Source organism: Panicum virgatum, chromosome 2K, assembly GCF_016808335.1.
Source record: "Panicum virgatum strain AP13 chromosome 2K, P.virgatum_v5, whole genome shotgun sequence".
Classification (NCBI taxonomy): domain Eukaryota; kingdom Viridiplantae; phylum Streptophyta; class Magnoliopsida; order Poales; family Poaceae; genus Panicum; species Panicum virgatum.
Window position 1 is genome coordinate 3,301,723 of NC_053137.1, and position 141,576 is coordinate 3,443,298.

The window sequence follows — 141,576 nt, forward strand, 5'->3', positions numbered from 1 at the left end:
TCATCCTCTTGTAGTGATAAGGCATCTGTACGTAGATGCACTTGTTCTTGTGTGCTCCCCGTGGTGGCGCACGTACATCTTCGCGCATGCGACTATAGCTTGCTAGCTTCTTGATAACAACACACGTGCACCTATGGCAATGCATGCTCAAGCGCCTAGTTGAAGATCGGCTCTTCGGCTCCGCGGCATTAGCGGCAGCCCGCCGCCGGCATCGCTTGCTGCCTTGACGTCGCTTCTCACCCTGGCGTCTTCGCGGTGTCGCCGTCATCATCGGCTCGGTGCCGGGCTTGAACGTACAGTCCCGGCCTCGCCGCCGGCTGCGCTCAACTCGCCTCCGAAGATGAACAGAGGTGCCATAGCCTTCTCCTCATCACTCGACTCGTTCCTCGGCCTCTGCTCGGCGCCAGGGCAATTGCCGACTCCCGGCCCCTTGCCGATGGTGGATGGCGAGTGTGAGGAAGATGAGAGGATGAGGGCCGCCGCCGGCTTGGTGCAGACGTGGATGAGGCAGATGAAGACGACAAGGGCGAGGCTGCCGCCGGCGCGGCACAGGCGTGACCTTTCCGGATCCTCCTCCTGCCTCTGTTCTCCTTGCGTGCAACTTGGCCCTTGCCCGGCGCCGACGAGATCGTTGACTCCTAGCTCCTTGTTGACGATGGCCGACGAGCTCGAATTCGCTGAGGATGAAGGCTGCCGCCTCGGCATGGTGCCGACTTGGACGATGCAGATCCGCAGACGAAGGTGCAGGTGCGACCTCCTTGTAGATGGATTCTTGATCCATGGAGTAGATGGATTTGATCCACGGCAATCTCGTCTAGGTGCAAGCAGCAGGGCGGCGCTACTCCGGCCGGTTGGCTGCCAAGCCGGCCACGACGAGCAGATCGATGGGGTCCTAATGGCCGGACTCCCGCTCCTTCGTGAGAACTTGGCCTCGGGCGCCGGCGGCGGCTTGGACGATGGTGGATGCGCAGAGGATGAGCATGTCTCCCCTGGCTTCTCCATGCGCCGGCCACTACTACAAAACAGGCCTTTGTTCCTGGCCATTTGTCCCGGCAGCCTTTGGGCCCGGGACAATAGGTGGCTTTTGTCCCGAGTCCAACGGCTAGCCGGGCCAGCGGGGGGGACGGGGGCCTTTTGTCCCGGTTGGAGACACCAACCGGGACAAAATGGGAGCCTTTTGTCCCGGTTGGTGGTTCCAACCGGGACAAAAGGCCCGCGTAGCCTTTTGTCCCGGTTGGAACCACCAACCGGGACAAAAGTCCCCCCTTTTGTCCCGGTTCGTGCCTCCAACCGGGACAAAAGGCCTTGCGCCCCTTATCCCCTTCCCTCTCCCCCCGCCCGAGCCATTCAGCTCACTTGTTTTCTCTGTTCTTGGCTCGGGATAGAGGAGTTTTGCTCATTTCTTCACCACATTTGTGAAGATCTTTGATTCCCCGTCCATCCATCTGCTCTAAAGGTTTGGGGCTTGTTTTTCTCTTCTTCCTTGGCTTGTATAGCTCATTTCATACTTTAGAAATAGAGAAAATGTGTAGCTAGCTCATTTCTTGGACATTATTTTGCTAGCTAGATTGCATATGTAGGCGTAATTTTCTTTTAGATTTAGATGAGTATATGGATAGTAGAAATTTTTAGAATGAGTGTAGATACTTCATGTGATGTACTTGTATATATGACCATATTGTGGATAGTTGATTTTTTTATTCGTGAATGAATTAATGAAATGAGTATATTATAGAATTTTTTGTATTATGAATGGATTATTTTGACACTCTAGTGATGTATTTAATCAGGCTCACATTGAAACCATCTAGAAGCTAAAAAATCTTTATTTCGAAACAAGTATACGTCGTTAATCTCCATCCAACGGTGATGGCACTACCTTTCAGGGATACACGATGCGCTATAAGGACGTCGCAAATCGGTTGGTCGCATCACCAGCACTTCCGATTGATAAGAAGACAGCATTTGACGCAGTCAGCATGCCGTTGTTGTACTGAGAGCATATGAACGAGCATGCTGCCTGTGCCAAGTGCTGTGCCTATTAATCGTAAATGTTGGTGCTGCGACTAGCCGATTGGTGACATCCTTGTACCGCACCGTGTCCCCCCGAAAGGCAGTGTCATCACCGCAGGGTTGAGGTTACTGACATATACATTTTCAGAAATAAAGGTTTATTTTTCTTCTAGAGGGTTTCTAGATATTGAAAAGAGTGTACTCCTGGAACTGAAGGGTGTCAAAGTAATTAGAAGTTATAGAGATTTCTTTCAATTAATTAGAGATTTCTTGAGGATTAATGATACATTTCGTCTTTTTTTATATAATTTCATTGTTATTTGCAAGAGTTATTAATCTGATCATTGTAATTGTAATAGTAAATAATTTTTGCTTTGTAATGGTAAGAATTTATAATTTTGTGGAAAATAAAGGTATTTTTCAGTAAAATATGGCTTCAACAGCTGGAGGGAGTGGCGCCGGTGGGGGTGATCGTTGTCCTTCTGGAGAGAAGGGCACAACTCGAGTAGGTCGTCGGTCCAAAAAACCTAGTGCTTTTCATAGGGCAGCGCTCCGTTATTTGGAAAAAGAATATAGAGAATGCATGGCAAGGGGCGAGGAACCTCCGTTTGATCTTGAGGATTTATTGCGGCGTTACGGTTCGTCACCACCAAACTCGGAGGTTTCAGCTCCGCCATCTTATTCTGCGCCAGCAAGAAATCCGTTAGAACATTCTGCGTTCCAACGCAAGGACGGTTGAAAACCTATGTGTTGTTGACCGAATTTTTAAATTTCATGTATAGTACTCCTTTGTTAAGTTCTGTAATGGATTAAGTACCCCTTTTAATTAATCAAGATGTATGATAGATATTGCATATCTTTTAATTATTCATGTTATGTTACATTTAGTTTAATTTAGGTTTGATATATTTTATTTATTCGATACGTGTAAAGAATTCAAATCGATTTATTTAAAATGCAGATGGACCGGCAATGGATGTACAATGCTGACCGACGTTCGAAAGAATTCATTGATGGCCTGCATTATTTTTTGTCTGTGGCTGAGGCAAACAAGCAGAATGGTTTTATGTGCTGCCCGTGTGTTCATTGCAACAATAACAAGGATTACTCATCTTCAAGAATCCTACACAGCCACATTTTCGCAAATGGTTTCATGAAAAAGTATGTTTGTTGGACGAAGCACGGAGAACAGGGGGTTACCATGGAAGACAATGAAGAAGAAGATTTTGACGACCACTTTCCCGGGAATGCTGGAATCGGTGCATTCGATGACGATATTCCCATGGAAGAGCCCGAAGTAGATGTAGCAGAAAATGATCCCAGCGACGATCTGGGGCAAGTATTGCACAATGTGCAGGCAGACTGTGAGAGTGAAACGGAGAGGTTGAAGTTCCAGAAGTTGTTAGAGGACCACCATAAGTTGTTGTACCCAGATTGTCAAAATGGATTTAAGAAACTTGGCACCACCTTGGAGTTGCTGCAATGGAAGGCGACAAATGGTGTATCCGACAAGGGATTTGGTGAATTACTCAAACTTGTTAAAAAAATGCTTCCTAAGGACAATGAATTGCCTGCCACAACGTATGAAGCCAAACAACTTGTTTGCCCTTTGGGACTGGAAGTGCAAAAGATACATGCATGCCCCAACGACTGCATCCTCTACCGAGGCGAGTACGAGAATTTGGATGCATGTCCCGTATGCAGTGCATTGCGTTACAAGATTAGAAAAGATGATCCTGGAGATGTCGAGGGAGAGCCTCCCCGGAAGAGAGTTCCTGCGAAGGTCATGTGGTATTTGCCTATAATACCACGTTTGAAGCGTCTGTTTAGAAATAAAGATAATGCTAAGTTGATGCGATGGCACAAAGAGGAACGCAAGAAAGACTCGATGTTGAGACACCCCGCTGATGGGTCGCAGTGGAGAAAAATAGATAGAACGTACCCTAAATTTGATTTGGATGCGAGAAACATAAGGTTCGGTTTGAGTACGGATGGCATGAATCCTTTTGGTGAGATGAGCAGTGGTCATAGCACTTGGCCTGTGACTCTTTGTCTGTACAATCTTCCACCATGGCTCTGCATGAAACGAAAGTTCATCATGATGCCAGTGCTTATCCCGGGTCCAAAGCAGCCCGGAAATGACATTGATGTGTACCTAAGACCATTGGTCGAAGAACTCTTATTGCTCTGGGGCGATGAAGGTGTACGGATGTGGGATGAATACAAACAGGAAAACTTCAACCTACGAGCATTGCTGTTCGTAACGATCAATGACTGGCCTGCTCTTAGTAACTTGTCAGGACATTCGAACAAGGGATACAAAGCATGCACACACTGTTTAGATGATACCGATAATATATGGTTGACTCACTGTAAGAAGGTTGTATACATGGGTCATCGTCGGTTTCTTCCCATCAGGCATGCGGTACGAAAGAAGGGCAAGCATTTCAAAGGCCAAGCGGACCACCGAACAAAACCGATGCACCGTAGTGGTAAAGACGTCTTCAACATGGTAAAAGATCTAGAAGTTGTTTTTGGAAAGGGATCTGGTAGCCAACCTGTTCCGAACGAAAATGGAATGGCGCCCATGTGGAAGAAGAAATCTATATTTTGGGAGCTACCATATTGGGAAGTCTTAGATGTTCGTCATGCAATTGATGTGATGCACCTCACGAAGAATTTTTGCGTCAACCTGATAGCATTCTTGGGAGTGTACGGAAAGACAAAAGATACAGTAGAAGCACGTCAAGAATTGCAACGTATGGAAGAACGAGATGCCTTACATCCACAACAGCGAGATAATGGACGACAATACTTAAGTCCTGCCAGCTATACTCTTAGCAAGGAAGAGAAAGAAACCATGTTTGACTGCTTGAGCAGTATAAAGGTTCCATCTGGATACTCATCCAATATAAAAGGAATCTTAAATTTGGCAGAGAAGAAATTTACAAATCTCAAGTCCCATGACTGCCATGTGCTTATGACCGAACTTCTTCCGGTTGTGCTGCGGGGGATTCTGCCTGATAACGTCCGGTTAACCATCGTGAAGATATGTGCCTTCCTCAACGCAGTTTCTCAGAAGATAATTGACCCGGAGAATTTGATAAAGCTGCAAAACGATGTGGTGCAATGTCTTGTTGGCTTTGAGCTGATATTTCCACCATCTTTCTTCAACATCATGACACATCTTCTAGTGCACCTTGTCAAAGAGATTGATATTCTCGGACCAGTATTTCTACACAACATGTTCCCATTCGAAAGGTTCATGGGGGTACTCAAGAAATGTGTTCGTAATAGAGCTCGTCCAGAAGGAAGCATCGCCAGTGCCTACGGAACTGAGGAGGTCATTGACTTTTGTGTTGACTTTATTGATGACCTTAAACTGATTGGAGTCCCTGAATCGCGATATGAGGGGAGACTATCTGGAAAGGGTACATTAGGAAAGAAATCTTATGTCTGCACAGATGATTTCTCATTCAAGAAAGCGCATTATACGGTTCTTCAACAATCATCCTTGGTTGACCCATATATCGAGGAACACAAGAAAATTCTGCTCTCCAATTTCCCGGAAAAGTCTGAGGCATGGATTACACGTGAGCACATGAACACTTTCTGTAGCTGGTTGCGGAAGCATCTAATGCATAACATGGATATAAGTGAACAACTGTTCTTATTGGCTAGGGGACCATCTTGGAATATCTTAACATACCAAGGGTACGAGATAAATGGAAACACATTTTATACGATAGCCCAAGATAAAAAGAGTACCAACCAAAACAGCGGTGTTCGTATGGATGCCACGGACAATAATGGAAAAAAAGACACATATTACGGCTACATTGAAGAGATATGGGAGCTGGATTACGGTCCCAATTTCAAGGTGCCTCTATTTCGTTGCCAATGGGTTAAGCTATCTGGAGGAGGGGTAACAAAAGATGAGTATGGGATGACAATAGTTGATCTCAACAATCTTGGGTATAGAGACGAGCCATTTGTCCTAGCCCAGGATGTCGCTCAGGTTTTCTACATTAAGGACATGTCCAGCAAGCCAAAGAAGGGGATCAACAAGCAAAAGGATGAGCCTAAGCGACACATAGTTCTATCAGGAAAGAGAAACATCGTTGGAGTGGAGGACAAGACAGACTTTTCAGAAGAATATAATAATTTTGTTGCCATTCCACCTTTCGAAGTAAATGCTGATCCATGCATCCTGCTAGCCAATGATGATGCTCCATACTTGCGCCGTGATCATAATCAAGGGACATTTGTGAAGAGAAAGTCTGTTACCGCTAATCCTTCATGTACTTGAATCATTTTATATTATTGTATAAAAACATAATCGCAATTCGAATACTTTTATTATATATGTACTGTACAATTATATTTTATGTGTTCTTTATATTATTTTATATATTTTTCACTTAATTACTAGACTCAATTATAATTTTCATTCAATAATGGATTACTCAACTAATTTTATTTATTTCATGAAATTACATTCACATTAACACACTATACTCTTTCACTAACACACACAATCTCACTAACACACACTATCTCTCAAACTCACACACACTACTCATTAATATCATGAAATTGCTTAATTTTATCTAAAATTCACTTTTTAAATGTTAATATCGTGATAGAATCCACTTTCTATCGAAAAGCAACAGTTTGAAAAAAAATTTCACCTAATATATTTTTGCATGGTCAAAATAACAAATATGATTTCAAAAAAGTTAGATATTTCATTGACCCAATCACTTGAATGAAAATTAATTATTTTTGTTGCGTGTATCAAGTTTATATAGAGATAAGAAATTTTGTTCCATAATTTTTGGAATCATAATTTTATTAACTGAATTAACAAATGAAAGCCAATTTTAAAAGAGAAGTTAAAAGAAACAAAAACAAACATAACATTAGGCGGGAACGAGGGAAAACGGGCCCCTTTTGTCCCGGGTGGTAGATCCACCCGGGACTAAAGGTGGGCCGCGGGCTGGGAATTTTCCCGGCCCGCCCAAAAACCCCTTTTGTCCCGGGTGAATCCACCACCCGGGACAAAAGGTCCTTTTGTCCCGGGTGGTGGATTCACCCGGGACAAAAGGGGGGGCCTTTTGTCCCGGGTGAAGCCACCACCCGGGACAAAAGGTCATTTTGTCCCGGGTGGTGGCTTCACCCGGGACAAAAGGCCCCCCCCATATATTTCCTAGCTCCCTCCCTCCTTCGCCCTTCCTCCCTCCCGCCGTCCGTTCCCCTGCTCCCCCCACCGCTCGAGCTCCCCGAGCACCGCCGCGTCGACGTCGCCGCCCAGAGCCCCGCCGCGCGAGCCCACGTCACCGAGCGCCGTCGTCCCTGCGAGCGCCGCCCCCGGCCTCCACTCCGCGCGCACGCCCTCGTCGGCGGCCTCCACTGCACGCCGCCGCGCCGCCGCCCTGTTGTGTGCGTGGGTATTCTTCTGTTCTTTTATAGATCGGGAGTTCGTTTGATTTGAGTATGAATATAGTGATGTATTTTGACATGGAGAGAGTATAATTAGTATTGCTTTAATTATATGTATTTTGTCCCACAAAGAATGTATTTTTGTAAACAAATCTGCTTCCTGAAGGTTTAGAATTTTAGCAAGGGTACTGATCTATCGACTATGCGTGCAAGGATCAATTTTGTTTTTTTTTAAAGATTCGTGCAGGGATCAATAAGGGAGGAAAGAAAGAAGAGAAAATCATAACACAAGCAGAGAAGAGCTTTCTGTTGAGATTTTCTTTTTAATGTTGGTCTCCTCTCATATATTGTTTGAGCTGATTCTATCGAGTGGACCAACCCCTTAAAACATACTGAGAGTGTAGTTTCTAAATTAAAGAAACGTTGGAGAGAAAAAAATGAATGTGTAGTTCCTAAAAAAAGGTTTTTAGAGTGTATTTTTTTCATATTGTAAAGATATATGTAAATCTATAAAATTTAGGGCGTGTTTAGTTTCCAATTTTTTTTTGGGTTTGGCTACTATAATATTTTCGTTTTTATTTGGTAACTAGTGTCCAATCATGAACTAATTAGGCTCAGAAGATTCATCTCGTTATTTACAGCTAAGCTATGCAATTAGTTATTTTTTAAACTCCATTTAATACTTCATACATGTGTTAAAAATTTGATGTGACGGTGAATCTTAAAGATTTTTGAGAACTAAACATGACCTTACTATTAACACCTTCTTCAGCGGACTAGAAGGCGAGTTGTTTTCATCTCATTCTTGATGTGTCCATTTACATTATTGCCTGGCTGGGCTTCTGGTCCAAACAGTGTTGATAAGCTCTCTGCAGCATGGGATGAGGAGCCTGAGCTGTGCTCATAGCTCGCCCTGAGCCCACGTCCCCCCCGCTCCGCGTTCGCCCCAGTGTGCCTCCGGCCCTCGGCTTTGAGCCCTTCGCCTTCGGCCCTCGGCCCTCCGCCTATCCCTAGCCGCAAATTTCTGGAGTGGATTATTTAGATAATTTTTAAGGGTTTTATTTGTATTCATATTTTAGTTACGATGGACCCGCGACACACAGACGCGGAAGACGAACAGTTCCTGTTGAATATGATTGGCGAAGGTCAAGGAGATGTCGCTGAACAAGCTGATGATGGCAGCAATACCGACATATATTTGAATATGTCCGGTGATGGAATTGAGGCACCATCTATTCAGGATGACGCTGCTGCTGAACAAAGTGCTAATGTACATATCAAAACTATACTTATTTGTAGTGACAATCATATTTTCATCTGAATCTATATGAATACTATGAATGTTTTTTTTATAGCCGTCTGGATCATCGTCGCAGCAGAAAAAGACGAAGCGAGGCCCAACAAAAAAACTGGAAGGGCGGTTCATTATAACGGAAGTTGGTCCAGATGGCGAACCGATCGCTCCAGAAGCTGCCGCCAAAAAATTCATAAGACAATCCGGATGTATTGTCAGGGACCACATCCCGATCAGCTTTAGGCTCTGGAAAGCTTCCAATCCAAGCGAGGAACGGGATGCGGTACCCGAAAGAGAAAAAGAATGGTGCTGGCGGGAGCTTAAGAAAAACTTCACGGTTCCAGCTGAATCCGAAGAGATATGCAAGCGCTGGACCCTGAGTAAGATGGCCGAACAACTGCGATCATTCAAGAAAATTTTGACGAAGAAATATATCAAGACCGGGACCACACCCGTATTTACCGGCGAGCTCGAAAAGCTCAGGGGTCACTGGGATGCATTTGTGGAATACAAGTCTTCAGAGCTTGGGCTTCAAAAGGTGCAGAAGGCCAAAGACAACGCCTCGAAGAAAGTGTACCATCACACTCTAGGCCAAGGAGGCTACAAGCTTGCAGTACCCAAATGGGAGAAGATGGAGCAGGATTTGCTTGACAGAGGCATCCGACCTGCGACCATGAACTGGCCTGAAAGGTCAAGGACCTGGTTTTATGGTCACGGGGGAAGCTTGGACCCAATGACTGGTGACTGCATCTATGGGCCAAACATCCAGCGAGCAGCCCAGAGACTACAGGAGGCCATACAAGCAGCGGCCGAGGGAACATTCCAGCCAGATAGAGAGAGGGACGAGCTGACTTACGCCCTTGGGAATCCAGAGCATCCGGGCCGCACAAGAGGCAAAGGCGTGGTTCCGTGGAAGTATGGGTTCAGGGATTACATTGATTCATATAGAAGCCGGCAAAGAAGAAAGAATGATGAGCGGGAGCACCTGCGAAGGCTAGAGGAACGGCTCATGTCACACGATCAAAGACTGGAGGAAGAGGTACAACGCCAAGTGGCCGTAGCAATGAGCCAGCAACAGCAAGCGCAAACGTTGCCTCCAGAGCCTAGTGTCGCAGCCGATCACCTGTCTCAGCGGAAAAGTAGCTGCGCTTCCACAGACGTCGCCGCTGCCGAGCCCACGGGGATCCAAGCCGCAGTTGAAGCGTCGGCCCCGCAGCGATTTCCAGTGGATGAGATCACCCACCGGACACCTTGTGACCTGCAGACTGCCGTTAAGAACTTAATGTTCACTGTTGCGTACGGTACCGCCATGCCAACCGAACCAGGCGACGTGTACCACGGGCAGCAAATTCCGCCTAGATACACAAGAGTTGGCGTGGAGCAGGTGTGCCAGGGTTGGGAGACGCTCGAGCTTGATATTCCTGGAGGCGATGGGGAGAGGACACTAGCAGAAGCCATTCATGGCTACATCCTATGGGATAAGCGCTACATTGTCCTAAAGTCGGATGATCAAACACCAAGACCGGCATCTCAGCATGCCTCTCCAAGACCGGCATCTCCGCAAAACTCCCCAAGGGCAGCACTGTCTCGGCAAGGTTCACCGGCACATTCTCCATCACCATCATCTCATGCGCCGATGAACACTCAAGCGTCACCGTCGCCTCCATGGTCACCCCCTCCGCCGCCGGCAAAGAAGCAGAAACGGCCGCCGGCAAAGAAGGTAGCTGCACCGGCTAGGGAGCCTCCAAAGAAGAAGGAAAAGAAGAAGAAAACCAAGGAGGCTCCTATTAAACCCTGGGACATGAGCCTTGAAGAATGCGATCGGATAACTCAAGAAAGAGTTAAAGAGCACTTCAAGCCGAAGCCGAAGCCGGAGCCCGAGAAAGTGATAAATCCGATAGATTTGAAATTTTTTAAGGGAATGTGCGAAGCAAATAAGAGAAAATTCATTCCGAGAGACCCCCCTTCAGACTACGAACGCACAATTATCAAAACTACTGAGAAAAAGAAGAGACAATCAAAGTCGTCGTCGTCCGACGTTCCACAGCTCGGAGCCCAAAAGAAACAATCAATAGAGCCTCTCGTAGTGGGACAGACGACGCAAGAACAAGACTTTGTTACATTTTTGAAAGAATCAAACCTGACGGCCGCTCAGATTGCAGGGGGAGAAGATATTCCAAAGGCCGATGTGGTCGTCAAATGGACGTTTGAGATCGGCAAAACTCTTGTACCCCCCGAAGTAGTGTCTGTGCTTCCAACGCAAATGTATAAGCTGCACCAGCACTACATGCGTGCGATGGCCGATTGCATCTTCATGCAGGGCGCAAAGATTAAAGATGACGATTTCTTACGGGGGGAGGCCATTCTATGGATAAACTGGGAAGAAATTTACCAACTATTCCATCAGGAGGCCCTCGACATCTCTATGGTCGCCTTGTGGGTTCTGTAAGTATTTTACTCTCCTTACGTATTGTTTTGCATGATCTCAACATACTGATCTCTTGATTTATTCGGTATCATGTAGAATGGAGATACATACTTGCAGAAGAAAGGGATACTCTCACCTCGGCTTCATCGACCCAATTACTTGTAATTGGAGGCTTCTACGCGACAATACCGATGAGATATTCCAAATGTTGTTCAAGTACATAAGCGTTTATCACAACAAGCAAATGATATTGTTTCCTTACAACTTTGCGTGAGTGATTCCTTCCGTCTAACTCTTTCTATTCTGTAATCGAATTGTTTAAACCTTAACTACCAAGAACTGCCTCCGTATAATCTTGCAGTGAACACTGGATCCTAATTGTCATAATTCCCGAGAAGAGCCTACTCGTGGTTATGGACTCATTGAGGAGACCTCCAGAACAATACGAAAATCTTCTTAACATGATGAAAAAGTAATTCTACCACTACTCCGTCCATGACCGATAATTTGAATCACTTTGTTACTTGACTATAATTGTTCTAATCATGCACAGGGTTTGGAAAGAATTCGCTAAAAATCATCCAGGCAAATTTGACAAGGAATTGAAGATCAAGACAGATTTTCCGGTACGCGCTTGGATGATTCGTTGCACGATTCATTAGTTTTATTATATATTCATGTAAATACCTGATAATTTCTTCTCTCTTAAAGTGTATGAGGCAGAAACCAGGCACTGTATTGTGCGCATACTATGTATGCGAGAACATCCATGGTCTGGTAGGTCCTCCAAAGGGCTGGACAGATTGGGAGGAGGAAGTAAGTAAAAAAACTTGTTAATATTTGAACTCGTATTTTAATTAGTCGAAATTAATTATCCCCTTTTTCCATAGGTCGGGGAGATGCGCGATAAACTCATACCGGAGGAAAAGGTTATGGCGATTCAAGAACAATTCTCCGGATTTATTGTTGAGCAAGTCCTCGATCCAAAAGGCGAATTCTACTATGATGGAATATCTAATATTGACAATCACAGTAAATATGACAATATACGCGTATATATGTAATTAAGAACGAATATAACTATGTAAATATATATGTGTGTCTATGTATTAAATTTCTATTTATGAGTATGTATGTATGTATTAAATTTCCAAAAGGCAAATTCTACTATGTAATTAAGAACGAATATACCTATGCAAATATGATGGAGTATGTATGTATTATATATATAAGCACTCCAATAATATATATGTGTATATATATATATTTATATAATATTGGTCCTAGACATTTTCATATGTAAAGGAATTCACATGTATAGATATGTGTATACATATATATATAAGTGAATTAATTTATATATGAAAACTATCTAGGACAAATATTATATAAGTAACTATATATATATGTATATATTAGTGGAGATCATACACACTGAATTCCAATACATAAGTTTTATTGAAATGCAAAAGTATAATTGAAATAGAAAAAGAATTGAGAAAAGAAAAACATGAAAAAAAAAGAGACCTTTTGTCCCGGTTGGTAACACCAACCGGGACAAAAGGGTGCGCCAGCCACGTGGGCGCTGGCTGCACCTTTTGTCCCGGTTGGTGTTACCAACCGGGACAAAAGGTCCTCTTTTGTCCCGGTTGCCACAACCGGGACAAAAGGGCACCCCCTTTTGTCCCGGACAGGCGTTCCCGGTTGGGAAACCGGGACAACAGCGGTTTCCCAACCGAGACAAATCAACGTTTTTGTAGTAGTGGGCCCTGTGTGGAAAGGGAGATCATCTAAACAACAATATAAAGAATCTCACCCTTGAAGTGTCCAGCCATGGCGCCGGCGATCTGAGATGGCGAGCTCGATGACGGCCGGCGCAGCGATCTCTCGACTCCGGCGCGACCGCTGGCTTCTGCCTTCTACTTGTGAGATGGACGGAGATGAAGGCTGCGGGCGGCCTTGGCGGCGATGGACGAGTGCGCCTGCCTCCTGGCCTCCTCCTCCTCCTCTGCTTGTCAACGCGAGCAGGAGGTACACGATGCCGGTATCTCCGATGGAGAACGGCTGGGGGCGCGCCTTGCCCCCTGGCTCCTTCGACCCGGCTGCCACGATTGGAAAAAAAGGACCCCCTTCCACAGAGAAGGCACGGGTCTTTATATAGGCTGATTAGGGTGACGTGCTTCCTGAGTTCTCCCACCCGACGCCGCCTTTGGATGGTTGAGAAAGATCCGCGAGCCTCATCTGCCGAGCGTGCCAAGCGGAGCGATAAGCATGGGCAGGATAAGCATCCTAGTCACCCCTCGCTGTATTGTGGGCCTGAGCAAGGGAGTCTTCCAGCACACAGTGCGTGAGAAGCTAGGAGGCAATAGAATGTGCAAACACGCGCACATCTCTCATTTCATTATGGGTTCAACGCTGAGCTGTTGCCACGGTGAGAGGACTCCGGATGTTCCGCTGCTTCTAGAACGTTCTAGGCCTGGCCTGGCTGCCGCGTGGGTCTAGAGATAGGTGACAAAATGTCAACACGTGCTGTATACGTGCGTGGGCGCCAAGTACTTCGGCCGCCGCGTTCATCATGGTCGTTGGGTGTTTTATATTAATCGAGAGCATTAGTTTTGTCAAGGATTTGTACAGCCCCTTGTGTACGTGACTCAACTTGTATATGCCTGCCACCATGCACATGCATATGAAGCCCACGAGCTTGCCAGCTTCTTCTCTTTTTCTTGCTTCTTTTCTCTTCTTGCTTAGAGATATAGTATGCATGATCCATATCACATATATAGCTCATTTAGTACAAAATCTCGTCAAACAACGCCGCAGGAGATGGACTTCAGCCAGTACTTCAGTTACCCGCCGCCGACGCAGGACATGCAGGACATTGTGGAGGAGGATATTGTACCTGGCGACTTAGTACAGAGGCGTGAGGTGAGGCCTACCGTCCGCTTCTCTCCAGCAGACTATGACAGGCCTAGGGCACCCGCGTCTGCACGGAAGCCGAAGAGGGGTAGAACGGACCGTCAAGGCCGCGGTAGGGGTCAGGGATAGGTGATTGATGTTGTATGGGCTCCTACAGTGCTACCTCATGTATTATCTTAGGGTACTATGACCTACTGCATGTCAGCGACTATGTACTATGATGACTAGGCCGGTGCCAGGGTTTGCGTGATGCGACTGAATGACGCAATGATAGTAGAACAAGTAGGCCTGTGCAGGGATATCATCGCTAGGCTATGCCACTAAAGTGCCAATACACCATCTAGGCCGGTGCAAGGATATCATTGCTAGACTATGCCACTATAGTGCCACTACGCCTCCTAGGCCGGTGTAGGGATATCATCGCTAGACTATGCCACTAAAGTGCCACTACGCCTCCTAGGCCGGTGCAGGGCTGTGTATAGTGCGTAGCACTGCCTTTACTTTCTATACAATGGTGCATGGCTTAGATTGATGTGATAAGACAGTGCAGAGGCACGGGACGAGTACAACGGTACTATGCTGGATTGGACGTGTGCATGATCGGGGAATCTCAGAGGTCCACATGTACAGTACAGAACGTACACTAATTTTGTTTTAAAAAATGTGTGGACTTAGCCCATGGACCGTCCAATGGCTCTATAAATAATGGCACCACGTACCCATGGCAGATCAAACACCCACACCAGAAGCACTACACAACACTTCACCATGTTGTCCTCCGGAGGAGCCTACATTCCATGGAGTAAGGTGAGGAAAACTGTGCTCGAAGGAATCGAGACACCTATGTGCTTTTGCGGTTCCTTGTGCAAGCTCATGAAGTCCAGGGTGTTGGGGGACGACTTCGGCATGAGGTTCTTCATATGTGACAACTTCGATTACGACCCGCCCAAGTGTTGCGGCAAGGATCAAGCAAAGGTACCACAAAACACTATCACAGTTTGTCACTTTTCAATCTGATACTTAATGGCTAATATGTTTTGGGGAAAGACTCCACCGCCTCTATGTGATTTCGTGCAGTGGTTAGACACTGAGCAATCTCAGGAGGACAAGGACCACGTTGAGCGTGAAGCAAGGTGGGCTGTAGAAAGGTGGCGGCGAATGCAGCACGAGGAACAGATGGAAGAGAAGCGCAAGAAAGACCAGGAAGATATTCGGAAGAGGTTTGCAGAAGTTGAACGCCAGGAGGCAGAGCAACGTGAAGCTGATAGGGAGAGGAAGCGAGAGAGGGCCCGGCGTGCTAAGGAAGCAGGGCCTGAAGCTATTAGAAAAAGAAAATATCCCCGGTGCATGCAGTAAAGCACCACCACGTAATCCTGGCAATTTACATTTCCTAAGGCATGTTAGGTTTAGATACAACATGAGGTTTAACGTGTTGCACATGCCACTGCATTTCGTTGTTAAAGTACCTAGTTCAGAGCAAAGGTCTCAGTGTTACTTACCGTAGCAGTAGAAACGGTTTAGGCCTCGGATTTTTTATCACCTCACTGTTTGAATGTTGTATTACAAGCCGGGAATTTATGGTTCGTCACACTGTCATTGTGCACCCACCTTTGCATACCAACTACAGGCACTATTTCCTGACAGACATGACAACACATGCCAGTGCTATGTCTTATCATCTGCGAAACATGTCTCTAAAAAATCAATGAAACGACAAAACACTGAAACGGCTATGGATTCTAAGTAGGCTTTTCAGATTTAGACATTTCAGTCATAGCGACTAGCCTTTGCAGTGTCTGTCCAACTAGGCTTTGCAGTCCTATGGGCGTAGACTTTTTAGGTCCATTTATGCCTCCTCTCATCGGATACTAACACGCCTCTGCCTATATATACACGCAACACTTCAAATGCAACTTCCAAAACCACAACTCAGCTCAAGTAGATATGTCTGGAGGGTCTTCTAGTGCAAAGGGTTTCGGCCGCGGGAGTGGAAAGGGATGTAGGAAGGGTCCACCTATAGTGAGGGAGGACGGACCTACTATTGGTTCGGAGTTCTTTGGTGAAGCTGTTTATGAGTTCCCAGTTGAGTGCAAGTCTGATTTCACCAAAGACAGCCCACTCAGGGATACGATAATCGCAGAGAAGAGTGGCCAAAATGTTCGCATGGTGAGGACTGCTGTAACACCCGGTTTATAAAAGGACATAAACCGAGCAATCATATACGTGCCAGGATCAAGTCACACATATATACAATAGAATGAACAGTATATCACAGCACATATCACGTAAAAGATATAATAAAGCGAATACGATTACATTAATGACAAAATGTCTGATACAGCGGAAGCGTAAAACATATACGAAGTCTCTCGGAAGCTGGGCACCACAGGGACGTCGACTAGGAGACGAACGCCTAGAAGTCCTCGTACTCCTGGTAGCTCCGGATGAACTCCCTCGCGTCGGCAGGAACTTAGCAGCAGTAGAGTATCCCCAAAAGAACAAGAGGAAAAAGTGTAGAGGAGGCAAGGGTGAGTACACAACTCGTACTCAACAAGTATAACACAAAATATGAGGCTCTAAAGTTGGCTAACTCAAATGCATTAGCTTTTAAGTCTTGGCAAAGTTTTATTACAGCTATTTACTACAAGTTGATGAATTACCATAACCCAATTACATAGTAATTAAGCAGAATTAATTATGATACTACTGAGAACCAAACCAAACTAAGCCACCCACCCGGGGAAACCCTCCTAACCAAAGGAAGATAACCCTACTAATCAAAAGGAGGATCTGGGCCGCTCATGACTGTGAGCACGGCTAGTATACCAGTTTTACACTCTGCAGAGGTTGCACATCTTTACCCACAAGTCGTTGAAAGGCCCTTGTTTGGTTTTGGTAATTGAGTGACAACTTAGGTGGACTAATAGGTGTTTATGTTGAGATACACAGGAGATTAGTCCACACAAAGACACTAGTATGAGCAACATGTGCCATGGAGGAGAAATGGCTAAGGGTGGATGCTATGCTCATATAGTGTGATCGAGTTGCTCATTGCATATGAGACATGACATGGAGTTATGTGACCAAAGTGGAGAAGATCAAGACAAGGCTTGGCTTGATGGACCGGTTGCAATGGAGAAGGGCAAGTCAAGGCTTTGAAGCGAGGGACCGCGAGGCGGTGAAGCTTGGGCAAGATTTGGCGCCGATGGACCGAGGCAACGGTGAAGAGCGAGCAAGGTCAAGATCGATGGACCAAAGAGGTCATGTGATGATATGGAGTGGATCATATCATTCAAGGAAGATCAAGCCAAGTGTTGACTCATGAAGATGATCAAAAGGCTTGATGGAGTTTGGTGCTTGTGTGGCATCAACATTTGGGAAGATGAAATGGAATGCGCAAGGCAAAGTTATGACTTGTAGGGCATTTCATTTCACCGGTCAAAGGTTGTGTAGATAAGTGCATGACCGGATTTAGGATAGATGGCCGTACTATCAAGAGGGGCAAACTTGTTTGCATATCGGTCATCTAGTGCCACTTGAGCGATCTAACATTGCGATGTTGCTAGGATCGAGTGGCGTGGTGAGATCAAGTGAAAATCCTTTGAAAATGATTGTGAAATGCTAACACACATGCACATGGTGTTGTTCACTTGATGGTGTTGGCACATTTGCAAAGGAGAAAGAGTTGGAGTTGATGTTGATCAACTTTGGGAAGCAAGAAAGGTTTTTCGGTTTTCTCCGGAAATTAGGTGGTCTCTTGGAGTGGAATACTGCTTTGATCCATTATGTTTTGGATCAAGTATTCAGTTGGGTTGTGTAGCCCTCTGAATTAGCTTTCCATAGAGTCCAAGATCACCTAATTTGGACTTCGGAGCTAAGAGTTATGGCCGTTTTACCGAGGTACATTTCTGCTGGAAATATACCTGCGGACGGTCATACATCACACACAAGCAATGCATATATAAATTTTAAAACTTATGCAAATGCAAACAAGCACATGAATATGCACATATCAAATGCAAACAACTAAGTTCATGAGCTTGCTCCCCCTACTTGTGTGCTCCTTTTGTCCAAGAATATTGATCCTCCTCAATATTGCTCCTCTTGATCCATGTCCATGATCACACTCTCATCTCATCTCTCCCTTTGTTATCCAAGGATAATTCATATCTTTGTTCATTTCTCTCCCCCTTTGTCATCAATGACCATAAAAAGGGCCGAAACCACATGAAATTGGCCATGTGAAGATCAATGGCTACCACTTGAGGTTGTACCTCTTGTACTTATAGAGTTACCACTTGAATACCCCTTGTAGGCAATCATATGAAGCGCTTGTGGTTTGATACAAAGAGTTGGACTTGGGTAGATGGTGGAGTCTTGAATCTTCATTTTTGATGGACACTTTCAAGTTGATTAGAATTGACACTACTTGTAACAACAACATGTGGAAGCATGAAGACCACCTTGAAATGCCACATGTAGGACACTAGTAGGATTCTTGATCTTGATACTTTGTAGTGGAGCTCCTCCCCCTATGTCAATGTGTTTGTCAATCTACTTGAATCTTGAGCTCTTCTTGATGAGGGTAACTTTCTTGATTTGAATTGATCACTTAAAGTTGAGGATCACTTGTGGAACCACCATTGTTGCACTAGATCTACTTGAATGAATACCACTTGTATGACCATGTATATCACTTGTAGAGATACAATGATATAGCTTTTGTAAAATCTAGTATCACTTGTAAAATCATGATGGACCACTTTGTTGAATTTGACATTGATAACCAATTCTTGAACTAGATTGTTTCCATGAGCTTATTTCTCTTTGACTTGATCTACACTATTTGCCCAAATAATTCAACTCGGTTTGAACCAATGACAAGCTTCTTCACACCTCATTCTAAGGGTTATCTTGACAATGTTGAGTTAAACACTTGAAAGCTCATTTTCTAGATCAACTACTTGGGTTTACCAGCTCATGAACATGTCATATGTTACCACTAGATCATATCAATCATAGAAGCAATAGTGGCATCATAAAACATTTAAAATTATTTTATTTTTCATGAATGATCACTATATATGACTATATGCACTAATCATGCCCTTAGCATAGTATGAATGCATATGTCAAGCAATTTCACCTTGCTACGTTGGAGTAGAGGATAGTCATTAGATTCCAATGTAGCTCTCCAACTAGCATCATGAAGTCCAATTATAATAGCTTGGTGAAGACAATGAATACCAATATGAAAGCCATTCTTCACCCATATGAAATGAATATCACTTATTATCAAATGCACTATCTTGTTGTGGTTGGCTTAGCTTCATCTCTTTGATTTTTGCTTGCATGAGAGAATACCATTTGAATATCACTTGAATTTTCATGAATCTCTCTACTTTGGGTGTTGCTTGCTTTTCTTGATCAACCCATTTGATATCTTCAACTAAGCATCTCCAATGACTCTAGATAACCACTTCCATTTTGGCCTTCCAAGCACCTTGCTTGTCAATCCCACTCTTGGGTGGCTCGCCTCTCTCTAGAGGGAAGTGATCTATCCAAGAACCATTCTTGACACTTACTTGAAATGAATTTAGTTGATTGATCAAACAATGGACTTGTCATGATGAGTAATTTTGGAGTCTGCTCTAAGTCCTTTTCTTTCTACTTGAGGTTGGTCTTGATTCTCAACTTGAGTACCAAAAGTGTGCCAAAAATACTTCTCAATCAAATGGCCTTGTACCCAATACTCGTGATGCTTCTAGATTATTTCAAAACCAAACCTAGGTTCCTCAACCACTTGTAAAGATGATTTCAACTTGAGGACCTTTCAATTTAAGTGACTCAAGATCAATCCAATATTTGTCACTTTTCTGGGCGGACGGTCCGCCGTTATCTCGGATGAGCTCGAACAGAACCGTTTTTGGCTCTGTTGGTGGTCCAAAATGAATTGCGGACCGTCCGGTCCATGGGGGCGGACGGTCCGCCTTTAAAAGCTGAAACAGGCGCAGAAACTTGGTAGTTTTGTCTTGGGTGTCCAAAATGAACTGCGGACCATCCGGTCCTTGGGGGCGGACGGTCCGCCTCCTACTGAAATTTCTGGAACAGAAACACTGCGGTTTCTGTGTGTGCTGACCTTTTGAACTGCGGACGGTCCGCCCCTGGGGAGCGGACAGTCCACCGGTCACTTCCAGTTTTAGTCAGAGACGTTTGCAAATCGGTTGGTTCGAAGTTTTGAACCGCTGACAGTCCGCCCTAGGGGCGCGGACAGTCCGCCCGGGGCTCTAACGGTCGACTCTGACACATAATCATTGCAGTTCTAGCCGTTTGTTTTGAATGGCGGACAGTCCGGTTTTTGTGAGGCGGACAGTCCGCGAAAACTCTGTTTTCACGGGATTTGAGTGTAACGGCTAGTTTGGGGCCTCCCTCTATAAATAGAGGGTGTGGCCGGCCATTTGAGATGGCTGAGCACCTTGGGGACTTGGTGTCCATGTGTGAGAGTGCTTGAGAGCCCTCTACTCACTCTAACTTGATAGTAATCATCCGATCGAGTGAGAGAGCGATTCTAGTGCGATTGCTTTGAGAGATTGCATCGAGTGGCACTAGGTGATCGTGTTGCAAGCCGGTGTGCTTGTTACTCTTGGAGGTTGCCACCTCCTAGACGGCTTGGTGGCAAGAGACTCCGTTGAAGCCCGTAAGAAGATTGTGCGGTGCTCCGGAGAAGAGATTGTGAGGGGTATTGTGCTCACCCCGCGGGCGCCGTGAAGAGCAACTCTAGTTGAGCGAGACGTGAAGAGCAACAAGTGGTCCGGCCGGATCATGTGCTAGAGCTCGGTGTGAGCACTCCACGTGGGAGAGTGTGACTTGAGAGTCACCGCTAGCAAGAGGATCGGCGGCAACCTTGGAGCTTGTCTCAACGGGGATTAGCTTGGTGGCAACCAAGTGAACCTCGGGATAAAAATCACCATGTCAATCTTGTCTACTCTTCTCGGTGGTTTGTATTCTCCAAATCACAAGTCTTGTGTTTACATTCTTCTATATCTTGTGCTTGTGTAGTTGCTCTCTAGTGATTAGTTAGCTCGTGTAGCTTGCTAATCATCTTCTTGCTTGTGTAGCTAGAAGTAGAGATCCTAGTGTAACTAGTTAGCTTGTGTAGCTTAATTAGTTGCTCTTGCTTAGATTGTGTAGCTAAGCAAGTTGAGCTCTTGGATTTGGATTGTGTATCCTTGTCCTTGAGCTTCTAGTGAGCTTAGGTTTGGCTTTGTGCTTTTGCTAATTAGAATTGTGTAGGAGCTCCCCCGGTTTGTGAAGTACTAGTGCTTAGACTTGTATGACTTGGCATTAGAATTGTTAGGAGAGCTCTTACTAGCTTGGCACTCCATTTGCTTTGTGTATGACCCTTTTTGGAGGTGCCTTAGAGTCATAGTTAGAGGGGTGAAGTCTTGGCTAAGCGAATAGTTTCAATTCCGCATAAGTTTCGGTTAGCCGGCGCAATTAGTTTTAGAAAGGACTATTCACCCCCCCTCTAGTCCGCCATCTCGACCCTACAGTCGTGAGCTACGCTAGTTGTTCATCACACTTCCTTAGGTGAGATGGCTAGCAAACTCACTACCAGGCCTTTACAAAGAATCTCGTTGGTAAGGAGTAACCGCAAGGGTTGGATCGGCGACTATGGAGCAGGTCTAGTGGGCGTCAAGAATACCACAGACGAGGCCACTCAGTACGAGGGCCATAGAAACTTACCACCCTTGCCCCGTCGGTAAGTTACTCCAAACCAAAAGGAACTAATTATTACGCCAAGACCGTCCCATTCCAGTCTTGTGGTAGCGCTGTTGTCCCAGGTTGTCGCTCTATGAACCGGTCCTTATGGAGAGTGGCCAACCTAGCAGTAAGCACCGTGCTGGCCCCCTAAACCATGTTTCTAACAAAACCATTTTATAACGAGACGTGAGCCACTCAAACGGGCCACTCCCAGAATTATGTTGCATATATCATTAATCAAATTAATTAAAAAGGACCAAGTGTGTTATAGTGCGGCACCTAGCACAACTAACCAAAATACAACCCAAGGGATATATATAAAGGATATAAAGTGGCTAGGAAAGTCCTTATAGGCATACAGTATTGAAATGCAGTATGAAAATGTATTTAAAGTGATAGGTGTTGTTCATGTTATACTTGCCTTCCTCAAACTGCTCCTACTGCTGCTCAAACTGATCTGAAGATGGATACTCCAGGTACTGGTACTGGGGCTCCTCAGATGGATCAACGTCTACTCACGAACACATGGCCAAAAACAATACACAACATAAACATACATGCAAACAAAGGCTAACACTAAGAAACAGTACAACAATACAAGAAACAGCAACAAAACCAAGCTGGAACTATTCTACGCATTACAACGATCACGTGGACATAAAGAACACCTAAAACGGAGCTAGAACGCGAAAACTAGGCCTAAAACAAGATCCAGGGGCTTAACTGTAAGAAAAACAGAGTTTCTGGGAGTTTTCTGCAAAAACCAGGGACTAAAACGTAATTAAACCTTAGTTCTAGGATCTAACATGCAAAAACAGCGGTCTGGACCGCGGGTTCTAAAAGGGAAAAGCGCAGGGGTCTAAGTGAATAAAACAGGGCCTGGATGTAAATACTTTTACACAGGTTAGGACCGCGGGTTAATTTCAAGAAACCCCGGGGTCTCTTTAGCAAAACCGACGGTGTTGACCGGTATCTGGTATGTTTGACTCGGGCTCGGGTTGACTCGGCGCGCGGGCGGCGGCGTAAGGTCACCGGAGCTGAGTCTCCACAGCGGCGCGCGGCTGGAATCTCGCCGGCGTTGGCCGATCTGGCGATCCAGAGCTTGGTTCGGCCTGCGGTTTGGCTCAGAAGAGCAAGCGCGACACGCGGGTCTGGGCTCAGGCGTGGCTCGCCGTGGCGAGTGGCGGCCCTGGGTCGCCGGCGTGGGGTGCTCGTGCCACAAGAGTGGCCTACACGCCTAGTTAGCGGTTGCAGAAGGTAGAAGGGGTTCGAGAGGTGCTCACCAAGGGGCAGATCGGGCTGGAAGGCCGGGCAGAGTCGACGGCGACGTTGTCCGGCGGCGGAGCGGAAGCGGGGCTCATGGACAGGGCGCTGCGGAGGTCCTCCGGGTGTCTGGACTGTAGGGCTCGATTCGCAGCGTCGCTGGGGAGAAGCACCAGGGGTCAGAGAGGCATAGAGCTCACCAGCGGCGAGCAATTGCACGGCGGACAGGATCTCACCTCCGGGTGGCGCTGAGCCGATTCCGGCGATGGCGGGGTCCGAGGTCGAGGGAGGAGTACTCGGATGGCTTCCTGGTGCCGAGGCGGAGTTGCTGCGGCGGTTTGCAGGGGCTTGGGGGCGGTGGCGTGGTGGGGTGCTCTGCTCCGAGCAGAGGCAAGGCGGCGGCGTGGACACTAGGGTTCTGGGCGGCGTGAAAGGGAGGTGCGGCTGTAGGGGAAGGCCAGGGCGTTAAAAGGATGTGGCTGGGGATTCTCGGCGTGCGGGCTTGGGGGAGATCATGGCGAGAATCGTGGCCGGTGATGCTCTGCGTGGAAAACGGATCGCGCTAACGGCGCTGCGTGATCCCGGGGCTCGGCGCGTAGCTTCTAGAAGGCGGGGTGAGCACTGGGCGGCTGGTTGGTGGGCCCGCGGAGGTCGGACGGTCCACGGGGCAGCAGGTCGCGCGGCGCTGCGACCCAGCGGGCAGCGGAGCTCGGGGAGGAAGAAAGGAAAGGAGGGAGAGGGCGCTAAAATGTGGGCCCGGTTCGTGAGCGAGGGGAGGGGGGATGCGTGCGGGGCGACACGGGCTGAGAGGGAGCTGGGTGAGCCTGGGCCGTGCTGGCCGTGCGGTTTGCTGGGCCAGTGCGGGAAAGAAAGGGCCGCAGGGAGAAGAGAGAGAGAGAGAGGGGGGGTGCGGTTTGGGCCGGCGGTCTGTTGGGCCCGCGCGGAAAAAGAAGAGGAGCTGAGCTCGGGCCGTTTTGCTGGGTTGGGTTGATTTGGTGGGCTTCTTGGGATTGGGTTTCAACCTCTTCTATTTCTTTTTCCTTTCCTATTTCAAACTAACTCAAACTAAAACTATTTGAATTCAAATTCACATTTGAATTTAACCCTAGCACTCAAAAAAAAGAACAATGCACCAGCATGAATGCAACAACAAAATTTTAAACTTAGACAAATTTTAATTACTTGTGGAACGAAAATTAGATTAAATGCAAGACTAAACATAATAAACCTTAGAAAATTAAATAAAGCCAATTAAATTTATTATTAAATGCTGAAATTTAAATTATGGTGTTACAACTGTGTAGTGCAGATGATGACTGAGGGGACGGATGGAGGTCGTCGGTTCTTTAGATGCCCGCGAGCATGGGTACTTGCTATCACTCTTTGTGTCCACAACACTTTTGTCATACTTTCTGTAATTAACACAAGTTTTTTTGCTTTAGTCTTCCAAGGCTCCGGAAGGCTACAAGTTCGCTAGATGGGTCGATCCTATTCATATTCATCTGTATGCCGAGTACATCTACTATCTGCAGAATCGTATCTTCGATCTAGAAAGGGAAGTGAGCGCCGCTGATGTGGAAGATAATATCAACAGTGATGATACCGATTCACAGGAGGTACTCTGAACTGATCCCTATTGCAAGTGCCCATATCACAAGAACAAGGGTCATCCAACTCCTCCTCCCCCGCAGCCGCCGACAAGCATCGGAGGATACTATGGAGAAGGTTCAACTCAGTTTGCGCGGTGGGATCAGTACCAAGTCCATTGCCACTTTCTGTAACATTAGATCGTTTGTCGTGATTTAAATTCCCTAAGCCATGTTAGGTTTAGTTGTGGCACCTCTCCCGTTACATGCCACTCTTTGAATTGTGTTGTTTCGATTCCCTAAGGCATGTTAGATTTAGTTATGGCACTTGTGCTATTACATGCCACTGCAACAGTTCTGTAATTTAAATTTCCTAAGTCACCATGCCTTCCATTCCATGTCACAATGACTCGCTATGGTACCCTCCTCCCAAAGTTCACATCCAAACATATTTTTCACAGAATGAAAGGAGATCCTTCATTTGTTTGCCTAGTGAAAAAAATGAGAAATGTAATACACCCTCGCAGTACCAGTTATCCTCCACTATAAACGCAGGTCAATCATTGTTAAATAAGACATATTGATAGTTTTTTATTGAGTAGGAAGGAAACGTGTTGACTAATGGAAGGATCCAAAAACATTAAAAGTTTAATTGGAATCACGAACAGATCGAAAAAGGTTCAAAGCATTACAATTGAAGTTTGCAAATGATCAATGGTAGCATAAAACTCTTAGAAACACTCTTATTTCATGACAAATTCACAATCTCCATGAACCCTTGCCGGCAGCAGGAGCCTTGTTCATTCCTCTTTTCTTGACGAAAGCGACGGTCCGCGCCTACAGCTCGATGCTCTACTCGGAGTTCCAGATGTAACACAATAAATCAACTGTAACACACATATAAAATAACATTGCAATCGTCAAATTTGGAAAAAAATTTCAAACCAAATTTCGTCCAACGGGTAGACAAAATTTCAAATTTCATCTGCCCAGTGGACGAAATTTAATTTCGTCTACCCATTAGACGAAATATAAATTTCGTCATGCAAAGCTCAATGAAAACAGTAATAAATTGTTAATTCCATGCATTTTTGTCTACCCACTAGACGAAATATAATTTCGTCGGTCGGATAGACGAAATCCCTAATTTCGTCCTACGGCAAGACGAAATTTCTGTATTTCGTCCTCTCGGTGGACGAAATCTAGATTTCGTCTACTGGGTAGACGACAGTAACCTATTTTTGAAAATTCTAAAATCCAAAGTATTAATGTGTAATTTGAGTAAAAAATTGTATTAAAAAAAATCCAAGCTTCAGAGCTAGGCACGCCTCATCGACACTGTAGTTGTTCAGAAGCCTCGCGTCCACCACATTGGGGAGTGATCCTGTCTGCCAGTGCTCAAGCACCCAATCTACCAGCATGAAGGGGGTGTCCGTGTCTTGCCCATCCTGTTGTGCAATGGGTTTCCGTCCACATGTGACCTCGAGAAGAAACACGCCAAAGGCAAAGACATCGGTGAGAGTGGATGCTCTGACCGTGCGCGTCAGCTCAGGAGCTATGTACCCCATGGTGCCAACCACATGAGTGGTTTGCGGGTCGGTGCCATGATCGTACAACCTCGCAAGGCCGAAATCGCCTAGCCGCCCATTCATCTCGCTGTCGAGGAGCACGTTGCTTGCCTTGACATCACGGTGAATGACAACTTGCTCCCAATCTTCATGGAGGTAGAGTAGGTCTGATGCAACACCTTGGATGATGCGGAATCTCTGAGCCCAATCCAAAGTTTGCACGGTATCATCATGCAAATGTTTGTCAAGGCTAGCATTGGGCATGTAGTCATAGACCAGAAGAAGATCCCCTTTGCGCCGGCAATACCCAAGTAGCTGGACGATGTTCTTGTGCCGTAGGCGGCCCATGCTAACAACCTCGGCGATGAACTCCCTCATGCCCTGCCTCGACTCATGCGACACCCTCTTCACCGCAACCTCGGACTTTGACTTCCGAAGAACTCCCTTGTACACCCTCCCAAAGCCTCCTACGCCAAGTAAATGCTTGTTCTTGAACCCTTCTGCCGCATGGAACAAGTCCTTGTACGAGAACCGATGTGGCCCGAACTCGACTTCCCAATCTTCGCGTAGCTCAGCATACCTTATCTTTCTGCAGGGGCGGAGCCAGGATGATGATTTTTTTCATTGTTAGGGGGGCTAACCATACAAATTTATATAAAAATTTAATCAAAATTTAAATTTGTAGTGTAAATTTGGGGATCGGGGGGGGGGGGGGGCCAGGCCCCTGCCCGCCCCCCCCCCCCCCCTGTCTCCGCCCCTGACTTTCTGAGTATCACTAGAAAGATAACAGTGACCAGAGCAAGGACGAAGGTTGCAGAAGCTACCGGCAAGATGATCTCCAAGAGCTTGGAGTGAGGCTTAGGGACTATGCGTGGCAACTTTGGCAGCTTGCTAATGTCAATGCCTGGGGCCGGTTGGTTCATACCAAAGCTCCAGCCAAGCACATAGTGATGCGAGTCAAGAATGCCAGTCGAAGATGAGAAGCCAACATATGATCTATCCTTGAGAACTGTTGAGAGGTCATAGGTAGTTGACACCAGCGGCTTCTTGGGTTTGGCCATTTGAAGAGGAGCCAAGGTCACATCGATCTTTTTGCTCCCCCCATCGTAGTCCACCCAAACTTGCATCGCCTCGAAGGAAGCTAGGGTCAGGTTGTGGAAGTTACCACTCGTGTCATCGTAGTAGCCGGCGTAGTGGGACTTGACGGAGCGGAGGTCGTTGATGTCGATGCCGACATGGTTGTCGTCAGCATCGAGCATGTCACTGCTCAAGACGGTGTCAAGCTCGACGGCGAAGATGTGGTTACTGGAGTTGCCGATGTTCTTCTTGCTGAGGAGGCCGAGGAACTTGTTGGAGAAGGCGCTGGACATGTTCATGGTCGGGGAGACGAAGAAGGTGAGGCCGTGCGCGCTCACTCCAGGGGCGATGGAGCGGATGGCGAACACGAAAGCGGCGGAGAAGGACTGCACCGTGGCGTTCAGGGACGACTGGTTGTTGCGGAAGTGAAGCGGGGTCGGGTGGAAAGCTTGGCCTTTGAGCTGGGCCGTGCCGTTGGTGAGATGGAGGAGGCCATTCGGGGTGACCTCGGCCAAGCCATTGACGATGATGGCTGAGCTGGCAAAGCCGGAATAGATGAACCGCTGGTGGTCATCACCGGCAGCGAGAGTAGTAGTGGGGAAGTTGAGACAAAGGAAGAAGATCAGTTTCATCAAGGGTACACGAATACCATTGAAACCAACCATTGTTGGGACGTAGAATGAACGCAAGTTCACAGCTAAAAATTGTGTTGCATGCAAGTCTGCAATGGGCGTACTACGACTTAATTGCAAACAGTAAGAAGGAAAGAGTAGTAGTAATATATATGCACACAGACAGCAGCCCGCACACGTTTCAGTGCATGGTCAGTTTAATCAGTTGTCGTCAATCTTTTTGTTTTACAATTACACAGAAGAACTCAGACACTCACAACGCATGCACACTCATTCCTATAAAACACATAGCAAACCTACCCTTATGCACACTCATTCCTATAAAAGCACATAGTAAATCCTACCCTTATGAGCATCTTCAAAAACTGAGCTGACAAATCTTCAAGATCGACAAAGTCACCATAGAAGTCTTGTTGTCGACGAGAACGTCGCCTATCACTGAAAGTACAATGTCGTTAAATCCTACAATATTCGCTTTCATGAAAATTGAACACATGACCTGAGGTGCTACCGAGGCTTTTGTAACCACTAGGCTACATGCTCTTTTTGCAGGTTTTTGTCAATCGATGACCTTCACCATTGTGCATGCCCCTAATTATCGGATAATCAAGAAGCTAATAATTTCACGAGTCTTATGCAATTCTAGGTGTTCCTTGCATTGACCTGCTAATACTCCACTCACCAGAGTAGTAGTCTATATGTTGAAACTTTCTCACGAATATAGGTTCAGTCCTTATGAAATCAGACCCACGACGCTGCTGCTGACTTTTAATTTTTTTTTATAATTCAAATGTTCAACGTGGGCGGCTATTGGATAGAAAAATTGGCCTTATCACTTATCAGACGTAGATGAAAATAAAAATATTGATAGTCAGCGGGAGCCAGCCTAGCAATTCGATCGGGTATTAATTTTTTCATGCTACTACTCCCTCCGTTCCAAGTTATAATTCTTCAGGGATTTCCGGATACATACGTAGTGATCAGGAGAGAAGCAGTATGCATATGTATTCACCGAGGTGGATCAACATGGCTAGCTATAGCTGACTTTACCTAAGGTGGCGACCATTGAATCCGATATGGTGGTCAACATCATTGAGGAGAGGTTGGGCTGCTAATAAATAACGAACTAGTCGTATGCTCTGAGGATTACGCATGATTGGTAGTATGTTTCTAAGAAAATTGTGTTACATGGTCAATCATTTGAAGGTGGGAGAGAGACATGAGTAGATAGATGACTAAATTTTAGCCCTATCATATCCAAATTTTTTTAATATTTAGAATTATTAAATAAAATTTAATTATATTTTTTGCAATTAGTTTTTATAATTATATTTTATTTAATACTCATAAATAGTAAAACTCTCTTTAATGTGATAGGGTTAAAGTTTAGTCCTCCGAAACCAAACACCCCCTAAGTCAGCAAAGACTTTGATCTGGACACTCAAGTACTTAGTTAATAGAGTATTCCCGTGGTAGTGGTGCGCGCGCACACATACCTACGAGGGCTAGCTACTAGATAGCAGCAGCTGACTTGGCAATGGCGGCGGCGGCCATTAATATTGAATCCAATCCAAGTAAATGGTCGATCAACGACGCCATTGAGCAGGTCCATCGGGCTGCTAAAAAATAACGAACTACTCCAGTGGTAAAGTCAGATCGAGGAAGATGCATGCATGCATGCTTAGCAGTGCTTTTGTAAAAAAAAAAATTATGTTACCCGCGCGGTCAATAGTCGTCTGAAAGGAGAGAGATCTAGGAGAGGAAGGAGGAGAGAGTCTATGATGCCTCTCCAGATGCACGACCGGATAACCACTGCATGTCCGAATCGAACTTCGAACCCTTCAACCCATTTTTCCTTCGGAAAAAGGAGGGGTCCGATCGAGCCCGTCAACTAGGGCGGAGTCTATTTGTCGCTTTATGCGACTTCACGCGTTCGCGTCGCAGAAGCGTTCGCGGGAAGGCGGGCGCCGCGCGGACGGCACGCTGCGCGCGTGCGGAAGCAGACGCAGAAGGTTGGGCCCCAGCCCATCAAGCTAATTGGACGTACAATGCTAGGCCTGCCATTGGTTTCTGTTTATATTCACTTCAAAATTTCAAATTGATCTGAAGAAATTGATAACTAAAAAGTTTCCAAAAAATATTTTGGATTTATGTTCACTTCAAAATGTTTGGAATCATTGAAACATTTCAGATTTGTTTGAAAATATTTTAGAGTGTAATGAAAAAGAACTTTTCGAAATGTTTCGAATTTGCCAAAACATTTTAGATTTGTTCGGAAACATTTCAAATTTGTTTGACAACATTTTAAAGTGTACTAAAAATTGTTTAAAAAAGTTCCAAATAATTGTTAAACACTTCGAAATGTTTTACACAAAAAGGTTCCAAATAAATGTTGTTAAACATTTCGGAATGTTCCGAATTACTGAAAATATTTCAGATTTGTTTGGAAACAATTCAAAGTGTTCGGAATCATCAGAATAGATTTGTTTGAAGACATTTTAGAGTGTTCGGAATCATTGAAACGAATGGGGAAGGTGGCCCATTAAGCTTATTGGGCTGAAATGTTAATCGAAAGCCACTCATTTGCAGCGCTAGAAGCAAAAAAGCGAAATCGTGAAATCGTGATCTACAAGTTCACTCCTACTTCTTCGTGTTTCTATGAAAAAATTCTAAATTTGTTTGAGAACAATTAACAGAGTTCTAAAACAAAATGCCGACAATGTTCTGAAATCAAGTCATGCACTTTTAATGTTCTTGAACATTCAAAATTTGTTTGGAAATATTTCACAGTGTTCTGTGGAAATGTTTACCCAAAAGGTTCCCAAAAAAATGCTCATCAAACATTCTTAAAATTGTTTCTAAAACAAATTCCAAATTTGTTCGAGAACAATTGACAATGTTCTAGATAATTGCTGGAAATGTATGGAAATTGAAAACAAGTTTTGCATATTTAAAATGCTCCTAAACATTCAAAATTTGTTTGGAAACATTTCAGAGTGTTCCGTGGAAACAATGTTTACCCAAAATGTTCCAAATAATCGAAAATGTTCCGAAACATTGCAAAGAGTTCTGCAGAAGATGTTTAATCAAAAAGTTTTCTAAAAATAAAATTCTAAATTTATTTGAGAACAATTCACAGTGTTCCGAATAAAAAATGCCAAAAATGTTTGAAAAAAGTTTTGCACTTTTTAAAATGTTTCTGAACATTAAAAACTATTTGGAAACATTTCAAAATGTTGCATATATAATGCTTATCCAAAAAGTTCTCAAAAAATGTTGTTAAAAAAATCCAAATTGTTTGCAGAACAAATTCCAAATTTGTTCAAGAACATTTCATGTTGTTCTAAAGATATTGCTACGAGAAAGACAACGAAAAAAAATGAAATCCAAAGAAATCACCTATGAAATATGTATAACCTAGTTCGATATGTAGTTTATATGTCTCCACGCTAAGGATTGGGGAAAAGGAACCAATAGAACTAAGAGGAGGAATGAGGAAGAATCGATGAATAATTACCTACCTATCAGAGCAGGATCATCATCAGAATGAGAGTGTGATGAGAAACTATATCCATTCATTCGGGCAGTCCCAATCCAAACTCTACCATGGAGTCTAAACTTCCTATTTATTGTGTTTTGTGATGTGGTAGTATATTTATGAAAGAGAGAGGGAGAGAAATCAAGACTCCAAGTCTTCACGCAAATCAAGAATGAATGTGAGAGAGACAAGTGGGCCATATAAACTAAAGTAATACACTTTGCATTGGGAAGTATAGTTTTTTGTGATGGAGTCTTTGAGACTTAGACTCTATGAGTGGAGTCTGCATTAGGACTGCCCTTAATCGTCTAATAATCTCATCGTCAAAGAAGCTATCACCTCGTTGCTGTCGTTGGTGTGGAGAAGCAAACCAGTGATGAACGAAAAAAAGAGGAACAGCGCTAACGGGGGCCATCTTTCCGGCCTCCAAAACTGAAACCAAGAAGACAAAACAAAACGCGTAACGCGTAGCCGCTTCTGCGACGGCGCAACGCGCAGCCGCGCGCGCGCCAAATAGACCCCGCCTCAACTAGGGCCTACATTCATTTCACCGAGTACATAACAGTCGGTCACTGCCAGCTGGGTCCACACCTCGATCACCCCTGCTGATCTCTTCGGACACCGTCAAAGCTGCCGACCGGACGGCGCCGCGGCCAGTCGCCAAAACCACCGGATCGGACGTGCGTGCTTCAGTGCAAAACAGCATCTCCAGCAAAGCAAGCGCCAGTGGCTGCCGGCGTGCAATAGCCGTCGCTTGTGTGCTCGCGCGGGCGACGCAACGTCACTAGTGATTGTTAAATATATTGTAACATGTCAACAATCCCAACAACCTTGTGCTGTAGATAAATCTTGTATAGGTCTAGCCGGTTGTTAGGATATGCCTTGTACTACAAGGCAATGGTTGTTACCTTGCCTATATTAACAAAGGTACGCGGCCCCTAGGGGTTCAACGCTTCCATATTTTTTACATGGTACCAAGAGCCAACCTCAAACACATCTAGATGGCGTCCTCCTCAAGCACGCCGGCGGCGATCCTCTCCTCGCCGCTAGGGCTTCCTATCTCTGAGAAGCTCTCCAAAAACAATCTCCAGCTATGGAAGCTCCAAGTCCTCCCGGCCATCCGAGGTGCCCAATTGTTAGGGTATCTTGATGGATCGGAGGTTGCTCCGGACAAGGAGATTACAGTCATTGATGAGAACAAGAAGGAAGGCAAAGCCCCCAATCCTGAGTACGCCAGATGGGTGGCGACAGATCAGCAGGTTCTGAGCTACCTGTTGAGCTCGATGACGAAAGAAGTCATGCTCCAAGTTGGAGCAGCAGCAACAACGTCGGCCGGCCTATGGGCTGCGGTCGACGAGATCTTCTCCTCACAGACCCGTGCTAGGGCTGTCAATACTCGCATCGCGATGGCAAATCTCAAGAAGAACAATCTGTCCGCAGATGAATATGTGGGCAAGATGAAGGCGCTAGCAGATGAGCTAGCCACGGCTGGGAAACCTCTAGGTGAAGATGAACTTGTGTCCTATGTTCTCACCGGCCTTGATGCAGATTACACGCCCATCGTCGCCTCCCTCACTTCTCGACGTGAGCCGGTAACCTACAATGAACTCTTGTCTCAGATTCAGAGTTTTGAGAGTCGTCTTGATCTGGTGCATGGCATCAATGGAGGAAGTGGATCTCAGTCCTCCGTAAATTCGGCTACCCGTAGTAGTGGGGGGCGTGGCAATTCTGGCCCCTCTGGTGGTGGCCAGCGTGGACGTGGCCACAACTCACAGGGAGGTCGTGGCCGTAATCAGGGAGGACGTGGTCGTGGCAATGGTGGAGGTCAGAGACCTCGCTTCAATGGAAGGTGTCAAGTCTGCTTCAAGGAAGGGCACAGCGCACAGCAATGCTGGCATCGCTTCGATCCTGATTATGTTCCAGATGAAAGAAATGTCAATGCAGCCATGTACTCTTATGGTGTTGACACAAACTGGTACACGGATACTGGTGCTACAGATCACGTGACCAGCGAGCTCGACCGGTTGACTGTCCAAGAGAAGTACACCGGCAATGACAAGATACGCACAGCAAATGGTGCAGGTATGAACATTAATCATATTGATAATGCTATTGTTCGTACCCCTCATCGAGATTTGCATCTTAATAATGTTCTTCATGTCCCTCAAGCTAAGAAAAACCTTGTCTCTGTTCATCGCCTTACAAAAGATAATAAGGCTTTCCTTGAGTTTCACCCAAATTTTTTCTTGATTAAGGATCAGGTCACGAGGAAAACTCTCTTGGAAGGCAGATGTAGAGATGGTCTTTATCCTCTTCCCCAACCGAGTCGAAGTATCCTGAGTGCTACAAGGCCGAGCCCCACCATATGGCATAGTAGACTCGGCCATGCTTTTTTTCCAATTGTGGATCGTGTCATTCGTGATAATAATTTAGCTTGTGATAGGAAAGATAGTATAAATTTTGTGTGTGACGCCTGTCAGCAGGGTAAAAGTCACCAACTTCCCTATCCCAAGTCGTCTAGTGTTTCAAAGTTCCCTTTAGATTTGGTGTTCTCTGATGTATGGGGTCCTGCAATCGACTCGGTTGGGCGTAATAAATACTATGTTAGCTTCATCGATGATTATAGCAAATTTGTCTAGATTTATCTCATTCGGTATAAATCTGATGTTTTTAAGTGCTTTTATGAATTTCAACAACTCGTTGAGCGCTTATTCAACCGTAAAATTGTTGCCATGCAAACCGATTGGGGGGGAGTACAAGAAGCTCAACTCCTTTTTTAATCATGTTGGGATCTCTCATCTAGTGTCATGTCCTCATGCGCATCAGCAAAATGGAGCTGCTGAGCGTAAACACAGGCACATAGTTGAAGTTGGTTTGTCTCTCCTAGCTCATGCCTCTATACCCTTAAAATTTTGGGATGAGGCTTTCCTTGCTGCAACTTACTTGATCAATCGTACTCCCACCAAATTTCTTAATTTTTCAACACCTTTTGAAACTCTGCTTCATGAGAAACCTGACTATTCCATGCTTCGAGTGTTTGGTTGTGCGTGCTGGCCGAACCTTCGACCTTATAACTCACACAAACTCTCTTTTCGTTCCAAAAGGTGTGTGGTTTTGGGGTACAGTAATATGCACAAAGGCTTCAAATGTCTTGATATATCCACTGGCCGTATCTACATCTCACGAGATGTCATATTTGATGAGCATGTTTTTCCTTTTTCTGAACTCCATGCTAATGCTGGTGCCAAACTTCGTGAAGAAATCAATCTTATCCCGACACATTTGATGCATCCATCCTACTTTCCTATGGGTACAACAATGCATACTGATGTGATTAATAGTTCTAATAATTTACCTGTTGCTACTGATGAAAATTTCACTAAGAACAATGGCCAGGTAGATGTGTTTGCTGCAGAGGGGTCAGGCACTGAACACGAGGTGGATCCGGCACCTGCTGTCTCTCTACCGACCGGTGCATCAGAAACTGCACTTTCACCGTCGTCGCCAGTGGATGACGCGGTCCTAGTGCTCGGATCCTCATCGGATCACGGGCATGTCCTGTCGGGGGGAGCAGGATCTTCTGCGAATGCTGCACCTGCTACGGCTCCGGTGGCTGAGTCTGCTCCAACTCGGCCACATACTCGCTCGCAAAGTGGGATTCACAAGCCAAAAGTGTACACATATGGTACTATATGGTATGGTCTCTCTGCTATTGCTGAGTCTGAACCACAGTCCCTTGAGGATGCTTTACGAGATTCTAATTGGCAACAAGCAATGGATGATGAGTATATGGCCCTACTGCGTAACAAGACATGGCACCTTGTTCCCCCTAGTGCAGGGAGGAATATTATTGATTGCAAGTGGGTTTACAAGATTAAAAGAAAATCAGATGGATCCATTGATAGGTATAAAGCACGGCTTGTTGCTAAAGGTTTCAAGCAGAGATATGGTATTGATTATGAGGATACATTTAGTCCAGTTGTGAAGGCAGCAACCATTCGCTTGGTATTGTCTCTTGCAGTTTCAAACAATTGGTCACTTCGCCAACTAGATGTTAAGAATGCGTTTCTTCATGGTTTACTTGAAGAAGAAGTGTTCATGAGGCAGCCACCTGGGTATGAAAGCAAGGATAAACCAGATTACATCTGCAAGTTAGACAAAGCGTTATATGGGTTGAAACAGGCGCCTAGAACTTGGTATTCTCGACTCAGTGCAAAGCTGCAAAAGCATGGCTTCAAGCCGTCCAAAGCAGATGTGTCTTTATTCTATCTTAATAAAGGAGGAGTTACAATGTTTCTTCTAATATATGTAGATGATATAATAGGGGCAAGTTCTTCTTCTGAAGCTACTGCAACATTGCTTACAGATCTTCAGGGGGAGTTTGCACTAACAGATCTTGGCAATCTGCATTATTTTCTTGGTATTGAGGTGAAAAAGCTGCGTGATGGCGTACTTTTAACACAAGAAAATATACAAAGGATTTGTTGCATCGTGTCAATATGAGCAATTGCAAACCCATGAATACTCCTATGGCGGTTTCAGAGAAATTGTCAATATTTGAAGGAGATCCACTTGGACCACAAGATACATCTCGTTACAGGAGTATTGTTGGTGCACTTCAATATTTGACATTGACTCGACCAGATATATCTTTTGCAGTTAATAAAGTGTGTCAATTCTTGCATAAACCGACCACTGTTCACTGGAGTGCAGTTAAGAGAATTCTTCGGTATCTGAAGTTCACATCTGGGATAGGACTTCGTATCCATAGATCCTTGTCTACACTCGTGAGTGCCTTTTCAGATGCTGATTGGGCAGGCTGTTTTGATGACAGGAGGTCTACAGGAGGTTTTGGAGTATTCTTGGGATCTAATCTCATATCTTGGAGTGCTAGAAAACAGGCTACTGTGTCAAGATCAAGCACTGAAGCTGAGTACAAGTCCATGGCCAATGCTACTGCAGAATTAATGTGGGTTCAGACCTTGTTAAGTGAACTCGGTGTTCAGGCGCCAAAGCATGCTCGCTTATGGTGTGATAATATAGGAGCAACTTATCTCTCGGCTAATCCTGTGTTTCACGCAAGGACCAAACATATTGAGGTGGATTTTCACTTTGTTAGAGAAAGAGTAAGTCAAGGACTTCTACAGATTCGATTGGTGTCTACTGGAGATCAAATTGCAGATGGTTTCACCAAACCTCTTCCTATTCGGCAACTTGAAAGTTTTAGGCGCAATCTCAACTTAGATAAGGTGTGATTGAGGGGGAGTGTTAAATATATTGTAACATGTCAACAATCCCAACAACCTTGTGCTGTAGATAAATCTTGTATAGGTCTAGCCGGTTGTTGGGATATGCCTTGTACTACAAGGCAATGGTTGTTACCTTGCCTATATTAACAAAGGTACGCGGCCCCTAGGGGTTCAACGCTTTCATATTTTTTACAGTGATGGTAACGGGTACTAACTCGTTGGATTTACTTCTCCCAAACCCATACCTGGAATAATAATCAGCCCGTTAAGAAAACCATATTTTTTTAGAATAAGGAAAAATCCAGCCTTGGCCTCTCACACCTGAGAGGCTGCAGCTAAAGACATAGATGCAGTACACACACCGCTTAGCATAAGCTTACATCACCAGAATAAAAGTTCAGAAGAAACAAAATGAATGTTCAGACCCAACTAAGTAAAACCACTAGTAGGTCACTCTTGGTCTAAATTCCAGTCCCTTTTGGTAAAGAGTTCCATGACCATTCCTTCTATTGCCCGACAGTTGTTCTTCATGTCAACCTTCTCTTCTTCTTTAGAAAGCTGAGACCAATGTCTTGCCCAGTACGGGTACAATTTTCCGCCCAAACCCGTGCCCGAGAGCACAACTAGGACATATGGCCGGAGCAGGCAAAGACAAAGCAGATGACGGCGACACGCAGGTGAGCGAGTGCGGAGCTCTAGGTGATGGCGTGCGGGCCTCTAGGCGAGATGTGCGGGGAAGGCCGAGGCCGCTGGAGTGCGTGTTTGTGGCCGAGGTCGCAAACGGGGAAGGCTGAGTCAGGAGGAAGGGATGGGGGAGGGCTCGTGTTGGGAGGTTGAGGCCGATGAGGCAGGCACGTGGGGCTATTGGGAGAGCATGAGCTAAATGTGAGGGCGACAGCGGCGCGAGCGGTGAGGAAGCCATCGAGCGTCCGCACGAGTGAGGCCACGAGGTGTGAGCGGACGGAGGCCGACAGGTAGCGGCAAGTCCGATGCGCCGCCAATGGGTCAAGTTAGGGGAGGTGGGTGGAGACTGGGAGGTGAGTTAGGTTTAAAATTTGGGTGCACACACCTAGTTCTATACCATACTAAATGGGTTGGACCATTAGTGTATTGATTGGCTATGGGCTGATACAAACTTATTTTATAGGAAAACCTGTAGGTTTACGGATTCAGGTATCCTATTCTCAGATCCATGTACATAAACCTGATGGATCTAGCATTTTGACTATTATAAAAGTTGCGGGTAGAAAAACTGACTCATACCCGTGCCCTATTACTATTAGGATAAAAACCACGTCACCGGCCGGCATGTCGAATTTTGAGGGAGCGAGAGCTAGCTAGCAGGTCATCACATGGAGCGGGTGGGCAGGCAGCACGGATGGCCACACGTACGTACGCACGCCCTGCTGCCGCTGCCCGGGCGCCCATCCATTCAGAGTCCTGATGGTCGCACAAGCCGGCAGGTACACTGCTGTACTGTGTCGCCAGGGTGCGTTCACGGACTCACCTTTCTCAGACCGACTTGACCTCGCTCGCCGCCACACAGTAACTACTACTGCTAGTACCTACTCACAGCCTCGTGGTTTCAAGTTGTGTGTGGTATCGATAATCGAGATCTCCTAATTTATTTTGCAAAAAAAATCCTAACTTTTTTGTTTTTATCTGATGATTTAGATGAGTGTTGTAGCAGCAGCCTGCCAGCCTTCAATTCCTGTATCTGATCGATGCGTCATGGCTCGTGGTGGTTCGATCGCTGCCGCTAGCTGCATCCTGCATGAATGAATGCTCTGATCGATCCGTCCAAATGTGCAGAGGCCGTGGCCACCGGACAGAGCGAGAGAGACACGACGGCAATGCAGAGACAGGATGCCCAGATAGATGCAGCCATGCAGGCGCGGCTCTCAACCATCGCTCGTGAGCTACAGGACAGCAGCATCACGTACACGGAGAGACACAATACAGTACCTAGTACCTGTATAGGAAACCGTACGTACGCGTGTATATATACAGATACAGATACAGATGAGATGCAGATACTTAACACTAATAATTGGCAACCTAGTCCCCGGGATCAAGCCACTCTTTCATTTCCTATGGTATAGTATATACTTGTTTTGAGTCCTAACAGGCCGGCTACAAAAAGAAAAGAAAAAAAGAGGCAGGCAGAAAAATAGACTGCAATGCAAATGTACACGGACAGAAGAATCATATCTGCTTTGTGCATGTCTGCATGATAACCTCTCAAGGACGAAGTATCAAGGAAAAAGAACATCTCAAGGACCTGTAATGAAATGAGCCCCTAGACTAGACAAGGGAAGAAAAGGCACGTGCCTACGCAGCATATACGTACAGATCTGCAGAAAAGGGAGCTCAGCGAGAGTGAGCACTGTGCCGGTTGTCGGCTTCAGTCATCAATCAGACAATCACAATTCACCAAGCTGCAGCACTGTCTGCAGATCACACCCTTTGCTTCTTCATCACAGTCACCAATAAGTTTTTTTTTTTGAAAAAAGTGTCACCAATAAGTGAAAACACCTTTAACTTGGCGACCATCTATTTTTTTTATCTCTGGCTTCGTAAGAACATTTTGCTCTGATCGAGCCAGCAGCCCTGATCAGCCTTCCGGGACTTTCTTGCCTTGCCGCCACTTGTCTGCTCCTAAGCTTACTCAGCTTTGACCAAATGACGCATCCATCCTTCGACTAGCGGCTGCTGTGCTCCTTAGTCAGCTGCCTTTTCATCTCTATCGATCTTTATGTCTAATTATATTACGACAATATCCGCCGCCCTCTAGTCTACGGGTAGTAAGGGCCTAGGATAACAACCAGAAATTATTGGGGCTTTGGTTTTGGAGGATTCTATAGGTTTTTTGTGGGAGTGGCTGGTTCAAGAAAGTTGGCTTTGTTGGTTGAGGCGGTTGGTGGAGAAGACGGCGAGGGATACGGTGGTGCCACCTCTCCTGTAGGGATGGCTGTGGGTTGGAGCGGTCGAGGGAGGTGGGGAACTTGATAGGACGGGTTAGCATGATGATAGGTAGTTACTAGTTAGAATATATATATATATATATATATATATCACATCTCCCATCATGTACAACTAGTAAAGCTAGTTAGAAAAGCATGTCTAACTTTAGTTGTGGCAGCCTTGACAATGAACCAAACATGCCTTTTCTTTTCTTTTATCCTTTTTTTTTTAATCGAGGCCAAACCCCATTTTCATTGAGGACGGAAATACCAGAAAGTATTATAGAGTTGGAAAGAGGGAGACAGGGGTAACAGAGAGGAATCGGCGTGCAGACGGGAGAGTAAACTAGACAACCTGAGGTTCTGTGCCGATCCAAACAGGCCCTTGAACCATGGTTCTAAATAGCGGGTTAATAACGGGTTAGCATGACGTTTTGCACGCAGTGGTTAACTTCCCTCCCTGTGCTCCCTGGGGCAGACGCATGCAGGCGGTCCCCTAGGTACGGGCACGCACACGCGCGAATCCGGACACACGCGTGAATGCAGTTCAGTAGGCATAGAATGAAGATTTCTAGGAACCGGGTACCCGTGTAGGGGTTATCCTGTACCTCTATTTTTACCTCGAGATCTGGACACTGTAAGAATAGAACAGGTTTACATCAAATCGTGTACTCTGTATGTATATATGTACAGTTGTTATACAGAATAAAAAGGTACCCTCTCCGTCGCCACATTTCAAAATCGTTTGAACCATTTGCTTTCTCTCTCGTCCTCTCCGTCTCAACACACGGTCAGGGCTCCCGAGGCCAACGAGCGGCTCCGGCGGCGGCGCGCCCAGATCCGGCGATGGCGTGTCATGATCCGGCATTGGTGGGCTCAGATCCGACGGTGTTGCGTGCGACGGCGGGCGATACTGCTGTCGGCGGTGCTGCGCGCCACGGCGGGGCGCGACCACGGCCCGCGGGGGAGCGCGCGGCAGGGGGCCACGACCGTGGCCGACGGTGCTGCGCGCGGCGGCCAGGAGGGACCACGGCCGGCGGTGGGACGGCAGTGGCGAATCTGGAGGCGGCCGCGTCTAGGCTGAGGTCGGCGACGAGATGCTCCAGCTCGGCCTTGAGCGGCCCGGGTGCACCGCCTGCAGATTCGCCAGCTCCTCGCCCGCCACCTCCGCCACCCGCGGACAGCCCCCCCCCCCCCGACGCTATCGCCCTCGCCGCTCATCCCGTCCGGAGGTGCAGATCTGGTCTGCACGGCGTTCTCCCAGATCCGGTATACGCAGGGCTCTCTTACGCCGACGGAGACGCGTCGCGGCTGCCCGTCCCCGCCGGCGACAAAGGAGGCCCTTGCCGCTGCGGGGCGGGCCGGTGGTCGCGGCCGCCCCTCCCGCTACCAGGCCGGCATGAGCTGGTGCTGCCCCTCCCGCGCGCGGCCCCTCCTCCACGCACGCGGTTGCGGAGCAGGCCGGAGGCTGCGCCGCAAACCCCCTTCCCAGCGCGTGGCGGCAGAGGAGGCACGCCGGCCGCCCATCCCGGCGCATGGTCGCCGCCCATCCCGTCCCGCTGCCGCAGGCCAGGCGCTAGCCGTCCCGACCTCCCGGTACAGACGCCTCCATCGGGTACATCACCCGCCGCGCCTCCTGTATCCCGCCTGAGCTGCCTGCTGCTCCTCCTCGCGCCAGACGAGCTAGACTAGATTTTTTTTAATTTGCTTCGAGTTTGGGTGCTGGGCGTGTGGGATTGAGGCTATTCCGGGGAGAGATTGGTCGGGAATGCCGACGTTTTCTAGCCGGCTTGGTGCTTTTCTTGGTGGTTTAGGTGGGGTTTTTGTCCTAAATGATTTCTGGTTGTTTTGCTTCAAAAATTTCTGGGTGCATGCTTGATTTGGCTTGCCAATTGCAAATGCAATGCTCATCTACGACAATGAATTGTCATATTGCTCTCAGGTATGTGACTAGTCACATTTTTTTTGAAGAAATTAGTCACATTGCTCTCAGGTATGTGACTAGTTCAATCTCGGATCATGAATTGATGATACCAGAGTCATGTACATCTACCTACATTGAAGGTTCACGAGCAGCTCATGGATGTCCGGCCGGGCCGAGGTAGTGACCTCCCTTGCCGAGGAGAAGAGCGCGAGGAGGAACGAGATGGCGGCGGCAGCAAGCAGTATGCGAACTGATGCACCAATCAGTGGTTCCTTCCACGGTCCTCGATGGCCGGGTGCCGCAGGATCTGTTGTCATATGAAGATGCGGTCTTCGATGATATGAACTCGGTGAGTTGATATTCACAACATTGTTCTGTTCCATTGGTTCACAACAATTTAGGCTTAAGATGAAGTTGCTGTTCATTACTACCATGCAGTACCTAGATGTCCAATTTAGCAAATGTAGGCTACAATTATATTACTAGGATGATGTTATTACAAGTTTCCTACCTGTACCAGTACTTGAAACTCTGAATATATGTTCCAAGGTTTCTTGATTGTGCTGATGTGTGCTTCAGTTTTGCCTAGATTCGGTCACATGTATGCTTCAGTATGGTTGTTAATTCAGTCAACTACATGCTTCAGTCACATACCAATTCAGTCGTATACATGGTTGTGATATGTTCATGTTTCAGTTGAAGACGAGGGAGCAAGGGGCGGAGCAGACAACGAGCTCTAGGGCCAACCAGTTGTGATTGTAGATCAATCATGTATTTTGCTACTGGATGGTACCGGATAATGTCTCTTAAATAGATGTTCTTGCTATTTTCCGAGAAGCTAATCTTGTGTATAAAGTATAGCTGAATGCATTTTTCATGTACAAGCATGTTTCTTGATTTGATTTTTTTTCTTTCTTCTTATGTGACGTGCTGTGTTTTTTTGTCACTCAATATTTCTGTTGAACAAGCTGGTACATGATTTTTTTAATTTCAGTTGATATTACTTTTTATGAGTAACAAACGTGCTTAGTCTCAGGTACTGGGAGGTACCAGCTAAAATGGGTGCTTAGTCTCAGGTACTGGAAGGTACAGTCCCAGCTAAAATGGAACATGCGCAGCATCTATAACCTGGTTCATAAAAAAGCACGCACTCATGGCATAGAGAATAAATTCAACAGATAGTAAATTTATTGATATATTTTATAGATATGGTAGTATAAATAAGTACTCATACAAATGTCACTAGTGTATTCGGTACCACCATTCAAGTCAAGTTAGAAAAAATGATGTAAATATGACACTAGAAGTGAGTGTTTATCGGCAAGGTACCAGCATGTATCAGTACATGATAGAGTCTCCCACGGTAGCCGGGAACAAAATCCACTTTTCGGGAGGTACACGAACAGAAAGGTAAGCTTTCAATGCTAAAAAATATTATTAACAATGGATATGTACCTCCTTGTACAGGCGAACCCGTCAAGCGTACCAGCATATACCATGTGTTGGTCGACATTCCCACCGTCCACAGTGTTTACATAAAAAAAAGGCCAAAAAACAACGACCACATAATCAAACAAGCACACTCCACATTCTCGTATGCATGGAGTACTAAATGAAGTCTATTTGCAAAACCTTTTTAAGGATAAGTGTAACTTTTCGAGACGAATCTAATGACGGTAATTAATTGATGATTTGTTACAGTGATGCTACAGTAACCATCCTCTAATCGCGCGGTCAAATGCCTCATTAGATTCGTCTCGCGATTTACACGGGGGGTTGTGGAGGTGGTTTTGTAATTAGACTCCGTTTACTACTCTAAATTAGTGGTCAAAGTAGGGTGAAATTTTTTTCACCCTACAACCAAACACGGCCAAAATAGCCAAACGCTCCATGCATTCAAATTTCAAAGCTGCTTTCTCTCTCTTCACTTCTCTCTCTTAGGTGCAATGAGTACTCTGCAGCAGCGGCAAAAAAATTGAACATTAAAATTTCCACTCACTTTCCAAGGTCCATCACCTTCCAACTTTCTGTCAAATCACAGCAGTCAGACTGCACACAAGTGCAGAAATACGACAGCAACAAAAAATGAAATACATAGCAATACATTCATATGAGACAAGATAGTACGGATCTCGGTACATGATTCATGGCCACGATAACGACTACCGCGAGTGCCGGGTTCTAAATAGACTTTTCGCTCACTATGTCACTCACCAGTCAGGCAGCAGCCACTGCCTCACCGCACATGATTTCTGTGAATGCAGCGGCCACCTGGCTGGAAAGCCTCGCCAACGATGCTCAGCGCCTAGCCTGCTACCCACATCTGACCACCCCCATCTGATCTCGGCTCCTAGCTCTCTCTTCTCCCAAAATACTAGCAAATATCCTATCCTATTTAGCTCTCCCTCCTCTCTTCTTCCTCCTCCCTCCTTTCCTCAGCCACGCCCAACCACAACCAGATTGCAAAGCTGACGCACATAGACATAGGCCTAGAAGATTCAGATCAAGCTACTACCTAATAAGCACCCTCTGATTCTGCATTAGTCTCGTTCCCTAATCCATACACACTCACTCTCTCGATTACCTCTCTCTAAGCAAGAACTACTCGAGCACCACACACTCACACGAGCTAGATGGTCCATTCCATGCAATGCAGCAGTGTTCACACGCTCCTGTGGCCTCTCTTCTTCTCCATCCTCCTCATCCTCACCTCTTCAATGGAGGCAGCATCCTCAGATGCCAGTAAGATTTTTTTTCTTTCCTCCCCGTTCATTCATTGTTCTTGTGACTGTGACATCACACACATTTTGCCTGGAAGCTTGATTCTTACCCAACTACCTCTTTGCCGTTGCAGGGAGGCTGCCGCTGAGGCTACTAGAGGTCGGCGTTGGCAAGGTAATTTTGCTGTCTTCGGATCACTTTATCTTTATTTGTTATTTACATGTTTCAGTTCAGCCTACATTAGTAATTTAGTTTGAAATGTGGGTGATGCTGAATCAGGATGAGGATTCAGCCATCAGAGGCGAGATGAGAGTGCGGAGGGCTCTGATCGGGTCGAGGCCGCCGAGGTGCGAGAGGGTGTGCATGTCCTGCGGCCACTGCGAGGCGGTGCAGGTGCCCATCGTGCCGCAGGATCGCCGTCAGAAGACAGCCGCCGCCGCCGGCGCTGCAGATGAGGAGGAGCGCGTGGTGGCCGCCGTCGGCGCCGCCATGTTCACCTACAGGGTGGACGGCATCACCAACTACAAGCCGCTCAGCTGGAAATGCAGATGTGGAGACACCATCCTGGATCCATGAGCAAGAACACATGCACTCGCCATTGCTTGCTGTGCAGAAAATGTAAAACAACACTTCTTTCTTTATTTCCTCGTGTTCATCCTCCTCCTCTTCTTCTGGATTGCGTTGGTTCCCCCCCCCCCCCCAGCAATTGCTTCTTTAAATTTTGTCCCAGTGAGGTTGAAGATGGGGGAAATTCAGATTATTATTTGGATCTGCAAATCAAATTTGCTGTACAGTTCATTAGAACTTGTTTCAGCTAGGCAGCATGCACCTGGCCTTGTCAGTTTGGCATTGAATGCGCCCGATTTGGTGCTGATTCGGAGGTGGAGGCGATTAATCAGCTGAGTGCATTCAAGTCACTGGTGTACAGTGCGTGGGGACAGGGGCAAACAAACACCTGCTCTCTGCTCTGTCTGTGCGAAGTACTGTAGCTCGGAGAAATCATGCACTCCATGGAGAAATTCAGATTGTTTGGTGGCTGCCATTGCTGCAGACTACTACTGTACAGAGCAACTGCGTACGATTTCTGTCTAGTATTTGCCTTCAAGTAGTAAAAACCCAAATCCCTCTGCACTGTTCCGTTCACAATGTTGTTTGGAGTTTCAAGACAATGGAGATGGTCTTGGGCATCTGTTTGAAGATGCACAAGACAACATACCATACTCCCTCCGTTTCAAACTATAAGTCGTTTTAGCTTTTTCAAATATATAGATTCTGCTATACACTAAGACATAATATATTTCTAGATGCATAGTAAAAACTATGCACTGAGAAAACTAAAATGACTAATAATTTAGGATAGAGAAAGTAAATAATATCTGTGCTGGAGGCTGAACTGTTGCTGACGGTTTCCACACCGACACGGTGAGAGATGCTGGCGTTGGCCCTCAAAGTTCTCTTCCTTTTTTTTTTTTGCTGAAAGAAAGAAGAGAGAAAAGGCTAGGCTTGGGCTTGTAGTACAGAGATGATTGGAGCTTTGTGCTGGGCGATAACGCCGACGAGGCAGCGGCTGGGGCTCTTTAGCTTGACCGGCGCCATGGACGGTAGCCCCGGCCCGGTTGATGCTGTTCTGTTCGCCTGTGCCTGTCTCCATGCATGTGAGCATCAGGCCATCGATCTCAGCTTGCTGTAGCATCTGGCTGCCTGTGTGGTGTGCTCTCACTTTCATGCCCCGGCTGGACTCGTCCTGCCTGCCCGGTCATGGCGGCTGCGTCGCTCTGCTGCTCGCCTGCTGGCTACCTGCCTCGTGGCGCCGGCCGGATCCATAGGCCGGCGCCAAGCCGCAAGCAGGGCAGGCGCGTGCGACCACAGGGATGGGACCCGGGCGTTCGGCAGATTATTGGAGCTTTGAAACAATCATTGTTATTTGCAAAGCGATGCAGGACCAATTCAGGTTGATTAGCTTGCACATTACGATTACTCCCCTCCCTTGAGCTGGAGCTGGAAGACGGACACGGACGGGACTCAGGATTCGCCGTATTCAAGGCACCCAATCCGCACGTGACAACCTGCCTGTCGGCTGTCGCACGGATTCATTTTTTCTCTCTAGCTATAATATACAAGCATAATATTTGTGCCTTGCTTGCTTGTATAATTAATACTGTCAATTTTGTGTTCATACAGCCTGGATAGTCTGTTCTCTCTCTCGCCTTTCCCCTCGCTACAGTAGCCCCGGGAGATTCAGAGGGCGAACTCCTTTTCCTCCGTCGATCCGCCGGCCCCCTCCCCTCCGGCAGCCCGCGGGGCGTCGGAGCGACGAGGGTAGCCCGGGCCCTCGGCGGGAGGACCTTGTATAGCCGTAGATGTACATCTTCATGCTAGCGTGTCCCGGCGATGGCTCCTTGGTCACCGTCTAGGGTTAGGTCTCCTGTTGGTCATCTTCGGCGGCGGCGCGCGAGGTCGGCGCTCCTTTCCGACGATGGGCACCGGGCTTTGGTTCCCCTTGCTGAGGTCGACTTTGGCTTCTTGGTGAGGTGGATTTTGCTCCTCTTGCTCTCCGCTGACGGTGGCGACGGTGTCGTCCCCGGAGTGCTTGATGTTAGGGTTAGCTCGCCGCTGACCTTAGCGGTGGAGCTTTTGGGTTTTCTTCCTTGGCTTCTGGTGGACTGGCCGGATTTGTGGGTGCCGTTCTCTGGGTCATCGATGGCAACGGGTGTGTGGGTGGCCGGACTTCGTAGCTTGACGACCGATGTTCTCGTATCGCGGATTTCTTGCAGCTTTCCAATGTGTGGAGTCGGCTTCTTGGTCCGAAAGGAGGTGGATGCTGGAGAATTGATGATCTGGCGCACGATGTCAAGGTTCGGTGAGAAGTACTGGAAGATGGGAAGAGATGTGTTCTCCTTTGTTCTGGCAGAGGATGGACTGGATTCCCCTTACTTGGGGCTCTTTTCCGGGTTGATGACGACGTCACCAGCTGCGGATTTACTTCGGAGCACTGATTTTTTCAGTGCTGCCGATTACTCTCTCTTCCAAGATCTTGATGGCGACGGCCAATGCACGCCAGAGGAGAGATGGATTGCGGCTGCAAGCTGGAGGTCCCTGTCGATTTCTTGGTTGAGTTCTTGTCTCAGGCGACGTGCTTCTTCTCCATCCCCGGTGGATCCAGTGGGAGTGCGCTGCCTGGGAGATGCAGAACAAAGGACCTTTGTTTCAAATTTTATTTTCTTTAGGGTCTTGTTTGCTTGTTTTCTTTTCTGGAGGATTAGTGCTCAGGACTTGTTTGTAATTTATAATTTCTCCAGGGAGATGGTTGTAAGGGCCACGTTCTTCTAATATACAGGATCCAGTCCCTTCGCAAAAAAAAAATTGTGTTCGTACACTTCATGTACAGACCGTGTCGTGATTTGTGCGAAACTTTTTGTGTTCCAATTGACATTCCGATTGATTTGTTCGGATTTTGATTAAAATTCTGATTGATTTGTCGAATTACGATTTGAATTCAGATCGGCGGACGAAGAAAACTTTGCTGGCTTTTTAGAGATAATAAAGTGGAGATAAGAAATTTTCGCAAGAACACGTGACACGTTCTCACTGGGCCAGGGCAGCCCACGGTGTCCATTATATATCCTGCAAACAAGTTGGCCCACCAGCGAGCAACACCACTTAACTCATGCTTCTGTTGCATTGACCAATAGATGGCCCGAGGTAAAAAGCCCATGAAAAATCTGAACCTAAACAACAACTGGTCCATCATGTTGCGTAACAGAAACAAACTTGGCCGAATCGCCAGTGCTTACAAGACAAGAAGATACCCCTCCAAAAAAAAAAAGACAAGCAGATTGGTCGCATATAGTACATATACAAACAGGTTCTGCATTGCATCACACTTGTTCAGTCATTTTTTTCTTCAGGAGATTTTATCAAATCCAAGATTTTCACATGAAGCTGATACAAATTTCTTGAATCGTATTCAGGGCCTCTGTATTATCAGGATTTACACAGCTATACAAGAGAGAAAAGCAAACTAAACTATATCAACAATACCAACCTTGAAGCATGCTTGCACGCTAGAAAGAAACCACCAATAATAGACCATTACACACCACCACCAGCCGTGGCAGCACCGTCGGTTTCACCCGGCCTACTAACGATCCCAGCATGGAAGAGCAGTGCCCAGAGGAGTGTGATCAGCTCTCCGCCACGGGCGATGGCCTTCCTGTGCCCTTTCAAGTTGTTTGACGGCGCGATGTACAGGATCATCTCCGCCCAGAAGCCAGCTAGGATCGCCCATGCTGTCTCCTCGCCCTCAACCAACTCCACCAACTGCTTTCCGAGCTGCACGCCATTCTTCACCACCGAATGGTTTGAGCCTTCGCTTAGCAACTTCACCAGATCCTGGTACTCAGCTTCAGCTGTAAATGGAGGCCCTGACATGGCACGGTCGGCGAGGATGTGCTCCGTGTCCTCCTTGACAGCCTCATACAGGCCCTTGCTCCATGCTTCCTCCTCAGGAAGAAGCTCCGGGGACCAGGTCATAAGGTACGCACAGTACCGTGACAGGTGAGTGGCAGCAATCTTATGTTGATCTGAAACGGGAGAAGAACCATGCTCTTGATCATCATGCCGAAAAGGGTGCTTCACCTCAAGGATGGATGTGGCAATGTGCCATGTAAGTATGGTGTCAGATGTGCTCTTGCCATTGCAGGCCCAGAGGAAGCCTTGTCCAACTTGGCTCCGGTGCAGAGATGTTGTGCCATTGCCTACTTGGCACCCGTTGCTGCTGGCAGCGCTTCTAAGAGCATCCATAACGCAAACCTTCACTGCCTCTGGCACCTCGACCCTTGTCTTCTGATCTGGCAAATGGAAGAGACGACTGAGAAGACTAACCAGGGTTGTCCTTGCAGTTGGCTGAAGCACCAGTACTGAACACTGGCCTATTTTTTCATCCCAGTGATTCGTTATCTTGCATCTGCACTGCAGCAGAAGGCTAACAATCCATTTAGGCACTCCCAGTGGATGTTGCAAAGCGGCAGTTTTTACACAGTGGCATATGAGGGCTACTTTGGTCCAGTTGGAGCAGATGTAGGAAGTCACGTCCCTCACCTCAGCAATTAGGACCAAAATAAGAAGCAGAAATTCCGGTATCACATCGAAGTACAAGCTCCCAAATCTTTTAGATCGTGATTTGCTTACCACCTGCAGCTTATTGCACCAGAACGCACAGTGGATCTGATTGCGGCCTTGCTTGTGCACCTGAGATGCGAACACAACGATGAAGTATGCAGCCACGACGCAGTAGCCTATGCTCAAGAGTGAGATCAGGATGCTCAGGATAGGTAGCAAACACCTGGAGTAGGATACTGCAAGTGATGAGTAATAGTAATCGTTAAGGAATGAGAGTTCGTCTGCAATTACCCTGAACACCCTGTCATGCTCACCGTCCTTCAGCAACAAGCTCCAGAAGAACTTGAGCCCAACATTGGCAAGGTCGTACCTCGCGAATCGACACCTCAGCAGCTTGAACAATGAAAAGGACAGGCATAGGTCTTTTGGTTTTGGCGTCGATGTCGGCAGCCTCTTGTCCAACTGCCAAACTCTGTCAAGGGTCACCAAGCCAGCGCTGTCAATGGCCGGTGTCCATGTCTCGCTGAACACATACCCCCAAGGTTGCTTCTCCACTTTCCTACTGCCTTCTCCCATAACCAAGAGAGCAGGAGGAAGTGCATCCTCACCATTCCATCCGCGTCTCCCTTGCTGCTGTAGCTGCTGCATGTACCCAAAAACAAGATCAGGATTGCGTCCTAGTGCAAAGGATTTCCGGGCCTTTCCAAATGAGTAACACTTGAGCCAAATTTTGGCACACAGGAGAGCAAAGGGAGTGAACATAATCTTTGAACAGATGAGGGTGAGCGGTCCATGGTCTTCACTAGGTGAGAACCGGAAGAGCCCATGGAAGAAACGTTTCTTTGTGATGCTGGCACCCAGGTAGAAGATCCAGACCCCCTTGAGAAGTAGCTCCGGAGGAGGCCGAACCCTACGGCCTTCTCTGCTATCAATGGCGACCACTGAGGTAGTATTGATCGCTGCAATCTGAAAAAGGAACGCCCATGTTATGATCATGCAGGGGTGGAACACCGAGTCGCACAACGCGGCCAAGGTCGTCATGCGGTCCTTGTGCAGGTTGACGTAATCATTGGAGTTGTCGCCGAGGGTGGAGACGACGTAGGAGATGACAGGCAGGAACAGCGTGTTGGCTCCGAGGAAGATGAAGCGGGTGAAGCGATGGTGGCGGTAGCGCCGACCGTAGCTGCCTATCCCAACCATGACCCCGGTCATGGCAGTGCCCGTGAGCAGCAGCGCGTTCCCCAACCATACCTGCCGTTCCATGGTGTCGTAGAAGGCAGCCACGGCAAGGCTGGGGCAGCGCAACTCTTTCTGCAATGCAGCATTGGAGCAGATTATCCCGGTAGGACTCTCCGGATCCATAGAGCCTAGCTGTTTACCAATTTACAAACTCATTAGAGCCACACAAAAAATAACACTCATGCATATATGCTAGCACAAGAGTAGTAATTAAGTAAAAACTGATGGTAATTAGAAGCTGGCTGGTGTGTAATGAATAAAGCAACTATTAGCATCAACCAATTCAGTTGCCTACGGATTCTACTGAGGTTAAATTAAAAGTCAAAGGAGTTACCGTAATTTGGGTGGAGATCCAGCTGCGCGTGCAATGGCCTCACCCATGTAATGCTCAAAGGCTTGTGCAGATCAGAGGCCATATGCAAGAGTAAGCATGCATCAACCTGAAGGGCATTGCAACTGCCATCCCCCATCCATAGTAGTTCAGGTGTTATGGCTGAAGAGGCGTGCGCTTCTTTATTCCCTGTAGCCCGGCCGGTGACATTGTATCTTTCCAAAGAATCTGTCTTTGCTCACATGCAGTCTACTTTGACTGTTCGTACCTAGTACTCTTTCCCGTGTCTTGAAGATGATTGCCACGCCAGTTATTGTTCTTTTTCAAAAATAATTGTAGGTGCCCTTAGGGCTTAGACCGAAAATTGGCCGAGATTTTCACATGTTTGAGAAATTTATGTCTGAAATGACTAGTTCTTATTTTCTGGTATTCTTGTTACGTAATTTTCTAACAACCAATTATCTCACCAGATGAAAACTAAACTCCAACAGCAACAAATAAGAACCGTGGAAAAAAAAGTTTTATCTAAGAAAAATATCGATCATACTATTATTAATTGGATATTCTTTTTAGACCTTCACATTAATCGTCATGAGACCTGCTAAAAAAAAGATAAATCCTACATATTCCCATAAAAAACAAGAAATATACTGGACTCTAATCTTCATCGATGAAAATATGCCTATTAAGTTTTCTAAAAAATTAACCACATCTTCTATTATAAAATAGTTTAAAAGAACCCTCTCAATCTATATAACAATAAATTACTCACCTCTGCCATTATAAAAAGTAGCATATACTAGTAATTCTAACACTAGGAATGCATCTGTGAAAAGGGTTTCGGGGACATTTTTTATGCTACTGCAATAGGTTGAAAAAAATTCTTGAAGGTATAGATAGACTAGATGATAATATACACTTGGTAGCAGCACAGCAAGAGTATCAAAGGCCAAACATGGGTTTCACCTTTGCGCTTTAGGCCTCCTGCTTTAATTTTTGCTTTGCTAGCTTGCAACAGCCTTATATCTTCGAGGGACCATGACCATGCATCTAATGTAATCCTGGTCCTAATTATTCAGGGAGCCTTGGTACGGATGCACAATTTCCTATGATGATCGATTGGCAGCACCTTGGGCTGGCCAAAAGCTAACCGTGCCGTATGTGCTTCTTTTTCTTTGTTGGTGTTGGCATCTGGAGATAGTCACTACTCACTAGTCGGTAGTCACTTTGTTCAAGGACCAATGGAAGGGGAAAGCCACTAGCCCAGCAAAAAGTTGACGTGAACATCCAGCAGCCCTGGACCAAACATTCCTCATTCCAGTCTTGTGCTGGACGGCAAGCACCTCATCAAAGTACTCACCGTGCATGAGGAGCCTAGCTTGTGATGTAGTACAGTGCCCTTGTTGCCCGACGCGCCGTGTTTTTGCCTCTGGAGACGCAGAGATGACACCCAAGAAGAAGCCTGCAAGCAAGGCAGATGCACCGGCTGATGGCAGCAATGAATGCCATCATCACCGGCATGGCGGGCGTCTGGTCCCAGATCTGACAAATAAAAATGCAGATGTCAAAAGAAAAGAGGAGAAGAAACAATGACTATGATGCAATGCAAGCATATATGAGGCATCGAGCTCATTTCTCTGCTCATAAAAAGAATCGATCAAAGCTGCAATATATATATGGTTACGAAACACACAGTTTGTTCACAAATATAGGAGTGCAGAAACTAGTTTTGCATTGCATCACAGCAGTATAGGAAAACAAACGAGGCCTGAAACAATTCAGATCCAACTTATTATTTAGATACAATTTTCACAAGAATATCAAAATTTAGAAAGGTGCGCCACATCTCGAATGGATTCAATGGTCATCCTGTAAAAGGACTCTACACATCTAATTAAGTACACACCACAACTGAGAATAGTCCAAAATTCCAAACACAATGTGGACAGAGACTACATCAACAAGACCAACCAAGAAGTATGGTAAAAGAACATTGCATCATACAATTGGAGCCGCATGTATCAAACAAAGCCAGCAGTAGTTGCAGTGAAATCGGGCTCACCCGGCCTACTAACGATTCCAACATGGAAGAGCAACACCCAGAGGAGCGTGATCAGCTCGCCGCCACGGGCGATGGGCGATGGCCATCGAGTGCCCTCTCAGATTCTTCGAAGGTGCCACGTACAGAATCATCTCCGCCCAGAAGCCGGCGAGCATTGCCCATGCTGCTTCCTCACCCTCGACCAACTCCACCAATTGCTTTCCGAGCCTCACGCCATTCTTCAAAACCTCATGTTTGGAGTCTTCACTTAGCAATTGCACTAGATCCTGGTACTCAACCTCAGGTGTCAACGGCCTAGATGCAGCCCGGACAGCGAGGACACGTGTGGCGTCCTCCTTCACAGCATTGTACAAGCTCTTGCTCCATTCATCCTCGTCAGGAAGAAGCTCCGGGCACCAGGTGACAAGGTATGCGCAGTACCGTGACAGGTGAGTGGCAGCAATCTTGTGTTGGTTACAAATCATCGAAGAACCTTCCTCTTGATCAGGTCGGTAAGGGTGCCTCACCTCAAGGATGGATGTGGCGATGTGCCAGGTAAGTATGATAGCAGATGTACCCATGCTGTTGCAGGCCCAGAGGAAGCTTTCACCAACTTGGCTCCGGTGCAGAGATGCTGTTCCATTGCTTAGCTGGCACTCATTGCTGTGGCTGTTTCTGAGCACATCGAAGCTGCAAATCTTCACCACTGCTGGTACCTTGACCTTCCTCTCCTGGTCAGGCAATCTGAGAATATGCCTGATAAGGTCAAACAGGATTGGTCTTGGGTGAAGCACCAGTACTGAGCATTGCCCTATTGTTTCATCCCAGTGCTTCATTATCTTTAATCTGCACTTCAGCAAAAGGCTAGCAACCCATCTAATCATTCTCAGTGGATGTTGCAAAGAGGTAGAATTGACACGGTGACATATGAGGGCTACTTTAGTCCAGCTGGAGCAAATGTAGGAAGCCATAACCCTCGCCTCAGAAATCAGGACCAGAGCAAGAAGGAAAAATACCGGCACCACATCAAAATACAAGCCTCCAAAGTTTTCAGGTCGCCATATGCTTACCTCCTGTACTTGAGTGCACCAGAATTTACAATGGATCTGTCTGGAATATCCCAACCCAAAGAAATTCCATTCTTGTTCTCTTTAGCTGCAAGTAGCACAATGAAACATGCAGCCACGATGCAGTAGCTTATGCTCAAGAGGGAAAGAAAGACAACCAAGATGGGCAGCCAGCACTTTGCGTAGGATATTGAGAGGGATGAATAATAATAATCGTGAACAAAAGAAAGTTCATCTGCAACCACCCTGAACACCCTGTCATGTCCACCATCCTTTAGCAGCAGGCTGCAGAAAAACTTGAGCATCCTCACAGAGCGAACATTAGTAATTTTGTACCTTGCAAACCGGCACCTCAATATCTTGAATAATGCAAAGGACAAGCACAAGTCTTTTAGTCTTGGCATCATAGGATGAACATTGTCCAACTGCCAAATTTTATCAAGGGTCACCAAGCCAGTGGTTGCAATCCCCATTGTCCCTGAGCCATTGGTGAACACATACCCACAGGGTTGATTCACCACTTGTCTCCTATCTTCTCCCATAACCAAGAGAGGAGGAGGGGCATCCTCACCTACCACTGATTCACCAGGTTGACTCCTTTCTTGTCATTCTAGCTGCTTCATGTACCCAAAAACAAGGGCAGGATTGCGTCCAAGTTCAAATGATAGCCGCGCCTTTTCAAATGCAAAGTATTTGCACACAATTTTGGCGCAGATGAGAACAAAAGGTGCGAACATAATTTTGGCACAGATGGAAACGGAGCTAGATGGCGTGCGGTCTTTACCATGCAATACTCTGAAGATTGCATTAAGAAAACGGCTTCTGCTGATGCTAGCAGCCAAGTAAAAGGTCCATATGACCTTAACAAGTAGCTCAAGAGAGGGTCCTACATTTCGACCTTCTCTAGGATTGATGGCAAGAACTGGGGTAGTATTGATGGTGGCAATTTGAACGAGGAATGCCCATGTTATGACAATGCATGGGTGGAAGTTAGAATGGCATAAAGCAGCCAAGATGGGTGTTGTGCATTCGTTATCTACTGAACTGACATAATCATTGGAGCTGTCGCCAAGGGTGGAGACGACATAAGAGAGGATAGGCAAGAATAGTGTATTGGCTCCAAGGAATATGAAGCGGGTGAAGGGATGGTAGCGGTAGCGCTGGCCGTAGCCACCTATCCCAACTAAGACTCCTACAATGCCAGTGTTACAAGCTCAATTTTCACTCTCATTGAGCTGAGAGGATGACACTCAAGTTGGGGAAGTTTTCTGGGTTTTTCTTCATTCACACTCACAATGCCATGCCTTCCAACGGGAGGGGTGGCCACACATATATACAGCCAGCCAAGGAGCTGCTAACTGCCTAGTCTAAGATGCTCCTGCTGTCCTAGAAAAGTAGATGCTAACTGCTGCTGTCCTACTAACTGCAGCTGTCCTAGCAAACTAAAAAGCAGTCCAAGATGCTGTCCTCTAGGGGCAGCAAAAAACCACTGCATGCTGCAGCAAAAAAGGAGATGCTGCAGCCCCACAAAGACCAAGAGTACAAGACTTATTCCCTTCATTCTCCCCCTAAGCCTTGTGCGTCGTCTTGTGGGAAAGTTGGACCATCCCGGTCCTGGAGCAAAGCTCAAGGAACTTGATCCTCCCAAGGGGCTTGGTGAGCAGATCCGCAAGCTGATCCTTGCTGTTGATGTAGCTCGCCTTGATGCTTCCTTCCTCCAAGCAGCCTCGGATGAAGTGATACCTCACCCGGATGTGCTTGCTCCGTTCGTGGAAAACGGGGTTCTTCGCCAAGGCCAGAGCGGACTTGCTGTCCACCCTGAGCTCCACTGCTCCAGTGTCTCTGCCGAGTAGATCACCAAGCAGTCGAGCGAGCCAGAGCGCCTGAGTCGACGCAGTGGAGGCCGCTATGTACTCGGCCTCGCAGCTGGACAAGGCCACCACCTGCTGCTTGACCGACTGCCAGCTAACGAGGCACTCGCCGAGGAAGAAGAGGATCCCGCTCGTACTCTTGCTGGTGTCGATGTCGCCAGCGTGGTCGCTGTCGCTGTACCCGACGAAGTGTGCCGCCCCAGGGCACCTCGGGTAGTGGAGACCGTGGTCGAGAGTCCCCGCAACATAGCGGATGATCCTCTTCATGGCCTGCTGGTGCTCCGTCGTCGGTCGCTGCATGAACCGACTGACGTAGCCGACGGAGAACGCCAAGTCCGGCCGTGTGTGGGCGAGGTAGCGGAGGCTCCCCACAAGACGCCGGCACTGAGTAGCGTCCACCTCCTCCGCCGTGCTGTCACGGCTCAGCTTCAGCCTCTCCTCCATCGGAGTGAGAGCTGGGTTGCAGTCGGTGAGCCCAGCGAGCTCGACGACGCGCTTGGCGTAGGCGGTCTGTCGAAGTGTGATCCCGGAGTCGTCCTGGTGCACCTCAATCCCCAGGTAGAAGGAGAGAGGCCCCAGGTCGCTCATCTGGAAGGTGGCCTTCATCTCCTCCTTGAATATCGCCACCTCCGCATCCTTGGTGCCGGTGATCACCAAGTCGTCGACGTAGACACCCACCAGCAGGGCATTGCCTCCTTTGCCCCGCCGGTAGATGGCCGCCTCGTGCGGGCTTTGCTCGAAGCCCATCCCCTTGAGCGTGGAGTCCAGCTTGGCGTTCCACGCCCTCGGGGCCTGCCGCAAGCCATAGAGGGCCTTGCGCAGACGTAGCACCTTACCCTCCTTGCCGGGGATCGCAAACCCCGGCGGCTGGTGCACGTAGACCTCCTCCTTCAAGTCGCCGTTGAGAAACGCCGACTTGACATCCATGTGATGAACACGCCAGCCCTCCTGGGCAGCTAGCGCAAGGAGGAGTCGCACGGACTCCATCCGTGCCACGGGAGCGAAGGCGTCGTTGAAGTCGACTCCCTCCTTCTGCACGAAACCTCGTGCCACCAGGCGAGCCTTGTGCTTGACGACGGTGCCGGCCTCATCCCTCTTCAGCTTGAACACCCACTTAAGGGTGATCGCGCGGTGACCGCGAGGGAGATCAGCAAGCTCCCAAGTGCGGTTCTTCTCAACCGCGTCCATCTCCGACTGCATCGCGACACGCCATGCCGCGTGTCCCTCGGCCTCTGCAAAAGACCGAGGCTCGCCGTCGTCGCACGCGAGATGCAACTGTGCCTCCAGGTCGTGAGGCACCAGTCCCGGCACCGGCTGATCACCGAGAAGGTCCTCCATCGTACGGTACCGCAACGGCTCGCCATCATGGTACGCGTCGACGCGCTCCTCGTCGTGAGAGAGCGGAGTAGCGAACTCCACCGGACTGTGCTCAGCACGAGCAGGTGTCGAAGTAGACGGGCCCGGAGGAGTGGCTATCGGTACTGGAGTGCGCGGCGTCGCCGGCTGTGGTGGTGCAGCCGAGGAACTCGGCGCAGCCGGAGTCGTAGCTGAAGGGCGTGGTGCCGCCGGTGTGGCGGGCGCCGGAGTCGGTGGAGGCTCGGGGACCGGGGTAGGCACGCTCAGCGAAGAAGAGCTGCCTACTCCCCCAGCTCCCTCGAAGTGGACGTACTCGACGGTGAAGTCGTCGTACGTCGGAGCCGAGCCGTCGTCCACCGCCTTGTCCCACGCCCATCCTCGCCCTTCGTCGAACACAACGTCGCGCGCCGTGCGCACACGCTGTGTCTCCGGGTCGAGAATGCGGTAGGCCTTCGAACCCTCCGCGTAGCCGATGAACACTCCCGGAGTGCTCCTGTCGTCGAGCTTGCCGATGTGGCCAAGCTACTTGGCGAACGCGAGGCAGCCGAAGACCCGTAGGTGGGAGACCGCCGGCTTGCGCCCATGCCAAGCTTCATACGGCGTCATGCCGTCGAGTGCCTTGGTGGGCGAGCGGTTGAGGATGTAGACGGCCGTCACCACCGCCTCTCCCCAGAAGACAGCCGGCATCCCCCTCTGCTTGAGGAGGGCCCGGGCCATCCCCACAACCGTCTGGTTGCGCCGCTCGACGACGCCGTTCTGCTGCGGGCTGTACGGCGCGGAGTAGTGGCGCTGGATGCCCTCATCCGCGCAGTACGCCGCGAACTCGGCCGCCGTGAACTCGCCGCCGTTGTCGGTGCGCAGCACGCGCAACTTGCGGCCGCTCTCCGCCTCCGCAGCGGCCTGAGCACGCCTGATGCCGTCCGCAGCCTCTCCCTTGCTGCCGAGGATCATCACCCACATGAAGCGGGAGAGGTCGTCGACGAGCAGCAGGAAGTAGCGCCGTCCTCCTGGTGTGACCGGTGTCACCGGGCCACACAAGTCCCCGTGTACGAGCTCGAGCCGCTCCTTGGCTCGGAAGCTCGCCTGCTGGGGGAAGGAGTGCCGCCTCTGCTTCGTCAGCACGCAGACGTCACAAAGCTGCTCCACGTGGTCGAGGCACGGGAGGCCTCGCACCATCTCCTTGGCGCCGAGCCGCTTCAGGGCCTCAAAGTGGAGGTGCCCAAAGCGCTCGTGCCACTGCCATGCCTCGTCGTCCCTGCGAGCTGCAAGACAAAGAGGCTGGGCCACCCCGACATGGAGGATGTAGAGGCGGTTCTTCCCTCGAACCACCCTAGCGAGAAGCTGGCGACGGTGGTCCCAGATGCGGAGGACCCCGCTGTCGATCACCACGCGGGAGCCGCTCTCATCGAGCTGCCCAAGGCTGATGATGGAGTTCCGCAGCGCCGGGATGTAGTAGACTCCGGTGAGCATTCGGTGCTCTCCGGACTTGGCGGTGAAGATCACGGAGCCCACGCCCTTGATCTCCACGGCGGAGGAGTCCCCGAACCTGACGGAGCCACCTACGTCGACGTCCAGGTCGGAGAAGAACTCCCGCCGCCCGGTCATGTGGTGCGTGGTGCCGGAGTCGAGGTACCAGCCATCGACCCTGTCGTCGTCGGAGCCGTTGCCGAGGAGAACTCGGGCACGCGGCTCGTCGAGGTGGAGTAGAGCGGTGACAGGCGGTGCTGCCGGATGCGGCTCCATGTCCCCGTGGAGTAGGAACAGAGCCGGCTCGTCATCCGGTTGGGCCTCCGCGACGTGGGCTTGGCCCCCACGCCTCCGCTGCGGGCAGTCCCTGGCCCGGTGGCCGGGCCTGCCACAGTTGTGGCAGGCGTCGTCTCGTGCCGCCTTGGGCCTGTCAGCGGCACCGCCCTGAGCATCTCCGCGGGCGCCACCCTCGGCGCGCCCTCGTGCCCCGGCTTGGGCACCTCCGCACCCCTTTCGCGGCTTGCCGCGCTTGCGGCCACCAGTCGAGGAAGAGGGCTCCCCCCTCCTCCTGTCATCGCGCCGAGCCTCCCACTGCTCCTGAGTGAGGTGGAGCTTCCCACCGATGGAGATGCCTCCCGAGGGAGGCTGTGGCTCGTCGCTGTCGACGACCTTGAGGCGACCTATCGCCTCCTCGATCGTCATGGTGGAGAGGTCCAGCAGAGACTCGATCGAGCGAGCGGTCTGCCTGTACCTCTCGGGGACGCAGCGGAAGAGCTTCTCGACGGCTCTCTCCTCATCGTAGGTGTCGTCGCCGAACTGCACCACCTTCTGCAGCAGAGTGTTGAGACGGAGGGCGAAGTCATCAACATCCTCACCTGGCTTGAAGGCCAGGTTCTCCCACTCCTTGCGAAGTGCCTGGAGAGTGGTCTTGCGGGCGCGGTCGCTGCCGATACGTGCCGCAGCGATGGAGTCCCAGGCCTCCTTAGCAGTTCGCTTCTTGGAAAGCGTGAACTGCATCTCGGGCGGGGCTGCTGCGATGAGAGCATCCAGCGCCCGTCGATCCTCATCGTAGCCGACGTCGCCGTACCGGACTGCCTCCCACATGTGCCGCACCTGGAGCTTCACCTCCATGACTGCGGCCCACTCGACGTAGTTGGTCTTGGTGAGGGTGGGCCACCCACCGCCGGGACCGACGTCCCTGACCACCGCCTGGAGGCCGTGGTAGCCGGGGGCGCCGCCGCGCCACCCCAGCCGGCGCGAGCCACTGCCTGGCGCCCGCCGCCAGGGGCGACGCCTCCGCCTGCGCGCACCGCAGGGCTGCGGCCGCCGCCAGGGCGCCGCCCCGCCCTGCGAGCCGCCCCAGGGGCGCGGCCTCCGACGCGGTGCGCGTCCCCTGGTACCGTCGCCGGGCGCACGCAGGCGCGCCGCCGTCCAGGCAAGCAGCCGGCGCGCCGCCGTCCAGGCAGCCGACGGGCGCGCGGGCCCTGGACCGTCGCCGGGAGGCCGCCTTCCAGGCCGCCGCCGGGCGCGCGGGCTCCTGGACCGCCGCCGGGCGCGCCGCCGTCCAGGCCGCCGCCGCCGGGGTGGGCTGCTGCCCACCGCGTGGTCCGCTCCCGCGCTCTCTCCCTCTCCAACTCCTCAAGGTCCTCGTCGGCGGTGGAGTCGCCGGCGATGGAGGTCTCTCAACCTCGACCTCCGCCGCACGCGCTGCATCCTCCGCCTCCTCTGCTTCCACCTCCGCCCTGGCCGCTGCCAGCTCCGCTGCAGCCAACCTGGCCGCCCTCGCCGCTGCTGCAGCGGCTTGAGCCGTCGCTCGCCTGCGCTCCTCTGCCGCGGCGAGCTCGGCGTCTCGCTGGCGCCGTGCGCTCGAGGCGACCGAGTGCTGAGACGGTGCGTCGGACATGGCGCGCCTCCAAGGGGCTGTTGCGTGGAGAGGGGGAAGGGAACGGGGAAGAAGAGGCAGCCGGAGCTGCTGCTGCTGCTGCGCTAGCTGCTGGTGGTGGCGGCTGGGCTGCTACAGTGGCTTGGGAAGGGGAGGAGCAAGAGATATCCAACCTACAGGAAAGTACGGCTCGGATACCAGATGTTAGAAGCTCAATTTTCACTCTCATTGAGCTGAGAGGATGACACTCAAGTTGGGGAAGTTTTCTGGGTTTTTCTTCATTCACACTCACAATGTCATGCCTTCCAACGGGAGTGGTGGCCACACATATATACAGCCAGCCAAGGAGCTGCTAACTGCCTAGTCTAAGATGCTCCTGCTGTCCTAGAAAAGTAGATGCTAACTGCTGCTGTCCTACTAACTGCAGCTGTCCTAGCAAACTAAAAAGCAGTCCAAGATGCTGTCCTCTAGGGGCAGCAAAAAACCACTGCATGCTGCAGCAAAAAAGGAGATGCTGCAGCCCCACAAAGACCAAGAGTACAAGACTTATTCCCTTCAGCCAGGGCTGGTCAGCAGCAGCGCATTCCCCATCCATATCTGCCAGCTCATGGTATTGCTGAAGGTGTTAATGGCATCGTTAGAGCACTGGAGCTGTTTGTGCGATGTAGCATTCGCGATGCAATGCCCTCCATCCATAGGCCAGCTGATCACCAAAATTTAAATAATGTTAGAAGGAACTAATCCAGTCCTAAATGTCTAATGGAAATAAAAGCTAAGAAACAGAAGTGAAGGCTACTCCATTTGTTTTAATATGTTTTCCCATCTAGCTTGACATGCTCACTAATAAAGGAAATATTAGATCAAGAAAAGCTAGTGTAAAATGACAATCCACACTCATATTGAATAATCGCATGCTGAAACCAATCTTATCAAAGTATTTTAATTAGGGTTATTGCGTGGAAATAGCATAACTATACTTATGATTTCAGTAATGGACTGTTTTGTAACTTTTTCTGCAAAGGCCATATATTGACAGACATAGTGAAACGGAAATAGCTAATAAAGCACAAAATGATATTAAGAAGGAAGCAATTGTAGAAAATTAATGCAAGCATAGCAGTATTAACTGGTTACTAATTCTACCTAGACAGATAAGAGTGAGTTAACAATCAAATGGGTTACCTTATCTTAATCTGGACTGATCAGTACTGACCAATGGCTGTGCATGCCTAAGCTATAATGCATGCTTGCAGTGTCCTCACTCACATATATATAGCTCAAGTCTTGTGCAGATCAGGGACATATGAGTAGGAGTAATCCTCAACCTGCAGCACATTATTATATTGAAATTCCCTGCTGCATCCAAAATTAGATGTACGTTGTGGTGCAATTAAGAGTTGCAAGTCTCTTTGTACCTTTTCCTACCCAGTGCATGTATGTAGCTTTCAAAAATTAAAGAATGCTTTGTCCCATGCCGTGTACTTAAGTACATAGTTCTGCCAGCACTAATCATTCCAGTGTAGATTTGATAGCTTCATTCTATGAGTCAATTTATCCCTTAGCTTTCCTCCAAAGAGCTTCCCAAAGAAACGATATACTCCTTACAAGATGTTGAGCTTATGTGATGATTGTTGTAATAACTAAAAGTATGGGCTATAGGCAGACTTCTTTTGGAACTAGACTTCTTTTATCAAAAGAAACTTGTAGTGACTACTAATAAGTATCGAGGACATGAACATATATACCTTTTTTTGAGTACTTTTTCTTCCAAGTAATTATGGAAATAATGAACAGCTGATTCCTCAAAGGAAGTAACTGAAAACCACTGACAATCTGCTGCCACTCCCACCCAAATACACACACAACACACCTGATGTTGGCTTCAACTACCCACACCTGAAATTTTTATTTCCTCACTGAAATCACCAGCGTCGGATTTGCACGGGGTCGGCCGGAATTTGGCGGCGCACGGCGACCGGCACTCCTCGTGTCGGCGCTTCTCCGGGAACGGCACGGGGACGGCGTGCAGAGGCGGAGCTACGGGACGTCGTCGCAGAGCTCGTGGTAGTCGCGGCTTCGACAGGCGGGCAGCGGAGACGGCGATTTGGGCGGCCGGGAAACCGACGGCAGCGCTCGGTTCCGGCGGCCAAGGCGGCGGGCGGCCCTGCGGGACGTGCGGCGCGAGCGGCAGGGCGCGAGGGGGCTCAGCGCACGCGCAGCTTCGTAGGGACGCGGGACCGAGGGCGGCCTGGCGGCGCCTTGCCCTGGGCACACACGCCATGGCGGCATGGCGGCGCAGGCGCACGGCGACGGGAAGAGGAGCAGGCGACTGGGCCCAGGTAGGGCCTCACGGCCCCGGGCCGTTAGCGGTGGTGGGGGCCCAGTTGCTGGTAATGAGCGGACTGGAAAGGCTTTGACCCAAAAGAAAATTAGGATTCAAGCTAACTCGAATTCTGTTTTGAATGAATTTATATTTACCGAATTTTTAAATGCATTTTGACTCAATTCAGATTGCAATGCAAACGTTATGGATGCATCAAGGAAAAAAATCTAATTTATTAGTTTGTTTTTAGAGTTAATATAAATGTTGGAAAAATTCAAAGATTATGAGAAAAGTGTTATATTAATTCGAACCAAAATTAAATATTTAGGGTGTGGTATAAGTGAGGAAGGTGATCATATATATAAGAAAGAAGACACAAATTGTCTCTTCTTCTATCATTTAGGATACTTTTTCAGGGCATTATCACTTAGGATGAAAGAAGCGAGGAATCTCCTTTTTTATTCTAAATCAGGCACCAAATGTGAAGAGTAATGCAGAAATAGGCCCATCCCCCCCCCCCCCCCCCCACCCCCCAAAAAAAAAAGAAAAGATTGGATGATCGATCCCTTTTCCATTACAGTAGGAAAATGGCAACCAAAGTACATTCAGTTTGATATCCAAAAGATTAGTTAAGCCGGGTGATATTGGAGGCTAGCAGTGTTTTGTTTCTTCTTTTGTTCGGCTTTATGCTTAGATTGAGTCTCCTTTATCTATTATCTTATTATTTGGCCAATAAACGGAGCCTTCACGTTCGCTTTCAAGGCATAGAAATTCCAACATTAATCAAAGAAAAATAGAAAAATAAAAATTACCCATCACTGCCATTACAATAAAAATTAGCCTAAAATACCCTTGTGACTAATTAAAAATCACCCACCAATGCCATTATAAAAAATTAAATATAAAATATTATTTAGCTATGTATCAGTTATAAATATATACTTTTAATAAAAACTAAAGCTAACAACAATAAATCAAAATAAAATAAAAATAAGAATAAGAATAGTCATCTACATAATATTATTAAAGTTCAACAAATCAAATTGTTATTATAGGTAGATCATAGTTGAATTGTTTTAATCAATAATAAGACATAATTTAAGATAATGAATATGATGATGTATGGTAAAAAAAATAGTATAACCTTTAAGTAAGGATACAACGACATGCAAAATTTTGAATTTTCAGTACTAGCCGCGCAAATGCGCGGGCTATACACCTAGTTATATGTTCATTTGACATGTAACCAATTAACAAATAATCGATCACATCTCATCTGATGGCTTAAGGGCAATCCCATCCCAAGACAATATATAGACACTGCACATAGTCTCCAATGCATAATTACATCAAAATAAATTATCATCCGATTCCCTCTCTTCTCACTCTATTCATGACCCTATCCTCTTCTTTTTTTTTCTTGGTCTCGAGTAGACATAATTTCTTGCAAGACAAAATATTTCCTTCTGTCCCCTCCTTAACACTATTGCCAACTTAACAAATTGCTTACATGGCAAGCTATTTAATGCTATCGAAACTATCCTTATCTGTTTGGGACTGCCCTAATAATAACAAAAGTGAGACATGTTTTATTTTCTTATATTTTGTAACTGTTGACCCCATTTGTTCCGATCCCACTTTCATGCACTATTACCTACAGGCACTTTATGGTCTGCTTGTTCCTAAAGACCGATGATTAGTGTCTAATCCTGATCTTGTCTGGTGGCTTTGAATATGTTCCTTGCTTGAGGCAGGCACTAACTAATGCATGTATGGTTAGTTACCTCTAATCCATATACCACCGTTAGGTGATGGAGCAAACAAGACAAAAGCTCCCAGGTACAGCTGGGGCGTCCTCAATCAGGACGCGGTCAAGGGGTCCGTCTCGACCATTGGGTCGAGATGGATGGGATCAATCCTAACAACATGGCCTCAGGGGGTGTTGATGTGCAAAAATAGATGTGCTAAAGTTTAGTTCTAGAGATGTGCCAATGAGGATAAACATGAGCTAATAAGAGCGAATCAAGGGCTTATGGATTCTAATAACTAATTAGCCATTATCTGTGTAATTAGATTATCAACAATTAGCCTATATTTAGTCCTACTATTTAGTCTATAAATAAGTGGGCTAAGTTTAGCCCCTTGGATCCAAACACCCCCTAGCCTATATTTAGTCAAGATTAAGGCACAGCTAGCAGCACTGGATGTCACCATCGATAGTAAACAAACAAATTGCTGACAGTTCGCTATACTCCAACAAGTTACAATACAGTTGTTGACTCGGACACCGCAATTGCTAGGTAAACTCACATTGTACCTTGAACAATATAATAATTGCTTGGCAACATAACGAAGGCTAAACCCACAAAGTCCCTGTCGACCAGTAGAAAAGTGGCCAACCCGATCGGACAGGCTCCGTTGAGAAGAAGTGATGCAACAGCCAAACCATCTGCAGACCCTATACATGGAAATTAAACCATTCTATCGAGCAGAACCAGCTTCACCAGTAGCAGGGCCGCCGGCATCATCACCAGGCCGACCCAATATCCCAGCATGGGTGAGCATCGCCCAGAGCAGCGTTATCAGCTCGCCACCCCGTGCGATAGCCTTCAAGTGACCTCTAATGTTGTCTGAAGGAGCGACGTTCTGGATCATCTCTGACCAGAATTCAGACGGTACTACCCATGCCCTTTCCTCACCTTCAACCACCAGTTGCTTTCCAAGCCTCGCCCCATTCTTGAGCACATCATACTTTGAATCCACACTTTGTAACAGTTGGGCCACCTGCTCGTACTCGGCTATTGGTGGTGTCAACGATCTCAGCGCAGCACGGCCCGTGAGGGCACGCTTAGCGTCCTTCTTGACAGTCTCATACAGGCTCTTGCTCCACTCATCATCATCTGGCAGAAGATCCGGAGACCAGACCATTAGGTATGCACAGTACCGTGACAGGAGAGTAGCAGTAATCTTGCAATTCAGATCAAACGTAGAAGAACCCTGTCCTCCTTGACCATGATGGTATTGGTGCCTCATCTCAAGGATGGATGTGGCGACGTGCCATGTAAGTATGGTTTCAGATGTGCCATTGCTACTGAAGGCCCAGCTGGGGAACATTTCGCCTGCTGGGCCTTGGCGTGGAGATCTTATTACACCATTGCTTAATTGGTGCCCGTCAGAGCTGTTGCGTCTCAAAGCGTCGATGATGCTGACCATCACCGCTTCTTGTATTTTCACACTCCTATCTAGGTCAGGGAGACGGAGGAGACGTCTGAGAAGAACAAGCGGGGTTGTTCTTGGATGGAGCACCAATATTGAGCTCTGGCCCAGTTTTTCATCCCAATGCTTCTTTAGCCCCCATCTGCACTGCAGCAGAATGCCAAACCATTCTTGCACGCGCTGATAATAATGCTGCAAATAGGCATGCCTTACATAGTAGCATATGAGGGATACTTTGGTCCAGTTAGAGAAAATGTAGGAAGCTATGTACTTCACCTCCGCTATGACCACTAATGCGAGAAGCAAAAATAAAGGAATGTCATCGAAGACGAAGAATCCAAAATTTTTATCCTGCCTGTTGCTTATCAAGTGCCTATCATTACACCAGAAATGACAGCGTAGCTGATGGTTATACTTGGAGTTCCAATTTGATATTAGCCCCCTCATGATGAATATTGTAGCCAAGATGCAGTAAGTTATGCTCAGGAGTGAGATACTGACACTTAGGATGGGCAGCCAATACTTCGAATAGGAGACCGGAAGCGATGAGAAGTAGTAATCTTGGATGAGAGAAAGCTCATCTGCAATCACCCCAAATACCCTTGCATGATGGTTGCCTTCTGTTGTACTCTGCAGCAGAAAGTGGTTCCAAAAAAAAGTTGGGGGTCCACGTAGATGTAACATTGGCGTTCTCGTACCTTACAAATCGGCATCTCAACAATTTGAAAAATGCAAATGACAAGCATAGATCAGCACGCTCGTTACCCAGCTGCGAAACCATGTCAAAGGTCACTAAGCCATTGCCATTATTGACAAATCCCGCATACCCACGAGGCTGATTCTTCACATCCATACCATCTTCTCCCATAACCAAGAGTGGAGGCGGAGGCACGTTGTCACCTACCCATGGTTCAGCAGGTTCTCTTACATGTGGTTGCTCCATGTACCCAGAAACAAGACGAGGATTACGCCCAAATGCCAAGGATCGCCGGGCCTTCTCAAATGCAAAATATTTCAACACAATTTTGGCACAAATGATAGCAAAAAGCATTAGTTCAAGGTAAAAGGGCCAGATATTGTCCGTGATCGGGCCCATGGCATTGACACCTAGGTAAAGGGTCCAGAGACCTTGTACAAGCAGCTGAACTGGAGGCCCTCTGTTCCGACCTTCTCTGTCGTCGACAGCCACTATCACGCTGGTGTTGATCATTGTTATCTGAACGAGGAAGGCCCATGATACGGCTGTAAAATAGTGAAAGCCTCCACGGCATGAGGCTGCCAAGGTTGCAGACTCATAGCTACTGGTGTAGTGGTTGCTGTTGGTGCTAATGGTAGACACGACGTACGATGTGATCGGCAGTAGCAAGGTGCTGGCTCCAAGGTAGATGAACCGCGTGAAGGGGTGGTGGCGGTAGCGCTGGGCATAGGCACCTATGCCGACTATGACTCCTGCCAAGATAGCATCGACGAGCACAAGCATGTTCACCCGCCACAAGGCCCCTCCCATGGTCTTGCGGAAGGCTGCCAAGGATTCATGAGAGCAGCTGATGCTTGAGGAGCACTGCTGCAGTGAGGCATCGTAGCAGATTGCGGTGGAATTTGCCCCGGCCATGAGCTAGCTGCCTGACTGCCTAATCTCAACAACAGAACAAGTTGCGAATTAAACCCACAAAGAACTACATTATTATGCTCCGTTATTAGAGAAGATTGTGGTGGAATTCCCACTTACAGTGTCCACCTCGTTCTTCTGCATCCCAGCCTTGGTCGACTTCGCCGCCATCTTCTAGAGAAGACGCATCTAGGCCCAACCCGATCTTATTCACCAGCACGGAACCCTAACAACCACCAGCCAAGGCCGGGCAGCTGAGCAAAGGTCAGTCCGTTAGTCAGCCCGAGCGGGAGAGCGATTGGGTGCGCCGGAGATAAGAGCGAGGAGATCAAGCCCTCGTCCGCGAGATTCGCCACCAGAGTCGCCATGCCCTAGAAACTGCCTAGGTCATTAGATTCCTTATCTGCTTTTGCAGGAGTGTCTGTGTGTGTGCTTCGGGGCGTGCAGGCGGCGCTCGCTTGGTGGGCCCGCGTAGAGGCGCGGCCCAGCGTGACAGCAGGTCACGCGGGGGGCACGCCAGCTGCTGGCAGGCAGCCCACCGGAGCGGAGGCCAGGCCTGCACGCGGCCCAAGGCCTGCTTGGTCAGAGTGCAGCCCATCGTGCAAGCAGGGAGCACAGTGAGCCAAGTTGAGGACTCTCGGGCAGTCCCAACGCGGCATTGATTATCGTTTCTATCTATATTAATTAGAGTGACAGCTCAGCAAATCGTTGACATGGCATTAGAGTTAATGCGGAGAGAGTTGACAAAACGAAGAAACGGTTTCTCCCCTGAGACTCGACGTCTTCTCGTGAATCAAGACGCCAAGAAACCGACGAAACAGCGTTGGGAGGACTGCTCGTTTCCATTGGCTTGCTTCTGGATCGTCTGTGCCGCAACCGCCCCGTCGGCTCCCCCTGCGGCTTGCTTCTGGTGTAGAGCACGGCCTGCGCAGAGGATCCTGGTATGGGAACGTGAATGATTGGCTGGATTTTTATTTAGGGCCGTGTTTGGTTTGCCGCGAGAATGTTTTTATAAAAACTTTTTGATATTTTTACCACTAATTAGAAATATTAAATAAAATCTAATTATAAAATTATCTCCGTAACTATGATACTGCAGCAGTTACGCCAGCTAATGAGGTCTTTGACCGTACGGTTAGTGGATGATTGAGCGTGGTTACTGTAGCATCACTGTAGCCAATCATGATGGAACTTGGCTCATTAGATTTGCCTCGAGAAGTTACAAATATCTCTGAAATGTTTTTGCAAATATATTTTATTTTGTACTCCATGCGAACATTTGTTATTTTTTTTTGAAATTGTGACACCTAACCAAACGTAACCTAGGTTCTAGATATAAACGTTCCACTGTGAAGAATAGTTTCTTAGGTATGAGATCCAAGAATATAGAAACTACCTGCGGTTTCTGCACTGGGAGTGCCCTCATCGAGCCACGTCGCATGCATATTATCAGCCGTTGGATTTCGTTTTAGTGGCTCAGATCCGCAGCAGACTAATAAAATACGAGAGTCATCCAGAACCTCGCCCGCTTCGACTCGTGCGGCGGCGGCTTCCTCGAGGAGATGAGCGCGCCCCCGCGGCCCCGCCCCAGGCCGCCTACCTCCGGGGCCTGGCTAGTTAGCGCGCGCCCCAGCAGCCAAACTAGGCGTTTAGTTGGTTTGGCTGAAAATGTTTGGTGTCACGTTAATGTTTGACAAGATGTCGGGAGGATTTTTTAAATACTAATTAAAAAATTAATTTTAGAACTCGTTTGGAAACCGCGAGACGAATCTTTTGAAGCATTTGGCCGCACCATTAGCACATGCGGGTTACTATAGCACTTATGGCTAATCATACACTAATTAGGCTCAAAAGATTCGTCTCGTCGTGTACATCCAAACTGTGTAATTAGTTTTATTATTTAATAACATTTAGTGCTTCATACATGTATTTAAAGGGGAGGTGAATATTTTGGGGTGAAAATTTTTGGGAACTAAACGGCCCCTGATAATTTCTATTGTTGGATTCCGTGTCGTCATTTTCTTTCCGTTTTTTTTTGCTTCCGCAGACAAGGAGCGCACCTAATAATCAGCGCGCGCAAGCCGCCAGGAGTCGTACGACACTTGTTTCCTTTCCAAATAAATTTCTTTCTTTACTTTTAGATAGTTAAATCTAATATATGTGTTCAACTTTTTGAAGACAAATATCAAGTGATATTTTTTCAACGTAGCTACAAAATAACATTTTTTCAGCATAACTTTTATGATACTTATAATGTTTACGCATAATTTTTCAAACCAACTATTTATAGGATAATCTTTTAGCACGACAGGGACAAATTTTACGCATAATTTTTTTTCAGTCTTCTAACTAAATGATAATATTGAACATAACTTTCACTAAAATTTCTTACACAACTTTGGGGCATAAGTTCGCCGTAAGCTTATAAAAATACAACTTATCGAGATAAGTTTTTCTAAAAATTTTTTGCAGAGGATAATTTTTCAGCACAATTTCTATGGAAAAATATAATTAGGAAGACTTCTCCGACAATTTTTTTCCAATTTTGGAACATTATAACCTATATATATAATTTGCAATTATAATTTTTTTCACATCTTCACTGAAGCCAGATTCTTATCATAGTTTTTTATGATGTACATAACTTTTACGTATAATTTTTTCTTAACAATTTGAAATTAATGTTTTTTAGCATAACTTTCACAGTGCATACAAAATTTAATGTGTAGTTTTATAAAATAATTTATAGAGGATAACTTTTCAGCACAAATTGTATGAAGATGTTATCCGAAAAATTTCTCACACAACTTTTGTACGCACAAATTTATCATGCAACTTCCAAGCACAAAGTCTTGGTATAATTTCCATATAAAAGTTGTCAAGAAAACTTCAGACATATAGAAGGTAAAAGAAAAATCTAGGAAAAAACAACAATTATGGAACGTAAGGGAAAAAATGAAAAGAGAAAATAACGTCACTCACGGGGGGTGGGTGAAAATTAACAGCGGGTGGGGACTGCACATCGTGGGCCACGAAAACCTGCATCGTGAGCAGCAAACTTGGTCGGAAGAAAAAAGAAAGTAGAGGAGCGCTCCACGCTAGAAGAATATGAAAAAGGAAGGAGGCGCTCCCGCGTGTCAGATGGATTGTTGAGAAGCAAAGCAGCGCGCGATCCTCAGAATGGAATCGCGCTACCTCCGTCGCCCGCCCGCGCACGCACCACCACCACCACAACGCGGCGGCCGCCGACCTGCGCCACTGCCGCGGGCGGGGCCGGCGGGGGCGCCGGAGCCGACACCTGCGCCTCGCCCTTCAACCCCGTCATGATGCTCCGCCGCTCCCCCGCCGGCGGGGATGCCGCCGCCGCCGCCGCCGTCGCCAGCAGCTTCGAGCTCTTCCACCGGCTCGGCCTCCGCCCGCTCCCCGAGAGAAATGTCCGACTTCCTCATAGGCTCGGGGTTCGAGCGCCTCCTCAACCAGCTTGCGCAGATCGAGACCGGCGGCCTCGCCCGCACGCGCGACAACCCGCCGGCCTCCAAGACCGCCATCGAGTCCATGCTCGTTGACGCCGTCAACGCCGCCCGCGGCGCCACCGACTCCCACTGCAGTGTCTGCAAGGAGCCCCCTTCGAGCTCGTCGCCGAGACATGCGAGATGCCCTTCAACCACATCTACCACGCCGACTGCATCCTGCCCTGGCTCGCGCTCCGCAACTCCTGCCCGGTCTGCCGCCACGAGATGCCCACCGACGCGCTGTGCGCAGGGGCGCGGGCCGCCGGCGAGAGGGCGCCGAGGAGGAGGCCGCCGTCGGCCTCACCATCTGGAGGCTCCCCGGCGGCGGCTTCGCGGTCGGCAGGTTCGCCGGCGAGAGGAGGCCCGAGAAGAGGGAGCTCCCCGTCGCGTACACGGAGATGGACGGTGGATTCAACAACGGCGGCCCCTCCACGGAGATGGACGCCATCACGAGCATCCTGCGCAACGTCTTCGCCTGCCTCGTCCTCCCAATATCATACGATGCCGGAGCTCAACGACGCAGCGTCCGACCGGAGCGCTGAGCCATGGGTCAAGGAACCGGAGCACGAGCTGGCGGCCCGAGGACGGCCACGCCGATGCCATGGTGCAGAGATGAAAACTACTGCACAAAGCTTGTTGCTTGCTTGTTTGTTTCATTCATGTGTTTACCCGAAATTTTGTAGAACAGAGCGATCGACTTATTGGTGTTGTACATAGGAGAGCAGCATCTCATCTCTCTAGAGACGATGGATGGATTGCTGCTAGCAGGTGGCGTGGAGAATTATTGTTCACCGTGAAATGGTGATTCTGAAAATGAGCATTCTGTTGGTGCAAATGGCTAGCATGATTGATGGTTCATTCCATTGGGTTCAATATGGAACCATTCTTTGCGTTTGTAAGAACACAATGAATGATTGTTTCATGTTTTGCTTCATCGCTGGCTGTTGCACGGATACAAACAGCTCCAGATGCTCAATTGTTGGCGCGTGTTGGTTTCTAGTGACTTTCTATTCCTCTCACATTTTTTATTTCCTGCAGTTATGCTTTAGCTAGTTACTTAGCTTTTATTCTTGCTTAATCTTTGTTAGCCTTTGCATGATGAGTTGTCTTGTGCTAACTAATATTTGTGCCTCTAAACATTGTTAAATCTTTGCATGCTTTGTTAAGTGGAATTGTTGCTAGCATTGCTCGGGTGAATCGCTTTACTTTTGCTTCCATTTTGTGTCAAGCTTTCGGCGGCATTTTGGTTAATCGTCGCTTCCGCTTTGCGTCGAGCTTTCCTAACCATTCCTAGGGTGAGCTCGTCACGAGTTATCTTGTGTGACCTTAGCGGTTAGAACTTAGAAGAGAGGTGTATCGGGTTGATTTTGGACATATGCCTTATTTTCATCGAAGAGAATTTTTAAAAGCTCCCATTCACCCCTGAAAAAGATCGGGTGCTCTAGCCTAAGAGGGGGAGGGGGTGAATTAGGCTCTATTTAAAACCTTGACCAATGGCTCCAACTAGTTTGCACAAAACTTAAACTAAAACAAACTATCTAGATGTGCAACTAGGTTGTTCTAGTGTGAAACCCCTATCCTAAAAGAGTTTGGCAACCTATAGCCTTTCCTATCAAGAAATTACTCTATGAAAGTAAAGGCATACAAATTGCTAGTATTAAATGCGGAAGCTTAAGGAGCGGGATAGGAGATAGAAAATTCTTGACGCGGGTGTTTATTCCGTGGTTCGGTTAGCTACAAAGGCACACCTACATCCACATTGTTGTAGCACTCACTAAGAGTATTGCTACTCGGCCACCAAGTCTCTTCCTAGGACACCAAGTCCACGGTCACCTTGGCCCCGGATTCCACTAAGGAGCTTCTCCACAAAGGATGGGGGTCTCCACGTCCCCCGCACAAAGGTTGTCGTCGCCGCTCCACACCAAGTCGGAGGGTCGATGACGTTGCCGGCGAGCTTCAAAGCTCCAAGGTGCCGGCGTACCAAGCTCTTGGTTTGGTTCACTAGAGAACCACAGCACAAAGGCTCAAGGCCTTGCAATCTCACTCACTAAGAGCTAATCCTGTACACAACACTCTCAAAGTGTGCTAAGGACTAAGGATATGATCTTGATGCTCTTGTATGGCTTGGAGATGTTCTTGGGTGTGTGTGGGATGTTCAACAACTCCAGCAAACTTCAAATGGCCGGGGGATGCCATATATATAGGCCTCCAAGTCGTGGAGCCGTTGCTCCAACGGCCAGCAGAAAACTGCGTACCATCGGATGAACCGATGCCTCTGCCTGGGGTCGCGTCGGTTCATCCGGTCACTCTTAGACCCATAGTAGCTGTTGAGCTTCTGACGCACTGTCTGCAGCTGACACAGTGCCCATCGGTTGAACCGATGCTTAGCCATTGGTTAAACCGGTCACTCACAGCTTCTGAACTAGCCGTCGGCCTCTTTGTCCACTGCTGACGTCATTACACCGGTGCCTTGCTCCGATGCACCGTCGGTTGAACCGGTGTTGAAGGATCTTCTCCTGGGCACTTGACATCGTCTCTGGAACATAATATGCCCAATGCACCGATGCCTGACACGATGCCGTCGGTTCAACCGGTGCCTCACATGATCTTCACTTGATCTTCAGAGGCGCTCAGACTTGCATCAAACACCAGGGCGTCGGATCTTCCGACAACCATCGGATGCACCGATGCTTAGTCATCGGTTCTTCCGGTGCTTCTGTTTTCTGCAGAACTCGTCCAATTCAGCGTTTCTTTGAGTTCTTTCTTCGTGTTTTGCTTTGCATGGCATTTTTACTTCATCCCTGGGATCTAGAAATGTTCACTTAACAAAACCATTAGTCCCATTGATTGCGTTGTCATTCGATCACCAAAATCACTCGAAATGACATAAATGGTGCCATGTTCGTTACAACCCCCTCTGTGTGGTCGCCTGTTCCGATCCTTCAGAACAAGAAATATACAGGGAACAAATCATAGGTAGATATCCCATTTATATACTTGAGCAAACGATCAAATCATTGAAACATAAAATCCACAATGTCTCTGTCTCCGGAGAAAAATGACAACTCAATCAGGTAAACTCTAACTGAGAAGTGGAATGTTTAACACACCGAGAATCCTAAAGATGGAGGAGAGGAGATAGACGAAGCATTGTAACGAACATGGCACCATTTATACCATTTCGAGTGATTTTGGTGATCGAATGACAACACAACACTTGGACTAATATGATTGTTAAGATGATCATTCTCAGGCTTTTAGGTTCAAGTGATGACAAAGAGAAAGAGAAGATAGGCGTAACAAGGCCCGAAGGGCCACCCCTACGGGGGTTCTGCTTGTCGGAAGAACCGACGCTATGATGTTTGGTGCAGGAGGGAAACGAAGCCAAATCAGCCTATAGGCACCGGTTGAACCGACGGTCCAAGAAAGGGCATCGGTGCATTGGGCGTCCTATGTTCCAGAGACGATGTCAAGTGCCCAGGAGAAGTTTCTTCAGCACCGGTTCAACCGACGGTGCATCGGAGCATACCATCGGTGTAATGACGTCAGCGCCCAGGAGAAGATCCTTAAGCACCGGATGAACCGGTGATGCATCGGTACAAAGCATCGGTTCAACCGGTGATCACTGCGTCAGCTGTCAGGAGTTCAACGGCTACTTCGGGTTATGAGTGACCGGATGAACCAACGCTACCCCCGCCAAGAGGCATCGGTTCTTCCGGTGATACGCAGAATTTTGCTGACCGTTGGAGCAACGGCTACAAGACTTGGTGGCCTATATATACGCCTCACCCCGACCATTTCAAGATTGCTGGAGTCCCAAGACACCTCATACACATCCAAGAACATCTCCAAGCCATACAAGAACTCATAGATCATATCCTTAGCTTATAGCACTAGCTTTGTAAAGTGTGAGTGCTAGATTAGCTCTTAGTGAGTGTGATTGCAAGGCCTTGAGCCTTTGTGTTGTGGTTCTCTAGTGAACCAATACAAGAGCTTGGTGCGCCGGCACCTTGGAGCGTGAAGCTCGCCGGCAACGTCATCGACCCTCCGACTTGGTGTGGAGCGGCGACAAAATCTTTGTGCGGGGGACGTGGAGACCCCCATCCTTTGTGGAGAAGCTCCTTAGTGGAACCCGGGGCCAAGGTGACCGTGATTGTGTTCACGGAAGAAACTTGGTGGCCGAGTAGCAATACTCTTAGTGAGTGCTACAACAACGTGGATGTAGGTGTGCCTTTGTGGCTAACCGAACCACGGGATAAACACCCGCGTCAAGAGTTTGCTATCTCCTATCCCGCTCTTTAAGCTTCCGCATTACATAATAGCAATTTGTGTGCCTTTACTTTCATAGAATAGTTTCTTGATAGGAAAGGCTATATGTTGCTAAACTCTTTTGGGATAGGGGTTTTCACACTAGAACAACCTAGTTGCACATCTAGATAGCATGTTTTAGTTTTTGTTTTGTGCAAACTAGTTGGAGCCATAGGTCTAAGTTTTTAGAGTGCCTAATTCACCCCCTCCCCCTCTTAGGCTAGAGCACTCGATCACTTTCAAGCATCTACGCGAACAATACATTTATTTTAGATTAAGGAAAATCCAGCCTTGACCTCTCACAGTTGAGAGGCTACAGCTAACAAGACAAATATGCGGTACGCAGACCGCTACTTAGCAAACACTAACAATCACCAGATTAAAAAGTTTCGATCAAACATCACCATCATCATCAGCAGTAGCAATGCCAGGCCGACTCATGATCCCTGCATGGGTGAGCAACGCCCAGAGGAGTGTTATCAGCTCACCGCCCCGAGCAATGGCCTCCAAATGATCTCTAACATTGTCAGATGGAGCAATGTATAGGATCATCTCTGACCAGAATCCAGCCAGCACCATCCAAGCCGTTTCCTCACCTTCGATCAACTCCACCAATTGCTTTCCGAGCATCATGCCATTCCTGAGCACGTCATGCATCGAAGAATTGACACTTAGCAATTGTATAACCTGCTCGTATTCGGCCTCCGGTGTCAAGGATCCGCCTGCAGTACACCCTGCGGCTGCGAGGGCACGCTTAGCATCCTTCTTGATGATCTCATACAGACTCATGCTCCATTCTTTATCATCAGGAAGCAGCTCCGGAGACCAGGCCATCAGGTATGCACAATATCGTGACAGGTGAGTAGCAATAATCTTGTGATCCACCAGATCGTACCGAAAGCCTTGTTCTCGGCCGTGCTGATAATGGTATGGGTGCCTCAACTCATGTATGCATGTGGCGATGTGCCATGTTAGTATGGTAACAGATGTGCTGTTGCTACTGCAGGCCCAAGAGAATCTTTCGTCTACTCCGCTCTGGCGTAGAAATTCTATGCCATTGCTTAACTGTCGCCCGTTGAAGCGGTAACGTCTCATGGTACGGATGATGCAGACCTTCACTGCCTCTGGTATCTTCACACTCCTATCTAGGTCCGGGAGACCCAGGAGACGTCTGAGAACAAGAAGTGGGGTTATTCTAGGGTGAACCACCAATATTGTGCTCTGGCCAATTTTCTCGTCCCAATGCTTCATCATCTCGCACTTGCGTTTCAACAGAAGGCCAAACCATTTCTGCATGCAGAGAGAATGCTGCAAAGAGGCATGGTTTATATAGTGGCAGATGAGGGCTACCTTTGTCCAGTTAGAATAAATGTAGGATGCTATGTACCTCACTTCAGCAATCACAACTAATGCGAGAAGAAAAAATAAAGGAACATCATCAAAGAGGAAGAAGCCAAAATGCTTGGACTGCGTGGTGCTTATCCATTGCCTTTCAGTACTGCACCAATAGTCACAGCGCATCTGATGCTTATATTTGGGCTCCCAGTGGAATAGAAGCCCCTTGATGATGAACGATGCAGCCACAAGACAGTAACAAATGCTCAAGAGTGAGATACTGACACTCAAGACGGGCAACCAATATTTCGAATAGGAGACTGGAAGTGACGAGAAGTGATAATCTTGGACGAAGGAAAGCTCATCTGTAATCACCCGAAATATCCTTGCATGCTCGCCCTCTTTCAGCAACAAACTCCAGAAAAAGTTTAAGGTCTTTATAGAACCAGCATTAGCGAGCTTGTATCTTGCGAATCGACACCGCAACAATTTGAACAATGCAAATGACAAACATATGTCTTTTACCTGTGGTCTTGATATAGCAAGCATGTCATCCAACTGCCAAACCTTGTCAAAAGTAACTAGGCCGGTGCTGTTGACTATGGTTGTTCTTGAGACATCCATGCACACATACCCATGTGGCTGCTTTTCCACTTGCATAGCCTCTTCTCCCATAACCAAGAGCGGAGCAGGAGGTGCATCGTCCTCACCTGCCAACGGTTCACCAAGTTGAGATGCTTCTTGGAGCTGTAGCTGTTTCATGTACCCAAAAATAAGAGGAGGGTTGCGCCCAAATGCCAAGGATTGCCGAGCCTTAACAAATGCATAAAACTTCAACACAATCTTAGCACAGAAGATAGTAAAAAGCATGAATTCAAGGTGAAATGGCCACATATTGTCCTCAATCGGGCCCATGGTGCTCACACCCAGGTAAAGGGTCCAAATCCCTTGGGCAAACAGCCCGATAGGGGGGCCTTTGTTCCGACCTTCTCTATCATCAACGGCGACTACTACACTGGTATTAACCACGACGATCTGAACCAGGAATGCCCAAGACACAACAGCATACTGATGAAAGCCTCCATGGCACGTCGCTGCTAAGGTTGAGAAATCATGCTGCTTGCCTTCTCTGATGTAATCATTGGTGTTAGTGTCGATGGTGGAGACAACATAAGAAATGATGGGCAAGAACAAAGTTGTGGCTCCAAGAAAGATGAAGCGCGCTAACAGGTGGTGGCGATACCGCTGAGCATAGGCACCTATGACAACGATGACTCCAGCAAAGATAGCATTGATGAGTATCAGCGTGTTCACCTGCCACATCTTCTCTCCCATATTCTCAGAGAAGGCTGCCGAGAACTCATGAGATGCGCAACTGATGTTTGAGATACGTGGTTTCTGCAATGCATCATAGTTACCATATGCCATTGCTTAACTGTTGCCCGTTCAATGCATATAGGTTAGCTGAGAGAAAAATTTCAAAGATCAGAACAAGTTATCGGTACATAAACCCACAAGAACTGCTATTAATTATATTGTTTCAGCATATAAATATAAATATATATATATATATATATATATATATAATGCACCTGGGTTATGATATAATGCACCTGGGTGCATTCTGTATATAGAATGCACCCAGGCCGCCGAGCGCGTCAGGCTGAACCACCTGGTACATCCGACCGCACATGCATGTGTTTTTTCTAATTAATTTTTATCACCCACTAACCAGGCAAAGTCACATCCCACAAAAATCCCACTAGCCTGCATGCATGGAATCTTTTCTTGGTTCGATTCATTCAAACAAATTTACTTCTAAACCGTAAGTCTGATTAACAAACTGTTTGTTGCTTAACAAAAGTAGATCGAATATGGATATATTTTTATATTTTTTTTACGAATTGCATCTTCATTTATTACCGATTGCAACTCTGTCTAGTATCAAATTGCAACTAGGTATAACGATGTGTCCTATTTGTATCATGTCACAATAATCAAGTACAGTTGGCACATATTTGGTTGCAACCAATATAGCAATTGGGTTGCAACTAGCATAGCAATTGGGTTGCAACTCAATCTTAACTAGTTGCAACCCGTAGTAATTGAGTTGCATTTGGTACTAACCGATTATACCAGTAGTAATTATGTGGTAACGGGTTGCAACCAGTACTAGTTGGGGTTGCAACTAGCGGGCTAAGACTATGGTGCAATTCTGTTATTTCTGTGATTGCAATTCAGAGTGCATATAGTTGCAATTATATATTATTTTAAAAATATTATTGAAATATATCGTTCATGGATCTCATTTTGTTCGGTACATTTTTTCCAACAACATGCTTCAAACAGATCTGAAATCACATCTACGATTCAAGAGATATCGCATTTTTAGATTCAAATCAAAAAAAGATTCCTTTGCATGCAAACTTCTGGTGGGTGCTTTGTGGGATGACGTGGCTTCAGATAGTTGGTTGGCTTTATTGTTTTTTTCCTCGTGGGCACGGATTGGTGCTACGATAGGGTCTGTGCATCCGCAACAGAGAATGCATCTTGTTGCAATTTAGTATATATATATATATATATATATATTATTTTAAAAATATTATTGAAATATATCGTTCATGGATCTCATTTTGTTCGGTACATTTTTTTCCAACAACATGCTTCAAACGGATTTGAAATCACATCTACGATTCAAGAGATATCGCATTTTTAGATTCAAATCAAAAAAAGATTCCTCTGCATGCAAACTTCTGGTGGGTGCTTTGTGGGATGACGTGGCTTTAGATAGTTGGTTGGGTTTATTGTTTTTTTCCTTGTGGGCACGGATTGGTGCTACGATAGGGTCTGTGCATCAGAATGCATCTTGTTGCATTTTAGTATATATATATATATATATATGTGTGTGTGTTTATGCACACGCTAGAAGATTATTGACTGCATAAATCTAGAATAATACCTTTTCAAATTAACACGCCTTGCAAGGATTATCGTGCACGTCGTTCTAAGAGCCCTTAGTGATAGTAGTAATTAATAAGGTCTATGATTTTTTAAGATTAGTTAGTCCCTGATAACGTACAGCTCAAATAAAATAGCTCCCTTTTATTTATGTAATCGCAATTATGTACGACTCGATATATGACATGGCAGTACTCATACCCTAGTTTAAAAAAAAAGCTAATAATTTAGAAATTCTGCGCGGAGTGCTAGACACAGGGGGAGATATAGCTTACAAAGTAGTAATAGGCCCAGGCCTTGTATGTGCGGAGCTTGCGAGATCACGCGCCGGTTGCGCGGAAAGGAAGGAGCTGCTAGCTTAAAGCGGCCGATCAGGGTGGACCTGCTGGGACGGGGAAGAAGGCACCCGCGGCGGTGAGGTCTTGTCCTCCGGCGATCTGCGGGCCAACAATATATACACAGGTGGGAGATGTACGGGGGAGTACTCATCAGTAGTAAATGGTACTATACCGCGAAGTTGACGCACGGGGACGGCAGGAGAAGAGCTTACACGGACGGCGATGAGAACTAGCAGCCCGCCGCCCGCCTGCAGAGTGAGAGGATCGGTCGATGGATCGGAGGCGACGACCAGCCGGAGACCGGGAAGAAAAGGAGATCGAGGACGATGGTGCTGGATCGATCGATCGCGTGGCCGCCGCGGGCTCTAGCAGCTGGGAACTGAGAATGGAAAAAGGGTGGAGGGAGGGAGCTTCGTTTTATAAGCTGATCGATGATTGCAGGGTTAGGTGGAGGGCTCGGATCGGTTCTAAACAGGCCCCAAAACACTTCAAAGCAAGGTCGTTGTTAACTTATTAGGGCACCCCAAGACCTCGTTGGAACTAAGATGGGCACCTTGCTGAGGTCTGCCCGGTCATATCTATGTTTCAGACCAAAGGACCACTAGCTAGTAGCTAGTAGCTAGGCAACGTTAGATGGATCTCACTTCAAAGTACTCTCTTCATGCATAGAGCAACTCCAAGAGCATCCCTAAAAGAAGTTGGATAGATAAATTTTCTTAAAAACAGCATCCAACTGCCTCTCCATATTGCTCCCCTTGCTATCCCGCTCGGCATCTATACCGAGCCCATCGCCCTCGCCATCCTCTCCTCCCGCATGGTCCCACGCCCTCCCCTCCTCTTTTGCACGCGCAGGAGGCGGGAGGCATGCAGCGGGGCGGTCGCCGCCGCGGTTGGAGATCCGCCCTCCGCAAGGCCGGCCAGGTGTGGGGCAGGACGGTCCCGCATCCCACGCACTCAGGAGGAGTCGGGGTGCCTGGCAGCGCAGTGCAAGGCTGCACGCTTGCGGCTTACGACGAGCAGCGGCATGATAGCAGTGGCGGTGCTATGGACGAGCGCGGAAACTGGCGGAACGTGACAAAATGAGGGAAGCACGAGCATCAGTGCATCACCTAGGTTCGATTTGAGTTGTTGGGTGAAGAAAACGGTTGCCGGAGCTAGGAGTTCAACGGTGAGATGGAGGTGGGGCGGTACTGGAGGCCGCGGCTGCCATGGAGGTGGGGCGGTACTGGAGGCCGCGGCTGCCATGGAATCCTCGATCCCTGACGAGATGGGGTCGGGGCTGGTGTTTTTTTAGATGAAGGATAATAAACCGGTCTCTGCAATCAAGGTTTTTATCGCATACAACCAACGAGATTCTACCCTGCAGCATATAAGCTGCACACCACATAAAGTGACACGATACAAGGGATTTAGATCACCCCAAAGAGACAACAATGAGATCTAAACAGATTCTGGTTATCAATTCTCTTGAAGATATTCCACCCAGCTTTGCTCAAAATGTCCATAGCTGTTATCTCCAAACTCTTGCAGCCTCTTAGCAGTCGGAGTTTCTCTTCCTCTTTAGAAAGGAGCGCCCAACACCGTATCCAGTGCATCAGTACCAATTAACACTTGATTTCTCAACTTAAAGGGGAAACTCTTGAGCCAAGAACCAAAGAGATTTGCAATACTACAAGGTCGGGGCTGGTGTTGGAGGGGTTGGGGAGGGAGCTAGGGAGGTGAGTGAGCCTCGGGTGTGCACGGCATTTGATATCAATGGACGGAATCGAGTGGATTTGGCTGGCGATGGTGAGCTGCTCAAGCTTTGTTAATGGTGGCTGGGGAAGAAAAAAAAGCTACAGTGAGGGAGAAGGAAGGGAAGTATACGCCTGGGAATGGAGATAAGGTCGTGACGAAGTAATGGCCGCGCACCGGCAGGTAGTGATGCGAGGACACCGAGCAGCGGCGACGACGACGTGGAGCGGCGTGATCTTGGCGGCGGTGGACAGAACGATGAGAAAATGGGTGATTTAAATATAGATAGCCAAGGGATTTGAAGAGTTTATTGGTTACCCTCTGATTTTGAAGCTCTCTATTTTTTAAAGACTTTCTAAAACTCCAAATTTAGCTTGCTCATAATACATAATGTATACTAAAAGTCAAATTTGTCCTCAAATACAAAATCACATTTTTTTATTTAAAATGTCCTTCTTGTGGCACAAAATGCAAACGATGCTCTAAAGGTGTGTTTAGATCCCCTATTTTAAAATTTTGAAAGGGAATCTTTTCATATTTAAAGTATTAAACATAGACTAATCACAAAACTAATTACAGAACTCGTCTGTAAACTACGAGATGAATCTAATTAATCTGGCATTAGAGTATGTTTACTGTAGCATCACTGTAGCAATTTAGTGTCTAATCACTACCTAATTAGGTCCATTAGTTTCATCTCGCGATTTACAGTCCATTACACTAATGCGATTTTTTTCGACTGATGCAGGCGATTTACGGAATTTTGAATCTAAACACATCCTAAATATCACAACATTGACGAGGCTTGGTTTTTCATTTTAGCCGCAACCCTAATGGTGGGTCCCAGTGCAGAAATAAACAGCCACGACACCAGGTTCTTTCTGAATTAAGCTATGGGCGATTTTCTTTTTATTTATATCTTTCTGAATTCCTCCACGCGTTCCACGCACCAGGTTCTACGCTTTGCTCGCGCCTGGTTGGTTTACTTTTTTTTTTTTGAATGATGATTAGTCCTGATCCGATGGTTTAATTTACACATCCCTGCTACGCTACTTTTCTAGATACACCGTAACTACCCCTAGTCATCATCATCACCTGGCCACCCAGTGCAAAATAAATTAAGCTGCGTTCGTTGTTAAATAAGACCGGGTTAGCAGATGCTATCGAGTCCCATAATTGCCCTTGGCCGGAGGTCGATCATTGCTCGTGCTACTGTACCACTCTATCCATCGTAAATTATTAGTTATTTTGGCTTTTCTAGAATTTAACAACGTTGTGCTTTCAGTGGTAGGCGACGTTCCTATTGACAGCAAAATGTCTGTGGTGACTTCGTCAATCTCGAGGATTTACTGGCTCGATTTTTAAAGATACTCATAGAGATAAGGGTTTGCGTACGTGTGTTCATATAGAGGGGTAAGTGTACGTGTGTTATAAGTGACTGAGTTACGCTGTGTAATCTAAAAAAAGAAAAGCCAAAGGGACCAATAATTTGGACGGAGAGAATAATGTTAAGAGATCATGCATGCATAGTACGCAGAACGAAATTTCTAAAGAAAGCACACAAATCCAATGGGTCCCTTTGCATGCATTCATACATGCCAAAATAAAGCAGAGGTGTGATCGAGGTGCCAACTGCGAGATCTAGAGCTTTGTTTCTTTCTTTCTTAATGAACTGTATTGGTCCGTCAAAGTCATCAAGTCGTAATTTATGCGTTGGGCCAAGCCAAGGCCCACTTCTTCCTGGGTCCAAAGGAACTTTTTGACTCTGGCACAACAAAGGTCATCCCTAGACCCATCCACACCACGTTTGTTGGATACAAAATATGCGACAAGACAAGCAGTGATTTTGTCATTCTCGAAGTCTACGGCGCCAATCTCTTTGAGGTACAACTTAGACAGCTGCTATCTGTTTGAAACATACAAACAACTTTACAATGAGTTATCTATTTTGCTGTATGTGTGATATTTAATGCCTTCTCTAATTGGTGTTATTTTGCCTAGGAGTATGAGCCAGAGCAGTAGACGAAAGAGTAGACAGCAACACACTCTTTTCTCATGTAATGATAGCTATGTCAGCTTATTTTGCTAATGTGTTCTCACACAGACTGCTGCTATCTAACTCTTGTACGTCCTCTTCGATGTTGGTTGTGGACCATGACCTTGCTCCGACTTCGAGTAATGCACGGTGAGAATGAAAAAAAAGTTCCTCAGATTAATGGTGCCGCATAATAGCTTGAGCGTGTGTTCAGGAAGGATCTGGAATGTCACAGCCCAAAACGTTGAGCTCGCCGGGACGCCGGCGCCGTGGCCACGCGTCGGCCATCCTCGCAGTCCGTGCGAGCCTATGGGAGAGCACCGTCGCGCCGCCGCCCATACCGAGACCGAGTTCGGCGGGTCGTCGCCACGTGCCGGCCGTCGAGCGCGGTTCATCCCCCTTCTCTGGCGTTCCTCTATTTCGGCGTGCGTTGCACGAATCGCGGCGCGCCGCACGTAACCACCGCCGCCGGCCATCCTCGTGCAACACGCCCATCCGCTGCTCGCTCCCTCTTCCATTTAAGCAAGCCACCCCCCTTCTCCCCTCAAACACTAGCCCCAAACCTCCATTGCCGCTGCCACCCCAAGCTCCGCTTGCCGCGGCCGCCGTTGATTCGTCGTCTCCGGTCGCCCTCTCCTCAATTCCTCGCAGGGGGAGCTTCCCCTCGTCGTCCTCGACCCGTTCCCCCTCCTAACTCGGCCTCCTCCCCCTTCCTGTTGGGCCGCCGGCGAGCGCTATAACACCCTAAATTTCAAATCAGGAACCCAAATAAATTTAATTAGTTTTGTTATAGGTCGATAAGGTTTTATTTGCTTTATCTTGCATTTTAGAGCATTTATCGGGAACTAAATAATTTATTTAGCCTTAAAATAAATATAAGGAAAATAGGTTGCGAGCATTCATGCCGCTTTGCATCATTTAATTGTCTGTTATTCAGATTGAGTTTGAATTCTTTGAATTCAAATTTAATTTGAATTTGTTTGAACCAAGGTTTAAAGAAAATAATGGAAAATCATTCTTTCATCTCTCTTTCTCCCTTGATTCCAGCCCAGCCCAATCTCTCTCTTTCTTTTTCTTCTTTTCCCCGAAGCCCAAACCGGCCCAACCTTTCTTTCCTTTTCTTTCTCCCACGGGCCGAATCCCCTCTCGCGGCCCAGCTTCGCGCCCCAGCCCAACTCCCATTCTCCCCCTCTCTCTCTGACCCGTGGGGTCCGCCCGTCAGGGGCGTCCCCTACCTCGGGTCCGAACCGGACTCGCGGAGGAGCCCGAGTCCGACCCCACCCCGCGCCGCGTTTCCCTTGGGCCCGCACGCCCAGGTCCTTTGACTGCCCCTATATAAGCGCCCCTTGTGCCCTTGACCTCGCCAAACCCGCAGCCGCCGCCTTAGCCATCGCTAACCCTAGCTGCGCCGCCACTTTTCGAGCTCGGTGCCCACCGCCGTCGCGCCGCCGTTCCGCTCTGCTTCCTCGATGACATCGCCACTCCGGAGCTTCGCTGTGGTGAGAGGAACCTCGCCGACCCCCTCTCTTTTCCTATCTCGCCTTCTTGCCGGCGCATTAGCTCGCCGGAGCTCTGCTCCGCCGCTCCGCAGCCGCGCTCGCTCTCCACTGCCTCTGCGCGTAGTGCAGACCCTGCTATCGCGTTTGCGATCTCGCGAGCTCACTCCCCGTCCAATCCCAAGCCAAAACCCCCGGCCGGATGGCCGATTCCGGTCAAGTCCGGCGAACCGCCGCCGGCGCACTGCGCCGCCGCCCCAAACCCCCTCCCGATCTCAGCCGCCAGATCCAAAACCAACGACTCATATTAGATCTTGAACCGGTATCAAACCCTAGCCACCCGATCTCGGTCTGACGGTCCAGATTAGATCTGAGCCAAGTCAACAAGGTCAGCCTTGGCATTTTTGCAAAAGAACCCCTCTGGTTTTCTAAAATCAAACCGCCGTCCAAGCCTTTTGAAAAGTAATTCCAGTTTAGTCCTTTTCTTTATGTTTTAGCCCCTGTTGTTTTAAAACCTTTACAAACGAGCCCTTATGATCATGTTTAGGCCATAACTTCACCGTTTTAAATCCGTTTTCGATGATTCTTGCGCTCACGCGATCCTTGCAACGTGTAGAATAGTTTTATACCCTCTTTTTGTACTGTTTATATTGTTTGGTATACTGTTTCTTATTTTTTTGCAATTGTTTGCTTGTATGTGCTCGTGTGATGCGTAGACGACGCGCCGTTCGAGGGTCAACAAGAGCAAGACTTTGAAGACGCCGATCAGCAGCAGCGTTTCGAGGAAGGCAAGTGGCCCCTTGATCATACTTTTGTCCCCAAATAAATCACAAGTTATTCACATTTACTTTATTGTATGCATGTGTCTATAATATGATGGGAACCTAATTAAGGATTTTACCTAGATTGTTTATCCATACCTTGATCAACCCGGGTACTTTAATTAAGTTGTGTAGTATTGCTAGTTGCTTATACATAGATCATGGTTAGAGATACTTCATACAAATGCTACACATGTTACTTCATGTTCTATGGTTAATGTTGTTGAGCAAGATCATATGATTAATTGAAACATGGAGAACCACCCAGAAAAACAGTACAACCACAATACTACATGGCTCTGGTCTTGGCTGATTAATTAGAAACTCTAGCTTGTGACAGTCTTACCGAAAGGGCAAGAAGGGCTGCATCGATGGGGTATAGCTCGGTCCTCTTGGGGTAGCGGCCTTTGCTAAGGAGCTGACCATTAGGGAGGGTTATGCTCTGCTTGGACTCGAAACCTTAGTGGGTTGTCATTTATTAGGGAATCTTTGTAAAGGCCTCGTAGCGTCCCTATGCAACTATACCTTGGAAGTGTGGTATTGTGTCTAATCAACACATGCGTGGTTGGGTTCAAAGTTCTTCGGGACTTTTACGCGATTTGTGGTGAAAGTGTACAACCTCTGCAGAGTGAAAACTAACCGGTTAGCCGTGCTCACGGTCAAGAGCGGCTTGGACCCTCACATGATAATTGAACTTGAAGATGATCTAAATCGATGTTTTATTTATGATGTTGATGATGGTTACTTCATATGTTTATTTATGGGTTAATGGTATAAACTTACATCTAGTTAATGCTTGCTAATAAAACTTGATCAATTAAAAGTGCTTATCACAGTTAAACCATGTCAGCTATTCCTTGATTCAGCCTTGCATGTAATATATAGTTATTTCTTTGCCACTTGTTGAGTACCAAACATAAGTGTACTCACCCTTGCATAACGCTGTTCAGACCAACATCACGACTGCCCGGAGTACCCAGAAGACTTCAAAGATTTCTAGGCGTATGTATCCCAATCGACTACCTGTGATAGAGGATTCCGCTATTACTCTGAGACGCTATTTATTCACTTAAGATTAAGACATTCGGTTATGTAATAAAGTCTTTAATACTCTCTTTCGTTATGACATTGTTATGATATTCACTTTATTGTCTATCGTATGTGTGTAAATTGATCCTGGCGCACATATGAGAATGCATTCGGTTTCTTTCATAAACCGGGAGTGACAAGTGCCTCCGCCCGCCGCCCCCGTTCGTCGTCGTGCCGCCCCGTCATTGCTCCTCTCCGCCCGTGCTCGTGCCGGTTAGCCTCGCCGACTCCAGAACCACGCCGTGCGCGCCTCCCCTGCCCCGCACTGGCCCCGCCCCGCCGTCGCCGCGCGCGACGTGCGCTCGTGCGAGCGACGCGCCACGCACGCCGTAGACGCGCCCACACTGCGGTCAAGGCCCGGCCTTGCCTTGACCCGGCCTGGGTGGGGCGCCTGCCCGTGGGGCCCGCCTATCGGCCTCAGGGCTGGCTGGCTGTTGGTGGACCTAGCATTTTGCTAGGGTTTTATTATGTTTTATATGTCTGTAATTTTGCAAAATGGATAGAAATTTGTGTATAGCTCCAAAAATTATGAAACTTATTTTGTTGGGTTCGTGTCGCTCAGATCTAATTAGGAAAAATATTTTTTTGCATGTTACTTTGCTATAGATTTGTCTATTGTTTTATCTTGTAAAAGTGTTTAAAATGCTTATTTATTTGTATATTGCTCTGAAAATTCCAAACTAAATTTTGTTAGACTCCTTATGAAATATAGTTTCCAATGGTGTAACTTTCTCTATGTTTCCTTGTTGTTTGTTAAAGTTTTAGCGTGTTTTCTTTTGCTCTGTTGGAAAATGGTTTAATGTTGAACTTTTTACTGGAAAGTGATAAAATAGTAAAACCAGTTCTGTTAGCCTTGTGTTCATGCCTAGTATCTTTGAATTTTTTTTTGGATTTATTTATTTAAGTTTACTTTCCTTTTCTGATTTATCTTGTTTCGAATGGCTGAAAATTTATATATTTATGATTAATTCTAGAAAGATTCGTTTGCTGCAAATCCAATTTTATTGAGTTATTTGTAATGTTCTCTACTTGCTCAATTTAATTTGTGATTTGTGCTTGCGGTGTAAGTTTATTTCTTAATTCTTGCATCGCATTCATGCATTATAGTGTCCGAACCGTCGGAGGTCGAACCCGTGAAGCCCACCGAGTCCGTTGAGCCTGAACCCGGAGTCCCGTTCGCGGTCGAGCCCGAAGTAAACTAAAGCAAGCAGCTAAGCATAATTCCTTGCACCTATTTAATTTGATTTAGATAGTTATCTCACTCGGATATTGTTGGGCTATGAATATAGTATGTATGTATTGCATTCTTGTACCCAATTTCATGCATTGACCTTCCTTGAATTGTTATCCATGTCCTTGTCACTTGTTAGTCAGTTAATTACTTAACCTGACTAGATGCTTAGCTCAGCTTAGAGTACTCCATTTGCTCGCTAGAAAGGTTAGTTTGGCACATCACATCTGCTGGTTATCCTTGATCGCGCTTGAGTAGTTGGAGTTCTGTTGAGTAGCAGTACCGAGATTCGAGCGGAATGGTAGGGCCTAGATAATGTTGTCACATGGGCATAATTCGCTTGGATCGTTTAAGGACCGTCCGTGGATGCCATTGACTTTGAGCAACTTTCTATGCTACCACATATCCAATATAATGGTACGGATGAGCCAATTACCTTCTTTGACTTGATCATTGATGTGCAGTCCTAGATACGTGGCCAAGGGCTATGCAGGGAGGCTTAGGAGTGTCCCCGGTGGACCTATGTGTAGGAAAGTTTAGAGGTGTCCCCGGTGGACCTAAGTTACTCCACGCGTAAGCTAGGTGTGAAGTTCAATGATCGAGGCTTGTTGGGAACGGTTGACGCGAGTACCCCCTTATCCAACTTTGGCCGGTTGGGGGAGTCGCATGGTCCTTGTGTCGTATGGGTAAAGTAGTACACCCTTGCAAGATTTGAATCAATTTGAATTGCCGCGCTCTCGGTTATGAGCAAGCTCTTGGTTCGTCGAATTCCTCGTACAGAGTTTCGGTCATGTTGGAGTGGTTCTTGCCACCTTTATGATCATTCTTTTAGTATGCTCTTAATCAACTAAAACTTTTGGGGTTTGGGCAAGAATAAATAATCTTGCTAGGTGATAGTTTAGAGAGCTCTTGCTATGCAATAATTACTTAACCCTAAAGCTTTTATTTGAGCCTTTGCATCATCCTTGCTTATTTAATTGCGTAAGTCTTGCGAGTATCTTTGTACTCAGATTGCTTTCTAAACCTAGTTGCAGGTGAGCCGGAAGTGGTGTTCGGCCACTTCTACCCCCCTGATCCTAGTGCGGGGGAGGAGTAGGTCGTTGTGGCTGTAATGATGTCACTACTAGAAAACACGCCAAAGGTCCACCCCAAAAGTACCGGTATGAAGATAAACCGGTACCTATACTAGATGGAACCTATGGACGAGCCTTAGGTACCGGTTGATAACACCAACCGATACCTAAGGCTCTCCATAGTCACCGGGTGGTAATTTTTACATTAGTACCGGGTGGTACCCCCAACCGGTGCCTATGGATGAGCCTTAGGTACCGGTTGGTGTTACCAACCGGTACCTTAGGAGCTTTAGGTACCGGTTGGTGTTACCAATCGGTACCTTAGGCTCATCCATGAATTACTTTAAAAGGAAAATATCTCTCTTCCCATCAGAAGTGATGTGTAGGTGAGATGGTAAGAAAGGTGACTCTGAAGTCAGAGATCCTGAGTTCGAATCCCGGCCAGACCTTTTTGACAAAAAATATTCTGGTAAGAGAGCCTTAGGCACCGGTTCTTTTACCCGGTGCTGATGGCCCTAGCCATTGGTACCACTTTCCGGGTACCGGTTGGAAAAACCGGTACCAAAGGCCCTCTTCAACCGGTGCCAAAGGCCTCTTTTCTAGTAGTGTGTCCTTGAGCAAGGCATCATTATCTTAGTATGTTGTTATCGTAATCGAGCTCCGTGAGAGCATGTAAATTCAATAAACTTTTAGTTTCGGTTTAATATGTCTTTCGTGAGCCCAAGGCTTGTAAAGGAAGTTTGAACCCACCTATATCGAACTTGTAATATTAAGTGTGTAAAATTGCTCTTTGTGGATCATCGGCACTGTACGTGCTTGTACAACGGTACGTGTGCTTAATCCTGGGCATGTGGCAAACACGTACCGGGACTACCGGATTTGCGGTCATCTTAGATGAAATGTGTTGATTAAGTGCCTCTAAGATGTGGATTAACACGTGGCGTGTCGAGAGACGGACACGTGTTAACTCTTATCTTAATGGATTAATCAATAATTTTCACTTAAACCGAGTGCAAATTGGGCGGTTCTCACATGGAAGGTGGGAAACCAATTCTTGCGCTAGTTTGTGTCCGGCCTCCGGCTCGTACTGCGGCCGCCCGATTAAGCAATACGGTAATCCAACGGTTAATATTTATTGTAGACGTGGCCTCATGGCTGCTTGATTTTGGCAGAATAGTAGGGTCAGCTTTCGTCTTTTAAAGATCCCACATAAGCACAACTATGGGCAACAAGTTTGCATACCTACGTACCCAAGCAATTCTAAAATCACTAAAACTCATACCTATCTCTCTGCGATATCGAAGCAAAGACCGCTGATTGACGACCTCATGCCATCACTCAGATTCTAAAGTCGTCTTCAGCTCGCTGCAGTCCACTTCAAGAACAGCTTTATGCAGACCACACTCCGCCAACTCCAGGCCTTCCATCGCCGCCATTGCTTCAGCAGTTAGCACATCCTTGTCTTTCATCACTGGCATATGTTGTGCTTGCATTTATACGCATGACGAGCACGAAGTCACAAACGTAGCGTAAATCAGTTGGTTATGTTTCTTATGGTGAACATTTCATTTGATCTTAAGTCTTACACGTTATCATAGGCGAGGCGCTTGATTGTTCTCTAAATTTATTTTAGGAACTAACGACATTCTCTTCTAGTGTAGGCAACGTGCCACCAGTAACGATGTGCCTATGGTGACTTCTTCAGTGTCAAAATCTATCGGGTTAATTTTTTAGGGTGCTCATATTGATAAGTTGTGCATACAGGGGTAAGTGTGTGTGCGCATATAGGCATGTCTTGATGCGGTGACGCGATGAAACAAAATGAAAAAAAAACAAGCTAGGCTAGAAAAAGCTTAGCACATCATGTAGTGTGCTTGAAATCTCAATAGTCCATTTTGAGTTTGAATTTGAGAGATTGCTCGCCACATGTTCCAGGTGGCTTGTGGACGTTATCGCACAAGGATATTTAGAAGTTGCCAGCCTCACCTCCGCAGTCAATGTGGTATTAACCAAAAGGTGTAAGCAGTGGGTTTAATAAGCCCACGACGTGCAAGAGGATGGTGGTACACGTCTTACCCAGCCCAAGACCGCAGCCCAAGACGTGGTCCAGCCCGCTGAATCTCTGCCCATCCTCGGACTATATATCGCTCGCGCGATAAATCAGAGATCCATGGCGTGAAGACCAGTGAAAATCAGCCAATAACGCTTTCGTCCAACTAGACCTTGACGCTTATCATTAGCCTGCTAAAATATCCGGTTCTTGGGTTCTGGACCTTGACACGTGTTATCAGTTTGCCAAATATTGGACTCTATACTACAAGCGCTTTGCAGCACATGCATGCGATGACTCACCCCGTTCGGCAGGCTGGAGCTGGAGGCTGGAGCTGGAGTTGTGAGAGAGAAAAACACTATTGCCTGGCTGGTGGCTGGAGGCTGAAGCTGGAGTTGTGTGAGAGAGAAATACTGTAGAGGCTGGAGGCTGTCCACCAGCCGAACAGGGTGAGTTATGGCTGACGTACCGACCCACGTAGGTTGCAGCGGTGGCAGATTTGCAATGCATTGTTTAACTTTTTTTCTCCTTCGCTTTTTTTCTTACTATTTCTTTGCTCACTACTATAAAGTCAAAGATCCAGACTAAAAGTACCACTTGTTGCATGAACCGGTACTAATGTGAGTCATCTGTACCGGTTGCAACAATAGCCGGTATCTTAGGCCTGCGTCGAGCGCTAGCAGGACGCACCACAGCACAAACTGGTGCCAATGCGCAAACAAAGGCACCGATTAATTCCATGAGCCGGTACTAAATTAGTCATGCATCAATTGTCCCGGATGGTGGGACAACCCGGTGCTTATGGAGCAGACATTAGCACCGGATCATGCGGTACCTATACTATATCCCTCGACATAAACACCGGTGCAAATGATCATCCGCTATCAAAAGCCAACCTCTCGCTTCTCGATATTTCCAAATCCCTGTCATCTCTCCCCCTCTCATTTCTTTCTTCACCACTCATCTCTCTTTGCCTTATCCTCTCTCGCTGAAGAAGCCGGGCGTGCGGGCAGCTAGCCGCTGGCCGCTGCCGCGGAGCACGCGGGCTCCGCTTGCCCGCGGAGCGCGAGGAGCTGCCGGGCGTGCGGGCAGCTAGCCGCTGGCCGCTGCCGCCGCCAGGCGCTGCCGTGGTGCGCCGGCATCGTGCTGGGCCCCGCGCGGAAGCTCGTCACCGACGAGACCCCCGCCGTGTACACGACGAGTACTACAAGAAGTTCTGGAGCAGGAACCTGGACCAGGAGCACTGCTTGGAGCTCTTCAGGACCTAGCCGCCGGCGGCCGGAAGCCCTTCTTCTTCAGAAAAGTTTGGTTGTTCGTCTTCAACGTTCTGCAAATAAGGTCGACTTCTCTGCTGTTTGTCGTAGCAGACGGTTTGCAAAAGAGGAGTTTTGGTAGTTACAATCGCTCGATTTCGGACAAGGTTCATACTAAAATGTCCAAAGGACTGAAGGAGTGTAGGAAAATTCACAGAATATACTTGTACTAGTTCTGTATGTGCGGTTACCAAATTAATTGGTTCAATTTGTGACTGCAGCTCTACCCGGCGGCGAGCGGATCCACCCGGTGGCGAGCAACGACGAGCGGCTCCGCGTGGCTGGCGAGGAGCTCCGCAGCGGGTGAGCCGCTCCGCGCGGCCGGCGAGGAGCTCCGTGGCGGGTGGCGGGCGAGCGACTCCCGCGCCCGCCACTCCCGGCAGGCGAGGGTCTCCGCGGCGACGAGCGTCGAGCAGCTCCGCGTCGAGCCGTGAAGTGTGGGCGGCCGCCGAGGAGTCCCACTGGGCGAGCGAGAAGCCGCCGCTGTGGGTGATTTTTTTCTTTTTTTTCTTATTTTTCTGAAATAGAGATGCATGTGAAATTGTATGGATTCTATCTATCTTGTGATCGATTCTCTGAATGATTTGCGAAATCTATAGATTGTATCTATATTTTGTGGTAGATTCTTCGAATGACTGGTGAGGGTGCGAGGGGAACGGGAGAGGATGCGAGGGAATGGGAGAGGACACGATGGAACGGGCGTGGTGGCCTTTGGTACCGGTTGAAAATTTCAACCGGTACCAAAGAAGAACTTAGGCACCGGTTGAAAAACCCGGTGTCTTAGATCGATGCTTTTGGTCCCGATTGCGGGGTACCGGTTCGAAATCCGGTACTTAAGGCCCTTTGGAACCGGTGCCCATGGCTCTTTCTCTAGTAGTGGCTTATGGTCTTTTCTTTGCTTTGTTCTTTTGCTGCCCAGGAACGCTACTCATTCCTATAATGTTTTTTTGTTATGTTTTTTCTTTCTTCTTCTCTTTTCCTCTCATTTTCTATTTCTTTCCTTTACAATTATATTCCTTTTCTTCCATCTAATTCTCTATCACGATATGTATGTATGTTTATTTAATTCTATTTCTTTCTTTTTTATTTGTTTCTTTGTCTAAACCTCATGCAGATATTCTTGATCGAATTGTAATTCAACTTTGGTTTCTAGTAATTTATATATACATATTTTTTATATGCTAATTTATTTAGCTCATGTATATATACTAATAAAAATATTTTTTTGTTGTACATGTATTTATCTTTATGTAAAATTATTTTATGTGTGTAACTAATTTGTTCCTAACATCAAAATATTTGTTCACCTTGTAAATCATGTATATATACAAAAAAAATATTTTTTCATTGTATATGTATTTATCTTTATATAAAATTATTTATCTGTGTGTAACTAATTTGTTCCTAACATCAAATTATTTGTTCACCTTGTAAATCATGTATATATACAAAATAATTTTTTTCATTGTACATGTATTTATCTTTATATAAAATTATTTATCTGTGTGTAACTAATTTGTTCCTAACTTCAAATTATTTGTTCGCCTTATAGATTTAATTGTTCCGTAATGTTGACTCATTTGTTCGTGATATTCATTTTTCATTATTTATCCTATACAATCCAATGTTTGTGATGTGTAATATTTTGTTCTTAGTGCATTATTATTTGTTCATCGCATTTAGGTTTTTTATTTGTAAAAATAATTATTTGTTCGTCTTGCTAAATTATTTGTTCTCATGATCCGAAAATAATTATCTAGAATTAAAAAATATGTTTAAAAATATTATGTAAACATAGGCAAGTATGGTCTTGTTTTGAAGATTTTGTCCTAAGAAAGATAATAGTGCAATCAAATTTAATTTGGATGTTCGGTTTAATAGTTATGACTTTTTAAAATTTCGAATCTGCATGCATGTGGATGACATCACCATTGTTGCCCACTTCTGCATTCATGTATAGATTTAGCTGGCAATATAAGTTCAACGCACCATGTTTAACAATACGATACCCTTATGGTTATGGCGTGTCTTGATGCAGTGATGCGACGAGTCAAAACAAAATCAAATAAAGTTAGGCTAAAAAAATCTTTAAGGCAGGTTAAGGCTAAACCGTATGATTCCCATTTTTGGAGGGGACTTATGAATATTAAAGATGAGTTCTTAACCAATGGCACCTTTTTTATTAAGGATGGAAAGTGCCACGCGGTTTTGGGAAGACACTTGGATAGGCAATATGTCTTTCAAGGATAGGTATCCATCTCTTTATAATATTGTGAGAGATCCTCATGCGACGGTGGCCAAAATTATGACTTCTCAACCTCTTAATATTTCTTTTAGGAGAATGTTGCTGGGACCTAAATAGAGAGACTGGTCTAATCTTGTAGCACAGATAGCACCTTTTAATCTAGTGGATGGGTCGGATTCTTTCAGCTGGAACTTAACCAAATCTGGGTTATTTACGGTCCGCTCTACGTATCTGCATTTAATTAATACTCATACCCCTTTCAGACATAAGAAAATCTGGAAGATTAAGGCTCCTCTAGAGATTAAGATTTTCCTCTGGTATTTACAAAAAGAGGTGGTCTTAACTAAAGACAATCTTGTTAGAAAAAATTGGAAAGGCAGCCAGAAATGTGTTGGCTGTAATTTGGATGAATCAATCCAACATTTGTTCCTAGATTGTCATTATGCTAGAATTGTTTGGAGGATGGTGTATCTTGCTACGGGTCTAACTCAACCCAAATCCATTAGACATTTATTTGGTTCTTGGCTCTCTAATCAAAATACTAAGATTAGGGATTTGATTTGGGTTGGGGTTCGCTGCTCTATGCTGGGCAATCTGGAATACCCGCAATGATATTATTTTTTATAGAATTAAATATAATTCTATTCTATAGGTTATTTTTAGGGGAACGTACTGGCTTTGTTTTTGGGCGCATTTGCAGCGTGATTAGCACAACAAGAACTTACTATCATCGTTGAGCACTAGAATTGAGATGGTCTCGTTGGAGCAGGCTAACGGTGGTTGGAAGCACTTATATAGACTGTGCTAGTTCGTTGTTCTTATTTGTGAGCTGTTGTTGTTTTTTTCATAAATGTTGTAATAATTAAGTTGTGTACGTCTCTAGATGTAGAGGCCGGATATTTTATCCATTATCTAAATTTTTTTTTCATAAATGTTGTAATAATTAAGTTGTGTACGTCTCTAGATGTAGAGGCCGGATATTTTATCCATTATCTAAAAAAAAGTTAGGCTAAAGAAAAGCCTTAGCACACTGTGTAGTGTGCTTGAAATCTCAATCCGTTTGAGTTTGAGAGATTGCTCGCCACTTGTTCCACGTGGCTTGTGTACGATACCGCACACGGATATATAGACGTTGCTAACCCCACCCCCGCCGTCAATGTGGTATTAACCGAAAGGTATAAGCAGTGGTTTTACGAGCCCAAGGCCGGACGGTCCAGCTGCGGCCGGCAGTAGTGTGCCTGGCCCAGTAGGATGAGGAGGAGATGCATTTTAGGCAAAGTTTGAACTGTTTGACTTATCGAAAAGCAAGAATAGCATCCAGTACTATATTTTATATAATTTTAGTTAAAATTTGAACTGTTTGACTTATCGAATAGCGACAATAGCATTCTTTTATGGATGGATGGAGTACTATATTTAGATCCTGTTTGGAGGATCTAAAGTTTAAGTGCTAAACTTTAGCGCATATTACCACATATGAATATAGTAAAAATTTTAAGTTGTAATAAAAGTTTAGACCATCCTATTTAGCGCATATTACCACATATGAATATAGTAAAATTTTTAAGTTGTAATAAAAGTTTAGACCATCCTATTAGCTTAAATAAGCTTGTGCTACTAGTTTAGCACTTTCACCTACTGGCACCTAATCCAAACCGGATCTTAATCAGGGTTTTTTATCCCGACCGGTTAACCCAAACCGCCGGCCACCGGTTCCGGTTTACCGGATCGGTTGGACCGGTAACCGATGGAAACCGGTTGAATTCAAATCCAAATTCAAATAAATTCAAAAACTCCCGTGCAACCGGTTCCGACCGGTTTACCGGCCGGTTTGACCGGTTTACCGGCCGGTTTTACCGGTTTACCGGTCGGGTTGACCGGTTTGAATTCGAATCCAAATTCAAAAGTTCCCGTGCAACCGGTTTACCGGCCGGTTTGACTTAATGGGCCTTAATGGGCCGGCCCATTTTTTTCTTTTTCTTTTTTGATTTAACTTCAACTCCCCGCAAACTATAGTAAATGAACGTATTTTTGAGAAAATCTGACACCATTAGATTCGTTGCACCTTGAAGTATTTTTAGGAATTTTTTGAGATTTTTTCATTTTTTTAGAATTCAAATTTAAAATTTGAATTTGGGCCGGTTTCTAACCGGCCGGAACCGGAACCGGTCTGGGCCAGTAAGACCGGTAACCGCGGTAACCGGACCGGTTCCGGCCAGTTTTTTTAACCCTGATCTTAATACGCTTGCTGGCAGGGGGCCCACGCAACGGCCGGAAACAACTGCCCGGAGCCCCGCGACGGCAACGGCAGGCAGCGAGGATCATGGACTGCACGGCGCACGCTTCCCGCACCGGCGACCCACTCGCTGGCACTTTCCAGCTCGGACGGACGCCGTGCCGGCGCCTGCCTTCCTCCTCGCACCACTCACTCATCACACTTCCATTCCATCATCCTCCCGCATTCCATGGCCTAGCAACCTCACGAGCTGCAAGGTGATCAAAGCTACTACGAGTATTTCTTCAACAAAAAAAAAAAAGCTACTACGAGTAGAGAGTTCTACTCTGAACAGCAAGAATCAGCGACACAAACAAAAATAAGCGCAAAAAGGAGGGACCTTTGCTTCCATTCCATCACGGTCCGTCTCCACATCCAGTGCTACCACTTTTACTTTGGTAGCAACAAGCATTCCAAAATCCATCCATAGGCACGAGACACGCACACACCAACACGACTCAACACATCACTCCCCTACTACAACTCCTGCACTGATTGCTTCTCGACTTCAAAAAGCACCTAGAAGACGAACACAACATACTACTATCTCCTCATCTCAAGTCACAAAACCATCAACCAGCGCACACAAGAACAAAGCAAAGCTCGCCCGATCGCCGCCACAAAACTTCCGCGACCGGACAAGATCGTCACAAACCCCGATGAGAACGAAGCTCGCTCGCTCATCAGCCACCCCTCGCACACCGCTGCCGCCTGCTGTACACTTGTCACCGGAGCAGCTCGGCGCGGGACGCCGAGAGCTCCCGGCGCAGCTTGCACGCGAAGAGCCGGCACGCGTCCATGCTCAGGTCCACGGCCGCCGCCAGCGCCACGAACGCCGCGGCGTCCTCGGCGCACCCGACGTGCGCCACGCCCACCTCCACCGTCGGCCGGCTGCACCGCCCCTCCCCCTGCACGGCCGCCGCCATCACAAACCCGCGGAAGCTCCCGAACGGCCACAGCCCGTGGGGCCCCAGGTCGCCGCTCCCGCGGGGGCTGCACCCGGGCGACCCGCTCCGCCCGAACGGCTGCGCCGCCGTCAGGTCGATGGCGAACCGCCCGCCCCTGGACGCCGGCACGCCCGACTCGGCCACGCACACGCCCGCGCCGGAGTTGGTGTGGTCGGGGACGAGCTCGAAGCGGTACCCCAGGAGGTCGCCGCCGGCGCCCGCGCCGCGCTCGCGCCAGCACTCGAGGCGGCCCCACGGCGTCCAGGTGCCGTCGACGGGGCGCATGATGAGCCAGCCGCCCGGGTTGGAGCGGCTCACGAGGTCCGAGCCGGGGGACGCCACGAACGGGGTCACCATCGAGGCCAGCGCCACCGGCGAGCCCGACAGGTCGTGGACCGTCACCGACCACCCCTTGCGCTCCTTCCCCGCGCGCTCCCGCTCCGACCCGAACCTGGCCAGCCAGGTGCGCCCGCCGTTCCCCGCCAGATCAGAGTGCACCGACCTGCCATGGACGATTCGATTCTCCATCAGAAAAATCTGCTGCTTGGATAATGCAATGCAATGGCCAATGCAGGGGTCCCTTACCTTGAGCGGAGGTCGCTGTTGCTGCGGCAGGAGAACTTGCAGGTGAACATGGGCTGCTTCATGCGGCCCTGCACCTGGAGCACCTGCGGGCTGCACTCGGGCTCGCCGTCGAACTCGAAGACGAACCGCGGGTCGGGCTCCGCGCGCACGGTCAGGTTGAGCTGCGCGGCGCCGCCTGAGGAGGCCGCGGGCGCGGGCGCGGGCGCCGCCTTGCGGCCGGCGCGGCGCTTGCCGATGCCGACCCAGCCGCTGTGGAAGACGACGGGCTTGGCGACGGCGGCGCGGAGGTCGAGCGGGACGACGACCTTGCCGAGCAGCCTCCACGAGGCGGCCCCGGCGCAGGTGGCGCCCCTGCGCCCCGCGTAGACGGCGACCTTGAGGCGCGCGGTGCGGCGGGGCCCGAAGAGCGCGGGCTTGGCGGTGGCGCGGTCGAGGTCGGCCTTGGAGACGTGGAAGGCGGCGGCGAAGGCGCCCGTGCAGGAGGCGGGGCCCTCCTCGGCGGACGGCAGCAGCGGGGCCGTGGCGGTCTGGTAGGGCAGCTTGTCGAGGCGGATCCGGCAGTAGCAGGGCGCGGTGGTCGGGTGCACGCCGGCGCCGCCGCCGCCGCGCGGGAACGCCGGCATCTTGAGCGCCAGGTTGCCGACCAGCACCCGCACGAACGGGCACGGGTCCATGGCCCTTTCTTCTGCGGGCTGCGGCCCTCCTCGGTCACTCAGAATTCCTTCCGCCTCTCTTGTCGGATCGAAGCGGCGAGCGCAATGGCGGATGGGTGGTTTTCGATTCGCGATGGGGAAGGAAGGAGTGGTGACGAGGGATCATAGGGTATATTGGCTGGCGGCCCGCCATGGACCTGCCCGCCTGGGGCCGCGGCCAGCCTGGATCCCGGTGAGCTGAGCCAGCTGTGCGCGCGCGCGGGTGGGGTGGTGGGCCTCCGTCCTCCTATTCCAGCTCCCGCGCCCCTGGCCCGCCTGTCAGTGTCGGCGGGTCGGAGTCAGCTCCGTGCGCCCGGGGTTAGGGTGGTGGCGTACGGGGAGGCGTGCGGGGCGGAGGAGGAGGGCGAGCGCCCCGAGGGCCGAGTCCAGTCCAGCCGCGCGGCGACGGGATGCGCTTTTGCGGTGGGGGCGCCGTGGGGCCCCCCCTGTGGCCACTTTTTTTTTTCCCCTTGCTGGTGGCGCGCGCGCGCGCGTTCTCTCCGCTCACTTGACGGCGACGGCAAGCGATTGTTACCGCGCCCCTTTTGGCGAGGCGAGCCCGCGGTGAAAAGGAGCTCGGTCGGATCGGCGGGGTCGTGCGCGCCCGTACGGCATCACGTTGGTTGCTTGCTTGATGGCGAGATTGGGGGATTGGGGATTGGAAGGAAGCCGCAGTTTGGGGGCCCCACGGTGTCGGTGAGCCCCCGTTCATGATTACGGCGCGGGGCCCGCGTCGTGATCCCGGCCGCGCCCGCGGTCCCGGCTGTCAGCGGCGGCCGGAGGGTCAGGCGGAGTGGCCCTTTCTTGCCGCAGTGCAGTGACGGTTGGTTTCCTAACGGTCGCAGGTTTTGTCGGGCGAAAATAATAACCTCCTGCGTTGCTGCCAGTGGTGCACACTAGTACCGCTGGTAGTGGTAGCGCGAGCAGAATATTTTTGCTACGCGTGCTGAGGGTTTTAAAATCCGACCGGACCGGCCTAACCGGTCTGGTCGGTTTGACCGGTTTGAAATTCAAAAACTCCCGTGCAACCGGTTTACCAGCCGGTTTGACCAGTTTACCGACCGGTTTGACCGGTTTACCAGCCGGTTTGACCGGTTTGATCGGTGGGCCTTCATGGGCCGGCCCATTTTTTTTCTTTTTCTTTTTTGATTTAACTTTAAATTCCCACAAACTATACTAAATTAATGAATTTTTGAGAAAATTTGACACCATTAGATTCATCACACCTTGAAGTATTTTTAGGAATTTTTTGGGAATTTTTCATTTTTTGAATTCAAATTTAAAATTTAAATTTTGGCCGGTTGGGTACCGGCCGAAACCGGAACCGGACCGGACCGGTTTGACCGGTAACCGGTCAAACCGGACCGGTTCCCGCCGGTTAGGTTAACATTGCGCATGCTACGGCAACAAAGATTGTCCGGGTCTGATTTAGTTGCAAAATTTAAAATTTTAAATCTATCACATCGAATAGAAATTTTGCATGTATTGAGTATTAAATCTAGACAGAATAAAAAAACTAAGTGTATAGTTTGCTTGTAAATTACATGACGAATCTAATGAATCTAATTAGACCATGACCAGACACTAAATTGCTACAGTAACCGCTATATTAACCATGCGCTAATGATGAATTAATTAGTCTCATTAGATTCATCTCGTAGTTTATAGACGAGTTCTGTAATTAGTTTTGTGATTACTTTATATTTAATATTTCAAATGTAAAAAGATTTTTTTTCAAAAATTTTACACTTTAGGCCCTAATCGTCAATCCTACACGCAGTGCAGTACTGTATCTTTGCAACAGAGAGTAGAGGATACGAGGCGCAGTGGTGGTGGTAATACTAGAGCAGTAAAAAGCAGGAGCACCGATGAATATCTTAGGAGTAATCGCGGTGAAAATCTCCGCCGCTACTTTTCAAAAAAAAGAAAAAATCTCCGCCGCTGTTGCATGGTACGGAGCCTTGGACGAAGAGGACAAGAGTCACAAGACAGTTGTACAAACCGTGCGGAGGATTTGACCTGCAAACCAAACTTTTCTTTATTATAAGAAAAAGAAAAAAAGGATTGAAAAATATTGGCATTGGAAGATACTCGTATATTAGAAAAAGCATAACAAGAGAACAGAGTAGGTTGCACGGGCGCAATCATGAGGGGATTCCCCTCTTCCAGTTTCAGCCCAGCTGAGCTGCCGGCCCGCCGTCAACAGGACGCTCGTCTCGTCTCACGTGCCCAGCTGCAGGGAGGTGCCGTGCCGATGTGTTTATTTTTATTTATTTATTATTTTATTTATTGTACACGATGAATTGGTTTTGCCTTTGTTTGTTATTATTAAATAAAACGACAAAATCGGCGGACGTCGTTCGCGGGCTAGCAGCGTGCCCTCCGCTCCATGACGGTGGGTCCAAGGGCGTGCGGGACCCACCTGGAGGTCGCGTGCGCAGTCGTCCGGCTGTTTGTTTTTGGTTGCTCTTGTTTTTTCAGAAACCAAAGAAAGAGGGGGCCTTTGTTCGCTGGGTTGGGGTACAGCTGGGAACAGGCTGTCACGGAGGAACGGCCTCGGCGGGTCTGCCGTCTGCCCATTTGTGGGCGTGTTTGGTTTGCCCTGAAAATATTTTTATGAAATTTTTTTATGCCTTGATTACTAATTAGAGGTATTAAATAAAATCTAATTATAAAACTATCTCCACAACTATGGTACTGTATCAGTTACTCTAGCTAATGAGGTCTTTGACCGTACGATTAGAGAATGATTAGGTGCAGTTACTGTAATATCACTGTAGCCAATCATAATGAAACTTGGCTCATTAGATTCGTCTCGAAAAGTTACCAACTCGCAAACCTCCGTTTCGAATTCAAACCTCTTTTCTACTCCTTCCGTCCTAAAATAAATGCAATCCTATGACTCAACACGCAAACTAATGCTATGCGTAAAATTACCAAAATACCTCTTGTCTTTTTGTGAGGAGTGAATGAGATGTTAGTTGTCTTTTGTAAGAATTTTCCGAAAATTATCTTATTTTTTGTGGTAAGTGGGTCAAAATTTGCATTCTTTGAGGGACAAAATTTGAACTCTAGAATTATATTTATTTTGGGACGGAGGGAGGATATGCAGTACTCTTGTCTTCTCCAAGAGCGGACGAAAAGGTCGGTGGGGCCCACTCCTTTTCTTCGTGCTGGTCCCCGGCTTGCCGCCACTGGCCGCGGGTCCCACCGGTCAGTCGAGGTTCACAGCCAGCTGCACCGCCGCATGGGCTCTGGGCCCACTGAATACGAGTAACTTTTTTAATAAAATTGAATACGTATTTCCTGATTAGTAGGCTCTGTTTAGTCCAAAAAAAATTTCTAAAGTACTCTTCACATCGAATTTTTGGACACATGTATGGAATATTAAATGTAGTAAAAAAACAACTAATTACACAATCTAACTGATTAGCAAGAGATGAATGTTTTAAACTTAATTAGTTCATAATTAGACATTATTTGTCATGTAACAATGAAACATGCTACAATACCAAAACTGAAACTTTTTCATCAACTAAACACACCTTTAAATACTAAGAAAGACAAAGTTGCCCTTTTGGCTGCTGATGCGACCTCTTTTGTTTGAAGACGAGAGGCAGGCGAAGGCTTTTGCTAATGCTAGTACTACTAGCTGCCAAATGGTGGTGCGGTGCGAGACGAAGACGATCGAGAGGGTCCGTCTTTAGAATGTAGCGGTCGTTAAAAAAAACACGTATTCGTATCCGTGCATCAGCACTCTCTTTTTTTTTCCGAGTAAAGAGAGAGCTTTATTAACTAGGCAGGAGGCTGAATACAATCGGCATTGATGAGGTCTATGGCACACGCAGGAGCCTGACCTAACCATACCGCTGAGTGAGTGTTACGCCTAGCTAACGCAGCTAGTTCATGAGCAACTTTGTTACAGTCTCTCTTAACCTTCACTATCTTCAGTTCCAGTAGAAGCTGAGATAGCTCTTTGCCCTCGGCTATGATGAAGCCGAGTTCTGACCTATCCGGTCGCGTGGACAACAATGCCTGCGTCACACGAGCACAATCCGATTCCAGGATGATCGGATGATGGCACCATTGGGAGGCAAGTCTTAAACCTTCAACACAAGCATGTGCTTCCGCTTCCGCTGCACTAGCACAGTTGAAAAGCGCACGCCAGGAAGTAAATTTCACCCTTCCCTCGCTGTCTCTAGCTACCATCCCGGCCCCCGCGCAGCCTGTGGCGTCCACAAAGGATGCATCAACGTTCAGCTTGATCCACCCGTCAGGTGGATGTGACCAGGTTTCCCTGGGATTAGATGCCTCCTTGCGCAAACCACTTTGTGCAGATCCTATTTGCATCTTTCCTTTGCCATTGAACTCGAGCTCTTGATGATTCTTTGCATCTTGCAGGCTTGATTTCAGGCAGAGCAGCGCATGAACAGAATCCGTAACTCCCGTTGGCCCTGATTCATGGGTGATGTTGTTGTGCACGAGCCAAGCTCTCCATAGCATTAGGAGGGTGTTTTCCTTCTGCTCACTTGTGCACCCATCGAGAAGTACCAACAGCCAATCCGGGCCGCTAGGAGCAAAGCGATGCTCTGCTGGTAACTCCCAGTGTTCACGCATAGCCTGCCTCAAGTTGTACGCCTGCTGGCAGGTCACCACAGCATGAAAGCTTGTTTCTGAAGCTAGCCCACATAAGTCACAGGTTCCATCGGCTTCCAGCTTCCTCTTGAACTTGTTGTTTTTGGTTGGCAGAATATCCTTGCTTAACTTCCATGCAAAGATTTTGACTTTTGCGGGCACCCTTGTCTTCCAGATGTTTGACCATATATTTCTTTCCCCATTTGGCGAAGAGCTAGATGCTTCTTCACCTTGCTTATGTTTTAGTTGCATGGCTAAGTTATAGGCACTGCGGACTGTGAAGGTACCAGTCCTATCAAAATGCCATGCAAGAACATCTTCTGAAGCACGAGTAGGAATTTTGATCCTGGCAATGGCGTCAACGTCTGCAGGATTGAACATGGCAATCAGCTTGTTAAAATCCCATTGTCTACCATTTGCATCCAGTAACTCGGCCACCCATTTGCTTCTTTGTCTGCCTTTTGTCGTTGTCACTCTTAGCGATAACTCCCTGGGAATCCATGGATCCCTCCATATCCTCACTTTCCTACCATCCCCAATGCGCCAAATCACGCCCTGCTTTAAAAGTTCTAACCCGTACAGAATAGACTGCCAAGTACTAGAAGCATTAGAACAGAAGGATGTGTCAACCAAACATCCTCTTGGGTAATACCTGGCCTTAAGCAGATGGGCGCATAAACTATCTGGGTATTCCAACAGCCGCCAAGCTTGCCTAGCCAACAGTGCTTGGTTAAATAATCGGAGATCCTTGAAACCCATACCTCCATAACTCTTTTTCTGAATCAACGTGTTCCATCCCGCCCATGCCATCTTCCTTTTTCCTTTTTCAGTTCCCCACCAAAACTCCCTAATAATGCTAGTCATGCTATCGCACAACCCCAATGGAATTTGGAAAACACTCATGATGTAGGTGGGAAGTGCCTGCGCCACAGATTTAATGAGCACTTCTTTAGCCCCTGAGGACATATGTTTCTCCGAGTAATCCAATTCCACACGCTCGTTACTGGTATTGAATCCCATCGAGGGCTTTTATTCTTTTTTTACGAGTCCACGACGTGAGTACGTGACAGCGCTGCTGTGCTGTGCATGTGCGGCATGCCGGTAGCCGCAAGCTCGACGTGGCGATCCGGCCGGGCAGGCAGCATGCTTTCTATTTTATTTCTTTTTTATTCAGAACCGTCTGTCTTAGTATTTTTGCTTGTAATATTTTATCGCATTCTTTTGTCCAAAAATTTGTGCATAACTTATGAACCTAAATTTTGTTGTTGCTCAGCTTATACATATAATCTTTTATCATGTATTTTATGCGCATAGAGCTTTTTATTCACACTTTATGAACATAAATTTTGTTATTTATTATATACGTATAATGCATATAACTTTGCATACAATTATTGTTATTGTGTAACTTTTTTAAATGGTGTTTGTTCACATATACGAGAAAAGTTTGTGTTATATTTTTGTTAATAATATTTTATATTGCATGATAAAAAGAGAAGAACTTGGGTGTCCACGTAGTGGTCTCAGTGGAGACAGTGCATTGCAGCATGGAATGACAAAATAATTGTCTTTTTCGAGAAATTTTCAAAAATTATCTTGTCTTTTGTGGCAGGTAGATCAAAGTTAGCAATTTTTTTATAAAATAACAAATTAATTTGAACTCTAAAGTTGGAGTTATTTTGGGATGGAGTGAGTACTCTCTATCGATTCAGACGGCAAGAGAGCGCCCGGCAGTGATACAACGCAGGTGCACAGCAAAGAGAGAGCAGGAAGGTGCGGACTGCGGACCGTCCCGACAGCCCGGCAAGTAGGACGACGACGACTGGGACCGCCTTTTCTAGTTGCTCGTGATCATCTGTCAACTTGAACAGGATTGATTGATTCAAGCTTGCTTACTTGAACAGGATGATCCCAGCAGGCAGCAACTTTGAGTGAGCTTAAAGAGGTGTACTACTGTATCTAATCTAGCAGCAGTTTTAAAATTTGCTTTTTGTCCGGTCGCGTTATTTTTTTTAGAGAGAGGTGGCGTTATATTTTTGGGCCCGTCCTCAAGCTAGAGGTGCCTACTAGCTGTTGAGCCTAAGCTAAGCATGAGCTTTTGCCCCCCCCCCCCCTGCATGCACGTCCTGTTCTGATCGGCTGGCTCTAATGACTGCTGGCCGGCCGGTCACACAGCAGCGAGAGTGGCTGCTGCTGCTGCTTTAGGCCCTGGCTTCTCTTGAAACAGCTCTGATGAAGCTGAAGCAGTTCTAAAAAACGTTTGACGAAAGAGTTTCTTCTTGATGAAGCTGGATAAAGCTTCACTCTGCTAGTGAAAGCATATAGATAGCTCAATACTCAATAGATAGCTTCAAACTTGAAGCTAGTTCAAAAAACCGTTTAGCATAGCTTCATGTGAAGCTGGCCATGAAGCTATGCTAAACAAAACCTTAATTTGAAAATTCCGCTCTCCATCCGGTCTGGTCGCCTTCCCGTCACAATCAAAGATTAGCTGGTAGTGGTACCGGCGAGCAGCATTTGTTAGTGCCAACAACTCTTGTTCTGTCTGTACGTAGCTGAATCTCTGACGAAAAGTGAGATTTCGTTGAAGATCGGCGTTGAGCCGGGTGTGTTGAGTTCTTTTGCGTAAAGTTTTTAAAGTATAAGGATCGGATACACATTTGAAGTATTAAACGTAAACTATTGACAAAATAAATTACAGATTCCGCTTGTAAACTGCGAGATGAATTTGTTAAGTCTAATTAATCCGCCATTAACAAATATTTACTATAGCACCACATTGCCAAATCATGGTGTATTTAGGCTCAAAAGATTATTCGTCTCGCAATTTACACGTGAACTGTGCAATTAATTTTTCTTTTATCCATATTTAATATTCCATGCATGTATCCAAACATTCGATGTGATGTTTTTGACAAAAAAAAAATAGAATCTAAAAAAGATTGATATTTTTTCAAAAACAATTTAGTAGTAAATTCAGATGTGCCTTGCTTATTTTATTTTGCAGTATCCAACAGCTGCCTTTTTCTTTAATCTAGTGGGCAGCGCCGCCCGCAGCGGCCTGCCTGCCAGTAATCACCTTGGTCACTGTGCTGGCAGGTGAAATGCTGCCATTGCCTTTTTTTTTTATAATCGCTCTATGCCTGAATACTCGCTTGCAGTGCAGCGATGGTCACACAATACTCTATCCGTGTCTGTGCATGGCTGGCAGCGATGCAAAGGTTAAAAACGTATCGGAAGCGAGACCAGGAGATTAGCAGCAGATTACGGGCCGGGGTTTCTAATCCTTGGCGAGTCGCCAGTCGGAGCCTCGCTCATTCCGCACACCACCACCACAACCACGAGTATAGATAGTAGTATGTGGTGTGAGATCGATGGTAGGTCGGTCAATGCATGCAGGCCAACATTTCAGCTCGGCTAGCAGCTAGCAGCAAAGACGTGCAGGCGGTAACGACGCTCTTTGACATTTTCCAAATCGAAACTAAATGCTTCCAACGGACTGTGGTTGCAGCGCGGCAAGAAGCGGTCTCCCCGGCCGGCGTTCACGTACTGTACATGGTCGTCGTCGTCGTCGTCGTCATTGTATATGATGGCGGCGAACAAAGAAAAGAAAAGAAACTAATCAAGGTCGTACTGCAAGGAAGGCAAGAAAAATACGGACCATGGATCAAGAACGAAACTTTGTCAACCTTCGGCCGGCCGGCTTCCGGTGACCTTTTCCTCTCTTTTATTTTCCCCTTCTTTGTTTTAAATCACCAAGCCAGCGATGACAGAGTGGCAAGAAAGGGTTTTGTTGTCATGTCCATTGTATCTGCTGGCTGCACGACTAACTTCAGGTTTATATTACTATATATACAAGAAATGCGACTAATATATATAGAGCTTGTTTGGTAAGACTACGGCTCCTTTAAAAACAACTCCAGTTCGGGCTTTTCTTGTAGAGTTGAATTCATTTTGAAAACGTTTGACAAAACGGTTTTACCCTACTTTTCATGAATGGATTATTGAAGAGGAGAAGCCCGTACCACCATATAATAGAAACTGTTTTGTGCTTCTCCGGTGGTTTCTTGAATGTAACCGCTACAAACCCACCCCTTTGGCTCTGCTACCTGCCGGGAGATGGAGCCGTGCCGAGAAGACTCTCCTCCGGACCTCCGCTCGCTTCACTCGCCGGATCAACCTCCTAGTCTTTCTCCTACCGCCGAATGCTTCTGCCGTGCACCGTTTCGTCAGGATCTGCTCACGGTACCTGATGCTTCACTGAATGGCCATCTCGTGCTCGATCGCGTGCAGGATTTGCCAGTATCCCCGGCTGCAGGATCGACTAACTCCCAGGTTAATAATGTACTACAATTAGCTAGGCTGATACAATCTCCACAAATCTGATGATGCCAGGGCGACGAATTGTATACACATACTTCAAGGCTTTATAGCTCGCGGCTGCTTGCCGGCCAGATGCTAGCTTTCATTGAAAGAAAAGGAATTTCGCTTTTTAGTTTGCTGGGTGGCAGCATTGCAGTGCTCGCTTGCTTCCAAGAAATCCGGCTTATCTGGGAGAAATGTTTGCTTCTCGTGCAGTGCTCGCTTGCTTCCAAGAAGAGTGTGTCTGCGTCAGCACTGTCCCATGCATGCCATGATCTCCCATCCCAATCGCTCTCACGTGAGAAACCACAGCAATAAGCTAGCTCACAGCTGCAGTAGTGCAGTAAACTTACAGCCCTGCGCGGGCCTCACATCAGATGTGGGCTTCTTTTGCTTATTTGGCCCCAATGTGGGTTGGGCCGGGATTTAGGCTTGCAGCTCAGCAAACCTTTTGTGCCGGCCTCTCAACTACTGGCATAATCTCAAAAAAAAAAAAAAACTACTGGCAAAATAATGACGAAATCAAATCACCGCTTGTACAACAATTGATTGATGTTGTTTCGGAGGCTATCAACTGTGAAGTACTTTGCATGGCTAAGATGAAGAAGGCAGATGTTCCATATAAGATTGGATGAATTGCTATCTTAGGATGCACAGTGTGCTTTCTAAGCTAATATAGGTTGTGATTGGTTGCTTGGTTTAGACCAAGCCTGCATAGAAACTAAGCCAGACTAGCATGAGCCAGGCTAGGACAATGCAATCTAGTGGTGTTTGGTTACATGGATTAGCTAAGCCTGAGTTAGAAAGATCTTGTTTGGTTGTTTGGCTTGTTTTGGGTATACTCACCTCATTTTTACTAAGGTGAGTTTAAGACATCACTTTTTATATCAGAATAGTTGTTGGATTGGTCAACTGTGTCCTCCCTCCTCATCGCCGGCAACGCTGTGGCCGGGTGCCCGACACCGGGACATGGAAAGGAAGAGCTCGATTGCAGAGAGGCAACGATGGGCGACGGCAAGGAAGAAGCGGGGAGGAGAGCAGGAATATGTAGCATCGCAGCGAGGCCTCGTCAACGGCAATTCACAACTTATTAATGGCAGTTTGCAGCTCAAAGGAAGGAGTGGCGAAGCTATGGCAATCCTGAGAACGAGAGATAGGAAGGTGACGAGACCCACTAGTTGAAGCACGCAGGCTCTAGCCAGCCTGCATTGGCTGGAAACGCAGGAAAGTTGCGTTTCCAGTAAGCCAGGCCGGAGACCTCTTTTTGCATTGCGCAGGCCAGGCCAAGTAGCTGCGCAAGGAACCAAACGGTGTCTGGCTGCATTGCATAAGCCTGGATAGTGGGTTGGCCACCCTACCAATCAGACCCATAGTGTCTCAAGAGGGGAATACTGGTTGCTAAGAGGATGAGATGAGGATTTGGTGAAACCAGTAGGCGCCACCAACTTGATTGTATTGAGCCATGGTATGGAAACCTGCTAGGTGGTTCCCACAAAAATCTTACTACAAGTATTGACGTAGTTATTATTTATTACACATTCAGAAGTGTCTATTGGAGCGCACTACTGATTTTTAAACAAAGTATAGTGCTTCTACTCTACATTTAGCTATAGCTTACAATGTACTGATTCATTGGGATTGGCATGTCATTGTCTATGTCAATGAGTCATCATCACGTAGGAAATTACAAATCAAGGAGTGGGATTATTCTTGGAAACTTCTAACTATATCATCATGCGTTCAATCAACACTGAGTCTAGTCACAGCGCTAATTGATATTTCCAAAACTGTATCTAGATGCACAACATTGTTCAGCTTAACTAGAATCGGAGAAAAATGATTTACAATCAGTACTACCAGAGTACATAGACATATATTATGGCTGTGTTTAAATAGCACTAAATACACGACTCACATTGAAATACTTATATAAGGCAGGATACCAAAAAAGCTTTATAATAAGCATTTGACTAAACTGCAATGTGTCATGTTAGGCAGTATTATATACACACTATACTGTTACTTGGCATGCAAGAAGCATAACGCAATATCTATGCGGAATTTTATTCTACAATTGTCTAATAGCTGCTGACAAATGGGTCCCACCTTGCGTGGGGAAACGAAGGGCCGTAGTGTCAGTGACACTATGTTGGAATCCAAAAGCAACATGGTGATATTCATTTTGAAAATACTTCCAATCACACATGGGAAATGGCTGCACTCATTCTGTTTCTTCTATATATATAGGACACCTCTCAAGCTCCTCAACAAAACACAACGCATATCTTGATAGTAGTTCCTTTGAATTCTCCGTCCTAGAATGCCTAGGAGGCCAAAGGAGATCTAGTATCAACTATATTGAGAGCGATAGTGACCGTTCCGTCACATTCAACAAGTGGCGTAACGGATCGGACTTTTCAAAGTCGTAGCTGAACTATCCATCCTCAGTGGCGCGAAAGTTGTTGTTGTGATAGTGTCAAAGCCGAAAAATGTTCGCTTTTGGCACTCTATCTGCTGGTCCCATTATTGATTGTTTCCTTTCAGAGAATACACCAAAAGATCCAATCCTTAATGATGAGGCACAAAAGGTCGAACTCATTTATCTGCAAAATGAGCTATTTCGGCTTGAGAAACTCAAGTATGTACAAGAGAGGAAGATGTCGGAGTCCGTGGCACGTTCTAGGGAGATTCAAGAAAGCTCAAAGATGGCCAAGCTTATCTATGGTAATATAGATGATCTTAGTGTCGATGAGCTCAACGAGCTGCTACGTGTGCTCTCACGAGTTGATCAAGAAATTCAAGATCGGTTGTCTCCACCAAAACGTGGACATCAACTGCAGAACGATGGATCAGAAGATCCATCATCGTGGCACTCCTCTCCATCTCGTCTCAGATCCAGCTGCCACCAAGATGTTTTCCATGGACTTCTGCACAACATTCCTTGAAGATCCCAAGATCATCGTGGCCTCTTCCACAGTCATTAAGGTGGCCTTCGATGGCGTATATGGCACCACTGCATAATGAAGCCCAACGATACAATTATCAAGTACATCGGGTGGGCATCAATAGTAGCACCTCTAGACATTTCTTGCTATCTTCTCTAGTATCTTCAGTACCGCCGCCGCCGCCACCCTCCTCATCAGCACCACAAGTTCCAACATCTCATGAATTTCCTCTTCTATCATTATCCCTACAAATGCCATCGCCACTACCACAAGAAGTTGACTTTCCTTACCAAGAACTGAATTTAAATCCACTTCTTTTGCCTCAAAATCACGATGATAACACTAATTCAATCTTCGAAAACAACAAGATTTCATGTTTCACTGGTGGTACTGTGGGGAAGAATAACCCAATAGATGAAAACCAATTTGCCAGTCGCTTGGTCCTTCCAATGACCTGTACTATGGTGCTTCTGAAAGCCAGTCCGCTAACATGCCTGGTCCTTCTGGAGTGAATCACAATCTTCTGACTGGCTCAGCAAAACCACATTAGGGTCTTCTTCTGAAGGACAAATTCCTGGCGATGGCAACCCTAGCAACAAGCTTGGTGATATGGGCCTCAGTCATATATAGTTGATGCAATAATTTTAATTGTTATGAGGTTGAACAAATAATATTTAGTTATCACTAATTTTTTATAAGGAATTTAGTTATCTAGTTGCTTGTCATTTGGAGAATTAATGTGGTCTAGACCACCACCAGGAGTCTATGTCTCTTTTGTTTTGAGTATTCTGCATGTATGGGGAGATTAAGGACCGAAAGCTCTTGAAGCTTATTTCATGACTCTTTCTCGCAAAAAGCTTATTTCATGACTCGGATCCTTCCATCCATGCAATGCTTTGTATGTTTCATATTATTGAAGAAATATAATCATTTTTATTGAAATTGAATGAAACCTTATGCCTACATTATGATGAAAGAATAGGCACAAGGACATGCATATATAGATAACTTTTTCTGCATAAATTCCTTCATGGAGAGTAAAATTTGTCTCATGGATTCAGGGAGTAGTTGCATAAACATCCATCGTAGAAAATCAATTGACACAACAATTACGCATGACTTGGTATTTGTATTGCTGTCTCACGCTGGTCGCATATCTTTGTATACATGATTCTTGCAATAGTTTTTCTGGAAAAATATATGTAGAACACATGCTTTGTTTCTTGCAATAGTTTCACACAGACTGATCAGGGAAGTAAAAAGATGATCACAATTCCATGCATCCAGTAGATCAGGATCAGAAAAATAGTACGAACTCTACCTAGCTAAAAAAGTGTCAAGATTTTTCATTTTGCAATAATAATATGATGGATACAACATCAATGCTATCCTAAACTTGCATGCTTTGGTTGCTCTAGGTTAATAAATCAATCATTCAATCAGTCATGATCCATGGACCATCGTGTGTGATTTGCTTAGCCTGGCCCAATTCACTATAAGCACCAAAGTTGGTTGCTAGACGGTGGTGGTCTCTTCTAGCTTATCTGGGAGAGATAATGCCAGTGTTGGCTTCCGGAATAAACAAATGCCATTTTCTTTTAGAAGGCCATTTGTGGGCTAGATAGTCTTGTCAGAAATTAGGCTAGGTGATGGTTATTTAATAATAATACTTGTGGGCAGTTGTCCAACCCCATCAGAATATCGGATGCTTCCTTATTAGCTCTAGATGGACGTATAGCTCCTCTTCCACATCCTTCTCACCTACATTGCTACCTCATGCAAGCAGTTACTTTGATAGCTCTTCCTCCATTCACTTTCTCTCTATATATAAGGAATGTTGAGTACTCTATCCTGCTTGTGATGAGTGAATTGTCAACCGTGCGGTGTGATCGTGCGCTTGGTCTTTGGATTGCAGGTACACGGGCGTCGAGTGTCGACGGGGAGCTGCCGTGGAGGTGCTGTGGCCGATGGACTGTGCGGTGGACGGCGGTGAAGGGCAGCCGGGACCGGAGTTCGGACCGGGCGGCAGCTGTGGCGTCCACTCCTGGATCGAGGGCGCAAGCGGCGACGGAAGGCGGGTTTCTTGGTTTGCGCCACAAAACCAAGGAGGCGGACGGCGGTCGAAGACGCCAAGTCGTGGAGGCACGGGCGTCGGTCTCGGGACTGACGGAGATGACGGGCGTCGACGGCGTCTAGGGCCTTTCTGCGGGCGAGGAGGTGACGGTCGTCGGGCGGCATCTAGGGCCGTCAGAAGGCCGAGGCAGGAATGGCGTCTAGGGCCACGGCGTGAAGGCGGGAATCTTCCCGCGCGTGAGGTTTTGGCGGTTTTCCCAAAACCGGCCACCTACCCGGGTTTCGCGGACCCTTCAAAACCGCGGACCTGATCTTCATCAAGATGGCGGCATCGCAGAGAAGACTTCGTTTCGAAGAAAGAACCTCGGCCGTCGGATGAGATCGTGTACAGGGGGTGCTGCAGGCCAACCGGTCTGACCGGTCCCTGGCACCGGTCTGACCGGTCTAATGAACCGGTCTGACCGGTCCAGCGTACCGGTCTGACCGGTCCCGCGAGTATAAATACCCCTTCACTTGTGTTAGGTTAATTGCGGCTTTTGTAATCTATTCGTGGACTCCTCTGTTCTCCAGGCCGCCGCCCCTGAGTCTCCCTCCCTCTGTTCTTCTTTTTAGAGTAGATTTGTTAAGGATTTGTGAGACTTTGTATTGGATTTGATTGGGAAAGGAGGCCCCATCCTCCTTGTGCCCTCTGGGCTTTTGAATCAATCCAATCCCGTCCTTCTTGTGCTCTTTTGTGATGGATTTTCGTTTTGATTTTGATGCACATGATCGAGACGGTTCTTTGAGCTCTTTGTAGTGATTCCCATGTTTCTAGCCTCATGCTAAACCCTCTGGAATCACCAGTGCTTCAGAATTGAAGTTCTTGAGCTTTCGAGAAAACCCCAACCCTTCTTGATCTCCCCTCGAATTCTCGAGTTTCTTTGATCTTTAGGACGAGATCTCTTGGGGATATGTTCACGGAGTAGGGGCGAAGCTATCCCCCAAGTTTCATCGATTTTCGTGGTCGTTTGGTTGAGATTCATCGTTTGAATCCAAGTTTTCGGGGGTTTTCTGGGTGCCACCGGTCAGACCGGTAGGCAAGACCGGTCAGACCGGTCTGCTAGTTTTTGAACAGCCGAGACCGGTCAGACCGGTCGAGTGCACCGGTCAGACCGGTCCAACCAGTTCAGTTCTGCAGCTTTCTCGATTCGCTTCCGATTTGCTTCGTGGTTTTGCTCGCTCGTTCAAGGCCTTTTGTGTTGGTTTAGCTTTTCAATAGCTACTCCAAACTGTGGTCACAACGCTTGAGGGTTTGGGTGATTTTGGTACATAGGCCGACGATTCGAATTTCGAAGAAATTTTGATCGCCTCCCATTCACCCCCCCTCTGGTCGCCGGCTTCGGTCCCTCAATTGGTTTCAGAGCTTGGTTGAGGTTTTCAGTATCTTAACCGGTTCGAAAAACACTCGGCGACCATGGCGAGTCTTGGTAAGATTCCGGTGTTTTCCGGCGAGGACTATGCCTACTGGAAGGTTCGCATCAGAGCCTTCCTGTAGAGAATGGGAGCCGATGTCTGGGAGATTACCATGAACCAGCTTTACGAGGTGCTGGCTGTTCGGACCACACCTCTTCAGGTGACCCAGCACGAGGCTAACGCCAAGGCCGTCAATGCATTGTTCGCTGGCGTTTCTCGTGCGGAGTTCTCACGCGTCCAGGGTTTTCAAGAAGCCCACAAAATTTGGACGTGCCTTGAGAACTACCACGAGGGTACACCTCAGGTGAAGGCCAGACTATTCGAGACTCACCGGCGTGAGTACGAGAACTTCACACAGGAGCCAGGTGAGAGCATTGACTTGATGTTCAGTCGTTTTCAGTTTTTTGAACAAAGTCAATGCGAACAGATCTGCTGGTGCCCTTGAGTACACAGAGCACGAGAAGGCTCTCAAGTTGCTCTACGCACTTGACCGCTCTGTGTGGGATCTCAAGGTGAACACGATCATTGAGTCTGCAGGCTATGAGACTCTGACCGTGAACGAGCTTTTCAGCAAGCTCAAGGCCACGGAGGTGGATAACCAGACACGAGCCAAGCTCAATGGTGCCCCTCTTCCAGGAGCATCACTTTTGTGACTGGCCCAGGTGGTGGATCGAGCTCTAACGCTAACTCTGCTCTTGGTTTTTCTCTTGCCTCTTTACCTTCTATTTCAGATGAGGAGCTGGAGACGCTGGGCGACGACGACTTGTGCCTCCTCATCAGCAAGTTCCAGTGCGTCTACCACAACAGGCAGAGGAAGAAGAACCCCGGGTGCTACAACTGCGGCGATCTGAACCACTTCATCGCCGATTGCCCCAAGAAGTCCGGCGGTGGCCAGAACAACTCCTTCGACTACTACCGCCACCGCGACCGCGACGAGGGAGGCTCCAACAAGGAGCGTCGGCGCCACAAGCACCGCAGTCGTGACCGGGGAGGACACTTCGACAAGGAGTAGCTCAAGAAGCGCTTCCAGTACAAGGCCAAGAAGCGGGAGAAGGCCTTCCTGGCGCAGCTCAGCGACCTCGACAAGAGCTCCGACACCGACCGCTCTTCTTCACCGACCTCCGACGACGACGACAAGAAGAAGAAGAAGCGGGACAAGGAAGCCACCGGCTTCATCGGCCTTTGCTTGGCGGCCGGTCGGCGCAAGAGCTTCTGCACCATGGCGGGTGAAGCCGATGGTGCTCGTGCGTCTTTGGGTGGACATGCTACAACGACGCACTCCGGCTCTTCTCCTGGATCCGAGAGCAATTCAGAGGTAAACTCCACGATCGACCTGCTTGATACAGAGGTTAGGGAGTTGTACGCCGCTCTCGACAACCAGAAGAGGCTGCTTAAGGAAGCTGCTAGAGAGCGTAGAAAGCTTAGGTCTGAGCTGGCTTGTGCTAGGGAGAAATCTAGTGAGGATGAGTGCGCTGGCTGCATATCTCACATGAATGATCTTGTTGCTCTCCGTGCCAAGCATGATGAGAACGTCGTGAACTTAGATGTTGCTAAGACTTTGCTTTCTGACGTGTCTCACGAGCTAGCCAAGGCCAAGCATGAGCTTGAACTTGTCAAGGACGCTCCCATTGTTAGTGATGTGCTTGAATGCGATGAGTGTCCTATCTTCAAGTCTGATCTAGCTTCTTTGCAGTCTAAGTTTGCTACTATTGTTTGTGAACTAGAGGAGCTTAGATCTTGGTCTGCTTTGCTTGGCACTTGTATGCTTTGTCCCACGCTTAGGTTGGAGCTAGAGGAGAAGAACGCTTTGATCAAGTCTTTTGGAAAGACTAAGGTCGTAGAGTCTAGCCCACCTATTGACTGCTCTGTTTGCCTTGGTTTGATTGCTGATCTGGATAGTCTTGCGGTAGAGAAAGCCAACTTGGAGAATGAGAATACCTATCTTAGGGCGATTCTGAGTTGGGTTTCTAGCAGTGAGCCGCAGTTGGGCATAATGATTAAGCAGTTCAAGCGTGGTGATGGGTTTGGGGTCGGTTACATATACATGAAGTCAGACTTTGACAGGTTGTATGGTAAGATTGCAAGGCTGCTGGAAACACTGCTAGCACGAGCACGCAGCCTTCGCTTGTTGACCCCGCGGATGGTGTGCTTAAAGAACCACCGAAAGATCCTCCGCAGAAGCAGGTTTGGGTTCCAAAGCCCAATGCGCCGAGGAATCCCCTCGACACGCTCCCTTCTGCCACAGCCCAGGTTGCCCAGAAGAAGAGGGCTGCTCCTCCCCGTCCGCAGGCTAGGCCTCCACCTCCCAAGCGTGAGGTGAGGTACCACTGCGAGTTCTGTGACAGGGAAGGTCACCTGGAGGAGTTTTGCTTCAGGAGGAAGCGGGCTGTGAGGAGAGTGCAGGAGAGACGGAACGCGGACATGTACTCTGCTCGGGTGCATGGTCTTTCTCGGCATGGTGGTAGGCAAGATGCTAGGGCGCGCCGTGTAGGTGGAGGTCAGGGAGACGGTGGTGGTTACCGTGCTCCAGTGGGTGGTCGCTTTGCCGGCCGTGCTCCTGGTCGTTTTCAGTACGGCTATGGACCACGGGATCGAGGCTTTGGATGAGGTTTTGAGGCTCCACGCTTTCCTCGCGGTGGTGATCGTCAGCCTCGCAGTAGACAGGACAGGGGATACGCTTTACCTGACTTTGGTTACCCTTCTGTAGAGCAAATGGCTCGTCATTGGTTTGCTTCTCACTTTGCTAATCCCAGTGTCGAGACGTTTGCTCCCCCTATGTCTCGTTGGTAATGCAGGTTGGTGGCTTGGAGAACAAGTGCTCCATGGATCTTGGTCTTATGCAGGTTTGATCAAGACTTGATGGTTCTTCAAGGCTGATGGATAGCCCGTGGTGGTTTGTGTATCATATGTACATTTGAGTTTGCTCTTTGAGTTCTTTGTACATTTTCTGCTTGTGACATGTTGTAGATTCTACATCTCTACTTATTTTGCATGCTAGGTCTGTGCTTGTGCTTCGGAGGTCTAGTCACTCTGTATGCTAGTTTTTGTGATTTTCATTTTGTCTTGACTCTTGCTAGCTCAGGGTGTGTGCTTTGTCTAGTCCCCTCATGCTTGTGTAGCTTTTGCTCCTTAGGTCTGGTTGCTAGCTCAAGTATCTTCTTCATATAGTCTTGCTGCCTTGGTTCATGCTATTGAGTGCCTTTAGACTTTTCTAGGAATATCTTCTGTCTTGATATGTTCTAGAGTGTTTTTTGGTATACTTTTGCATGTAGCTTGACTAACACCTAACCATTTGCTTGAGTTTTGCTCTGGATCTTTGGTGTTTGCTATTTCCTTGTGTCCTAGCTTCTCTTGTGCTAGGTATCACTTGTTGAGGATGAGCTCTACCTCAGGTGCCGATGATGATCCGGAGTTACTGCGCCGGCTGCAGGCTCCGGCCCCTTCTGTTTCGACTACCTCGGCTCAGGAGGACGATCCAGTACCACTACTTCCACTTCGACCGTTCACCTCTACAAGAACCTGTTCGAGCAGAAGGTGGACCCGCTGAGGACGCAGGGGGGGTGACCTCGAGCTTGCTATGCTCTAGGTCCAGCGGGATCTTCATCGAGGTATGTGAGCGTTCGGCTTGTATGTTTTCCTCTCAAGATGGACTTGTGGTTTTCTGATTGTTGCCTTTTCCATGGTACTCAGTTGGATCCATTTGGTCTAGTCCTGTGTGTCCTTGAGCCATTGTATTTGCTGAATTCTTCAGTTGCTTAGCTTTTGGCTTTTCTTTGTCTTTCTCTTAAGTTTTAGCTTGGTTAGTTGCACTGTGCATATGCATTGTATATGTTTACATTTTGCATTGTCTCACTTGCACTAGCATTCTTGTATACATTGCTATGATCTTCTAGTGCCTGCTAGTGTGAGTTGATAAACTTGATCATGTATAGCTTGCTCCATTATGTATATGTCATCATCTGAGTTAAGCTATTTTGATTTGAAAATCTGAAAACATGATCACCCTGTTTGGCTAATAGCATGTTAGGGCGTGTTGATATGCTTTGCTATCTTATTCATGCTAGTGTGGCTTTTCGTTCAGCAATTCATACTTGAAATGATCTAAATCTGATAAAATTGGTTGAACTGTTCTTGAAATGGATTGAAAAGATCCAGGTGGGATTGCTTGTCGCACTGATCGAGCTTTCGGGATGGCTCACTTTGCACTTGTGAGAACCCGGGCAAGGCTGTGCATGACTGAAACGAGTGCTTTAAGCTTCTGATTGTCTTTGACATAGGCTTGGCCTTGTTGCTAAGTAAAGCATGACAAGATTTCAACCCCTGGCATTAAGAATTGATTGCTATAATTGAAAAATGGTTGTTGCCAACTTGTTTTGGCTGGTTTGGCTCACCTGTATGAGTTTGATTAGCACTGCTTTCCATTTCCTACTTGTTAGTGCTAGATCATGGGTGATGCTTTTATTTCTCCTAAAACTGAATTTGCCTAGCTCTAGACTGATTTGATATACCCTGTTGAGCTAGATACAGGTCTTGTTTATGGATGCACATATGCTTGTGACTAGATGTTGCTCATATCATTGTATCCCTAAATGCTTTCACTTACACCTCCTGCATTGCATTCATTGCATAGCATCTGTTCAGGGGGAGTCTCAGCTTCAGGGGGAGCTTTAGGTCTTTTTAGGCTTGATGTGTGCATGTGCCAACAAGGGGGAGAATTTTGAGAGAAGTGATCGAACAAGGGGGAGACTTATTTGATTTTTGAAAAACTTGTTGTGCACAGGGCTTTGAGAGTGCATCATTTTGGGAGAGTTGCACTTGTGAGAGGGAAAAACTTTGCTTGGGGAGTTTCTGCTTTGGTTTTGGCTCCTGGTTTTACTCGTTTTCTTTCTGCTTCTTGCATGACTGCGTCGAGCATTACCTCTATCTTTGAGGAGTCATGTTTTGGCTTTTGATCGATTGCGTCGAGCCGTTGCCCTTGTCTTAGGGAATCGATCTGTGCTTGAGTAAGTGACTATTCTTGACTTTCATAGCTTTTCTGTCACTTGTTTGAGTTCTTCGCTTTCTTGCTTCTCTTTTTATCACTTCTCTACTTTCAGGTGGTGTGTTGACAATGCACTCATCAAGGGGGAGATTGAGGAATGTTGAGTACTCTATCCTGCTTGTGATGAGTGAATTGTCAACCGTGCGGTGTGATCGTGCGCTTGGTCTTTGGATTGCAGGTACACGGGCGTCGAGTGTCGACGGGGAGCTGCCGTGGAGGTGCTGTGGCCGATGGACCGTGCGGTGGATGGCGGTGAAGTGCAGCCGGGACCGGAGCTCGGACCGGGCGGCAGCTGTGGCGTCCACTCCTGGATCGAGGGCGCAAGCGGCGACGGAAGGTGGGTTTCTTGGTTTGCGCCACAAAACCAAGGAGGCGGACGGCGGTCGAAGACACCAAGTCGTGGAGGCACGGGCGTCGGTCTCGGGACTGACGGAGGCGATGGGCGTCGACGGCGTCTAGGGCCTCGCTGCGGGCGAGGAGGTGACGGGTGTCGGGCGGCGTCTAGGGCCGTCAGAAGGCCGAGGCGGGAACGGCGTCTAGGGCCACGGCGTGGAGGCGGGAATCTTCCCGCGCGTGAGGTTTTGTTGGTTTTCCCAAAACCGGCCACCTACCTCGGTTTCGCGGACCCTATAAACCGCGGACCTGATCTTCATCAAGATGGCGGCATCGCGGAGAAGACTTCGTTTCGAAGAAAGAACCTCGGCCGTCGGATGAGATCGTGTGCAGGGGGTGCTGCAGGCCAACTGGTCTGACCGGTCCCTGGCACCGGTCTGACCGGTCTAATGAACCGGTCTGACCGGTCCAGCGTACTGGTCTGACCGGTCCCGCGGGTATAAATACTCCTTCACTTGTGTTAGGTTAATTGCGGCTTTTGTAATCTATTCGTGGACTCCTCTATTCTCCAGGCCGCCGCCCCTGAGTCTCCCTCCTCTGTTCTTCTTTTTAGAATAGATTTGTTATGGATTTGTGAGACGTTGTATTGGATTTGATTGGGAAAGGAGGCCCCATCCTCCTTGTGCCCTCTGGGCTTTTGAATCAATCCAATCCCGTCCTTCTTGTTCTCTTTTGTGATGGATTTTCGTTTTGATTTTGATGCACATGATCGAGACGGTTCTTTGAGCTCTTTGTAGTGATTCCCATGTTTCTAGCCTCATGCTAAACCCTCTGGAATCACCAGTGCTTCAGAATTGAAGTTCTTGAGCTTTCAAGAAAACCCCAACCCTTCTTGATCTCCCCTCGAATTCTCGAGTTTCTTTGATCTTTAGGACGAGATCTCTTGGGGATATGTTCACGGAGTAGGGGCGAAGCTATCCCCCAAGTTTCATCGATTTTCGTGGTCGTTTGGTTGAGATTCATCGTTTGAATCCAAGTTTTCGGGGGTTTTCTGGGTGCCACCGGTCAGACCGGTAGGCAAGACCGGTCAGACCGGTCTACTAGTTTTTGAACAGCCGAGACCGGTCAGACCGGTCGAGTGCACCGGTCAGACTGGTCCAGGCAGATCAGTTCTGCAGCTTTCTCGATTCGCTTCCGATTTACTTCGTGGTTTCGCTCGCTCGTTCGAGGCCTTTTGTGTTGGTTTAGCTTTTCAATAAATACTCCAAACTTTGGTCAGAACGCTTGAGGGCTTGGGTGATTTTGGTACATAGGCCGACGATTCGAATTTCGAAGAAATTTTGATCGGCTCCCATTCACCCCCTTCTGGTCGCCGGCTTCGGTCCCTCAATATATATGCGAGACAAAGGTGCCCAGAGGCCATCCTCTAAGCGTGTTGGTGGTTCCACATGTTTGACCAGATCGCCAACCTCGAGCTTGCCGCGCAGCTGCCTTGCGTTGGTCTCAATGTCCACTAGAACCATGAGGATGCTGACACCAACTCAAGGACAATCGCTAAGCGGTGCGGCGCTACAAGATTCCTCTTGTCCATAGCCTCTACAACGTCTAAAAATCTAGGTGGCTCAAGATGTGTGTGTAGGTGATGTAGAAATTGATTGGTGGCTGGTGCGCTACCTCTGTGATGAGCTCTTCCTCAATGTTTAAATCTGAAGCATAGCACTTCAGCTGATACTACAAGGTGGATACCAAACACGAACCTCGACATATGGTGACTTTCATGCTGCAAATATATAAATTTATTATGTCTTAGTAATTAGTTGTTGATTCGCAAAATTTTCATTCTTAGAGAAAAAAATAAGGGGATGGATTTAGATCGGATGTTGCATGAAATATCTCCATTTATTGTGATGGAAAAAATATTTTCTTAGTATTTTCTAAGATCGGATGCCATTACACACCATTTGTTATCATATATTTTGGAGGTTAAAAAGAGTAAATGATAATATTGCAGACTATGTTTGTTTCTCCATATTGCGACAGTTTGTCCGTTGGAAAATTTTATTGCTAGAAGTGCATATTGTTTACAACTCTCTTTGCAAATACCAATTTTTTTTTGTTATATCCCACCATCACTTCTATATTCAATACAAACAATTCTAGATAACGATTGAAACTGTGAGTAGATTCAAAAACGATCTTCAATCAATTGAATTTTGCCATCACCTTTTCCATCATTTATGGAAAACCTTTAGTTTAATTTTAGAGGATCAAATTAAGATGGTAACAAATTTTAATTTTGGTTATATATCTAAAATATTTTCCATAAATATTTGAGATGTTACAAACACTACAACTATATGCAGGGACTGCTCCTAAAGGGAAGATCCAAGGAGATTTCGTAGAAACAAAATTTATATTGAACACTATTTCACCTGATTACATTGCTCATTGCAAATTACACCTGATTTCGTAGAAACAAAAATATACCCATGAAAACGTAGCACAAGGAACACCTTTTAGTCAACAGCCGATTATCATAGTACAACGGATATGTATCATATGTAGCAGTGTTTGATTAGCATTAAATAGTCGACTTATATTGGACATACTTATATTGGCAGGATAATCACAAGCGGTTATGAAACGGTTCTGTAATCAATACTTGCCTAAAGTGTAATTTGCATTTTTAGGATGAAATAAATATAAACATTCTATTTTGGAAACAAAAAATATTTAACTTCATTTATACTTTGCAAATGGTTACTGAAGAAATGATACCTTTCTAAAGTTTTATTTTAAACTTTCCTAATGCTTACTGAAGAAAGAACCGCCCATGCAACACAAGGACCCGTCTGTCAGCGGCATATGTCAGTGCTCATAACTGACATTTGTTAATATACATTTTCTTATAAAAAATGTTCATGTGTATATATATACACCTCAAATTTAGGAAATTATCTCATTGATGGCTCATTTTTCTTCTATATATAGGACTCTTCCTGGGCTCCTTCACATCAGAACATATTGCCCCTCAACAAAATCACAACCCTTTCTTACTCAAATACCAATCATAGTTAGTTTGGATTCCCCACATTAGGATGACTAGGCCAAGGAGAACAGGAATTAGCTATGTTGAAAATGATAGTGACCGTAGCGTTACATTCTTCAAGCGGCGTTCCGGTCTTTATAAAGCCGCCGCTGACCTGTCCACCCTCACTGGTGCGAGAATAGCTATCGCACTAGAGTCCGAGATTGGAAAGATGTCCTCTTTTGGCACGCCATCGGCTGGCCCTATTATTGATTCTTTCCTTTCAGGGAATATACTGGTGGATCCATCGGCCAATGAGGAGCAAAAGGTTGAAATAACCCATATGCAGAATGAAGTGTTCGTGGTGGAAAGAGAGAAATACATGGAGGACAGAAGGAAACAAGAGACTAGTGCACGAGCCAAGGAGATCCAAGAAACCTCAAGGAAGGCTAAGCTTGTCTATGGCAAGGTAGAGGATCTTAGTGTTCAGGAGCTCAATGAGATGGTGTGTGACCTCTCCCAGATCAAGCAGGAGATTAATGATGGATGTCGTCCACAACAACCAAGCTATCAGCTAGAGGTTGGTCAGCTGTCCTCTTCGTCATCACTTTCACAGATCCAGATGCCACCAAGACGTTTGCCATGGACTCCCAGACAGCCATCCTTTCACCTTCCTAGATCATCATGGTCTCGTCCACAACCATCAAGGTCACACTCCTCTCTTCTCAATTCTTCCTTGCTGCCATCAGCACAAGCACAACTGAGGCCCTTCTTCCAACACAGTTTGATGCCGCAACACCCTTTGGTGGTGGAACCACAGGTACAAATGATGCTATCACCTATTGAAACCTATCAAAACAACTACAATACCCAGCCGGGGATTCACATCAATGGTAACATCCCCCAACCATTCTCACAATCTTTTTTGGTTTCGGCGCTACCACCACCACCACCACCACCACCTTCATCATCAGCGCAAATTACATTCTGTAATGAATTTCCTCCTCCATCATCCTCCCATGAACTGCCAACTCCATTGCCCAAACAAACCGAGCTTCACCCGACGAAGCAATATGAAAACCATGCTAGTGCTCAAGACATCACCATTGATCACTCATTTGTCAATTACCAGTGGCCCTCACCTATTCCTTTTAATGAGCCGTACTATGATATAAGCCTGTATGGAATGAATCTTAACTTGGGAGGCCATGGTGATTATGGAGGCCAAGCTGCTGGTGAACATGACATGCCTGGTCCTTCTGGCTTGCATCAACATGGTTATGATTGTCCCTACATGAACTTCTTAGGGTCTTTTTCTTCGGGAGAATGTCCTGCTGACTACAGTGCAGGAAATAATCTTGGTGATATGGGCCCCCTCGGTGATAGTTGATGCCAGAATTTCAAGTCTTCACCATGTGGTTGATGATTTGATAATAAGTTTGAGTTATCTAGTTGCTTGTCATCAGGAAAATATATGTAATTTATACAACCAGTCTAAGTCTAGCTAATCTGTTTAGCGAGTCATGCATGCACGGGTATTTCGATCCAGGGATGAATACTCTTGAAGCAGTTTGCTTCATGAGTTTGATCCTGCTTCCATGCAATGCATTGTATCTTTCATATTGTTGAGCAAAATCCTTTGGTTGAAATTGATACTACTTTCTGCTTACATGATGAGGATATGGAAGTGTATGGATTCGCACACGAGAAGTCTGTTATTTTTAACGAGAGACGATTCCGCTTGTTAAAGCTTATAGTTAGTAGAGTATTATTGTGATTTTGTTGTCGATCGTAAGCCATTGTATGATCATTTCCTACTATAATCTGTTCGTAAACATTCAGTAAAAAAATGTGCCCATACGTTTTCCATTGCTGTTTTCTTTTTGCATGCAGAATAATTGGTCCTTGAATCAGTTACTTTCTTTTGTGATTTCCTGGATCAGTTAGACAGTTACTTGTCTCATAATAAATACCATCTCCTTATCTACAATATTTAAGGATCCAGTTGCATTGTAGTGACAAAAGAGAATCATCTTTTAAGAACCAATCAAAGCATAGAGCATGCATGACGGGACCTATTAATCTGAGCTTCGATTTTTTTTAGAGAGATAAACAGAGTTCAATTTTCTTCTACACCGAGCTCACATGATCTATCAATTTGCTTTCGAGCGGAGAGAACAAAACTGGGCCAACCTGCAACACCTTATATTTTTTTTAGAGGATGCAACATCTTTTATTTGATCAGTGAACACGAGTGTTTCAAGTTCATGAAGGCACACTACCTTAAGGTAATTTATTGCAATTTGGTCCCCCGTCACAAAATGGATGACCAAAAAAAAGTTGGCTAGCCAAGAAAGAGAAAATTTTCTGAAAAGAAGAAGAAGAAATCAAATTCTTCTGTTCGAGCTCTTTTCTCTTTGGAATTTAGCACTATATATAACTAGCTGGGAGGAGAAAGCTCGAGAATACCAAACTGTATCTCAAATGGCGGTGACGGCTGTGGATGAGAGAGATCAGTGAAAAGGTAAAAACCCTAGCTTTTACCGCATGGTTAACTAACCAGCGGGATGACATTCTTGTAATTCCAGCGGGGAAACTGGATGCTGGTGATCAGCAGGTTCGGCGCCGTTGGCACCATGGAGGTGGCGGGGGGCGTCGAGGGTGAGCCCGTCAGCAAAGTCGATCCATACCCTGGCATCCCATAGGGCATGGATGGCTGAGGTGGTGGCGGCGGTGCGAGTCGCACCTCCATCATGGTCAGGCGCGTCTGCATGTCGTCCAACATATCCAGGCGAGCGAGCACCATGGTCATCATGGCGGCGAGCCCATCAATGGTTGGTGGTAGAGGTGGTGGTGGTGGTGCCGATGGGGATTTCTCATCTCCTGGCATAGCTGATACTATAGGTTGATAGGATCAACAATCCTACCGCAGCTACGTAGGTTATAGGGATGCGAGAGAGGAGGGCGAGGCCTTCGGAGTCGCCAGTGGATGGGAGCCGTGGCGACCAGCAAGGGTGGCGGCGGCGGCGTGGAAGGGAAGCACGAGGGAGGGAGAGAGCTGAGAGTTTTGGGATGGTCCCGTGAGGCCAACTGAGATTAATTCTCAGCCTACCTTTTTTCCAATCAAATGTACCAATACTTAACTTACAAATATCTCAACTTATGGAAATAAACTTGACCCCTAATGAAGCAACGATTGTAGCCCTCCTAGCCACTTGTGTGCCGCCGCCGCCGCCGGTACGTGATCAGCGGCACTGGTTGGGGCGCCTGGGACGGCTGGGCCTGCCCCTAACAGACGTGAGATTCATAATTATAATTATTAGCTATAAGCCTTATTTCTATACTAATTCTAATTAGCCCAGGCGGGAGCGCGGGTTTGATATTTAGGCTAGTTTGTATGATACTGTTTGAGATGATATTGTTGGATGGTAGGTTGGTACTTGCATTGGTAGGCTGCAGACGAAACTAAAGAATGAGAGCTTGGCAATGGCAAGTCATATAAAGCAGCTGCCATTTACTACGCATCCCCTGTTTTAGGTTGCAGGTTTTGCTGTGTCCCTTTCCTAGCTTGGATCTATCATAAATTTTGCAGTGGTCATCCTTATCCAGTGGGTACTTTAGCCTACTAGTACATATGGCCCTGTTTGGTTCTCTGCGCTAGTGAGTGCTAGGAAATTTTGATCGCTAATTACAGTGTTAAATAAAGTCAGTTTACAAAACCAACTTCAGAACCCCTGCGCTAGGAACCCTGAAGAATCTAACGAGGCCTTTGATCGCGTGATTAGAGGATGGTTACTGTAGTATCACTGTAGCCAATAATCGATTAATTACCGCCATTAGATTTGTCGCGAAAATTTATATCCATTCCTAAAAAGATTTTGCAAATAGACTTCATTTAGCACTCCATGCATGCGAGATTCCTTTCTCGGCTTGTGTGCGCTAGGAGAACCGAACAGGACCTAGAGTTGTAGTAGACACAGACTTGCAGATAGAGAGTGAGTAGTACAAGCATCTGAATGATGCTTGCTTTTGTGCCACTGGTTTTAAATGATTTCATTTGCATGATTTCAGTCAACTGAATTCTAGCATCTTATTTCCATTTGCCCAGACTAACAAGCTGTTGCTGCTGGCATCACACTTAACTACATACACATTTCACAGTTCAAATCCAAATCATATACTACTGTAGATATTACTTACTTAATTAGGCTACTTTTGTTCACCAACATTAACAGCTAGCACTGGAATTAACCGGCCTGACGACCCATCATCATATCTGTCTGTATCGTCACTAGTACTATGCATGCAGTGCTAGCTCATCATTCAGGCTTCAGAGTTAACTGATTGATTGCTGCAGCTAATAATGTTCCATGCATGCATGCATCTCTGTCCTTAGAGCAGCTCCAGCGTCGCAGGAAAGTGAATCAGGGGGACACTGCATGCGAACCATATCCATTGGACGGTTCGCATGTTTGTTGTGAGAAGGTGGAAGCGAACCATATCCATGCACCGAACCAAAGTCAATAAAATAATGGGCCATGCATATAGACGTTACCTCCCCCTCCTCCCATTCCAAATAAAATAAGCATTTATATAGTACATATGGCGGTTGGGCGTTGGTATAGCCATTTACAGAGGGACTTGCTTGCCTGCTCCTCTATATACATGAACTTCATACATTCAAACTCACACATTACCACAATGGAGAACCATTCTACATCTAGCTTTACAAATCTGATGAATTCAGAAATCCAAAGCTCAAATCTTCAATACCCAAACACCCAACAACAGCCTGGTTTTCCACCCCATTTTCCCATGAATTGTCCACCCCATCAATTTGGTCCCAACCCATTTGCACCTCAGTACTACCCACCAAATTTCAATCCATTTGGTGTCCAACAAGGTTACCAATTTCCAGCAGCAAGTTACCAGCATGGCATTCCTTTCCCTGGCAATTTTCATGGGGGCGACATGGCTGGTGGTCCATCTTCACCAATTGGTTCAGTTGCTATGTTTGGAGTTGGTGGTTCAAGAGGTGAGGGCTCAACTTCTCCAATCACCTCTCCAATGCTTCCTATAGAGCATACAAACAAAGATGCAGTCAGAGGTGAAGAATGGAGTGATGTAGGTTCAGATGAGGAAAAGAAAGGTGGGAGGATGTATTGGTCTGAAGAAGACAATCTTCGATTGATAAGTTCTTGGATAAACAACTCCAATGACCCAATAGATAGCAATTCAAAATCAGGGCCTCATTATTGGAAGCAAGTTGCAGATGAATACAACATGCATGCACCTAAGGGTAAGAAGAGGACACCTACACAATGCAAAAATCATTAGAATACAACCAGCGCACTCATTTCAAAGTTTCATGGATGTTGGGTAGACATATCAAATACATATGTAAGTTGGCGATCAGATCAACAACTTATGGAGATGGTTCATGAAGAATACAAAAGGGTGAAGCAAACAGACAAACCCTTTCCATTTGAGTATTGGTGGCGAGTGGTGAAGGATGAACCAAAATGGCTCAATCGAGATGTGACTGCTGTCATTCGGAATAAAAGAAACAAGGTGTCCGAATCAGGAGCTTACACCTCTTCTTCAAACCAAGACACTGAAGTGGCAGAAGAAACTGAACATCGTCAGCCACCAGGGCAGAAGCAAGCAAAAGAGTAGCGGAAGGGAAAGGGGAAGCTGGGAAATGGTCGCTTGTCAGATGAAAATGTTGTGCAGTTCAATAACCTCCAAGCAAGAACACAAGAGGCAATAGATAACATGGCTGCTGCTGCAAGAGAGCATGCTCAAGCCATAGCTGCAACAGACAAAGAGAAGCTGAAGATGGAGAAAATCAAGCAGTACAAGGAACTCCTGATGATTGATACCTCATCATTTAATGAGGCACAAAAAAAAAACGCCATGAAAATATGTCGGACTTCTTATCTGATGCAAATTAGGCTATATATGGCTGTTATCTAACTATGGCAATGTAGACTACTATGCCTTGTGATGGGCTATTATCTCATTATTGTAATGTAGACTAGTATGCCTTGTAATGTGGACTAGTGTCGACTTTGATCTACAAATGAAATAGTGTTGGCTTTGATATGCAAATGAAATAACATCACATCAGAACACTCATTTATTCTGTTGGAAAACTAGCTGTTGCAGAAGTAGCTGTTGGAAAACTAGCTGTTGCAGAACTAGCTGTTGGAAAACTAGCTGTTGGAGAACTAGCCGTTGTGACTTGTGAGTGTGACCTACAAATATAAGCTCCTTCCCCTCTCACTCTACTCTAGCAGTAGACTCCCCTCTCTCACTGAACTCAACTCCACTAGCAGACTCCCCTCTCCCACTCAACTCCACCAGATGTCCAACTCCCATCATGACAGTTCTCAAGTTAGCAACTATGATGTTATCCCATTCGATTTGATATGGGACTACATCAATGATCCAGTTGAAGCTCAGATAGAAGAGCAGATTAGGTCTCAAATTGAGGAGCAACAGAGAGGTACATCAAATCAGCATATAAGGTTTCCTCGAAGGTACATTAGAAGAGATTGTGAAGATGTTGAGAGACGGTTGATGTCTTACTACTTTTCTGAAGACCCAATGTATACTGATGACCAGTTTTGCCGAAGGTATAGGATGAAAAAGCATCTATTTCATCGCATTGTGCAAACTCTTGGTGATTGGTGTCCAGTTTTCCAGCAAAGGACAGATGCATTTGGCAAAGTTGGCTTTTCACCTTTGCTCAAATGCACTGCTGCTTTGCGCATGTTAGCATATGGAACCTGTGTTGATATGTTTGATGAAAATCTACAAATTGCTGAAAGCACACTCATTGAGACCCTGGAGAATTTTTGCAAAGGTATTATCTAATGTTTCGGGCCAAACTACCTTAGGAGACCCACCGCAGAAGATATTCATAGGTTGCTTCATGTGGGGGAAGCTCGCGGCTTTCCTGGTATGCTTGAAAGTATTGACTGTATGCACCGGGAGTGGAAAAACTGCCCAGTGGCATGGAAGGGAGAATATACCCACAGTCATGGATCACCCACTGTCATGCTTGAAGCTGTTGCCTCACATGACTTATGGATATGGCATGCTTTTTTTGGTGTGGCTGGGTCGAACAATGATATCAATGTGTTAAACCAATCACCATTGTTCACAGCACAACGACAAGGAACTCCAGAGGTTCATTTTACAGTCAATGGAAATGAGTATGACATGGGTTACTACCTATCTGATGGTATATATCCTGAATGGGCAGCATTTGTGAAGACATTCAGATTGCCGCAAAGTGACAAGCACAAGTTATTTGCCCAAAAGCAAGAATCAGCAAGAAAAGACATTGAATGTGCATTTGGTGTTTTGCAGTCTCGTTTTGCTATTTTACGTAACGCAGCACGTGTGTGGCATACACGAACACTTGGTGAGATCATGTATGCTTGCATTATATTGCATAACATGATCGTCGAGGATGAGAGGGACTCTTATGAGGGTAGACATGACTTTAACTATGAGCAGGGGACCTCTCCCATACCACTGATTGGATATGGCCAAGGGCCAATTCGTGGATTTGACATGGTACTAGAGATAGGCGTAGCTATTCGGAACAAAGAGATGCATCATCGACTGAAGAATGACTTGACTGAGCATATTTGGGAAAATTTTGGAGGCAACCAACATCAGTAGTGATCCGTCTACGTTTTCATTTACTGAAAAATATTGTACCCATTTCAAATTGTTTTATTCTTACTGCAATGTAACTGTATTAATAGTTCTCTTCGAAATCGTATAAAATCGTCTTGTGAACTGCATTATTATGGTTGAACTACAACTTTTTTTATCCCAAATACCGCCATCCCAAATACTACAGCATTATAGTAGAGGTTAGTGACAACAAAAAACTACCTTTCATGTACATGTCGAAGTAGATGGCCGTCAGCCTCCATCCTTGCGCAGGCGTTGCCGGCCGTGCGGGCGCGAGTGTTATCGCCATAAATTAACAGTGTTAATTAATGGGCCGCAAACGAGTTGGGCTTAAAGCAGAAGTTAAAGAAGGTTTGTAAATTGGCTCCTGCGCGAGTATTTGGGCCATGTGGGTCATGTATCTTTAGATTCAATTCAGATTAGAGATAGAGTCCGAGTTGGACGCGTTAGGTTTAGATTGTTGTCCAAGTCTCCGGACTATAAATATATACCTTATGTTATTCGTAAAAAAAGAACGTCATCACGTTTTGCAACATCAACTCGGCGCACCGCCACCCCTAATTCTAGGGTTTCATTCAAGTAAGCGCCATGCTGCCCTGATCGTTTCTTGTGATCAGGGCAGCATTGTTCTTGCCTTGGTATTACTCGTACTGAAGCGTTTTTTATGGCGAGTAGTACTAGTTATCCTGATGTTCGTAGCATGATCTTTAGTAGATCTATTATGCTTTGTTGTTTACCATCTACGAATATCATGCTATCTTTACGTGATCATGTTTTAATCTTAAGCTAATTCTCGTTGCATAGAATTAGTCGCGTAGAGGTAACACTCTGCTTCTTTTCTATCTTGTAGATCTAATCTGTTATGGTTCGTTCTTATACTTAAGAATTTGCTTAATATCTGCTAGGTTAGGCCTTGCAAACGGGTTGAACGATCCGGCAGTGTTTTAGATGCTTTGCTTTGATCTTAATGGGGATTGATCCGGGAATCGGCTTTTGCTTATTCTTAGGCCTCTGTTCTGGTTAATGTACGGTTATTTATTACGCTCGTTAGGCTTAATCACGTGTAGGATGTTCCGATCTAGCAGTGAAGCTTTACCATCGTGGTTTGGATTAGCTAGATTTAATTGAAGCAGTTTACACAGTTATACGCTTTATCCAATGATATCCGGATACACAGATCCGATCTGACACCGGGACTCGATCGGCTCTTTGAAAGCCGATGCAGGAGTCGTCCCGGGGAGCCGACCACAGCTTGGACTAATGTTTACACATGTTTGTGCATACAGACAAATCATTGAAAGCACGTTCGCACCTTCCTGATCGGGCATAGGTCATGTGGCACGCCCTGCATTCTCAGAAATCATCGGCGTGTGCCGGATTGCGGGCCGTCGTCCGAGGAAGCAGTGCCTGCCAGCGCCACGACAACCTCCCGGCTCTTCGTGTTGCCTGTCGCTACTCGCCGGTGGGTTTTGACCGACAACACATTCTGCACGCCCTATGGGACTCTTCATCAACAACATCCACCGCCAAGATGACTGGACCTTAAGACCAAGCGCCCGTTCCACTCACCAAACCTGTCACGTATGAAGAGCTGACTCCCGAACACAAGCAGAAGTATGATGAAGTCAAAGCTCTGTTCGAAGCCGATCTCATCGGCTCTTTCGAGAGGATCCGCAACCACGGCATCAGGTGGAAGGGGTTCTCACCTGAAGGCGCTCTCGACAACGTTGACCTGTCTGTGCCGTAAGAGGAGCGTACCAGAGCCCTGCGCCAGGAGATGAACTACATGGTGGCTCACATGCTTCATCGGCACTCAGAAAGCCTGGTGAATGAGCTCGAGCGCGTGGCACATCGCATCATCCAAGAGGTGATCAGGAACCAGTACTCCCCATCGGGACCAATCCTGGGGAGTCACAAAGGGGAAGCTATACTGCAGTCTAGGCCGCCAATATCATACTCACTCACAGCTCCGGGACTGCAGAGTTTGCCGATCTACGTCATCTACAAGATTGGCGGCGACCCCGGGGAGGGTCAGTTCCTGACCGAGCCGCCTAAGGAGATCCCGCATGGCTACACGTGCATGTACATTCCTGACAACATCAACCCAACACGCTCGGGATAGCTGGTGGGTACAGGAGCTTCAAGAGTAGATGCGGAGATACAGGCATGGCTAGCAAAGTACGCTACCGGGCCGAGTGCTGAGCCCTCGGCCCCAGGAGTTCTTAGTGTAGGGCAGGTCAGTATAATACTGAGGGACCAGTTCGGCATCCTGCCCAAGAGAAAGGTGATCGGCTATTCCAAGCCGTATCCAAGTGACTACGACTTGATCCCGTTGCCACCCAAGTATCGGCTCCCGGAGTTCACCAAATTCAGCGGGTCAGAAGGAGCCAGCTCCATCGAGCATGTGAGCCGATACCTGACGTAGCTCGGGATGATTTCAGTGTCGGATCCTCTGAGGGTCCGGCTCTTCTGCCAGTCTCTCACGGGCCCAGCTTTTGGATGGTACACATAATTGGCCCTGGATTCGATCCATACTTGGAGGCAGCTAGAAGATCAGTTCCACACCCAGTATCACTCAGAAGCTGCTGAAGCTGGGATTGCCGACCTCGCCCAAGTCAGGCAGAAGCGAGGGGAAACTGTGTCAGAATATGTACAGCGTTTCAGAGAGGTTAAGAATCGATGCTACTCTTCGCGCATCACAGAAAGGGAAGCAGTCGATTTGGCAGTTCTGGGGCTCGCTAAGCCGATCAAGGATCTGGCTTTTCAGTTGGAATTTACCTCTCTGGCGCACATGGTGCAGAAGCTTACGGCATATGAACACTATCACCCTGAGCTGTACCAGGACAAATTCAAGCGCCATGTGAATATGGCCCAAGCAGATGATTCTGATGATTCTGGCGGGGAACAAGAAGTGGCTGTGGCAGAATGGACCCGGGAGACAAACCCCGTCCCGTGCAAGTGGGTCAAACAGAAGGGGCTTGTGAAGGGCTTTGACTTTGACGTAGCCATGGTGGAGCAGATATTCGATCTACTTCTCAAAGAAAAGTAGTTGAAGCTCCCAGAGAATCACAAGCTGCCAACGGCGCAAGAGCTGCAAGGGAGACTGTACTGCAAGTGGCACCACTCGTTCACCCATGTCACGGGTGAGTGCAAGGAGCTGCGTCGTTAGATCCAATCAGCTATTGAGCAAGGCCAATTAATTCTGGCCCAACACACGATGAAGGTTGACAGTCAACTGTTCCCACAAGCCAACGTGGTGGAGCTGTCAGATTTTAGTCCTACGGGCTAGGATTTTGCATTCCAGATCAACATGGCAGGGCCCATGCGCCGCCATGGCGAGCAGAGGAGAGAGGCTGTTTCTGGCAAACGGCCCCAGGATGAGGACGAGTCAGAGCAGCAACAAGTTACTGAAGAACAAGTGCGTCACATCTGTAATCAGCTTCCAGCTTCCGATCGGCTTCTTGAAAAATATGAATATCAGCACAAGTTGCGTCGCCGGTATGAATCGGAAGAAGAGGAATACGAGGACCGCACGGGGAGGACGCTGGGGAGGCGCCAGGCTGTACGCGACCACTGGCATTGCCCGTTCTTCAGGTATTGTTGGAATTTCGGCTTGAGCCGATTGCCTACTATCGATGATTGTCTGGAGTGCAGGCCTCGCGCACGTCAGTCGGACGAGACGTCGGTGTTCCGACGCTTGGGGCCCAAAGTGCGTCACAACAACCATGATGAAGAAGAAGATAAGTATCATCGCCCACGATGGTGCCCTGATGGACTCAGTCACTCGCAGAAATGCAGGGTGCAGCGTTTGCGCAGTCTCGAAGAGGCGGAAGCAAGGTACCTCGACGTGCTAAGGAAGGCGCGTCCGGATCTCACGGAGTAGGTCAGGCACCCGCGAAGGACGGAAAGGCACCTGCTAAGGGCGGAAAGGCACCCTCCAAGGAAGGAGTGGTGCCCCCAAGCAGACAAAAGCCGATGAGAAGCCATCGGCTGAAGTGAATATGGTGTTCGTGCTCCCGTCAGAGTTTCGGGCACCCCAACCGGAGGGATTGCCCTTTGCGCAGCTGGATCTTGGCCCCCCAACCGATCATCTTCGAGAAGCCAAAGGAAAAGAGCTACAAGCACCTGAAGGGATTATATCTCAAGGGCTTCATCGATGGCAAGCCAGTGAACAGGATGTTGGTCGACACTGGCGCCGCAGTCAATCTAATGCCGTATTCGGTGCTGCGCCGATTAGGGCATTCTTCTGCTGATCTTATCAAGACCAATGTGATGCTCAATGATTTTAACGGGCAACCGTCCGAGGCAATGGGAGTCCTCCATGTGGAATTGATAGTTGGCCGCAAGACAGTCCCGACCTCGTTCTTCATCGTCAACAGTAAGAGTACGTACACAGTGCTGCTTGGAAGGGATTGGATTCACGCCAATTGTTGTGTTCCTTCCACAATGCATCAGTGTTTGGTCCAATGGGATGGCGACGAAGTAGAGGTGGTCCGTGCAGATGACTCCAGCGAGGTTTTGCTCGCAGACATGAACACCTGGGACACGGAAGGACAAGAGCCGATTTCAGGAGTTGCACTGGAAGACTGTGATCGGATCGAAGCAACAAAAAATGGGCTGAGGATGGTCTTATCCACCGGCCTCATACAGTAGACACGTCCTGGCACGCTACGGAGTTCAGCGGAGTTAGAGAGGCCGGTCCCAGCGACCGGCCCCAAAAAATAGATAATTTTTATTTGGAGTTGAAACTGCTACGTTATGTACAAATAGTGGTCTACTCTGGTAGTTGGCCAGTTACTAAGCATTCAGTTTCGAATGATAATAGAAATACAGAAAAGGCCAGCCCGTGCGGTTGGCCAAATAATTTTTCTTGTCATCTCCCTGTGTTTGCTGTCGATGTGGCGGACGACAACGATTCGCCTGCGTTCGCAGTTGATTTTTCAGATGACAGCAAGTTAGGGTACGGGTTTACATCAACTGATGACTTGGAAGAAGTTGACATCGGTCCCGGGGATAAGCCGCGGCCGACATTTATCAGCAAAAAGTTGGACCCGATCTTGCGTGAGCATATAATAGCACTACTGAAGGAATACCGAGATTGTTTCGCATGGGATTACACTGAAATGCCCGGTCTGGATAGAAGCATAGTCGAACATCGGCTCCCGCTTAAGAAAGAATTTCGGCCGTTTCAGCAACGAGCACGTCAGATGAAGGCCGAAATCCTAGAAGAAGTTAAGAAAGTAGTGCAAAAGATGTTGGATGCAGGGTTCATCAGGCCATGTCGGTATGTAGAGTGGATCTCCGGCGTGGTCCCTGTACAAAAGAAGGATGGCTGATGGCAAGTCTGCGTCGATTTCAGAGACCTCAACAGAGCGACGCCAAAGGACGAGTATCCGCTGCCTGTTGCAGAAACATTGATCAACGCAGCTGCCGGTCACAAGATGATGAGCTTTATGGATGGTAATGCCGGCTACAACCAAATCTTCATGGCCCCAGAAGATGTAAACAAGACCACGTTCAGAGTACCAGGCGCGGTCGGCTTGTTCGAGTACTTGGTCATGACCTTTGGATTGAAAAATGCCGGTGCAACGTACCAACGTGACATGAATTACATTTTTCATGATCTCATTGGCAAATTAGTAGAAATCTACATTGATGATGTCGTGGTCAAGTCCACATTGGCTGGGGGGCATCTGGAAGATTTGCGTCAGGTCTTGAAGCGGACTCGAAGGTTTGGGCTCAGAATGAACCCAAAGAAGTGCGCCTTCGGTGTGTCGGCCGGTCAATTCTCAGGATTCCTGGTGCATGAACGAGGAATCGAGATCGGCTGGAAGAGTCAAGAAGCTGTGCGGACAATGAGGCCGCCTACTACGAAGAAAGAGTTGCAGAAGCTCATCGGCAAGATCAACTTTGTTAGACGATTTATCTCCAATCTGTCTGGGCGCATTGAGCCGTTCATGGGTTTGGTGAAGATCAAGTCTGACGATGAGTTTTGCTGGGGGCAGAACAACAGCAAGCTTTCGATGAAATCAAAGAATATCTATCAAAACCTCCAGTGTTGATTCCTCCCCAGCAAGACAGGCCTTTCTACGTGTACCTATCCGTGGGTGACACTTCTATTGCTTCGGTGTTAGTTCAGAAGCACGACGGCCATGAGAGGGTGGTTTTCTATCTCAGCAGGTGCATGTTACACCGAGACCAGGTATCCCAAGATCGAGAAGCTTTGCCTTTGTTTATTCTTTACATGCACAAAGCTTCGTCATATTTTGGTCTCGGCAGAGACGATTGTCATCTGCAAATCGGATGTCATAAAGCACATGCTGTCAGCCCCTGTTCTAAAGGGCCGGATCGGAAAATGGATGTTTGCATTGTCAGAGTTCGATATCCGATATCAGCATGCGAAGGCAGTCAAAGGACTGGCACTGGCGGATCATGTTGCAGACAGGGTCAACACCGATATAGCTGCACTGTTTATATGTGCCTGGGCCATGTTTTTTGACAGATCGGCTTGCGATGATGGGTGCGGCGTGGGAATTCTTTTGGTATCACCTCGAGGGGCGACTTATTCCTTTTCTATCAGAATGACTACTCCATGCACCCATAATTTGGTAGAGTATGAGGCCGTTCGCAAGGGGATGGAATTACTCTTGGAAGCTGGTGCATAAGCAGTGGAAATATTTGGAGATTCAAAGCTGGTGATTTCTCAACTCACGGAAGAGTATAGATGTGAGAGCGAGGCTCGTTTTCCGTTATGGATGCAGTGCCGTGAGTTGATGTCACGATTCAGGTACATCGATTTCCACTGGATACGCAGGACTCTGAATAATGAAACCAATGACTTGGCACATTTGGCTTCCGGGTACAAGGAAACAACCGATGGAGTCGATGTAGAGGTTCAATTTCTAGAACCTGGAGATTGGAGAGCCGATATCTTCAATTATTTGAAGGATTCGGCTCGGGGGGCACCCAGAAGGATAAGACTCAAAGCTATGAAGTATGTTCTGATTGGGGACGATATGTTTTACAGGACTTTGGAAGGACTGTTGCTTAAATGTCTGGGACCTTCAGAGTTGAATCGGCTGTTACATGAGGTTCATGAGGGAGCCTGCGGTACTCACCAATCGGCTCATAAGATGAAGTCGCTGATTAGGCGATTGTGATATTACTGGCCTACTATGCTTGAAGATTGCTTCAAATATTACAAGGGATGTCAGGCATGTCAGAGATTTGGCAAGATTCAGATGGTGCCGGCGTCAGTCATGAATCCTATCATTAAGCCATGGCCATTCAGGGGTTGGGCCATGGATATGATTGGCCAGATCAACCTGCCATCCAGCAAGGGTCACCAATGGGTTTTAGCTGCTACGGATTATTTCACAAAATGGGTAGAGGCAGTACCCATGAGGTCGGTGGTGTCAAAAGATGTGATCAGTTTCGTTAAAGAGCACATCATTCATAGGTTCGGGATTCCCCAGACCATTACGACTGATGGAGGATCGATCTTTATATCGAAGGAATTTAGGAAATTCGCTGATGATACGGGGATTAAGCTGATCAGATCATCTCCATATTATGCCCAGGCTAATGGACAGGCTGAAGCATCCAACCAGAGCCTTATCAAGCTAATCAAGAGAAAGATCGATGAATATCCTAGGCGCTGGCATGAGGTGTTGTCAAAAGCTTTGTGGGCATATCGTATTTCGTGTCATGGATCCATCAAGACGTCACCGTACCATTTAGTCTACGGCCAAGACGCTGTGTTGCCGTGGGAGATCACGACTGGATCAAGTCATGTTGAGTTCCAGAATGATCTGACCACTGAAGAATATGCAGCCTTGATGAGCGACAACGTGGAAGATCTTACAGAGCTGAGACTTTGGTCACTGGAGAAGATTAAGGAAAACAAGGCTAAAGTCGCTCGTGCATACAACAAAAAGGTCAAGCCAAAGAATTTCCAGGTTGGAGACTTGGTTTGGGAGGCAGTGTTACCATTGGGAACTAAAGATAGAAAATATGGCAAGTGGTCTCTAACTTGGCACGGGCCGTACAAGGTTGATCAGGTTTTGCCTGGAAATGCATACATGCTTGAGGAATTGGATGGTGTCAAGTTTCCTGTGGCTGTCAATGGCCAACACCTCAAGAAATATTTCCCGAGCATGTGGGAGGGCGAATGACAAAAGCCGATGAAATCCATCTGGCTGTATCATGAGAGGCCAACACGTTGAGTTGGCCGGTAAAAAAAAGAGGCCAACACGTTGAGTTGGCCAGTAAAAAAAGAAAGGGAAATAGGCCAACACGTTGAGTTGGCCGGTTAAAAAAAAGAGAGAGAGGCCAACACGTTGAGTTGGCCAGTTAAAAAAAAGAAAGAGATAATATATAAGAAGCAATACAGCCGATGTGTAACCATCGACTTAAGATGTTATTAATGAGTACAAGTTTCAGGTTTAAACAGGCAACATTAAATGTTTTCTGAATTATTCTACTAGTTCAAGAACCCTTCTATGGCATGGATGGCTTCTGTGCGTACGGCGTCAGCTCTTGCGATGATCGTTTCGTCGTCCTTGTCATCGCCTGTTACTATCTGTTGACTCAAGGTGCTTATCTCTGCAAACTCTACCTGTATCTGCTCGGTCATTTCTTGGGCTTCTTACTTGGAGTTTGCAATCGAGGTTTTCTCCTCTTGGATTAGTCTCTGGGTGGTGCGGACTTTTTCTTCAAGTTCCACCAGTTCTTTCTCCAGGAGGCTGAGTCGCCTTGTACTCTCGGAGATGTCAGCTTTAGCATCCAGAGTTGCTTTCTTTTGGTTGAGCAGTTTGCACTGCTGAGCAATGTCGGCTTTCAGAGGGATTTGAGAATGACGTAACTCTATTCTCTGTTGTGCTGCTTTCACCTCTGCCCGAAAGAAGGGAAGATGGCCGGCTGGCCAGAGCTTGACCCGAAGTGACTCTGGAAGTTGGGATTCTATCTACTCGAGGATCTCTTTTATTTTGCTGGAATCATCAACCAGGGTGCTGATGGGAGTAGATAGCAGATCCTTGATGAGTTGAAGCTGATCTGCCAGGTTAGCCGATTGCTGTGAAATTGGTACTTTTGCTCCAGGGGTAGTCAGACCCAGTGATGCTGGGTCAAAGGAGAGTAAATCTGAAATATCAAAGCCCTGTGAAAATATTGGAGTTAGTTTTGGGAGCAAAGTACATTAATGGCGTTATCGGCTGATTTAGGACCGACGCTTGTAGTGTTACCTGTTCTGAAGAAGAAGTAATGGTCGGTCCAAATGCGATCGTTCCAGTTGAGTTTGAGGTAACGACAAGAGCATTGGTTGTGTCAGATTGTTCCTCACGCGCCTCCATCAGAACATTAGGATTTGCAGTCATTTCATGTTGTATTGGGCTTTCAGTGCTGGGGATGTCTTCAGCTGCGTCCTGAAAATAGAATTACGGTCAACCAAAGTATATATGCATAAGGAAGAAGTTTCAGGAAAGATGAATTACCTGGTTGGAGTTAGATTCTGATGGACTCGGGGAAGGTTGTGCTGTTTTCTTGATGACCCGTCTCGCGATGACCTTCCTTTTCTTAGTTGGGACTCGGGGGGCAACAATTGCAGAGGTTTGTCTCCGCTTAGAAGCCGACTGGAGTAAGTCCGGCTGAACGGCCATTATTACTTTCTTCATCGACGGCGATCCCTTGCAAAAAAGAACATTAGGGGCAATTGGAAGGAAGTGGAATGGTTCCCCGTTACTGGTCACAGGTTCTGGACCATCTTGTTGCTGTAAGCAAGGTGAGCAAGGGTTAGCCAAGTAATGGGATAGAGGACTTAGAAAGAATATGTGCACGGATTCAGTACCTAAAGACCACATATTCAAGATCAATTTGCTGCAGTTGAGGACCTAAAGCTTTTCTGAATACATGAGTTTTCCACATTCCCCACCATGTGCTAAAGTCGATTGACGAGGGAGCAAAGGACAGATCGGCTGGTATTGGAATGTGGAGTTGATCAAACATGCTATAGCATCTTGAGCTAGTGAGACCATCAGGCAGTTCAGCTCTGCTTTCCAC

The 141,576-nt window shown here is 47.2% G+C and overlaps 9 protein-coding genes, 4 long non-coding RNA genes, 1 other non-coding gene and 1 pseudogene across 17 annotated transcripts; 8 read left to right on the top strand and 7 right to left on the bottom strand.

The window, feature by feature from the left end:
• Positions 1–2,974: 2,974 nt before the first annotated feature.
• LOC120661300 lies at positions 2,975–4,801 on the top strand (the record flags this gene model as incomplete). Its single annotated transcript, XM_039940116.1, has 2 exons — positions 2,975–3,982; positions 4,385–4,801. Coding segments are annotated over exons 1-2 (1,425 nt in total), but the record flags the coding sequence as incomplete, so codon positions are not given.
• A 9,153-nt stretch (positions 4,802–13,954) lies between these two features.
• Positions 13,955–15,633, top strand: LOC120661310. Its single transcript, XM_039940127.1, has 2 exons — positions 13,955–15,068; positions 15,141–15,633. The coding sequence occupies exons 1-2, from the start codon at positions 14,799–14,801 to the stop codon at positions 15,447–15,449; spliced, it is 579 nt and encodes a 192-aa protein (XP_039796061.1). The 5' UTR covers positions 13,955–14,798; the 3' UTR covers positions 15,450–15,633.
• An 8,787-nt stretch (positions 15,634–24,420) lies between these two features.
• LOC120661332 lies at positions 24,421–25,184 on the top strand. The gene is made up of 2 exons (XR_005669867.1): positions 24,421–24,486; positions 24,563–25,184. It is a non-coding gene; the product is annotated as an uncharacterized LOC120661332 (long non-coding RNA).
• A 648-nt stretch (positions 25,185–25,832) lies between these two features.
• LOC120661318 (L-type lectin-domain containing receptor kinase SIT2-like) lies at positions 25,833–28,077 on the bottom strand. The gene is made up of 2 exons (XM_039940138.1): positions 27,037–28,077; positions 25,833–26,863 (listed from the first exon to the last, which is right to left on the bottom strand). The coding sequence occupies exons 1-2, from the start codon at positions 28,014–28,016 to the stop codon at positions 25,972–25,974; spliced, it is 1,872 nt and encodes a 623-aa protein (XP_039796072.1). The 5' UTR covers positions 28,017–28,077; the 3' UTR covers positions 25,833–25,971.
• A 4,940-nt stretch (positions 28,078–33,017) lies between these two features.
• Positions 33,018–33,156, top strand: LOC120696360. Its single transcript, XR_005684136.1, has one exon. It is a non-coding gene; the product is annotated as a small nucleolar RNA Z247 (small nucleolar RNA).
• A 10,738-nt stretch (positions 33,157–43,894) lies between these two features.
• On the top strand, positions 43,895–45,509 carry LOC120661339 (EPIDERMAL PATTERNING FACTOR-like protein 2). 4 transcript variants are annotated; one of them, XM_039940177.1, is made up of 4 exons: positions 43,895–44,219; positions 44,272–44,399; positions 44,512–44,552; positions 44,631–45,505. In XM_039940177.1, the coding sequence occupies exons 2-4, from the start codon at positions 44,291–44,293 to the stop codon at positions 44,952–44,954; spliced, it is 474 nt and encodes a 157-aa protein (XP_039796111.1). In that variant the 5' UTR covers positions 43,895–44,219; positions 44,272–44,290; the 3' UTR covers positions 44,955–45,505. The 4 variants fall into 4 exon arrangements, 3 of the variants coding, with proteins under 3 accessions (XP_039796111.1, XP_039796098.1, XP_039796121.1); XR_005669868.1 differs by having other exon boundaries at positions 43,898–44,399; positions 44,631–45,281; positions 45,320–45,509; XM_039940164.1 differs by having other exon boundaries at positions 43,898–44,399.
• A 2,812-nt stretch (positions 45,510–48,321) lies between these two features.
• LOC120661353 lies at positions 48,322–51,399 on the bottom strand. Its single transcript, XM_039940203.1, has 2 exons — positions 51,073–51,399; positions 48,322–50,870 (listed from the first exon to the last, which is right to left on the bottom strand). The coding sequence occupies exon 2, from the start codon at positions 50,859–50,861 to the stop codon at positions 48,471–48,473; it is 2,391 nt and encodes a 796-aa protein (XP_039796137.1). The 5' UTR covers positions 50,862–50,870; positions 51,073–51,399; the 3' UTR covers positions 48,322–48,470.
• Positions 51,400–51,936: 537 nt separating this feature from the next.
• LOC120661361 lies at positions 51,937–55,375 on the bottom strand. The gene is made up of 2 exons (XM_039940212.1): positions 53,132–55,375; positions 51,937–52,611 (listed from the first exon to the last, which is right to left on the bottom strand). The coding sequence occupies exon 1, from the start codon at positions 54,079–54,081 to the stop codon at positions 53,140–53,142; it is 942 nt and encodes a 313-aa protein (XP_039796146.1). The 5' UTR covers positions 54,082–55,375; the 3' UTR covers positions 51,937–52,611; positions 53,132–53,139.
• A 5,543-nt stretch (positions 55,376–60,918) lies between these two features.
• Positions 60,919–63,079, bottom strand: LOC120661369. Its single transcript, XR_005669873.1, has 3 exons — positions 62,169–63,079; positions 61,936–62,078; positions 60,919–61,456 (listed from the first exon to the last, which is right to left on the bottom strand). It is a non-coding gene; the product is annotated as an uncharacterized LOC120661369 (long non-coding RNA).
• Positions 63,080–70,837: 7,758 nt separating this feature from the next.
• On the top strand, positions 70,838–72,387 carry LOC120659602 (annotated as a pseudogene).
• Positions 72,388–76,114: 3,727 nt separating this feature from the next.
• Positions 76,115–78,484, bottom strand: LOC120659611. The gene has a single exon (XM_039937810.1). The coding sequence runs from the start codon at positions 78,482–78,484 to the stop codon at positions 76,115–76,117; it is 2,370 nt and encodes a 789-aa protein (XP_039793744.1).
• Positions 78,485–92,753: 14,269 nt separating this feature from the next.
• LOC120661375 lies at positions 92,754–93,815 on the top strand. The gene is made up of 2 exons (XR_005669874.1): positions 92,754–93,219; positions 93,416–93,815. It is a non-coding gene; the product is annotated as an uncharacterized LOC120661375 (long non-coding RNA).
• A 4,219-nt stretch (positions 93,816–98,034) lies between these two features.
• LOC120661381 lies at positions 98,035–100,140 on the bottom strand. The gene is made up of 2 exons (XM_039940239.1): positions 99,247–100,140; positions 98,035–99,163 (listed from the first exon to the last, which is right to left on the bottom strand). The coding sequence occupies exons 1-2, from the start codon at positions 99,918–99,920 to the stop codon at positions 98,440–98,442; spliced, it is 1,398 nt and encodes a 465-aa protein (XP_039796173.1). The 5' UTR covers positions 99,921–100,140; the 3' UTR covers positions 98,035–98,439.
• A 23,115-nt stretch (positions 100,141–123,255) lies between these two features.
• Positions 123,256–125,448, top strand: LOC120661392. Its single transcript, XM_039940248.1, has 2 exons — positions 123,256–124,515; positions 124,591–125,448. Exons 1-2 carry the CDS (start codon positions 123,878–123,880, stop codon positions 125,195–125,197), a joined length of 1,245 nt encoding a protein of 414 aa, XP_039796182.1. The 5' UTR covers positions 123,256–123,877; the 3' UTR covers positions 125,198–125,448.
• Positions 125,449–128,331: 2,883 nt separating this feature from the next.
• LOC120661399 lies at positions 128,332–131,885 on the bottom strand. Its single transcript, XR_005669878.1, has 2 exons — positions 131,722–131,885; positions 128,332–129,121 (listed from the first exon to the last, which is right to left on the bottom strand). It is a non-coding gene; the product is annotated as an uncharacterized LOC120661399 (long non-coding RNA).
• Between the last annotated feature and the right edge of the window lie 9,691 nt (positions 131,886–141,576).

What these genes read in the sequence shown, in the direction of transcription:
- LOC120661310 (XM_039940127.1), top strand. Translation starts at nt 14,799, where the DNA reads ATGGCACCACGTACCCATGGCAGATCAAACACCCACACCAGAAGCACT. An exon ending in GCGGCAAGGATCAAGCAAAG is followed by an intron (nt 15,069 to 15,140) that starts GTACCACAAAAC and finishes TTTTGGGGAAAG; the next exon opens with ACTCCACCGCCTCTATGTGA.
- LOC120661318 (XM_039940138.1), bottom strand. Translation starts at nt 28,016, where the DNA reads ATGGTTGGTTTCAATGGTATTCGTGTACCCTTGATGAAACTGATCTTC. An exon ending in TTTCTAGTGATACTCAGAAA is followed by an intron (nt 26,864 to 27,036) that starts GTCAGGGGCGGA and finishes CCGCCCCTGCAG; the next exon opens with AAAGATAAGGTATGCTGAGC.
- LOC120661339 (XM_039940177.1), top strand. Translation starts at nt 44,291, where the DNA reads ATGGTCCATTCCATGCAATGCAGCAGTGTTCACACGCTCCTGTGGCCT. An exon ending in GGCAGCATCCTCAGATGCCA is followed by an intron (nt 44,400 to 44,511) that starts GTAAGATTTTTT and finishes TTGCCGTTGCAG; the next exon opens with GGAGGCTGCCGCTGAGGCTA. An exon ending in TAGAGGTCGGCGTTGGCAAG is followed by an intron (nt 44,553 to 44,630) that starts GTAATTTTGCTG and finishes TTAGTAATTTAG; the next exon opens with TTTGAAATGTGGGTGATGCT.
- LOC120661353 (XM_039940203.1), bottom strand. Translation starts at nt 50,861, where the DNA reads ATGGATCCGGAGAGTCCTACCGGGATAATCTGCTCCAATGCTGCATTG.
- LOC120661361 (XM_039940212.1), bottom strand. Translation starts at nt 54,081, where the DNA reads ATGGCTTCCTACATTTGCTCCAGCTGGACTAAAGTAGCCCTCATATGT.
- LOC120659611 (XM_039937810.1), bottom strand. Translation starts at nt 78,484, where the DNA reads ATGGCATATGGTAACTATGATGCATTGCAGAAACCACGTATCTCAAAC.
- LOC120661381 (XM_039940239.1), bottom strand. Translation starts at nt 99,920, where the DNA reads ATGGACCCGTGCCCGTTCGTGCGGGTGCTGGTCGGCAACCTGGCGCTC. An exon ending in AACAGCGACCTCCGCTCAAG is followed by an intron (nt 99,164 to 99,246) that starts GTAAGGGACCCC and finishes CGTCCATGGCAG; the next exon opens with GTCGGTGCACTCTGATCTGG.
- LOC120661392 (XM_039940248.1), top strand. Translation starts at nt 123,878, where the DNA reads ATGACTAGGCCAAGGAGAACAGGAATTAGCTATGTTGAAAATGATAGT. An exon ending in TCTCGTCCACAACCATCAAG is followed by an intron (nt 124,516 to 124,590) that starts GTCACACTCCTC and finishes CTTCCAACACAG; the next exon opens with TTTGATGCCGCAACACCCTT.